At 41.1% G+C, this 108,886-nt stretch overlaps 1 protein-coding gene across 11 annotated transcripts; it reads right to left on the bottom strand.

Annotated features, from left to right (window-relative positions):
- Positions 1-11,491: 11,491 nt before the first annotated feature.
- Positions 11,492-95,474, bottom strand: ZNF532 (zinc finger protein 532). 11 transcript variants are annotated; one of them, XM_065598824.1, is made up of 11 exons: positions 92,681-92,820; positions 92,162-92,270; positions 78,170-78,281; positions 48,167-50,517; positions 40,272-40,453; positions 36,313-36,489; positions 28,143-28,305; positions 24,601-24,879; positions 17,795-17,907; positions 15,791-15,938; positions 11,492-13,776 (listed from the first exon to the last, which is right to left on the bottom strand). In XM_065598824.1, exons 4-11 carry the CDS (start codon positions 50,495-50,497, stop codon positions 13,282-13,284), a joined length of 3,888 nt encoding a protein of 1,295 aa, XP_065454896.1. In that variant the 5' UTR covers positions 50,498-50,517; positions 78,170-78,281; positions 92,162-92,270; positions 92,681-92,820; the 3' UTR covers positions 11,492-13,281. The 11 variants fall into 11 exon arrangements, 10 of the variants coding, with proteins under 10 accessions (XP_065454896.1, XP_008161583.1, XP_042716151.1 ...); XR_010602126.1 differs by lacking the exons at positions 78,170-78,281; positions 92,162-92,270; positions 92,681-92,820 and adding exons at positions 20,316-20,499; positions 93,054-94,378; XM_008163361.4 differs by lacking the exons at positions 78,170-78,281; positions 92,681-92,820 and adding an exon at positions 95,301-95,474.
- Positions 95,475-108,886: the final 13,412 nt, after the last annotated feature.

The raw sequence follows: 108,886 nt of genomic DNA, 5'->3' as shown, positions 1-108,886 counted from the left end.
CCATCCATTAGCCATGCAGCTCAAAACTGACGTTCAGTCTGGATACTGCTTTTAACCATGTTCTGTGTGTGTGTATCTTTTTACACACACACACACGCACACTTTAATGGTGCCAATTTAATGCTTACTAATGTAACCCCCCGTGAGGTAGAGTCATCAGCAAAAGATGCTAAGTTCAATATCTAGTCTTCTAGTGGTTCCTCTTAACAATAAGAAACAGAAGCAGCTCGAGCCCCTATCCAGTAATCCGGGAAAATTTACCATCACCACCTTTGGGTGCCTCTAAAAGGCCATACTTCCCCACCCGCACTCACTGAGACTAGTGTATAATAAAAAGAGGTTTTATAAAAAGGGAACCCAGCATTAATTTGGGCAAACACCAGAACCCCATTCGAAAGCATGTGACCATAAGCAAACCCAACTTCATAGTGCATTGATCAACATCCTTTGCCTCAGTTTCCCATTTGGCGGTGGAAAAGTCCAATGAACGAATGTCCCTTTAACACATCACTCCCCTCTCCCTCCGCTGCACCCCACTCACAGTTGGTGGTCCTTGGTTAGTGAAGACCCAGAGTCCAGAGGTGCATTCACTGGGTTCACCTCCCACCCTGGGGGCGCGGAGGAGGAAGTGGCATTGAGCAATGCCTCTGCTGCTGTTGCCACTTCTGCAACAGGCTCATAGCTGCCGCAGTCTCGCTGCCACTGCCCTCTCTCTGCCACCGCTCATTGGCACCACTCTCTGCTGCTGCCATCACTAGCTGCTGCTGTGAAATCACATTCTGAGGTTCCACCACATAACCCAGCTCTCGGTGATTTCAGCAGACAGTGGGGAACCTCGCTACCAGTGCAGTTTGTGTTGTCCTTCTCTGGTCTCACACAAGGTCAAAGACTTAGCCCCTAGACTTGTTCAGCAGTGAGAACCGTGCTAGGAACCACTAACTGGAAACAAGAACTCTTAATTAAGCCTAATCAACTCTGTCATTAAATGCTAGAAAGGGACAAGTCAAATAGTGACTAAGACTCTTCAGGTAAACTCCACACCACCAGGTAAGAACACCTATTCTCACCCACTCTCCTCTTCCCTGATATTTGGCATCCCTACCCTCTGCTTAGCGAGAGAGGTTCAGTTGAGGGTGACCCTCTCAATCAGGACATGCTAAGCACTGTTCTGCTACCCGTTACTTGTACAATAAGGATAACAACATTTCATTACCCCTGCATTCAAATACTAGAATGATTTGTAACTCAAAACCAGCCAGAATTGATCATTTTGGCAAAGCAGCTCCATCATGCTGCACACCCAGGCAGTGTCTAGGCAAACATGGTCTTCTCCTGAAGTCTTTTCCCCCAGTGTGCCACTAGATGTCAGGGGAGACCCTGCTTACACTGTTGCTGAACTGACAATGCTAAAGAATTTGGCCCAGAACCTCAAAGATAGGAGTTAGAAGCCTACATACCTGTGAGGATCTAGGCCTGTCTCTCTATCTAGGGAACTTATATGTCCCCCATTACCGTCGTATCTGAGCACCTCACAGTCTGTAATGTATTTATCCTCACAACATCCCTGTGAGGTAGGGAAGTATCCCCATATTTACAGATGAAGGACTAAAGCATAGAGAGGCTAAGTGACTTGCCCAGATCACACAGGAAGCCCATGACAGAGCAAGGACCCGAATCCAAATTTCAGGCTAGTGCCCTAAGTAAACCATCCTTCATCTTTGTATTTAGCTTGGTTTTAATGCTTTACATGAGTTATGATCAGATTGCAATGCTCTCATTTCCTAACGCAAAAGATGTGGCTATTTAACTGAAATTAGCATTTCTACATCATTTTAGGAGTCAGGTTTCACATCAGCAATTTGTGAATGGAGCAACAGTGCGAAATGTGTTGGCCAGGTGAGTTTGTAGCAGCACTGACACAGTTTTGACCCTGACTCTGCTGCTAAAAGACAAGTAGAAACCTGCATCTATACACAGGGGGCCATACATAAATTGAAACATCCAAAACTGTTCCTTGCATATGAAGATTGAATGTTGCTAGTTGGCTGAGTTAGCATGTTACCTCATGTGATTAGTTAGTCCTACTGGGCGGGGGTTGGTGGTTATCATTCTGCAACTGTAAGTTTAATTGTTAGGGCAGCTAAAGCTTTATGTACAGGCATTAATGGTAATTTAAACCTAAATAAATACATGAAATAAAAACATTTTGCAACAGGCCATTGTGCAAATCAGATAAAGCATCTGAGGCTCTCCCCAGTTTCTGGAGGGTTGTGTGCATTAGCACTTACATAAATCTTTAGAAACTTTACTCAATAGTTTCAACAACTCTTTTGTGGTAGGTAAGAAATATTAGCCCCATTTTACAGATGGGGGAACCAAATGAGCATAAGATGGGTAAGTGACTTGAGTAAAGCTAGAGAGGGAGCTGGTGTCACGTGGGACTGGAATTCAGGAGTCCCTTGCTCTCTGTGATTTTGGGTGCTTCAATTTGTGGGTGCCCCACTTCTGACCCCTCAGAAAGACCTGGTTTTCAGAGGGTGGGTGAGCACTTTTTGAAAAATCAAGCTCCTTCAAGGTGCTACATATCATCACTAGTCATTTTTGACAACAGACACATTTACAAGCCAAAGAAAATGTTCTTACCTCTGTTACTCACAACATAGCTTAGCTCATTGAAACTGAAAGATTATGTTTCAAATTCAATTTACTTTCCACTGCTTATGTTCTTTGCTTTCATTTTGCATATCACTTATTGAACAATATAAATTAACTAATTAGCTTTATTCTCACAATCTGGAAAAGGGGGTAAACAGGTAAGTGGCAAAGTTTGCAGATGATACAAAATTACTCAAGATAGTTAAGACCAAAGCAGACTATGAAGAGTTACAAAGGGATCTCACAAAGCTGGGTGACAGGGCAAGAAAATGGCAGATGAAATTCAGTGTTGATACATGCAAAGTAATGCACAATGGAAAACATAATCCCAACTATACACATTAAATGATGTGATCTAACGTAGGTATTACTATGCAAGAAAGAGATTTTGGAGTCATCATTGATAGTTCTCTGAAAATGTCTGTTCAGTATGCAGTGGCAATCAAAAAAGCGAAAAGAATGTTAGAAACCATAATGAAAAGGATAGATAATACAGTAAATATCATAATGCCTCTATATAAATCCATGGTAAACCCACTCCTGGAATACTGCATGCAGTTCGGGTCATCCCATCTAAAAAAAAGACACATTAGACTTGGGAAAAGTACAGAGAAGGGCAAATATATATATATATATATATTAGGAGTATGGAACAACTTCCATATGGGGAGAAATTAAAAAGACAGACTGTTCATCTTAGACAAAGAGATGACTAATGAGGGAATAACAGAGGTCTATAAAATAGACTCATAGACTCATAGACTTTAAGGTCAGAAGGGACCATTATGATCATCTGGTCTGACCCCCTGCATGCCGCAGGCCACAAAACCGTCCCCACCCTTCCCTTGACTCTGCTGATGAAGTCCCCAAATCCTGTGTCTTGGTGACTTCAACTGGCAGAGAACCCTCCTGCTAGCGATCCCTGCCCCATGCTGCGGAGAAAGGCGAAAAACCTCCAGGGCCTCAGCCAATCTACCCTGGAGGAAAATTCCTTCCCGACCCCAAATATGGCGATCAGTAAGACCCCGAGCATGTAGGAAAGAGTCTCCAGCCTGACCCTTGTTAGCCATTATACTATTTACCTGCTATTGCTCGGTATTCCTCAGCTAATGTGTTTTACCATTAAACCATTCCCTCCATAAACGTATCTAATTTAATCTTAAAACCAGACAGGTCCCTCGCCCCCACCGTTTCCCTCGGAAGGCCGTTCCAATATTTCACCCCTCTGACGGTCAGAAACCTTTGTCTAATTTCAAGCCTAAACTTCCCCACTGCCAGTTTATATCCATTCGTTCTCGTGTCCACATTAGTACTAAGCTGGAATAATTCCTCTCCCTCCCTGGTATTTATCCCTCTGATATATTTAAAGAGAGCAATCATATCCCCCCTCAGCCTTCGTTTTGTCAGACTAAACAACCCGAGCTCCTCTAGTCTCCTTTCATACGACAGGTTTTCCATTCCTCTGATCATCCTAGTGGCCCTTCTCTGCACCCGTTCCAATTTGAGTTCATCTTTTTTAAACATGGGAGACCAGAACTGCACACAGTACTCCAAATGAGGTCTCACCAGCGCCTTATACAATGGAAGCAGCACCTCCTTATCCCTACTAGATATACCTCGTCTAATGCATCCCAAGACCGCATTGGCTTTTTTCACCGCCACGTCACATTGTCGACTCATAGTCATCCTCCGGTCTACGAGAACACCTAAGTCCTTCTCCTCTTCCATTACTTCTAACCAATGCGTCCCCATCTTGTAACTAAAATTGTTGTTAGTCATCCCTAAATGCATCACCTTACACTTTTCACTATTAAATTTCATCCTATTTCTGATACTCCAATTCACAAGCTCATTCAAGTCTCCCTGCAGAATATCCCTATCCTCCTCCGAATTGGCAACGCCTCCCACCTTCGTATCATCCGCAAACTTTATCAGTCCACTCCTGCAATCGGTTCCAAGGTCAGTTATAAATAGATTAAATAAAATGGGTCCCAAAACCGAACCCTGAGGAACTCCACTGGTAACCTCCCTCCAACCTGACAGTTCACCCTTCAATACGACCCGCTGCATTCTCCCCATTAACCAATTCCTTATCCACCTCTGGATTTTCATATCGATCCCCATCTTTTCCAGCTTAACCAATAATTCCTCATGGGGTACAGTATCAAACGCTTTACTGAAATCCAGGTATATTAGGTCCACCGCATTTCCCTTATCTAATAAGTCCGTTACTTTCTCGAAGAAGGAGATCAGATTCGTTTGGCACGATCTGCCCTTCGTAAAACCATGTTGTAATTTATCGCACTTGCCATTAACCTCAAGGTCCTCAACTAGTTTCTCTTTCAGAATTTTCTCTAGCACCTTGCACACTACAGATGTTAAACTAATGGTGTGGAGAAAGTGAATAAGGAAATGTTATTTACCACTTCACATAACCCAAGAACCATGGGACACCCAATGAAATGAATAGACACAAGATTTAAAACCAACATAAGAAAGTACTTCTTCACACAAAGCACAGTCAACCTGTGGAACTGATGGCCAGGGAATGTTATGAAGGCCAAAACAATATCAGGGTGCAAAAAAGAATGAGATAAGTTCATGGAGGATAGGTCCATCAATGGCTATTAGCCAAGATGGTCAGGGATGCAACCTATTGCTCTGGGTGTCCCTAAGACTCTGACTACCAGAAAACAGGATACTGGGGTAGATGGACCATTGGTCTGACCCAATATGGCCATTCTTATGTTCTATACCTCAGCATATGGTGGTCTTGGTCTATGGGTTTCAGTGGGAACTGGTGTGGGAGAAATCTCCCACTAGGCCAGAGAGCAGCAATGGTGCTACATCTCCATTACTGCTAGTACAGCTCTGAGACTTCATTAAATCCCATAGTTCCTGCTTCCCCAATCCCTGGGGGCAATGTTCCAGGGACCTGTATAGCAGTAGAAAGCTTGAAAAATGTTCTGATATCTATAGAGCATTTTCATACTATATCTATTGTGTATAAATAAGCGTAACAAGTAAAAGGAGCCTTAATTTCAGAACATATTGCTCCCGAAGGTTATAAAGCCCATGTATCATGACCATAATAAAAAAGTCACAGTGACAGGCATGATGAACTCCAAAGTGCTTCCTCATGAAATGTAAAATCCATAACTGCCCACTAAGGAGCTCTTCTATTCTCTTATGGTTAGAGTTATTGTTGTCACTTGAGCATAGAATAAATATTACCAGTAAAACTGTGTTAGGTACATAAAATCTATAGAGTGGAAAGTGTAAGGGATTGGATTGGTTAGGAGCTTGATAATTGGACATACTATCAGGATCCCAACAAGGCCAGTCAGAACCAAGAGTCAGAGCAGGGGCAAACCTGAGGCTGGGAATAGTGGAGGAGTTCACAGTCAGGCCAGGGTCAATACTACAGTTCAGAGTCTGAGTCAGATTTCAGGGTCCCGGTCAGGAGGCAAAGTCCAAGTCAAGACAAGGTCAAAGCCAGGAGTTCAGGAACAGAAATGGTCATGGCAGCTACAGAAGACCCACACTATTGCCTAGACACTTCCTAGAATGCCCCAGGGGTTTATATAGGGTGGGGAGCCAATGAGAAGCCACGAGGCTGCTGCCTGTCAGACCCCATGAGGTGGGACTTCCCATGGTGTGTGTCCAGAGCAGGCCATGGAACACAAGCTGATTACAGCTGTCACTGGGTGGCAGTATGGTGCTGCCAGCAGCCTGGCAGCTCTGCAGGCCTGCGTTCTAGACCTGGGGGGGTCTTACATATAGAGCTTTTCACTGGCTTAAACTGGGCCCAAGTTGTAGTGAGCTAAAGTTGTTGCTGGATGGAGTACAATGTAAGTAACGTGTTTGGTAATCCCAGCCTAGTATCTACATCACAGAACCACCACAACAAACTAACATTGATTGACAACCTTAATGCAGCTTCAGAGCGTATGTCTATACTGCACTGTGGGCCTGCTGACTTGGTGTTTCCAAGCCTGCTTTTGGACATCCAACTGCACTGTAAATCTGGGCATCCAATTGCTGGGCCTGGATCTCCCAGTCATGCTAACACATCCATACTGCACTACTCAGACCGTCTGTCTCAGGTCTGCCACTTGAGCTGCAGCCCCACTGCAGAATGATGGGGATTAGACTCAAATCAGCAGGACTGGGGCACTGACCCATCACCCTAGCAGGGTCCTAGCACCTGGGTTCTGAGTGCTTGCTGACCTGATTCAGACTGATTTGTGTGTGGACAGAAGGGGTGCTTGGATTCAAACCTGAGTCAGAACCTGGGCTTAGTGTGCAGTGTAGACATACCCAGAGATGCCAGGGTCTGAATGGACATGAAGACTGACATTTTCCTTCAATCTTAAGGGTGGTCCCTGCAGGTCAGAGCACATTGTCCAGGCAGTGTTTGGTTACTTACGTGGTCACCACACATACAGTACCTGTTCTGTAGATAACACATTTTATTGGGCCTGTCTATATGTACTACGCAGCAGTAGTGCCAAGTATAAACCCTTCAGTTTTGATCCTGATCCTACTGGAGTCCCTGAGTGTTTTGCTATTGATTTCAATGGGTGCAGGCACTGGCCTTTAAGGAGACTAAAAAGAAAATGAAGATCAAATGAACTTAGTTGCTTGTCTGATCGTCATGTCCTCAAACTAAACAATGAGGATAAGCCAAAGGATTTTAGTGGCTGTGTTTTAATTTCCAGGATGAAGTAGAAGGGTAGTAGGAAAATACAATATACTCTGATCCCACTATGTTACTTACAGCAGTATGAACATACTTCACACATGCAATTGAAAAAATAGAGGGGGAACTGCCCAAGGTAGGAAGAGAAACTTGCATGCTGGATTGTACCCTTTTGTTTGTAGCTGTCATAGGAAAATTACAGATGACACACAGTATTTTGATGTTTGCAGATTTTCTTTGGAAATAGGGTCAAATTATACAATTTGCATAGCAATCATGAGTGGTGGAGAAGAGAAGATCAAAGTGAGGGGACACACAAAATCCTATTTAAAATTGCTATCATTTATATCATATTAAGAGCTTGAAAAATTCTCTTTTTTCTACCAGTTTAATTTTCCATTTGGACAAAATGAGTCCCTCACCCCTCACAATTCTGTTTCTTATGAAGCACAATGCAGTAGTAAGTGAGCATACAGGAACAGACCCTTGGGACTTGTGTACACTGGGAAAATATACCAAAAATTTCCCACATGTTCTAGCATGTGTTGGATTCCTATCAGGGAGACTTCTCTAGACCCTGCAGGGGAGTGATCCATCTTTCACACCAGTCTCTGGTAGCAGATGCCTCTGATGTTTGAAGCCTCCCACCTCATGCCCACAGCTGCTGGAAGGGAGAGGAGTAGGGCTGGTTGGAAAACAATTCCATTTTGCAAAAATATCAAGGTTTCAACATTTGTTTTTGTTCTGCTACAGAATGAAAGTGAGATCTTTCAAAAATTTTCACAAAAGAACACCCCAGAATAGCTTATAGCTTGGTGGTCAGGGCCCTCACCTTGTATGTCAAAGATACAGATTCAAATCCCTGCTTTGTCTGATTCAGAGTAGGGACTTGACCCAAAGTGTCCCACATCCCAGGTGAGTATCATAACAATGGGGTAATTGAGTAAAGCTCTCTCTCTCTCCAGCTGTGGGGGTTCTTACATCGCTTGAGGCAGTCAAGGACTCTGGGAAACAGCCACATGTTTGGATAGACTGTGCTTGTTGGGCATATAGATGATTCTGAACCTGGCTTGGAGACATTGAGAGTGAAGCCTGGCGTGACCTAGAAGTTGCAGACAAGACCTTGGTGGGTCTGAGTTCTCTGCTGCAGAATAGAAAAGAGACTGGACATTGTGACAAACCTGGCTGTAGGTAGGCATGCCCTGCTGATTGTGGAATCCAGGACGGCTCCAATGAAGTTGGTGTGTTGGACAGATGTTAAAGTGGAGTTCTCTATACAGAGTTGAAGGCCCAGGGGGTGGAAGAGAGCTAGGCCTGATTGGTGACAGACTGAACCTCAGAGAATGGAACAACCCTTGAGGGACCAATCATACAGGTAGGGGAAGACAACTATTCCCATCCGTCAAAGATGACTATGACTACTGAGAGGACCTTTGTGAAGTCTCCCGGGGCAATTGAAATAGCAAGAGAAGAACTGTGACTAATGGGGACGAGCCCAACTATGCAGAGGAAGGAACAGGAAGAGAGAGGGTGAAAGAGTTTGGGACTGCTAAGAAGCAGTAACTTTCTCCCAGCCAGCAGAATTAGCAGCAGACTGCCTCTGAAAGCCTATTAGCCCCCTTGGAGGGACAAGCGAAGTAAACAGACAAAAGCTCTGAGGCTCAAGGGCCTTTGGACTCTTTTTAAATGTATGTTTACAGTAAGGTGACCATATTTTGGGAACCAAATCCGGGGCACACAGGGATGGGACCACGGCAAAGTAGCCAAGACTGAAAATGTAAGTTGCGGAGCATAGCAAGGCAATGTTTTTAGCAGCTTACATTTCAACAGTTGCACATATAAACAACAAATATGCATATAATCAGCACGGATGTGACAGTGCACTGAAGAAATGCATTCAGACACTGGTGACAAACAAGACAAAAACACTGTTCAGGAACGTCAGTTTTCCATACCCACTGTCTGTCTGGTCTATTTAAAGAATTTCTTTCTTGGCTCCGCTGCCAAACGCCATGTTGTGTCCCCAGGCAGCGGCTTGTGCAGCCGCACTCCAATGGCAGCAGCGCAGGGATGGGGGGCGGTGAGCGGCGACGTTTGAGGGGGGACGTCTCCACCCCACGGGGAGCCTAATGTGTCTCCACCACAACCTGCCCCTCCAATCAGGAAGCGATGGGGTGTCATGTGCTCACTCTGCAGACCAATAAGAGGGCAGTGCTGTAGGGGCCCTAATTCAAATTATTTTCAGCTTGCCGTGGAGACAGCTAGGCCATGGAGTTGTGACTTGTGGGCCCCAGGCCCAACCGAGCAACCTGGCTGGTAAGTGCCTGACGGAGTCCTGCAGCATCCTTTTGTGCCAGGGCAGTGATTGCAGCACAGCCCGCCCCCCGGCCACCACACCCCAGCCTCATGCCCCCCACCCAAGTGGTCCCGAGCCCCCCCCTCACCCCGGCCTCGTGCCTCCTGTCCCTGAGGGTCTGCAACCCCCCCCTCACCCTGGCCTCATGCCCCCTGCCCCATAGCGGTCCCTGGAGCCCCCCACCCTAGCCTGGTGTCCTCCCCACCGCTTGTCAGCTCCTGAAGCCTTGTCCTCCAGCTCATCACTAGATGTCAAGAGAGAGCTCATTCAGACCCTGCTTACATCTGGTATAGCTAATAATAATAACAATAATGGAAGCGTTCTGGATATTTCTCTCCAACGTGTTTATGCATTAGACATATAAACCAACATGAGAAATTAAAAGCAAGGGTATTCAGGGACGAGTTTTGTGAACCGGGGACTCTTCCGGGGACCATAGTTTGCCCAGGCACACAGTCCCTCATCCAGGGACGTCTGGTCACCTTAGTTTACAGACTCTGCCTTTTTCTTGCCAATTTGGTTTGAACCACTGTTATCTGAGCTGAGTGCCCCAGATTGCTTGAAGTGGGACTTTTGCATAAGGGTATGTTCAGCTGACTGTATAATGCAAAAAAAATTCATCCTAGAATCACTGTCTATAGAGGGACTGTCCTGTTCAATGAGCCCCACAGCCCACCCAGGTGTCTTGATTCCATGGTAGCACAGATGGACCTTCGAAACAGGGAATAAGTTGTGCACTGGGTAGTTTTGCATCATGGACCCATTGTAGGAGTGCATGTTTGACTGGGGAAGGAAATATATCTGACAGAGAAGAGAGATGATGGCATTTTCTCAGGATAAGTGACTAGAAGACTTAAGAATAGCCTGACTTGGCAGATCAAGACCACAGAAGGTGGAAAGTGCCATGACCACCATAGGAAACCCCTCCATGAAACTGCGCTTGAGGAACAGAACATCCTGGAGGGCTACCCACAGGGGCTGTATGTCCTGAGATATGAAATCTTTCTCTGCTTTGGTGTAGATAACCATTCTGAGATGGAGGTATTTTCCTGTCAGTAAGGAGCCCCACCCCACGCTTAGCTTGTGCTACGAATGCTCTTAATAGAATGTCATCTAGCATATTTCCAATTGAAAAAGGCTGCCACTTTTCTAGCCTTCTTCCTTCAACTTGGCAATGGAAGGGGGAAACAAAAGAAAGAAGAGAGCTGGAGAACTGCTTTGAGGAGTTGGATGACACACAGAGATGGGATGGTAGGGCAGCTATTATGGAATTCTCTCTCTCTTCTTATGGGCTTATGGAAATTCGAACTCTTATTTATTTAAATAGCACGTATGTTACTGACAGTGATAGGCTGTATTTCCATATGCTGTCCTACCAATGTCTATAAATCTAGAAGAAATGCTTCTAGGCGTTAGGGGCTTGTTCAATCCCTGTCTCCCATTAAACCTCTGCTGAAATTACTACCAAGGAATGCCAATTCTTGGGGTTTTGACTAGTGCCCATTACCAAATATCTGAGTTCCACCCACTTAATAGATTGGCAAAATGAAATCCCTAATGGACAATTTGTGGCAGATTCTTTGATGCACACATGCGCACTTGGAAACTGGACTGTGACCATCAAACTCATGTCACATAGCCTATCTAAAAACTTGGAGCCACTACTAACTTGGCAGTTTTTTGCCCTGTATGTAATGACATAAAACCATTGGTTTGGCGTTTCTCCTTTGTAGGTGTACAATAATGGAAAGGGAACAGACAACAAAAAGTATTAATAATGCCTGTGCAAATTTAACCTTTATTATCTGTTCACTGTATACAAAACACCATTGCTGCATAGTGATAACTTATTTGCTGTACAGTTGACAGTGCTCATCAACAAACAAGTGTTAAAGAGGTATACACTTAACAAAAGGGCAATGATAGCCAGTGCACATAACTGACAAAAACATACCAGGAACCTGCAACTTCAGCTATAAGCTTTAGCATACAGAAGTACTGCATAACCACCTAATACTTGAGTAGTGTATAAAGGGGATAACAAGCATCTACTAATCAACCAACTTAGGAACATGGATGGAGAGAAAAAGTAGAGCTAAATTTTCTGATATACAACACAGAGTGGCAAGAGGAATTTTTACATAGAAGTTCAGGTTTCTAATGCTGTTAGAATTTAATAATAAATAACAGAATCTCACAAATCTTTAAGGGCAAAATGTGCCACATTTATTTACATATGAAATGTGTTTAATACAGTTATAATGGACATAGTGTATAGTAACATTTGACAGCAGCAAGACTTTTAAAGAACCGAACAATTACTACAGTATATCATGCGGATATCTATATATACACAATTTTTTTTAAAAAAAGGTACAAAATTTGTTTAGGGATACATACAAGGTATAAAATGCAAAAGCAAACAAACAAAAATATAACTCTCACAGAGAACTATATATGAAAGGGACAGTATGGTACCTTTTCTGTACTTCAAGAAAGCATAACCAGTAATATTAGGTATACTTTTTGAAATGACTGAATTAGTTTCAGATGGTCTGTGCGAATGTTGAAAGGCCAACTTTTACTTAAATAGGCTGGTGTATTACCTTCTTGACAGTTGTGGTTGGACATAACATTGAGCACCAGAACATTTGGCATTAGCATACAGAGCTGGGAAATACCAACTCACACAGCCAAAGAATTAAACTATTTTTTTTCCAAGAGCCAGAAGAAAGGAAAATACACAATGCTGTGTACTCACTTCTATATAATGTTAAATAAATAATATGACAAAACCCACCATAATTATAAAACGTATTTATCTAATTACATCTTATTTGTTTAATCCACAGCAGCCCAGCCCTTCTGTAACAATTTTAACTTTGTGTGACCTTAAAGACCTCCTTGCAGGGCCTAAACAAATTATGTAGTGATGCCCAGTTGTGCAGTAACATGTTTTCAAAAGTGCAATGACTTTCGAAGGAGTATGCACCCTGAATAGTAAATACTTGGTATTTCTGGTGTTACTGCCTAAACCCAACACTGTATTCTCTATAGATGCAGTGACTATTCCTTAGGGAAAGATTTTCAAAACCGCCTGAGAGATTTAGAAGCACAAGTCCCACTGATTTTCAAAATCTTCCCTACACATAAAAGCACTGCTTTCTGGTGCAGTTTCATTAATTAAACTTTCTTTCAGAAGAATTTCATATATAAAACAGTTTAACGGAACCGAAGGAACTGCCCCTGTATTAAGAACTCTGTTGTAAAGAAACTTACTACAAAACAAACAAAACAAACAACTGATTTCCCACTAAATATCAATACAAACACGTAACAAAGAGTATAAAAATTGTTAGTTTAAATATATACAAACTCTTTTCAACTCAAATACTGTTTTAATGCTTGTTGAGCGTATAGACAATGAGGTGAAGAGGATACATTTATGTAGAATATATTGCAACAGCCTGAACTGTACTGTTAACACTATTATATGGAGAACTTTCTATAACAAAAATGTCATTTATATTCCAATGTGGAGACAGATTTTTGCTTCTCAAATATCTGATCACTTTTCAGCTGAACTCAATCTTTTAGATTTAATGAAGGCCATGCCATGTGTTCTCATATGAGTATTTAAGGCCGCTTCAGTTTCAAATGTCTTTGCACACACTTTGCATTTTCGGTCTGATACCATGTTGTCAGATGATTCATCTTCATGATTGGGTTTATTTTCTTGTTGATTATCCTCCCCAGACCCGTTCTGTTTCGATACTGGCTGAGGCTCCTTCAGCTTATGTACAATGAAGAGATGCCTGGAGAGAGATACATGAGAGGTATAGCAGAGGCCACATTCCCTGCACTGATACGAAGAGCCATCAGATTTGTGCTGAGGGATATGTTCATGAAACTGAAGAAGATTTTCTGTTGTAAAGCCACACACAGCACATTTGTGGACTTTAAAAACATTTATCTTCAACTTCTTCAATGGCTGCGTGATTGCTCCCCTGGGAGGCCTGAATTCCAGTACAGGTTCTTCCAATTTACGCTTTGGACTAGGAACCTAAAAAACAAGAAAAGTGTATTTTATGCAGTTATAAATACACAGTTCTTCTCATGAATATTTACCACTTGTGGACTTAAAAATCTTCCATGGATATGTTCCAATAACCCCCTGCTAAATCCAATCTCTGAAATAATAGAAACAACCATCTATGTTAATAAGAATCAGTTCAGATTGATTTTGCTAGCTAGGTAACAGCATTTGGTGCATTGTACGAACATTAATAAATGTCTTCCAGTATTACTGTATTAAAATATAATATTCAATGATACAGTAATGATGGATATATTTAGGATATCATTCTATCAGCACTTTAGTGCTTACTTTCAGAATCTCAATCTTAATTGGATTTGATTTTATTCCATGCATGATGATGACTGTAAATCACCTCCTGATTATTTGTGGCCAAAAGGAGATGCTGGAGAAAGATGACTACTGAGTACAATTTTTGATTACTAATCTACTACCAATCTGTTTCTTCATTTTATTGTTCAAGAGGCATATTTTTCAAGAATCCTTCACTTACCTATTTGGCTCTGAGAATCCACGTTATATTTCAAGACTATATACCTAACATGACCCTATTTTCAAAAAATGTTTGTAGAAAGGGGGGACAATTTCATGGCAACATTTTTTAGGGTAGGGAAACAGTCACACAAAAATTCCCTTTTTAAAAAATGTGTGCTGGTGTCACCACCATCAGCCTCTGACTCAAAGACGTGCATATTTCTTAGTGTACAGAATGAGTTTATCATTAAACACTGAACAAGTGTCATTAACATTCACCCTATGCAACTCAATAGCTCTGATAGCACCCTATAGCCATTTTAGTTTTCTCTTCACTCCTAACATTCTTCATCACACTGAACACTAATTCCACTCTACCTTTTATTTCTGGTAAACACAAAGCACATTTTACTCAGTATGGAAATAAATGTCGATAAAAAAAATTCAAACATTTGATTAATGTAATGAAAAAAAATGGGACTATTCCAGGTGTCCTGAAAGAAATTCCCAGGCATCAAATGGAGCACGAGGCCTGTCTCAATAAAACCAAGATACTTAATATATATCATGAACATTCAGAGCTCTGTTTTTGGATCAGTGTTCCTCTGGCCAAGGAGGATTGTTCAGTGCTAGTCAACACCGCTCATTCATTCGGCACTGCAGGAGGACTGCCTTATTCTATGGATTACTGCAAATTTTTAATTTTTAAATTACTACTTTAAACTGAGCCTAAATTGGTATTATTACTATGTGATGGTTATTCAGCGTCCTATGTGAAATGAGTTTGGTGGTGCCAGTTTGCCAGTAAACATATGTCCACATAACAAAGTTACCACGAGTTATCAATAAATTGGCATCACTGTTAGAAGTCCTAGCAGGCTGAACAAGGACTGAATAATCAAGGAGACTGCGCTAGCCTCTCACATGCAGGGGTGCTCCCTCCAGCATGGGACTGCAGCACACGGACACGGTATTCTGAGGAAGGTTGTACTTCTAGCTTCTGCTTCTATCTAAGCTGTAGTTGTTTGGTTGATAAAAGATTTGGGTTTGCAGAACTTCCAACAGAGCACCTTTAAAAAGGTGCTATTGAAACAACTCACCAAGAGAGGGGCTGAATTCTCTCTCACTTGAAGTCTTTAAGTCAAGACTAGATGTCTTTCTAATAAACATGCCCTAGTTCAACCACAAGCTATGGACCTAGGGTGACCAGATGTCCCCATTTTATAGGGACAGTCCCAATATTTGGTGCTTTTTCTTATATAGACACCTATTACCCCCCACCCCATCCCAATTTTTCACACTTGCTATCTGGTCTCCCTATATGGACCTGATGCAGGAATTACTGAGTGAAATGCTTTGGCCTATGTTAAACAGGAAATCAGATTAGACAATCATCATGGTCCCTTCTGGCCCTAAAATCTATGTATCTATAAAAAGGTCTAACTTCACACAAAGAAGAACGGACCAAAAAATTCATTGTTGAAAGAGGTACTCCTAAAGTGTTTACCTTTGTGTCTTCTTTTACTTCACTTTCTTCTATATTGGTTGATTCTGTCATTTCTTTCACATCAGGGTCTTTAATGCCATGCATCAACTGAATATGTTTTTCTAACATCAGCCGCTTAGTAAAAGTGCGTCTTGAATCCGGGCAGTGCCTGTATAAATGCAAAGCAGAGATACATATGGTCAAATGTTTACCTTTTTTATAAACAATCTTTTTTTTTTAAAAACAAGACAGATATGAAGTAGTGCACTACATCCAGGCACCAGTGCAATTTGTTAAAGAAAACGCCAATATTTTTCTAACCAAGTTTGTATACAAAAGTATTAAAAAGTAAACAAAATTACCAAATACACAATTAGTTACAAATATCTGAGCAAATTAACCTCTCTCTCGCTGTGGATATCTCTGATGTAAAATCCTAGAAGCAGACACGGGAGACAAAGTGAAAACTGAAGTATCTGAGCTCCTTCCCCTCTACTCTTCTGTCCACATCACCGGTGGCTAAAATTAGACACACCCATTCTTCATCTCCCCTCCCCAATCCAAGCTTCACCTGGGCAGCAAACGTCTCCCCTACAGTCTGAAATTGGATTCCAAATATCATTATTATTATTATTATTTGTTTTACTAGTGCCTAGGAGTCTTATTTATAGACCAGGATTCCATTGAGCTAGGCACTGTAGAAACTTTTCAGTCTGACCTCAGCCCTGGATTCTTCTAAGTCTCTGGACTTGATTCACCTCCCTCTGTGAACCAGGCATCCCTTCGTAGCTCCATTTCCACTTCACTTGTGCCTGCTGTTCTTGGCATGCATCCAGGTTGGTCAAGAGAGCAATCTTATCTCCCCATCTGGCTTGCTCCTTCAGCTGGAGGTGGTTGTGGGGCTTGGATATTATTTAACATACCCCAAGTGATGTTTGGGTTGGGGATGGGGGTGTTCTAGAATGGTTCCTGGAAGGGGTGTGCCCAGAAGAGAACAGGGGAAAGAGATATACGCCAATATTCTCTTTCAAAATATCTCTATTTTTGGGAATTAACATTTTCTATGATAACTACATTGCTAATTCAAAAAGTACAATATACTTTATGATACAAACAGATGATTCTGACATTAAAATGAACATACACACTATGCTTTCTTTTAAAGGCGATGCAGGTCAAAATAGGAGCTCTTGATGCTCATCACGTGACAAATGGAACAGATGGAACAGTGGCCAACCAGATCATATAATGAGTGACTAATGCAACTCGATACTACTTAGTAGATCAGCTGAAATCAGCCTGAAATGGATTTAGAGTATGGCAGATCCTGCCCAATAACCAAACAGGTGATACCCATTACTATGCTAATTATTTTAAGTCCATAAAGCAATATGCTAGATCAATGGTTCTCAACCTTTCCAGACTACTGTACCCCTTTCAGGAGTCTGATTTATCTTGCATATTCCAATTTCACCTCACTTAAAAACTACTTGCTTACAAAATCAGACACATAAATACAAAAGTGTCACAGCACACTATTAATGAAAAATTGCTTGTTTTCTTATTTTTACCATATAATTATAAAATAAATCAATTGGAATATTGTACTTACATTTCTGTATATAGTATATAGAGTAGTATAAACAAGTCATTGTCTGTATGATATTTTAGTTTGTACCTGACTTTGCTAGTGCTTTTTATGTAGCCTGTGGTAAAACTAGACAAATATCTAGACGAGTTGAGGTACCCCCTGGAAGACCTCTGAGTACCCCCAGGGGTGCACATATCCCTGGTTGAGAACCACTGTGCTATATTATACATAAGTGGGACAGTACAGATACTCCGGTTGTCATTCAAATTCAGAGTTGATCCATGCATTCATATAATAAGTTTACTGATCTAACTGAATTAATTAGATGTTTGGTTTTGCATAAACAAGAAGTGCAGATAAACTGACAACAGCCTCTACTTTTTTCTTTACCTTTGGCTCCATTGATCTTAAAGAACATTAAAAGTAGAACTTACGAGCAGGTATAAACTTTCCTAATGCCTTTGTGTTTGATACGATTGTGGCGACATAGACTATGGGATGAACTGAAAGATTTGTCACATTGTCGACAAGGATGTTTCTTCATTTGCTTTAAAGAAGGGAAAAAGAATAAAATATTAACTAGCAAGGTAATCAAAGGCAGCAGACATTTTCAATCTTTTAAAAATAACAAAGTAAGGTTACTTACCAAGATCTTTTATTCTTTGAGGACACTTTAGGAGTCACTGGTCCCAGAACAATTTCTAAACTGTGTGACCATTAAGAGGCATGCACACACCTACCTATTACTGTAAATTGTAATTAAAAAAGAGATGCCCTTGCCCCCTTTTCAATTCTTCTCTGCCACCAAAGACAGAGGGGAAAAAGGGAGGATCGGTTTGAATTTACATAGGCAATGTTCAGATAACTCCAGTTACTTTTAAATAACCCCTTCTCCACTGCCAAATTGCATCTGCAGATCTTCACTCTGGAAGCAGCAAAGATAACTGCAGGAGGAAGGATGAGGGATACCTAATTGAAAATAGACTGAAGCACTGCTCTGCCAAATTTGATGCACGGTGATTTCATGTCACAACATCAACTCACAGGAAAGATCCCTGAAAAGGCATGCGGAAAGATGGGGTATAGCATGGCATTCCATTGTAGGACATAAGCCTTCTTCATAATTTCGAGGATCTAATGGTTTTATATTATAGACTACCATGTGGAAGGAGGTGGGAAAAACAATCCCAAAAAGAAAGGAAAGAAGCAGAACAATTTATGTCAGTTCATTCTGAGCTCTCAGGAGATTTTTTTCAAAATTGTACTTGCTTGAAATAGACGCAGCTGCAGGTGCCAGCATAAAAGCCCTCTATTGTGTTGTGTTTCTCTAAAAGAGAAAAGATTAATGGAATCATCTGTAGTGATGGTACTCCTAGTGAGAATGGCCAGAGGGTCTCTAGTATCCGAAGAACACTTCTTCCTACTTATGGGCTGCAAAAGCTCAAAGAACAAGCCATTGTTAATGTCCCCTATAACTGATTTAGCATATCACCAATCCAAGAACTCAGCAAGTCAGTCCCTTAAACAGCAGGTCTATCATCTTGAGCTTGCAGGAAAGACACTGCTCACTCAGAAAACTAGAAGGTTTACAATTAGAAGTTTATCTTCGCAGCCATAATTTAATTTTATTGACAGCTTAAACACTTCAGAAATTGATAAGTCAGTCCCCCACTGGAACAGAGGATTGAAAGAAAAAGCCAAAAGGATGCTGACAGATCTAATGTAGATCACTTTGACTTAGATGAGCCTTCAACTGAGCTAATTAAAACCAGGCTCCTGGTTCACTCAAACTATCCCCTCCCAACTAGGAGACTCTTAGATCCAAGGACTCTCTGGGTCTGAATATGCAACAGATCTGAAAGAACTGGGTTGGACCCTAGATAGGAGCACTGAGCCCATAGAAGGAAATCCAGATCACTCAGACACTGAGCTGAAGTGCTCTGATTTGAGGATTGCTTATACTTGCCATTCAGGTTCAAGTGAGAGGATGGCACTGAGACATAGTCTGATCCAGAGTCTGCCTTGTGCCTAGAAGAAGAAATATCTGATATCTAGGATCATTTCTTCCTTTTAGGACAGAGACCACGCCTTTCCTCCAGAGTGACTCAAACTTCCTCTCCTTCCTCTTTTTCTCATGGGCACTGGCCAGGTAAATCAGAATCTCCCAGTATTCCATTTGGGACTTCTGATCCGAGTTCTTGGATCAATGCTTGGGAACTGGGCTCCAGAGGTGAATCCATCTATTCCTATCCATCAGCTTCAAAGCAATGAGCAGCAAGGACTTTTCCAGGAGGATGACATTAAGTTCTGGCTCCATTCATTCCTATCCCCTGCAGCCAAATAGCCCCTACATAAATACCAATTCTTAAACAACTCTCAAACCCTTGATCTCATATGGGCATTTCAATGTCACAGAGGTACATGTCTTGAATGTAGAACACCTCTCCAGATCTGCCCAACCTAACTTAAAATCCCCAAACAACCCTAAATCCTAACTTTACAACAGGCTGAGGACAAAAGGGAATGTTTCCGATTGCTTGTGCTGCCAGAAATAAGAGGAACTGAAGATGATTTTAGGGACAGTTATTTCATCTCTACAGTTTCGAATGCCAGATCGTCAGCTGGTGTGCACATCCTCCCTAATGGTTACACTGCTTAGGAATGACTGCAGGACCTCTGACAGATAATGGGGAAAATATATCAAATGGGGTTAATCCTAAATTAGAAGTTTTTACAGACACAGTCCTGTCTGACCCCAACTTCCATTTTATATTTAATCTTTAAAATCGTGACTCCTTAGGCCAGTTGAAAAAATTTTTAAACCATTTTCTCCTGTGATATTGCAAAATTATTAGTCCCATTTGAGGGATTAAGACTCTGTTCAGCAAGATATTTAAATATGTGCCTAACTTTAAGCATGTAAGGAGCCCCACTGAAGCTTATGGGACTACTCACATTCTTACAGGTAAGCACTCCATAATTGCCCTGTTCTGGTCATTCCGCCTGAAGCAGCTGGCATTGGCCACTGTTGGAAGACAGGATACTGGGCTAGATGGACCATTGGTCAGACCCAGTATGGCTGTTCTTATGTTTCTTAAGTAGCATGCTTCTTCAGGGTATAAATCCCTTGTACACGTTTCTAAAAGAAAAGACATTTGGAGGGACATGAGCTGAAGACAATCTGAAACCACATTTTTAGAATATATAAATGCCTCGTGGTATGCTTTAAAGTTCGGCAAGAGCTATGGATGACTACTTCTCATGGTGAAGCCACGAATGTGTTATATGGGCCATCCAAAAATGTTATACCACATCACACCCCCATGTATTCTCTTTACTCAGCCTATTTCAGAGGAAAAAAAGCTTTTTTTGAGAATTTAATTGTTTTTATTGGTACTATTTTTCATATCCTCCACCTGTAAAGCCAGGCTTCGTTAGCACCATGAATCCAACTATAGAGGCCTCCCTGGAGAGAAAAACCACAAATACATTTTTGAAAAATGGGAAATTCATTTACATCGTTTCACAAAAATTTAGTCTTTTTTCTGTGCTGACATTTTGGGAAAAAAAGTAATTAAAATTTGGAATTTTTCAACAAGTCCTACAGATTTTAGAAATCTGTAAAAACTACCTAAAATAGTTTTCTATACATAATAATGTCATGGTTTTATATCTCAGGAGTGCTAGATCTAGAAGGAAGGGACATGTCTCGTTGTGAAGCTAGAATTCTCTCCTTTTCCAAATATACAGATAGAAAATTCCGTATATATATTTCCACATAAAGCTCCTATATCTACCCCTCTTTGGTCATGAGATATGAACCTGACACTAGTGCAACACAGAGTAATGTCTACCTGCACTGCAGGCCATTATAATTTTCAGGAATTTCCACAATTGGGGAAAAAAGGAAACATTTCTCTAGCACAGTGGTTCCAAAATTTGTTCTGCTGCTTGTGCAGGGAAAGCCCCTGGTAGGCCGGGCCGGTTTGTTTACCTGCCGCATCCGCAGGTTCGGCCGATCGCGGCTCCCAGTGGCCACGGTTCGCTGCTCCAGGCCAATGGGGGCTGCTGGAAGCGGCGCAGGCTGAGGGACATACTGGGGCTTTCCCTGCACAAGCAGTGGAACAAGTTTGGGAACCACTGCTCTAGCATATTTTGTTTCTTTTGTAAATGTCTGTTACAAGCTGTTCCGATGTTTGAAATGTCAATAGAACAAGTCAGAAAATGTTGGTAACTTTGAAGAAGAGATTGTGCACTTGTGCAGTAATTGTGGATCTTCGAAAAGTATGTCCCTATGGATGATCCACTTCATGTGTGTCTGCATCTCTTGAGCCCTTGATCAGAGATTTTCCATTAACTGTGTCTGTTCAGCCCATGCATGCTCCCTATATCTTATTGTGTTGGACACCGGGGCTATATAGGGATGTGCAGGTGAACTGCCCTCAGGTCCTTCTCCACGCAAATGTTCCATAGAGAACAGTCCAAAGCAGAAGGGAAGGCGGGCAGGTAGTGGAGCACCCAAGGAGGACACAGCTTGAGAAACTGCAGTTACTGCACAAGATGAGTAATCTTTTTTTCTTTAAGTAGTGTCCTTATGGGTGCTTCACTTCAGATGACTTCCGAGCAGTATTCCCAGAGAGAAGAGGAAGTTTTGGAACTAAGTCCAGAACTGAAGATCGTACTTCATTACCAACTGCCATATCGGATCTAGTGGCATGGATCAAAGTGTAATGTTTAGAAAATGTATATAATGAAGCCCATGTTGCAGCCCTAATATCTCAGATACTGACACATTCCTAAGTAATGTTGTGGATGTTGCTTGTGATCTGGTAGACTGCGTTATCACCATTTGCAGGGGGTGAATGTCCGCAGTACCAAAACTAGTGATAATACACCCAGATATCTATCTTGATAGACCCATGATCTGTACACAGAGACTATCTGTGAAACAGATGAACAGTCTAGGTGACATTTCAAAATTGTTTGGTCCTATCTAAATATAAAGCCAACCCCCTTCTAATATCCAAGACATGAGAACAGGTCACATGCAAAGAGCTATGCTGTTTTGGAAAAAACACAGGTAGATGAATGAATTGGTTAAGGTGGAACTCCAACAGTACTCTTAGGTAAAAATTTAGGGTGTGGCCATAAATACACTTTATGCTTGAAGACCTTAAAGGGGTGATCTGCCATCAAGGCTCCAATCTCTCTGATCCTATAGGCTGACATGATGGCTATTAAAAAGGCTTCCTTCACAGATAAATGGAGCAGCGAACAGGTTGCCATTGGTTCAAATGGAGGTCTCATAAAGTAACTGAGTATGAGGTTGAGGTCTCAGGTTGGGGTGGCAGAAATGGCATGATATTTATCAGAGGTAGTTTCTACCAGGTAAATCATGTTTTTTATTGCCCCTGGAAAACTAGTTAGTCCCGGTTTGCGAGATTTTCTATTTTAAATACTGCTTCATTTACATTTAGTATTAGTTACATATTCATAATGGGATCACATAAAGCAGTAGATTCAGAGATTAATTTTGGGTTGTAGAAAGCGAGGACTTTGGTTCGTCTGTTACAGACAGGTCCTTAGTGTATCTGGACTCCTGTGGTACCAAGTAGGAGAATGGTACTGACATGGTACTGAGGATGCAGAGGCCAAAGCTTATGGTGGAGGAGGGCCCTAACAACGCAGGCATCAATGGTGTTTGGAGCCACTGCTTGCTTGGTTCCGAGGGTGCTGAATGGGTAGGTACTGACGGAGGGCTGAGCCCACTGGTGTCAGTTTGGAATGTTTACACATGCTCTCCTTGTGCTGTGGCCCTGTTGGAGCCAAGCTCCAGGACTTTCCAGCTCCACCAGAACTGGAGGAGGAGTTCTTCGACTCAACAATACTAAGCTGAGAGGTTGAGGCTTTGGAGACCGTAAATCTCGAAGGGGACCTGGGTTTTTTTGGAGCTGGCTTCTTAAGATGAGAGTCTGCACTCCTCTTTTTAGAAACCTTAGCCGAAGCCTCCAAAATCTTCCTATTTCTAAGGGGACGTGTTTGCCAAGATTGAAGGAGTTCTCGATCTGTCCAGAGACAGATGTACGGAAGGTTTTTCTAACCTGATTCAAAAGCTGTCAAAGGGAGTGTTGCATCCTCAACAGTCTGAGTTTAATCTCCCATTTCTTCCTTAACCTGGATTTGAGAGCCAGGCAGAAGCTTCACTTCTGGGAGATATGGCACTCACCCAAGCAATGGACACACTTACAGTGGCTATCGCTAAGAGGTAGAGCCTCTCGGCAGGAGAGGCAGAGTATAAAACTTGACGAGCCAGGCATGCCCTACCTGGAGAATAAGGCTCCCCAAGGGGAGGGAGAGAAACAAAACAATCCTCTCATTACATATCTCTAACTAAAACTATTACTAATAACTAACCTATACTAACTAAACAAACAATGATAAGAAAAAAGTGTATACAAGATAGCAGAGGCACGTTCAAGGCAGACCTGCTCAAGCTCTATCTCAGGCCAAGATGGCTGAGAAATAACTGACAGAGGTTCAACCACGCATCCCTGTATATTCTCAGTGTCTGGCATGAGGAAGCATTTGGAGAATGTGAAGGCCAAATGGACACTGCTAACGGAAAATCTCTGATCAAAGGCTCAAGAGGCGCATGGGCACCTGAAGAGGAGCACCCATAGGAACACTACTCGAAGAAGAAAAATGGGGTTTTTTGGTGGATTTTTTTTCTATTTTTTGACTAGCTCTAAATGTTATTAGACCTAGAAGAGGCAGTCAAAGATGCATGAGGAATGCAACATAGGTCTGTAATTTACAACAACCACACTCATCTGGCCAAACAAAAACAAAAAAAATTATGTCCCCTGGAACCAAACTGTTAAAGCAGTGTGAGGGGAGGGGAATGGAAAGAGAATCAGAAATCAGTTTAGCTGACTCAGAAAATTTTCATAGGAACTTTTTTCAGTCATTCCATCTGTTCTTGAACAACCTTTTTTATTGACTAAATAACCCTACAATTAACTGAGGGCGATGAGAGTCTTTCAGTAGAAACGTAAAAAGCTAAGCAATATAAAAGGAAAAAGGAAATGGATATGAGAACAGGGAAGAAAAAAATAGAGCACAAAATGAAATAATCAGAAACATTATCACTCTATTTATAAAGGTCTACTGAATTTGAAAAAAAAATAACTGTTTCTATTTTAGTATTAATTCATCTAATTTGGAAGCTACAGTAATTTACCTTTCCATGCTCTTTCCTCATGTGGGATATGTACACATCTCTCTGAGTGAAGAGTCGATCGCATTCCCAGCACGTCCAGCCAGGGTTGGTTACTTTTTTGGGCTCTGCTTTCTTTACAGGAGAGGGAGATTTCTTCTCCAGCTTTTCTGTTCCGTTGACGGATTTTGTATCCTCTTTGTTGTGACTGGCTGAGTTTTGAGTTGTGGGTTTAGTGCTCAGGAGCAAATTTATACCCAAGTTTGGTGGCCCCTCAACACTTTTCAACGTTCCATGCATAGACTAAAATATAAACAATAAAAACGTTACAAAAGAGTTTGCTATTGGTGTGGCTAAAATGTAAAAAATTATCTGACTAAAGGCTTTACTTCTTTCTACCCCTCATGATATAAATCTATTTATCAGACCACTTGTAATATAAGGACACCCAAAACATGTTTAGATAAAAACAAGGTTGCAGTACAAACAAGCAACATAAAAATGTGTGAGTGAGAGGTTTAACTTGCTTTTTTTTGGCGGGGGGGGGGGAGAGCTTTCTTAAAAGGCCTTCTTTAACATGATTAACTCTAATTTTTCATTTTACTTGCACAATAAAGTGGAACAATCTTCCCTAATGTGGACCACCTGATGTACAGTTTAGCTTATGCTTTCCTGTAAATATGTTTGCATTGACAGAGTTTGGGCAGCAATATTGGGAAAGAGATACAAGTAAAGATGGCTTTTGAAAGATTAAATAACTCAGTTAATAATCCCTTTCAACCACGAATTTGCCAGTCAGGAGATTACCTTCACATATGAAAGTCTTGCCTTCCAATTGCCAGTGTTCTCATGGCCTCTTACACTGTCCATTACCTTTGCCTTGCTGGTTTGCATGTCCAGCCACTCCGAATATAATCATCCTATCTTATAGCTGGGCTGAGCATGTAGACCCAGCAGCCAAAACCATTCAATATGTTGTTGAACCAGAGGAAACTGATACTGGGATATAAAGCTGATACTTTAGCAAAGCCAAACTATCTCAGTATTAGGCTCTTCTTTGTAGGATAACCAGATGATTCCCATTGGCTGTTTGCCAGGTACCTCGCAAATGTCATACTCAGCTGTGCTGTGGGACAGAACTGTCTTTCTGTTTAAGTGGTCTCTACAGAAATTAATGCCATTTACTTTCAAAACCAAAATGTTTCATTAAAAAACGGTGACTAAAAAGATAAGGTGCTTTCACTTCACCCATTTGACATTTAAAAAGATGAAAGGTTAACTCTTTTTAGCATGTCTAAATAAGCTACTAGCTAATGTAATTAAATCTATTCCCATTACAAGTTGACAAAAACTCTATGAAAGGTAATGAAAAAAAGACATAATTTCTGGGGTGTGGAGGAAAGGTGTAAAAATGGTTGCTCATTTTAAAGTATTCTGCACATTTTTAACTTAAGATAATGTTAGCTATCAGAGTCAAATGTTTTATTCTTTACATACCAAAAAAAATACATTAAAAGAACATTAAAATTGCAAAGTTAAGCACTTAAAAGGCTGCCCAGGCAAGCTTAATTCACCCCTCTTGTTTGTATCCATTATGAAACAGTCTTTAATTACATGATCACACATTTTTTTCCAGAGAACCCCACCCTCAATGAAATGGCTGTAAGAATTTTTAATGTGAACAAAACAACATATCATTCCCCAATGTTGTTCTCAAGAATAGCTAAATCATTTTCAATTAAATTAAAAATCAGCCTGAGACATACAAGATTTCAGCCCAAACAGTAAAAAGTGATAAGCAACTAAAAACAGGGCCTTATAATGGAAAGAGTTAAGCAATCTTAACTATAGGTGTAGCTATCAACTCCACCTCTGCCTTAAAACCAATTGGTTTCAAATACTGTACAAACAATACACATATAACTATATATGCATGTGTGTGTATATGCCACTATTTATTCCTGTTTAGAACTGAAGAAGCTGTACACAGCACAAAGGGGATGCTTTCAGTAAGTTGCTAAGAGAAGTATATCCCCTTGCTTGATCGTTGAGCAAGAAAATGATGCAAGAGTTAGATACGAAGGCAAGTAAAGGGCTAGCTTAATAAACATTACTGCAGGTCAATAATAATTAAAGTATCTGGCAAAATGCAACAAGATTATGACATAAATTCTCACCGAAAATGTGTCACAGGTCTTAAAATGGGAGCTAACAGAGGTTTAGAGCACTGAAAATACCTTGTCCTCACTTCTCAAAACATCTTTTGTCATCCCATACATTTGACAAATATGCTATTTTCCCTCATATTTTCAACTATAGGATAAAGTCACCTAAGAGCAGATACATAACCTGAAGACAAACGTATGAGAGTGCATGCAATGGTCAGGAGGTAACCATGTCTGGTACAATACTTGAAACCAGTTTTTCTGGAATACAAATTGCCATAGTGGGATTCAGTTGTTTATGGCATCATATTCGCAGCAGAAAACCCCGGAATTTAAAGAAAAAATAATTTCTAGTCTCCTCCCCTATCTGGGGTGTAGATGAGAAAGAACTTTAGGGTATATTGTGTGTTTTTAAAAGAGCTGGTTTCTCAGAATTGCTGTTTTTGCCTTCAGCGCAAATCTCAGCTACTTCCCAGGTAGTAAGTGCCATAGCTCAGGCTGAAATTCAACGTGCTGATTTCAGCAAAGACTAGGAGTCTGATTCTCCACTGCCCTGCACCTTGTTAAGTCATTTATGTCAGTGTAAAGGAAATGCAAAGTGGATGTCAAATGCCACTATTCTGGTTCACACCACTTTACAATGGCGCATGATGACACAAGGTACAGGGCAATGATGAATCACACCCTTGTGGTTTAAGGAATCTAAGAGTTGCTAAGCCCTCCAGTGCTTTAAAAACAAGGTAAAGCAATATATTTAAAATAAATGGCTAACCAATTGCAGCTGGGAATGGGTGGGGTGGGGTTATTATCTCTTAATAGCACAGATTGGAAGGATAACAGCCAGAGTTCTCCAGTAAATCATCTTCTTGTGTAAATATAGTTATGAGATACTCTGTTTAATTTTACCTTCTAAGGGTATATATATTTCTGCATCCATACAAGTAACACAATGTTTCTCTTATCAGTGAGTTCTGAGTACAGAAAGCTTGATTCTGTAATGAGCTAAGCACCATCAACTCCCAACTGACTTCAGCGAGAGCTGATGATACTTAGCACACACTGTAGGAGATGCCAACACTTAGCAGGATTGGGTGCATAAATCTCACTGTAACCAGTATTATTTTTATAATATATCATCTTGCATGCAATACACACAGTCACTGGCAATATATAAAATACTAATGTTCACACAGAGAAATCGAGTTAGTGACTAGAACATACAGATTCTATATTTTAACTGCTTAGAGATATTAACTGCAAATTACTCTTTAGGAATAACTACCACCTATTACTTTTAGTAGTTTTCTCATAATTTTGTGCTTTTCTGTGATGATTTTGTGTAAGGCTTTAAATGTGACAAATGCTGTATAAGAATTCAAATGAAAGGAGATGCTCACACACCTTGATATGATCCATCATAAGTTGCTTCTGTGCATATAAAAGAGAACAGTCCGGACACTTGAAAACAGACACCTTCTGGTTTTCAATGTGTTGATCAAAGTGGCGATACAGCAAGGGTTGCAGGGTAAACACGGTGTCACACATGGAACATTTATATATTATTCTAAAAACAGAAGAAGTTCAGTAAATAAAAGTCAAGTCATCCTGATCACTTATCAGCAGGAATTACTGTTAAATTTCTTTTTATCACAGGTGAGACCAAATGTATGTATACATGAACATATTGGTCTGTTGTGGAAAATTGAAAATGAAAAAGATACAACTAATTTAAGAATAATCCTCCAAATGGAAAGTAAAGCAGCACTCAAGAAAAACAGTATTAAAATCCAAAACCAATGGCACATTTATACCTATTTATAACCGTTATACATAAAACCAGTAAATGCTTCTGACAAGATTTTTCCCAACATATATATCTTTAAATCTTTAATTCACATTTATAACAAAAGGGCTGTTGGTCTACCTGACTTTGGAATTCAAAGGCACTAACTTGAAGGGGTTACTGATTTGATCAAGAGTGCTAACATGTTAAGTCAGGTTCACTTTTGGCTTAGATGTGTCTTCTCAACTTCTTGAACTATTAGTCCAATCCATTCAGTCTCTTTGAAGCTGAAATTTCACTGGAAGGCAGCCTTTCTATTTGGCAATTTAAATTTTTTCATCAGCTACTTATTTCAAAGCATTGTACAGAAATGACCAAAGCACAGCTTCTAGTACTGCTGATGCAGGACTGCTGGAAACAGCAAAAGCCAATTGTGTAATTTTAATAGCAAGTGACTCAACTTCCTTCCTGTATTACAATATTCTCATAAAGATGTTAACTAGCAACAAAAGTACGTTATAATGAGTCAGCTGATGATTAAGTAATGCATAAATTCATCCAGACTTTATAAAAAGGCTGGTGAAGAATCTAAGATAGTAATTAACAAGGACCAAAACAGGCTGAATTAGTAAGGGACATTGTAACAGCAGTCTCTGAAAGCGAGTTAAAATGACAACATAAAAATGCTTCCTAAAATTAAGGAAAAATTATGAATTAATCTTGAAATGAGTATCATTTCAGAGAATTCTGACTCTGTCAAGCTCCCCACCAATAAGTAATAAACCAGAATGAAACTAGGATGTGCTAATGAAATGGAGAGATCAAGTCAGTTCACAGAGAGGGTAACCCTCTGGTCTAAGTGAAAGAACTAATACTACATAATAATGGTTTGAGGCTGGTTGCATTTTGCCAATGATTCTGCAAAGAACCTGGAATGTTATGCACTGGTTTTCTTTTCATGATTTTTTATTTGTTTGTTTTGCCTATTTACATGTTTGGCTCTCTATAAGAAATTTACTTTAATTTTTAAATAAAAATGCGCTGTCAAGATTGGTAGGTCCAAAATTTATCCTCTTTTTCATATATCTGTTTATAAAGCCCATGTAATTCCCTTTATTTCTTCAGAACTGTTGTAATTTTTCTTTAGAAAAAGGAAAGAAAGAAAATGGCATCTGAAAGGGAAAAACAACATAGAAACATGGGAACTGCCATATTTGATCAGACCAGTGGTCCAACTAACCTAGTATCCACTGATTGTGGTGGTAGCAGCCACTTTATAGAAAAGTGTAAGTATCTACAGTCCCCTGACATTTTTTCATCATCAACATTTCTAAAATTTACTTTTTAAATGTTAATCATAATTTCCCAATGTTAATAAATATTCAGTTGAATCATACTGTTACTGGTTGTATTTTGTCCCTAAACTACTGGAAGAGCTAACTCTGTTAAAGGGAAATCCTCAACTACCGGTGCCCAGTCAGAGCACCTGAGCAGAATGCTGGCGAGAGATGCAGAGCAAAGGAATCTTCCCCCGACCACAGAGCTATTTCGGACATGTACCATGCACATCACTTAAGCCCTAAGCATGCAGTAGCACCTGTGCCCATAATGCATCCATAGGGGATGGGGAGAACCCAAGGATTCACATGGCAATGTGTTCACCCTCCACCATTTGGCACACTGGGAGCTGCTATGTAGCTCTATACTTTATAGGGGATGCACACTCCCGGTGATGGTCTGGCTCAGCAGTAATGCAACAGTTTAAAATGGTAATATTTTATTTACAGCATTCTTCATTTTTATGTGAGAATATAAAGAGCTACTCACTAGCAAGAGTATTTGTAATTTTCATTTATTCATACATTTTGTAAAGAAGATGTGTATTTCCATCAATAATAACAGATGGCATGTATCAGATATTTTGTGATGTGACTCATCTCTGATAAAGTGTTTTACAAAGCTAATTAATAATTATAACCAGGTTTGGAAACTGAGGCACGGGAAGGTTAAGAGACTTGAACAAGGTTATACACCATGGCACTGACCCTCCAAACAATTGTCACCCATGGCAGCACACTAGACAGAACACTAGAATCCTGACTCCTGATACCCATCACTACCCACTTGATTACACTGCTAGAAACTAAGAAGGGAATAAAATGACATCATTCTGATTCCACACAGTTTGAGTGAGAAAATGGCAGAAGTGGCAAGAACTCAAAGTTAATATCCTTGCTCTGACTATAAACATATATTTCAAATAAAATCTTGTACATTATAAATCAGAAAAACTTAGTAGGTCATCTAAGGTACAGTTCCACAGCCAATGACTTGAGTGGAAACTGTTTCAGGCCCCTAATCTACAAATTTGCGACTACAGGATTGTTTATATTGTCAAATGGTGGAATATTATGTTAGTACTTTCTAATTTGCTTTGCTTTCTGATCTTTTCATTGTATTTAAAGTAAATTAATCCTTGAGTAATCACTGCATGTGTAATGGAGCAACACAGTGCTCGTTAGCAAAACCAGCTAATATCGATAGGAGAAAATAAATCTGCTACTGAGACTATTACACCTCTTTAAAAATATCAGCTTCTTAATATTCACATTTTAAATAAACGTTTAAGTTAAGTCAAAGTTGCTCTGCTTTTGCAGAAGTTCAGAATCTTCCTGATAGAAGTCCAAATTCCCAAGTCATCTATTTTCAGAATAAACTCAACTAATTCAAATTGATACAGATATTCTGTATGGTATGCTGTATCATGGTAGACACATGGATCCAATTCATTACAAAATATTTCTTTCAGCCACATTTTCAAAGTTAGGTATATACAACTGAGCACATATATTTGTGAATCAAATAAATAATGTGAGTCAATACCAAATGTGTCTAGCTAAGGCCCTGATCTAACAAAGTACTAAAGCATGTGTTTAAGGGCTATGCTCGATCAGGACCTAAATTACTGTAGCCCCAATTCAACAAAATACTAAAACACATGCCTTACTTAAAGCTCATGAGTAGTCTAGTTGAGGTCAGTGGATTGGGGCCTATATGCATGCACATGCTAAATATTTCCTCACAAATACTATGCACCAACAATTGTATGTGGGAAATGCACTTATTTCAATCTGTGAAAATCTGGCCAATAGAAATTCTAAAAATGTCTTTAGAACAAATAAACATGGAATCTATAGGTAGATACCTGAACATCACATTAAAAGACAATTAGTAATTTTAAAGGTGTCTCTATTAGGACATGGCATTTCTCCTTCCAATAATTTATTTTTCTATATAAATGATAATTGTACAATAATATACTATATTGTATACCAACAGTCTAATGTTATTAATAAATTGGTTCCATAAATATTAATTTCCCCAAGGTTTAAAAGGAGATTATCAATAAAAAAAAAATCTTACTGCTATTCCTAAGAGCATACTAGCTATAAAGAAAAAGTCACACAGGAGCTTCTTTAGCCCATAAAATAAATTAAGCTATCCCTGACGAGATTGGTGTGTGTGTGGAGAATTAAAATTGAAAAAGCCTTCCTTTTCCCCATATTAAAATAATCTCATTTGTACCTATTGAGAGCCATTCTACCTAATGTGGTTTTTCATAAAACAGGTTAAAATGAAATTTAAGAAGTGAAATCATATCTTATTTGCTGCATCTGTTCTGATAAACAGACATTAGTAATACAATTATAAATCATGCAATTCCACTAAATGCCAAGGGCATACAGTGGCTTACTTAATGCTCTATCTCCATTAGTTCCTGCAAACAAAACAGACTGTATGAGCAGTTGACTGCCCCAACTGCAAACGTGGTGCACATCCCTGTGTAGGGTCAAAACTCACCTCCATCCTAGGGTTTCACTTTTGTAACAAACAGAAGAACAATAAGGCAACTGTAAGTCCACTTCAAGCCTTCTGTCCAGGCTGGGCTGCTCCCAGTGTTCCTAGTTCAGGTTGGACAGGCCCTTGCTATCAAACTTTCCCGCTGACACACAAAAACCCTGTGTCAGGAGAGCCCAGGCCTGAAGCCTATTTTCCCCTTCAGCCAGAGGGTCCTTCATTCATTCCTGGAGAGGTGTTTCAGGGGGTGGCTCCAGCCCTTGTCTTCAGGACAGACATATAAATCCTTCCTGACCCTGTCCACCCATCACACCTTATTTTCTGAGGTGCTGAGCACACACAATTCCCAGAGGCATTGCAGGCAGCGGTTCCTGACCAATGGGAGTGGCAGAGCTGGTTGGCCGCGCTTCCACCTAGGTACTGAGGGAAGGGGATTTCGCCACTTCCGGGGAGGTGCGGAGCCAGGTAGGGAGCCTGCCAGCCCTGCCAATTCCCCCCCTACCCCAGCACCAGCGGGGCTCTCAAGCTGCGCGCCCCCAGGCTGCCTCCCCCTCCAGCGCCTGCGGTGCCCTTGGGCCATCCCCTGCAGCACCCACGGCGCCCCCAGGCCACCCCCCTCTAGCACCCGTGGCAGCCCTGGGCCGACCCCTCTCCCCAAGATTTAGTCAGGAGTGTATAGTACAAGGCATGGACAGGTCATGGGCCGTGAATTTTTGTTTACTGCCCATGACCAGTCAATGTCTTTTACTAAAAATACCCATGATTAAAACATAGCCTTAGTGATAACGTATCCTCTGCAGGTGTTTGTGAAGGGTCCGTTTAGCAAAATAAATAAATACATAAAATTGCACTTAAAGAATTAACAGTTGGATTCTCTTAAAATAATTTGCTATAATACAAATGTATAGAGCCCTGCAAATCTGCGGATACATGCTTTATATCCGCAGACCGTGTTTACAGATCACGGATAGATGTGGATCCAAATTTTATATCTAGAGCTCTGCAGATACCTGCTTTATATCCGCGGACCATGTTTGCAGATCGGATATCAAATGCAGATACAAAATTTGTATCTGCACAAAGCTCTACAAATGTATTCCACAAAAATGCATGTTCCTCCTTCTGCATATGGCTCTAACGATACACCAGTTCATATCTACAATTAGGGGAGCCAGCTCAAAAGAATTAACCTGTGCACATGACCTGATATAGTTCAATACGATCAGGATTTATTCAAGATATCTTTTGAACTTTTTCAATGTGAAATAGTCACTTGTAATTTCTGAGCTTAGTTTTTTTTTGCTGGCTGTGAGAGGGCCCTCTGGCTCCTGCCTCTGCTCTGGCTTACAAACTGCTCAGAGACCCTTGTGCCGGTCAAACATCTTGTGTAGTTTATTTACAATGTGGGTTCCCAATACCTTCATACTATATACCGCTCTGCTTCAACAGTCCTATGGAGCCCCCAACTCCTATACCAAGCAGGGAAGGGCAATCTCTCTCTACTTCCTTCCTGTGCCTAATAGCTTAATTAGCCTTCCAGCTCTCCTCCACCACAAATTAGGCACAGCTCTGTTTAACCAGCTCCATTCTACATTGTTTGATTGGAGTGGCTGTGACCAGAGTGCTGAATCAGCTATTCTTGCTCAGCACTGTGTCACACTGGCTTTTACTACTACTACTAATAAAAAAAATCACATAACTAAAAAACTGTTTCCTCACTGTTCAACACAGCAATCTAAAAGTTTCTGAATTAAGTGTTGGCATTTCTGAGCCTACTGTCAGAGATGCCCTCTTGCTAAAAAGGAACATAATTTGCAACAATGGAAACATGGGAATTCAGGGTCAGAGCCCATAGATTAGTTTCAATTCTGCTTCAATATGGGTTTGAACAATCTGAAGAATAAAAATATACTTTGGAATATTAAACACGACAGTGCCAAGTTTAAAAGGCTTAAAATTCGACAGAATGATGCATGCTGCCTTGTTCTTTTACTCTGCCACCTTGAAGTTTTTTTTGAGCATGCAAGGTATTGAAATATACAGTCATGCTCTCTGTGTTTCAGAGCGGCGAGATAGAGCAGAATTCTTGAATATTTTAATACCCGACCTGTACCTAACAATGGAGAAAGCAGGTAGAGGAAGGACAGCTTTGTGGCAAAGGCACTGGGTTGGGATTTAGGCGGTATGTAGGTTCCATTGAGTTCAGCTGGAGCTTACGCTCAGTATTTCTGAAAAACAGGATCCTAAGGCTCAAATCCTAACTCTCCCACAGACCTTGGGTAAATCACTTAATCTCTCTCTAAACCCCTTTGTAGTAAACTGGAAATAATGCTTCCTCATTTAACAGAGGAGTTGTTATGCATCAAAAAAGGCACGTGCAGAGACAGACCAAGGTACATCTGCCTTGACCTTGACAAGCAAGGTTGGAGAATGTTTAGTGGTGGGCCTCTCTCACTTAATGCAGTTGGAATTCTCTTTTTCTTGATGACATGTGCGTCTTGTGAAGGTGCAAGCCTAGCTCAGCACTCCCAAAGGTTGTGGCTAGTAGTGAAGACAAGCCAGGTAGAAAAGACTGATGGGGGACAACATCTCCTGGAGAAAAAACACATCTTGTCATGAAATGGCCTACCTGGGAGAACTTTAGGCCACAGACAATTCTTCCCTGACAGAACAGCATGAGACCAATGAACTGAGAATACCTGGCATTTCTGAGACTGCCAAAAGTGACTATCTACAGTCCTGTGAGCAAAAGTGACTGAAAGAACCAAGTTCTTTGGAGTCATCTGCTCTGCAATATGTTAAGCATTTATCTTTCCTGGTTTGCCAGGCAAACATTATGAAGGAGAAAAGTGCAATAACAGAGCTGACGAATATTAATGATTATTAAGTTACACTAAATGGAAAAGCTATATTAACTAGAGCGCATTCTAGAAGGTATGGAAAGCAAGGGCTCTTTCTGTTGTTTGAAAGGCAGAGCTATACCGAGGAGCTTGGGAGAGAAGAACTGAGGGACGAGATGTATGTAAAAAATTACTCCAATTTCTTTGGTACCTCTGAATGCTGGTTGACATGGAGAAAGTGTGGACCTAATTTAACATATTCAGAGAGACATTATCCTAGTTTCTAATTTCTTTAAGGCTTGTGGTGTTTGCATCCTAAATTAGAGACCATTTCCACAAAACCATAATATTACACTTTTGTCCTGCAGAGCAATTATAATATGGATGACTTATCACTGTAAGCAAAATACTTGCTGATTCACCTGTACATTGTATTCGAAGTTTTAAATCAGAATCAAGTCATCCACGATTATGTCAATCTATCAATATTATTATTGCACTGTAAAAATTTATGAATATACCTTTATTATATCACAGCATAAGCATGCAATTATTTTACTAATTAATGAATAGTATGTTGTGAAATAAATGTCAGCGACCATCATGGTTTCGTCCCCAGGTTGTAGGTTTATGCCTGCAAATAGAACATTAGATGGAAACAGTACTCTGTTAGAATTATAAATGTCTCAACACATTTCAAAAACAGCAAAACGTTAATGGTTTCAACTGTCACTACTGATACTCTAGTTCATGATAAAAAAATGCAGCTGATTTAAAATCATTTAGTTTAACAATGGGGGAAAAAAACACTGAGCAAGACTGAATACAGGTAGCTTCTTGGGTGCAACTGTATCAAGTTTTCTATGCTGCTATGGTTAAAGAAATCTTATTGTTATGTTCACGGAAATCTTATCTTTGCCAAATAAATGACTAGAAAATGTGACATGTACTCCACACATTATCAACAGTATGATAAATTGCTGGTTATCCAGTATGTGACTTTTAACATTATAAATACAACAGAGAATGTAATTTCACTGGTTATTAAAATATAGCATTAGAGTAAGAGCAAAAAATTTGTATTTCTTACTTTGGTTCTCCTATCTTGATACCAGGGTGTTGTGTATAGGCATGAGAATGTGTGCTGGGTGCAGATTTAAATGCCATGGGACAGATAGGACATTTGTAGAAGACTTCACAGTGAGAACCTTGAATGTGAGACTTGAGTGCAGCCACATCAGAGTACACAACATTGCAATGTACACAGCTGTAAGAGGAGGGGAAAAGAGTCAGTCTAACATAACACAGAAGTGTACTAAAATATGTGGAATCAAAACTTGGTTTTAGGCAGATGGAGGAGGGAGGGTTATGCATTCAATCTGATAAAATCATATGATTTGATTGGTTAAAGTACAAATCACAGAGACAAGGTGGGTGAGGTAATAGCTTTTACCGGACCAACTTCTGTTGGTGAGAGAGACAATTGTTCCAATAAAAGATATTACCTCAGCCACCTTGTCTCTCTAATTTCCTGGGACCGACACGGCCACAATAATACTGGAAAGTACAAATCACACATTAAGATCCAACAGAAAGAAAATGGTTATAGACCTAAAAAAGAAAAAAAAGATAACAATAATTAATTTGCAAGATCTAAAGCCAGAGGACAAGATTTGATAATAGTTTTATGCCAACAATAGATAGAATGGCCAATGGAATCTATTCCATCTGTTGATTATAAATAAGAACATTTTAGACCCTATAGGTCCTAGAAAATACATTTTTATCAGGAGTAGGGGATTGTATGAAGAACCATATTGCAATCTAGAAGCTACCAAAAATGAAATACAACAAGAATAACAACTTTACTATATTTATTCAGGTTTAATTTTAATGAAAATGTTTTCTTAACGGAGTGATTTTTCTCTGTACTTAGTCAAATCAATATTTGGACAGAGAAGAGTAAACTTAAATTCAGAGTGATTACACAGGAGCTTTATAATCTTTTCTAAACATCAGGTTGGGATTCTGAAAACATTTTCTAAAATATGCCTTTGAAATCTTAGTGTCTCTGACACCTTCCCACAATTCAATCTACAGTAAAGCAAGTAACATAAATGAATTAATATAAGAACACAGGAATTTCTATACTAGATCAAGTCAGTGGCCCATTTAGTCCAGTATCCTCTCTCCAGTACTAGCGGCTTCAAAGAAATTCCAAAAATACCCTGTAGTGGACAATTATGGAATAACTTGCTTATAGGGAAAGTTTCTTACTAACCCCAATCTTTTGGAAGTTCGCTTGAAGCATGAAGGTTTGTATCCCTTCCAAACTTTATTTCTATCTACTATAATTATGGAAGTTCTCATTAGCCATATAAATGTCCAATCCTTTTGACACCCACTAATCTGCTGGCCTCAATGTTGGCAATGAGTTCCACAGGCCAATTATGCATTGCATTTTAAAAAAATCCTTTTACTGGTTTTAAATTCACTTCCAATTTCATTAACTGTCTCCTTCTTTTTATATTAAGAGAGAAAGGGTAAATTCACTCAATTTACCTTCACTATATCATTTATTATTTTGTATCTATCATATCTCTACCTGTTCATATCTTCTCTAAACTAAACAGTTCCTACCTTTTAAATCTCTCTTCTTATGGAAGATTTTCCATGCCTCTAATTATTTTCGTTACCCATCTCTGAACTCCTTCTATGTCTGTTATATCCTTTTAGAGATACGGTGATCTTATGGAAGAGAGATAGCATGATGATATAGGAAACAATATGCCATTTTTCAGATATGGCAAGCCAAAAGAATTAGGAAACTTTTTGAAAAGTGAAAGCACAATTTTTGAGCACTCATATCTCACAAACATATTGTCTCTGAGATACCTCAAAATTTCTTAAAAAAACCCTCTACTTCAGCATAACAGCATATATGTGAAATTTCAGGTGATTTGGCTTAAATCTGTTAAAGATGGGAGGGGCTCAAATGAAACTTATAAATGAAAACGAACTTCCATCTTAACTACAGACAAACACCTCTCCACAACACTAAATTTTAAGTATCATCATCTTTTTACATTTAACTCCATATTAGTTCTACTTCTAATGTGCTAGTGATATCACAGTCGAGAATTTTTTTTCTTGAAATGAGTTTTTTCCTTATAAATAAAATAATCCACAAATATAAGCATCCACTGTTGACTATAGTCTGCATGTCTGCCTGAATACAGAAGTAGCTCTGCTGAAGATCTGGGTCCCCCTCAGGTCCGGGTCCCCACTCCTGGACTCACTGTTGCAGCAGCTTTTTCTCCCTCAGTTTGAGAGAATCCAGCTTGAGTCAAGTGAGCTGAATTGCCTCAATTTAATTAGCTCAATCAACTAGTCTAGATCACTGGCATCAAACAGCTTCCTTAAATTATTGGACACTGTTCGGAAAGGCAGGAGGAAATACATCCTTCCTCAAGAGAAAGTTTGGTGTTGATGAGGAGATTCTGAGGATTCTAATGAGGAAGAAGATGGATTTTTGTTTTACGCTCATCGGATGGAGTGGAGAAAAGGAACTTTGACGCAGACTGTGGTGAGGGGATCAGACAGTTTCTCATAGGGTTTTGAAGAAAAATCCTGGATAATTTAGCACCATTGTCCTGATTCATTGTGGAAAGTAGATTTTGACTATGAGGGGGTCTTCTGGTTGCTACGACCATATGGGTAGAGGCCAGGTGTCTCTGAGGAAGATGTTGCATCTGAGTTCATCAGATGTTGCATCACAGGTGAATGAGGTATAGGAAGGGAATGGGCTGGGAATGGAAGACTCATCAGAAATCTCCCCCTTCTTCAGCGCACCCGATTACTCAGGAGAAGGGGAAGAAGGAGAGAGAGAATAATCAAGAGACTTTGGGCAGATAAGAGTTGAATCTTTGGCCTGACCTACCCAGGTCACCAAAACCAGAAAGATCCTGCCACAACATCTGCCTAGATGCAGTAAAAAGACTTCATCCTCCCCTCAAAGTACCCTTAATAGAAAACTTCTCAGCCATCATGATAACTGAACTGTGTTTCCTTGAGGGGAAGACATACTATCGGCTGGTGGGATTCTAAATCACACCGCTCTATCTTTAGGTAGCCAGTTAAGACTGACTGCAAGACTATACTGAAGTGCTATGTGCTATGAAGTGCCTGCCGTAGGAGCTGGGAAAAGTTAGGCTCTTCTGAGCTGTTGTCTTGGTGCTGCTCTGTGTTTTGGTGGAATTCTAGGGACTGACAGAGTTTCAAGGCTGCTCAGTGCAAGGCTAGAGGTTTCCTTGATACTCCTCCAATCCTTGTCACCCCACTGATAGTTGCTTCCCAGCAGAAAATGTGGGGAAACACAGGAATTAAAGACTCTCAACAAAGAGCCAAAGTAGCAGACTGTTGCACTCTTTGATGGACAATGTGAACTGGTTTAAAGTATAGTGTAGTGGTAAATCCAGCAGAGGGAACCTGGACTTCCCCAACTGGGGAGAAAGAGTGAGAAAAAGACAGGGAGAAAGACTTCAACAAAGTTACCTTCTGTATCCGATAGACAAGTGGAATACACCCATCAGTGCTTTAAACATACTGTCTAGCAGCAAATACAAACAAGATTATGATTATACTACCAAGACTACCTAAAAGTCAGCTTATGTCTTTTTTTAAAGAAACTGAATTAGTAAAACATGTCTGAATTTATTAGCTTAGAAACTGTATGCCTTAAATATGACATCTCATGGCTGGATGAAATTAGTAATATTCTGACTGAGTACCATACATAAGCAGCAGCCCAAATGCATGGCTGACATCCAGCAAGAATTTTTATCCCAAAATGTGTAGTACAAATAGTACCATAGCCATGACAACTTTAAAACAATAAAGCAGCATCTTGCAAGCAATTTTCACAATAAAGAGAAACTATTTTAGTTTAAGTTTGAAAAACATAGGAAAAAACCATTTATATATGTGTACATATATACATTTATATATATACACAACATATTTTAGTTACACATGTGTAATCATACTGACCGAAAACCAACTCTTCGTGTGTAATGTAGGCAGTTCTTAGTGACGTGGGTCTGGAAGTGGACCGATCTGCAGATTGCTCCACATTCAGGACACGTATATGGAGATTTATGCTGATGAATTCTCTGGTGTGATGCAAAACTGCACTGGTTAGGAAGCAGCATCTGGCAGATATTGCAAGTCTTCTAAACGATAAACCAAAATAGATAAAACAAATGGTTTGGTTCAACTATATGCTTTCTTCTGTCAAACATTATAGTACATTTTAAAAAAAAATCTGTGTTATGGTTGTGATATAAACCAACAAGAGCAGGCAAATTCAGATGTAGGCCCTAGTCCTGGATCCCTTTGTACGATAGAGGCCTCTAAATTGGACATTCTGGGCCTGATATAAAGTCCCCTTTACACACCACTCTGGTACTGTGAAGGAGCCTAAAGGTCCATGTGAACTATATTTATGCCCTTAACTCAGAGTACCACAGAAAAATCTCCCCCACTAAAATAAACTTAAATATGGAGTGTTGTCTTTACTTTTAGATCTCCTTGCTTACGTTGCTTTTTAATTGTAACATCCAAAGTGCCACTTAATTGTGTGTGGGGGAGGGGAAGGTTAATTCATTTTTTTTCTTTAAAAAGGTGGTTTTAAATATATTTACCCACAAGACCAGAGAATTGTGTATGCATTGTAAATATTGCACATGTAAATAAGAACTACATTTATGTAAAATATTTCTAAAGCTTTTCTTTGAAAAGGAGTCTCTGTAAGTGCAGTAGCCACTTTCCCAATCTCAAGCAATTAGTTTTGCTTTTTAGACTAAAAAAATAAATAAAATCCTTTAGTACATGCTGATCACCTGTCAAGTCAGAATCACTAGTACTTTCTGGCTGCTTTGTGCCATTCCAGTGATGGAATTCAAATGATGTAAATCAGATGTAAACACAGATTTAAATTGGGTTTACAGCTCCTTTCCATCACTGGAGAGGCCCAAAGAGGCTGAAGGGTACCTGTGAATCTGGCCCACATAGGTTTTAGTTACATACATGCAAAAAAGCATCTCTAAATAGGTAGGCTACAATACTGGACAGATTTATGCTCAGTGCTTGACTTTAAGCACATGAGCAGTTCCAATGACTTCAACTGAACTATTCACATGCTTAAAATTAAATATTAGATGTTAAGTCTTTGCAAAACAGGATCCCTAATTCCTCTTTTTAATACTTTGTTTTAATAACAAGCTGGTTATAATAAAATAATAAAAAAATTAATAATAATAAGTGATTGATCCAAGGCAGAAAGCTACAAGCCCCAAGCTGAAGCCTGAAATTAAACTAAAAACCAAAACCAGCACATCTCTTAGGTCCTACACTGTAAACCAAGCAATGATATACAGAAATAATGGATAGCTAATGTACAGGACATCTGGTACTTTTTGGTATTTCTATTTTTTCTTCACTAAAAAAAATTAGAGTAAGGAGGTCATTGTCCATGATGAAGTACAACTTTTAAAATGTTCAATTTCTGCTCTAATGGATTTTAGGGTCAATTTTTCAAAAGTGCCCCATGACTTTCAGTGGGACTTATGCTCTTGAGTGACTTAGGCACTTTTGAAAATAAAATCAAGCCTCCTAAGAGATGTAGGCGCTTTTGAAAATAAGACTTTTGAAAACTTTACCCGTAGATGTGCATGTTTTGCTAAAACACAAAACAAAAAATCCTCTATCAATTTGTCTTACAAATAGACTTACTGAATTACTGATTAAACAAAATTGTAATTATGAAATAATTCAATAGAGTGTGTTTATTCTTGCTGTCCCCCTCAAATGGTAGGCATGATATGAAAATGACCATCTCCTCCAATTCTGGACCATTTTCCTTTGAATAATTTTGTGTTTAATAGTAAAGTCCAAAGCTGCTCCTTCACATTATGTTGCAATTATAGTCATAACAGTAGAATCAAAATAGCAATTGTAAACACAACAGTAGAATGTTATAAGTAGGGCCCTACCACATTCGCAGCCATGAAAAACACCTCAGGGTCTTTTGTGTACAGATTTCACGGGGGGGAGACCTGCGTTTCTAAACTGGGGTTCCTGACCCAAAAAGGGGCTGTGGGGGGTTGCAAGGTTATTTTAGGGGGGTTGCAGTATTACCATCCTTACTTCTGTGCTGCCTTCAGAGCTGGGCAGCCAAAGAGTGGCAGTTGTTGGCCGGGTGCCCAACTCTGAAGGCAGTGCCCCACCAGCAGCAGCACAGAAGTAAGGGTGGCAATACCATACCATGCTGAGCTGTTGCCTTCAGAGGTGGGCGGCTGGAGAGTGGCGGCTGCTGACCGAGGGCCCAGCTCTGAAGGCAGCAGCACAGAAGTAAGGGTGGCAATACCATACCATGCCATCTTTACTGCTGCTGGCAGCAGCTCTGCCTTCAGAGCTGGGCTCTAGGCCAGCAGCTGCCGCTCTCCGGCCACCCAGCTCTGAAGGCAGCACCACCGCCAGCAGCAGCGCAGAAGTAAGTGTAGCAGTACCACAACTCCCCCTACAATAACCTTGCAACCCTCCAATAACTTCTTTTTGGGTCAGGACCCCTACAATTACACCACCATGAAATTTCAGATTTAAATATCTGAAATCATGAAATTTACCATTTTTAAAATCCTATGACCGTGAAATTGACCGAAATGGACCCTGAATTTGGTAGGGCCCTAGTTATAAGTAGCTTACATATGGTGCTGACTCATCGTTATTGGCAATTGCATCTATGCACCCATGTAAAGTTAGGGCCTAAACCTGCTCCCAAAGTCAGAGTTTTGATACTGACTACAAAAGAAGCAAGAACAGGTCCTTAATAGTTACTGCGAAAGCTAACATTAAGGGGGTTATTTGTTTTTTAAAAGAATATTAGTAAATACCATGAACCAAAGTAATCCCTCAAACAATTTAACAGTTTGAGAATGTCACGCTTATTCTAACATGCAATATACTTTTTATTAATATTATGGTGATTCTCCACCAGGGTCACAGGCATGTTCCAGTAAGGATTGCTTATCTGAGTAGGATTGCCGGATCAGACCCTAAATATTTAAGGTGAAATCCTGGTTTCATTAAAGCTAATGGGAATTTTGCCTTTGACTTCAATGAGGCCAGTATTTCAGCTGTAAAGGAATTATTTTTTAAAGACACTATTTTAGAAACCTGACAAGAGACAAAAGTAAGTTCATTTTTATTCCTTTCATAATGCAGGATCTCCGTCTAAATGCTTTTGAGGACTCATGCAAACCTTTAAAAAAATTATATAAAGTTTTATTTTAAAGAAGAATGTTAACATGAAATATCTTTAATTCTACACTGAATTAGGGAGTTTATTTTTATGCAGCTCAGTCTTAAACTTTACTTTATAACCTTGATGGCCCTATACGTTGGAACATGGGCTTGTTCTAAGCATGTGCCACAAAATTTCCTCATTTTACACACAAACACACACACACAAACTTTAAAAAGCCAAATATTTGTTCTTAATTGTCCCAACAAATAATTCCTGAAACACTGAATTATGACTTCCATTACTAATAGAACTAATGTGGGGTTTTAATTTTGTGTTCATCACAGGCTTAAGGACAAAAGCCTGACTAACCATAACTCTATTTAAAATGTTCTTACCACATTTATTGAGCTTCAGTACCACTGCCACAATTTATCTTTTGCCATCTACGTATTAACAAGCAGTAATACAATAGTGGAGAATCTGGAGTATTCTTTGATTACATAAGAAAATGGCAAAACAAAACTTCTTATTCCAATAATAGAAATATATGGATTTTTCATATTCCTTCCAAAGTATCTTTGTTTGCAGCACTACAAAAGAAAACCTGGATGTTACGCCACAGAAAAGCCATACACCATTACCAATCCCACTAAGTAATCCTCAATACCAGAAGTGACAGCAAGCACTTTGCATAATTAGTCTACAACACTAACACTCCAGAATGTCACAAAACTCCAGCAATACTAGTTGTCAAAGTAGGCAGTTTGCTACTTTAACAAGTGTAGAAAATATTTGTAATTGTAGCTTCTTACAAGAAGACACTACCAGGGAATTCTACAAGCCAACACTTCTGCTTAGTCTTAAAGGTGCCACAGGACCCTCTGTTGCTTTTTACACTTCTGCTTAACACTTTATGTTGGTTTTAAGGTGGGCCTGAATTTCCATGTCTATCATTCCAACCCACATAAGAACAAAACAGGTTTTTCTCAGTGTGACAAGCATTACATGTCTTCATTTAGGATCTAGGAGTAAGGAGGAAGAGGCTTGGGGGAAAATGGTGGTGAGGAGAAATAAAAACCCACAAGACCAGTTAAGTCATATTAAGGGGTATTGGCTCCACAGCTTCCATGAGAGCTATGCAGTTATACCTCTAAGCCTATCTTACCTGAACATTTTATTACTTCAAGTTCACTATCTTCTCTATATAGCACACTGGCACAATCCTGCACTTACACATGAGTGGGCCCATTGAGTTCAATGGGACTACTTACATGAGTAAAGTTAGGGCTTGTCTACACACTGTGGCAAATAACTCTAACCGGGTGTAATTTGTGAAGCATACTAATTGCGCCATCTGGGCCCTGCTGGCATGCTCTAAAAAGTACCTGCTTTGCACTGACATAGTTCTATACTGCCATGTAAATAAGCCCTTAGTCACAGTATTAGACACATAGTCCATTTCTGCGGTGGTTTGTGTGGATCTTTCACAAAATAACACAGAAGAGTTCCTATAATATATGGAGAAGGACCTCCATGTTCAAACAGTTGGGCCAGCGGGGTTTTTTGGATAGTTTTCTCTTTCCAAGAAATATTTTTTAAAAGAAAAAATTGTTATCTAGACTAAACCAAAACACAACATTTGTGCTACCTGCATTGCAAGAGTAGTTAAAAGGACACTGTGAAGATTGGTAACCCCCAAATAAGAGTTACTGTGCTTTCTATTTGTTTGCAAAATCCAAATAATTCCCTCATCCCCCCCAAATCAATCCACCTTTTCCGACCTCCTCTCCACCCCCCACTGTCCCAAAAAACAAATCAGTGCTAGCAACCCACATTCTTGAGCAACTTTACAATAATAAGCCAGTGCTAGGTACAAGGAAGAACAAAAGTCAAAGAAATAATATTTCTCTTTCAAGTTTCTAAAGGGATATTATAATCAGAGAAAAATTCAAAAATGATTAATAAATACCCACACAATGTCCTTCTGCAACAAACACTATTCCCACAACAATGCTTACAATGACTGATGATAGAGCACAAAAACATATCTTGTCAGAAAAATGAGATATACTGTTGTTACCTAAAGTGGTCGTGTTCATTAAAGCTGCTTTCATGTTGGGCATTCCATCTCAGTTGTAATACTACTGAATGTAATAATGCACACATATAAAAAAGGGGTCAGAGAGGCTGAAACCATGTCTGACAAAGGAAAAAGACCACAATAAAACAGGAAAAATAATTCAGTTCTTTAAAGAGGATTTTGCAAACAACAGAGATTTATAACATTTAAAATCTATTTATCAGTGTCCTTTTAAAAAAAGAGAATTAAAATTAAAATTTTCTGCCCTTGCAGTGGCTTACTGAAATAATGGAGGCTGATGTAACTAAAATGCTTGGATTTTTTTCTTTGAAAACAGAATATCACATGGCCAGACACTAAGGCCTTGTCAACACTTAAACTTTTAAAGAGGTTTTGTTACCAGTTAGAGACAGCCATGTTGTTCATAAGTTATATGCAATATAGTCTAGTTTGCGTCCCCATAGCAGCTTTTCTGCCTTCACGACTGTATTTGAATGTCTGCACCTCTCATTCTGCCTACTCATGTTTATTCTGAGGAAATCTGGGCAGCTGTTCCATAAGCCTTAGCAGAGGAAAATGCGTCCAAAGGACATGCACACAGCACAGAATAGCAGCACATTAGGCAAGAACATCCTAGTTTAGGGACAACTGGGAGGAAACAGCACAAGCCACACCGATTATACAAACATGATTAGGTTGTTTCGCCCACCCTGGCAAAAACCACCAACAAAAACCCAGCATGATAGAGCAGCATTTTTTTTTCATGCTTTTCTGCTCAACTCTGTTCATTTTATCCTTACCGCATCCTCCCAGCCCACCCACACTCCACATGTCCTGTCTGATATGTAGCTTCTGAGCTCTCTGGGGCAGGGAATGTCTTCTTTGTTACTTGCTTTTACAGTGCCAAGCCCAATGGGGCCTTGATTGGGTAGGATTCCTAGGCACTACCATAATATAAATAATAGTAATGGATTAGTTACAAAAAAGCCAGCGGTATGCCAGCCTAGGCCTCTGACAGGGTTAGCTGACCAGTTACAGAGTTTGAACTATGTTGCACGTGGGCACAAAATATATTAGAGTCAACCATGCCAATAACTGGTTAAATGCTTGGTTAAAAATTATAGTGGGACCTAAGGGTGAACATTCATAATTCCATCTTCTTCACCCAAAGCCTGAGTAATCAGACTTTATGCAGGAATCTCTACAGCATTCAAAGGGTGGGAATTCGCTCATAGCAACCCACAGTAAAGCCATGAGATTTCACTGCAGGCCCTCTGTAACTATTATCCCAGCTAATAGCTGGAATAGCATCTGCTACTGTGTCACATAATCCACACAACCCTGGATTCAGTGTTCCCACACTCATCTACCTTTATATGCAGGGCTACTTGAGGTGATGTGTACAAAGTGTTGCTTCACAGACATCCCAAGAGCACAGTCCCACAATGAGACTTAAGTAATATGGAGGCCCTTGTAGAAGCCATCTGCATCTGTACTATCAGAGGATTTCTTACTAAGTGCAAATGCTCAGCAAGTCTATCCCCGCCATTGCCCATAAGATGAAGACTGTTATACCACACTCCTGTCTCTGTCGATCTGAGTGTATTTACTGGCTTTCCATTCACACATAACAGGAAGTTGCAACATGAAAGCCAGCCAAATGCTTTGAAATACAGTAGAATCCTTTTTAATTGGCACACCCCAGGGAAAATCCAAATATGCCAATTAAGCAATGGTCTCAATTATCAGAGGCTTATAGAATACATTGTGCATTGGTTTATTTCACTTTTATTTAATAAGTTTTTATTTAAAGTATGCAATGTACACAACATTTTTAAAATACTATATTAAGATAAATTTGACTCATTTTAGCAACCATAAGAGAGAAAGAAAGCAGTAACAAGTAAACAAATGGGCACACAGCTAGAAATATATGCTAGCAAACACCACTTTTCACTCCTATTTTCAGAAGGCCCGCAAAACACAGCAGGCATATCATTTAAATAGTGTGCCATTTATTCATTGCCTAGAATCCCTGTAGCACCCAAATAAGCGCCTAGCACACTTACGCACTACAAGTAATAGAAATTGAAATCAAATCAAAGACACAATCAACCATAAGACAATCGTTCCCATTAAGTGAGAGTACTGTTAAGGAGGGTGCCAATTAAGTGGATTCCATTGTATATTTAAATTCCAAAGCATAAAAAAGGATCACTACAAATTCTCAGTGAATATCATTACCAATTTCAGTATCTCAGGGCACAGTTCTAAGAAACTTTGCTAAATCTTAATTTAAAAAACCTCACCACCCTTACAGATGTAAACTTTTAAAACCTGGATTGAGTAAAATTTTTCTAACAAAGTATACTCCAATTCTGAAAACAATGACATTCACTATTTTGTGCTTGCAGTTTTTTTTCTATTTTTAAAATATTTTTTCAAGCATTTATTACTTCACTCAAATGAGGTATGAATGTTTACGTGAAAGCAAAAAACATATTCAAATCTCCTATTCTTATTGCTGAAACACTGGAATTTAAACATAAGATACTCTACTTGTCCACTTGTGTCTGCAGCCTGCTGGAAATGTGTAGCAAGAGATGTCTCATCTTGGAAAACTTCATTGCACTCCAAACACTTTAGACTATGTCTACAGAGTTTTGATGGGTCTTCATCTAGAGGCATAGCTGGAATGATAGGTGTACTTGCTGGGGCTGATATTACTGTTCCAGTTATGCCAGACTGTATCTTGGTTACAGTATGTGTGCCAACTCCCATTGGGCTTTGAAGAGTAGAAGATGCAGCAGTATTGCTTGAAGGAGACGCTATCATTTGATCTGCTGGGACTGGTTTTAAAATCAAATGGGAGCACTGCATTACAACTCCTTTTTCCTTATGTCCACGAGCATGGGAAAGAAGACTGCATTTATTGTAGAAAACTAAATTTTTTGTACAATGGTTACATGTCACTTCAATTCGCACACTCCTCCTATCATAATGCTGTGTCAGACTCTTTTCGAGAGCAAAGGAATCACCACATTCCAAACACTTGTAACCACGTGTTGGTAATGTTATACCTGCATTGGCAGGAGGACTGAGGTTTGGGACGTAAACTGGGACGGGATTAACACTACTCAGCACCTTATTGAATGCTTCCACTACAGAACTCTGCAGAGATGATACCACCTGGACTCGCGACACTTTTTTAGAAGGCTGTGAGGCTGCTGCAGAAATTATTGCCTGCTTTATTTGTTGCTGAGGTTTTGTTAGCACTTGGCGGAGTTCAGAGGTGGTTTGAGCACCTTGAGGCAGAAGATTAAGGTTGGCAAGATGGACTGTCTTTGGCACAAGTTTAGCACTGGCAAGGCTTGATGCTGGCACCACAACAGTCTGCTGCTGTATAGCATTAGCGGCTTTAATAATGGCACTACTGGCACTTTGCACAGAAGCAGCAGATATTACAGTGGCTTTCACCGTAGTATTGTTAGCAAGCTTCAGATTAATAACTTGTGATCCTGCTGTTTTAACTGCTGAAACTGGGAGAAAGGCAGTAGCCACAGGTTTAATAGTGACCTGTTTTGGTGCAAGTTCTGCAGATGCAACTGCATTGGTGACAACTGCTGACTGGAGAGGTGTCCTAGGAGGAGAAGAAAGAACAGCAGCAGAAGTTGGAGAAGATAGCAGAGATGTCATGGAAGCTACCATGGAAGCAGTTTGCTCTGGCTTTTTACCAGAGTCCAAATCAACTTCTGGCAACACCCTTGTAACTGTTCTCTTGATTTCCCCAGAGGACGTCTTGATGGTTTTTATGCGAACTTTTGGAATGGCTGGCGTTGACCCTGCAGGAGAAGATGGAGACCCTTTGCTGCTGTTTTCACTTGATACACTTCGGGGACTATCGGGTTGTTTTATAGATGGTTTTTTAGCACCATCAATAAGACTCTGAGATTCAGGTGATTTCTCAACAGCCCGGGGACTTTCATTCATGTCTTTTGGTAATGGAGAAGATTCTCTTGAAGTAGACTGTAATTCGTTACCGGTATCTGTAGCTGCCTTTTTAGCACTCAGTGCTGCAATTGCAGCAATGCATGAAGAAAGCTTTGCTGATGACTTTGCTTTGGACTGTGAAATGCTGGCAAGGTTTGTTTCACCTTTTTCAGTACCTAGTTTTCCATCAAGTACCCTGTTTTCAGAATTGTCTTTTAGCAATTTGTCCTCTATTTTTCGGGCTTTGAATGGTTCGTAGACACTTAAATTCACAGAGTTTGTTTCTGTTTCTCTTTTAACACCTTTGTTTTTATCTACATTACTTGAAGCTGGAATTCCAGGTTTAATCAAGTTTTCCCCTCCAAGCATCTTTAGTTTGTCATATTCCTGCTGAGAAACTGATCCTGTTAACACATTTGCTCTGAAATTTGCACGCATCTCTTCTTTATCTGGAGGATCATCCACCTCTATTTTTTCATCATCATCAAATTCTTCAGCACTTGAGATTGGGCTAAACTGGTTGAAAGCTGAGTCTTTCAGAGTAGTCTCAGAGGTTGACCCCTCCTCTTTCAGACACTTCCCTTCATCTTTACCAAAACTTTCAAGAGCAGATGCTGTTAGAAAACCATTATGTAAGCCATTGCCTGTGGAATGGTGGCCATCCTTATCCACTCCTTCAGAAGAATCAATATTACGTACGTTTTTCACAATGACGCTCACACCAACATCTGAGGATGATGGCACATGAGAATCTTCATCTGTATGAGCATTCTGTTTTATGTGGTTTTCATGCTCATCATGTCCAGACTCAATAGCTGCTTTAGGATCAACCATGTCTGGGATGTCAAAGGCTGCAAGAAGGTCGTCAAAGTCGGGGGTCTTCATATCCCCCATGGTCATGTATTTGTTTGGCAGCAAATCTGTAAAAAGAGCAGAAAATCTTTATATCAGTACCTTAAACATTAAAACCATATTTTAATACAATATATATATTAATAAAAATAATGGCCCATACATAGTTTGCAAATGGTTTTGCGAAGTGTTACCACACTTATTTCATCCATGAATGTATAAAAATGTTATAAATCACAATTTCTTTTCAGAGATCAGAAATTATGCAATAGCTGTCCAGGTCCAAGCGAGCATGCCAAATGATTACACTGTGAGACCAGCACAAAAGAAGCCTTTGGGGATTATAATTTTCCCTTTTATTTTAGATTTACACTTTTCTTTCAAAAGCATCCTACTCCTGTGCTTAAAAACCAGACACCTCTACATTATGGAACTTAAAAACCTAGATCTCTTGCACATTTGTACTTTTCACGGGTTAGTCAAACCACTGAACATATACAATGACTGTAGATCAAATGCACTTTTAAAAAATGGCATTGTTCCATCACACTATTCTCTATATGACCTCGATGTCCAGAATACTCACTTTTCAGTACAGCTATGAAACAGGTTCCATCAGGATTAATTCCAATTTAGTATATATATTTAGGTTGATAAGTTCAGCTCCAATTAAATAGATAAAGAGTAGAAAGGGAGGTGTGTTGCCCACTATTTGACATCTACTGACTGAGACAAGATGGGTGATGTCATATCTTTTACTGGACCAACTTCAGTTGATGAGAGACAAGTTTTTGAGCTACACAGAGCTCTTCTTCAAGTCTGGGAATGGCACTCGAGTGTCATAGCTAAATACAAGATCAAACTATTGGGTGACAATCTTGAGTACCTTTCCCAGACCTGAGGAAGAGCTCTGTGTAGCTCGAAAGCTTGTCTCTGTCACCAACAGAAGCTGGGCCAATAAAAGATATTACCTCACCCACCTGGTTTCTCTAATACATTGGGACCAACATGGCTAGAGCAATACAGCATATCTAGTGACTGAATCAATTAAGGTCATGAGGTCTTTGCAGTACTGGGCATTTGAACTGTCTTCACAGTAAACAGTTAACCTCAGTAAGCTATTTCCAGGCTATTTTCAGTCACCCACTATGGCCCCGAATCCTGCAAAGATTTACACACATGCTTAACTTTATGTACTGTGAGTAGTCCCATTGATTGTTAAGTACTTTTGTTATGGTGGTTGCCCTTTGTTAACTGTGACACTGCCCTGCAATCTTTTCTTTTTCTCTGCAAGAACTAGGCAGATTGAAATTCCTTTGAGTTTACAAAAGGGTGGGTTATTAATTAACTGCTCCCAGAATATTTTCACAAGGTTAGAGTATGAGGAGTACCTGTAAAGGTCCTTTTGCCTCCCTCTACTCTAGGGTTAAAATCCTGTTAATTGAACTTCTTTTAAACACATATCATACCAACATTGTTTGCCTGATCAGTGGATGTAATGCAGAAACATTTTTCAGATGGTCTTTAAACAAACACATCCTAGACTAGACTAGACTTCATCTGATGAAGTGGGTATTCACCCACGAAAGCTTATGCTCCAATACGTCTGTTAGTCTATAAGGTGCCACAGGACTCTTTGTCGCTTTTTACAGATCCAGACTAACAAGGCCACCCCTCTGATACTTGACATCCTAGACTAAAATACCGTATTGACCTCATTTGTAAAGTAATGATATCTGGTCTACACTGATCCTGTTAACACATTTGCTCTGAAACTGGGCAGACAAGCCAGTTTTCTCTAATGAAAATGGAACATTTTTGGCTATAAGGAAGCAGACCCTGAGATTGTAACAAAGCAGCAAAAGCTTTCTAATCTCAGGGTTTGTCCTGGGAGCTTCAGATGGACAAAAGTTCAACTACAGCCTTTAGAATACCTAGTGCTGGGGATAGATCTGCCTTGTGCAAATTCATAAGCACCTGAGAAGAATCTTAGCTAAGGCCTTGTCTACCCAGAGGAAACTTACCAGTACAGCTATTCTGAAATACTATAATTATTCTGCTATTGCTAATCCAGTATAATTTAACTATTCTAGAATAACTCACCCATGCAGACACTCTATTCCAGAATAAAAGTGATTTAGCCTGGAATAACTACTCTGCTTCCAAAGTACTTTTGGAAGCAGAGTAGTTACTTCAGAATAAAGTCATATTTATTTCAGAACAGTGAGTCTATGCAGAGATTTTCCGTTATAGCTGCCTGTCAATTTCCCCATGCACACAAGTCCAAACTCTCTGAAAACCTGATAGAGTCAGAAGCTTGAACTTAGTGCATGCTTACTTCCTGTGCAGGATAGGCAGAGGGTTCTGCTTGCTATCATTAAAGCAGCTTTTGACAGGATAAAATTAAAAGGGAGTACTGGGTCCTGTCACATATAGTTAATAAGAGCAATGATGGTTCAGACAATGCTGCCACATCTGCAGGAGGGGTCAGGGCATGGGCTCCCCCCGAGACAGAATGAAATACTAGTGACATGTTTATTGCTTGTGCTCCAATGCTTTGATGGGCACATGGTGTGGAGAACAAGCTGCTACTTACTGAACGAGGGCTCTCTGGCTATAACTTCAGCACCTTGCACTATCAGCGAGTATCATCCATGTATCACTAGGGGAAATCACACATTCCTCTTTATTTCTATTTACCAGAAATCTTCACTCACTGCTCACTTAACTCCTTCCATGAATACATATACCTGGCCTAAACATAATACCTAGACTTCCCTTCCCATCTCAGGCCATGGTCACAGCATAGGTATTTGGGGTGGAAAGAGGAAAGAAGCTTGCTTATTGAATTCTGGCCCTTGTATGTAAGGGGAACAATAAAATGGCTTTGCAGGGGCTCCAGCTTTGTTAGCGTTAACCCTGAACAAAATACAACATCACAGATAGTTAAAATACAACTGGAAGATGTCTCTGTTGGAAGGACACAGTAGTTCTCAACTATTTCACTGACAACCCAACTAGAGAAAAACAGGATGTTGGGCAAAATTCATAGGATCTCCTAAAGACCATATACACAAGTTTTGGTTTCCAGTAGAATTTAAAATATCTTACTCTCCCCATGGAGAGATATCACTAGCCAGCTGCTCAGATTAGGTTTATTGAGGCACACTCAGGATGTGATACAAGTAAAATAAAATAAGTTATTAAACAAAAATAAAATAAACAAATTTACCAGGTTATTGTGGTGGTGGCAGTGGTGGTTGGATTTTTCTTTTTGTTTGGGGGACTGTTTGTTTGGATTTGAAGGGGGGAAATGGGATAGGACTGCTTGAATGGGGTTTTTTTTTTCTTTCTTTTTTTAAAACAATAATTCTGCATACAGGAACTACAGCATGCAGCTCTGTGACTATTCAGTAGCTTTCCTGCCTCTCTGGTGCTTACATCTGTACTGAAATATCCAAAACATGTTGTTTCACGCCTTTATCCTCAGTACTTTATCGCCACATAATCAGCCAGTTGGGCTAGCCCATGCCTATATCTTCCATTTCTGGTATACAAGGAAAATTCAAAGGTCTGAGCCTAAGGGGATGTAAACCAGTGCAGCTCCACTGAATTGACCTGTCCACTATCTTTCTCAACTTACCACAAAAGAGAGCCTATGTATGTGTAGAGCAATAAAAATGTAAAACAGGACAAGACTTTTAAAAGTTTAACAGAGACCTTAGGCCCCATCCCTGTTTCAGCTGTACTGATGCTACTCACTGCTACAGTTCTCTTGAGGTATTTAACTGCAAAAGCTGAGAATTCTGCTCTTCACCTTAAATTTTACACTTAGTTCAAACTCTGCTTTTTGACACCAGTTCAGTGAAAAATGATTCAGGATCTAAAAATGAATCTATACTAAGGTTTCAGCCACCATTAAAATCTGTTTGGCTTAACTAGTTTTAGAAACAGAGAGTAGAATTTTAGAAAAATGTCCCCCATGTAGAACAGCCCTACAAGTCTTGTCTTGGGCCACATCTGGAAGAAATCATCATTACTTTGAAGAATGACAGAGGCTTCACTAACATGACAGATTATGTTCCAGGGATCACCCGGAAGGGTTCCCCAGACCATAGTTAGAAAAGATGACGGGGGTAGGGGACAGGACTACATTTCAGATAATCAAGGCTGAGTTGCAACAGAATTGTTTGCTTGTGACATTTAAACATGTGTGTTCACTTTCTGTAACTCATTTTATGTTACCAGATGACTGGGCTCCCTTAAAAGTTTTTCAGATGTGTTGAGATGTGATTTTTACAGATGAACTGACCATCCATCCTGAGATGGGCTACAGTCTTGTTATAGTAAGTACAAGTGTTTGGGAACAAAATAATGCATGTCTAATAGCTGTGTTTGGTGCCCCGATACACTGGTGATGGACATCTTCAAAAGGCAGGCAGATAATATAAAAGTCTAAAGACTGGGGAAATTGCCATTTTGTCTGTACAGTGACTTGAGGGTCCAACCCTGCCACTTTTAGAAACCCACATGTCTACCATTCAGCTGATAGCTACACCTATCAGGAAGGAAGTTTCCACCCACCACCCCATCCACACTGCATCCAGGACTGCACCTATGTCCAGATATCTTACTGATGCTTGGGTATTTACATGCCTCTGAAACATCAAGCATAGGCCATTTCTGGAGACAGGATACTACTGGGTCTGAGGTATCTTTGGTTTGATCTAATATGGAAAACCCTATGTGCTATGAAAATCAGGAGACAACCTTGTGCAGCCCTGGAATTTAGCTCTCATGTGGCAGGCAGTCATCTGAGAAACCCATTTGCAAGTCTACTTGTAATAGGATTTGAGTAGCCTGGGAGCATCAGCACTTCTACTGTACACCACTCTTGGCGAACCAACAACTAGCCATTCCATGGCAAGATATGGCTGATAGTTTGTGACAGTGGAATTGATTGCTCAGCAGACAAACAAATGAGAGAGGCTGGAGACTTTCCCAGGGGTTTAAAGGAAGTTTTAATATAAATTAGAATTTTCATATTAAATGTTGCAAGTATTTAAAAAAAGTAACCCTGAAATTCCTCACTACTAAATAAGCTCAGCCATCACCACATTACGTTTACTAGCCTGCCACCTCATATCAGTTCAGTTGCCATGGACTTTGCAAATGCTACTGTGGAGGTAAATAATCTTTTCTTCACAGTCGCAGCATAGGATTTCAGAAATTCTTTGTGCTCTGATAGAAGAGACTCTGGACATCCATGTTGGAAACAGTACACAAATAAGTGAACACAGCTAGAACTTTCAAGGACAGCCTTTAGTGGACCTATAATCCATGTTCTAATAGCTATTAGAAAGACAAAAGAATATCAGATACCACCATCATGTTTAATACATAGGATTGATGTAGCCAATAACGTCAAATACTGCGCTGAGGTCAAAGAGGAAAATAATGTAGTGTAAGGGAGCCAAGATCAGACCAGTGGAGACTGACCACAATAAGGCGTGTAGTTTCAGTGCTAAGGAAGAGGCAGGAGGATGAGGATGTGGTAGGAAATGACATCATTAAAAGATAAGATCACTACTTCCTGTACTGTACTGAGAAAGAGTAAGTAACACATCGTTAACTTGGGGATGGGTGGTGGTTTTTTTTTGGAGGCCAAGAATGGTATGATGGCTGTAATTTTGAGAATTAACAGTGTCCTCAAAAAAAGGAATGGGGAATGACAGAGGTGACGATAAAGAAAACTGGGTAGAGAAGAAATGGTTCTCTTTGTAGGACAGATGTCATGTGATGAAGGCAGTGGCACCAGAAAAAGAACAAGTTGCCGATAGCTACAGGAGATAAGAATTAAAAGGGTTTTCACAAATATAGCAGAGAAAGGAGAATACTTCCAGTGAGAAAAAAGAACCCTATGAAATGAGGACGACTAAAAATGGCAAGACGTGAAATCAGTTTAAACATCTGTCTTTAACAAGAAAAAGAAAGTTTGGACAATTAGGAAATAATAAAGAGGTTGTAAAAATACCTATGAATTAGAACGGTCGATTAATCGCAGTTAATTCACGCGTTAACTAAAAAAAAATTAATCATAGTTTTAATCACACTGTTAAACAATAGAATATCAATTGATATTTATTAAAATATTTTGGATGTTTTTCTACCTTTTCAAATATATTGATTTCAATTACAACACAGAATACAAAGTGTACAGTGCTCAGTTTATATTATAAATAAAATATTTTTCAATTCACTTCTTACAAGTACTGTAGTGCAATCTCTTTATTGTGAAAGTGCAACTTACAAATGTAGATTTTGTGTGTTGTATAACTGCACTCAAAAACAAAACAATGCAAAACTTTAGCGCCTACAAGTCAACTCAGTCCTACTTTTACTTCAGCCATTCGCTAAGACAAACAAGTTTGTTTACATTTACAGGAGATAATGCTGCCCACATCTTATTTACAATGTCACTGGAAAGTGAGGACAGACATTCGCATGGGACATTTGTAGCCGGCCTTGCAAGGTATTTACTTGCCAGATTTGCTTACAATCCTTGTAATCAAAACTAAATATATATAAATAAATATAACGTGAGCACTGTGCACTTTGTATTCTGTTGTAATTGAAATCAGTATACACCTCTACCTTGATATAACGCTGTCTTCAGGAGCCAAAAAATCTTACCGTGTTATAGGTGAAACCGCATTATATCGAACTTGCTTTGATCCACCGGAGTGTGCAGCCCCGCCCACCCCGGAGCACTGCTTTACCACGTTATATCCAAATTCATGTTATATCGGGTCGCGTTATATCAGGGTAGAGGTGTATATGAAAATTTACAAAACATCCAAAAATATTTAAATAAAAGGTATTCTATTACTGTTTAACAGTGCGATTAATCACGCGATTAATTTCATGATTATTTTTTTAATTGCACAATTAATCACAATTAATTTTTTAATTGCTTGACAGCCCTACTATGAATAAAAAACAGGAATTAGAGTGAAAACAGGGTGGATAAAAACCAAGCTTTTAAAAAAAATCAAATCTGGATTTTTATTTAAATTAAATGTTTTTTAAATAAACCTATTTAAAATTAATTTGCAACCGACAACCTATATTATGGCCTAAACTTCTTATATTAAAATTGTGTAAATTAAATACAAAAAATTAGCATTCAACACTGAACTGGAGGAAGTCACTGGCTAAGCACCTGGAATCAGATTGTTGAAATGCTAAATCAGCTTTTGACAGCAGTAGCCTCTTTTGCAGAGCACAGAAAACAACGTATTTGTTTATTCAACTAGTTCAATTCAATGATTAGTTCATTCAAAGTTAAGATACGAATTGGGATTTATTTTCCTCTTCCAGTCTATGGGGGGGAAAAACTAGGTGTGAGAGGATGAGATCTACTCATTTTAAAATCTTGAAGGACATCATGACCAGAAACAATCAGTTCAATTCATTAACTATAGACAATACTTCCTTTGTTTAATTAATCAGTTAGTTTACAATGCAAAGACATCTTTCATAAATTTTTTTTGTTATGTATGCAGCATATTTACGTTAGTTTTATTTAACAAAAAGATTTAAAATACCGGTGTTGTGCATTTTTAATTGATCTGAATTTCTATCCAACTAGAGCTTGACAGGATCACATGTTAAAAAATTAACCATCTAGTAAATAAGAAATGCATTCTTCACCATTTTCTAACATACACAAAATGTAAAAATTAAAATTTGAATAAATATAACCTACGCTTTATGTAATAGCTTAATTAATGTGTATAGATAGTGTATCCTCCTGCTTACCAAAAAGAAGGATCAAATTTAATATGAAGGCTACATTTAGTTCCCAATCAAAATGTTTTAACAGTTAACAACTAATGTGAATTAACCTTTCTTAAGGAAAATAACTAAAAAGCACAACTTTAAAAGAGGATTAGAATTAATTATTTAAATCATGATTAAAGTAAGTGATTTGAAATTGCTTTGATTTAAATAAATTCACTTCTTGAAAATAATACACAGTTGTACCTCACTAATTCATACTTTTCTAATCTGCATTTCTTGATTCAGAATAATTCACCTTCTCAGTAAAGACTGTTAGCAGAGTATTGTACTCAAGATTTTATTACTTTTACAAAACATACTGGTGTACTGTAGCATACAAACAAACACCACTTGTCAAGCATAAAAAGTACATTTTGAAATAACAGTATCCTTGTTTTATTGTTTGTGCACTTAATGACAAATTTACAAAATTAATTTATTCAAAATTATAGTTGCAGCCATTAGTGTGAATTACTGAATTCCAATGTATTCAAATCTGTTGGTCCAAATGACATACATTAGTGTTAAGGAAAGTATAACTTACCGAATCACTGACAATTATTTTTGAAAAGCCAGAGAATTAGGGAGACATTGAAGATTAGAAACACTTGTTTGTCTAGTTGTCAAAAAAGATAAGAAATGTGACCCTAATAATTGAATCTGGAAAGTGTGATTTCTATCCCTAATGAAAAAAAATGGACCAAATACAGTTAAACCTATAGTAATCGACCACTCAAGCACCAACACAAAAGGTCGTCTCTTAAAAGAGGTAGACTTTTAATGAAGAGGGCTGAGAATTCTATTTACAAAAATTAATTTAACCCTACAAAAAAATTAAATTATATAGATGATACCAAAATACCAATAATCTGCAAGGGCTGTCGATTAATCGCAGTTAACTCATGTGATTAACTCAAAAAAAATTAATCGCAATTAATTGCTGTTCTAATTGCACTGTTAAACAACAGAATACCAATTGAAATGTATTAAATATTTTGGATGTTTTTCTACATTTTTATATATATTGTATTCTGTGTTGTAATTGAAATCAAAGTGTATATTATTTTTTATTACAAATATTTGCACTGTACAAATGATAAACAAAAGAAACAGTATTTTTCAATTCACCTCTTACAAGTATTGTAGTGCAATCTCTTTGTCGTGAAAGTACAACTTACACATTTACATTTTTTTGTTACATAACTGCACTCAAAAATAAAACAATGTAAAACTTCAGAGCCTACAAGTCCGCTCAGTCCTACTTCTCATTCAGCTAATCGCTAAGACGAACAGGTTTGTTTACATTTATGGGAGATAATTCTGCCCTCTTCTTATTTACAATGTCTCCAGAAAGTGAAAACAGGTATTTGCATGGCACTTTTGTAGCCAGCATTGCAAAGTATTTATGTGCCAGATATGCTAAACATTCTTATGCCCCTTTATGATTCGGCCACCATTCCAGAGGACATGCTTCCAAGCTGAAGATGCTCATTCAAAAAATAATGCATTAATTAAATTTGTGACTGAACTCCTTGGGGGAGAATTGTATGTCCCCTGTTCTGTTTTACTTGTAACTATCTTCCGACGCCGGCTACAATAGTGCCATGTGAACGCCTGTACTCACTTTCGGGAGACATTGTAAACAAGAAGTGGGCAGCATTATCTTCCGCAACTGTAAATAAAGTTGTTTGTTTAAGCAATAGGCTGAACAAGAAGTAGGACCGACTGGACTTGTAGGCTCTAAAATTTTACATTGTTTTATTTTTGAATGCAGGTTTTTTTGTTTACATAATTCTACATTTGTAAGTTCAACTTTCATGATAAAAAGATTGCACTACAGTACTTGTATTAGGTGAAGTGAAAAATACCATTTCTTTTGGGGATTTTTACAGTGCAAATACTTGTAATAAAATATAAATATAAAGTGAGCACTATAAACTTTGTATTCTGTGTTGTAATTTAAATCAGTATATTTGAAAATGTAGAAAACATCCAAAAATATTTAAATGGTCTTCTATTATTGTTTAACATTGCGATTAATCGCGATTTTTTTTAATTGCTTCACAGCCCTACTTTTAAAACATTTAATACAAATGCTCATATTATTGTAAAAAACTATTTTAATGTTAAAAAAGTCACCTGTAGCTGAAAAACTGACTTAACTGCATGTTATCCTACACATATAATAGATGAAATAAAAACATAGTTTGTTATTTTTAAACAGTTGTTTTGGATGTCAGTATAAAAATATAAAGGAATGTACAGCACCTAGTCCTGGATGACGACTAGGGTTCCTACTCACTACTGCAATAAAAATAAAATAAAATAAAATAAAAAACACAAAATTAGGCAAAGTGCAGAGCCCTGTGCACAAACTATGGTGCCCATCCAGTTATTTCACCCACTCAGATTTCTGAGCCCATGTAGAGCCCTGTTGACTTCAATAGGTCTCCATACCAGTGCAGAGTATGTCTGTGTGGAACAGCTTGAAGGACCCAGAGTCATGTGTATAAAGCGAGTTTAAGGACACTGTAGTTCAAAGACAGCAGCTGCCCTTAGGGAAGGCGCTGTTGTATTGGGACCAATCCTGGGCAGTTTCAAATCATAATGAAGGGTGGTTTCTTAAAAGAGATAACTGAAAATTGTAAAATGCTTGATGTAGTTATAAATGTGGCTTTTAACACAGGCTTCACAGTAATAAGAGACAAAATTAACAGATAACTGAACCATCAGCAATAAGCAGCATCAAAGAAACATGATTTTTTTTCTTTTTCTTTTGTTAAACAGAATTACAAAGTTACTAAAGAGAATGCAGCATCAGAAATGCAAAAGGCAGAAGTAGCCCCTGAGCCTAAGTTTCTGGCTCAGGGATGGGAGGAATTTCCTATTTATAACCCAGTACAAAATTTATTGCAAGCAGTGGGCTGCAGCATATCTGCTAATGCCTAGCGCTGTGGCATAAGCCCCTCAGACACACCACGTGGGATTCAAGGCACAGGCACCGGCACCGACTCCGTGCTCAGCACCCACCGGCAGCTCCCCGCCCAGCTCATCTCCGCCTCCGCTCTGCCTCCTCCCCTGAGCGCACCGCGTGCCCGCTTTTTCTTCCTAGCTCCCAGCACTTGCACCGCGAAATAGCTGTTTCGCACAACTTGGCGGGAGGGAGGAGGAGGGGAATGCGGCGCGCTCAGGGAAGAGGCAGGGCCAGGGCGGAGATTTGGGAAAGGGGTCCAATAGGGGCAGGGAGGGGGCGGAGTTGGGGCAATGACTTTGGGGAAGGGGTTGGAATGGGGGCGGGGCAGGGGCGGGGAAAGAGTGGAGTCAGGGCAGGGCCAGGGGGGCTTGAGCTCCCACCGGTGCCGGGGAAAGTTGCCGCCTATGATTCAAGGAAATACAAAGAACAGTGAAACAAGCATTTAAAACTAATTTTTTACTAGAAACTCACACAGCTTACAGAGATGTGCAGGGGTATGTAAAATAGGGTGACCAGATCACTGACGGGAAATATCGGGATGCGGGGGGGGGAGGGGCGGGAGGAGGATATCGGGGGGCGGAGCAAAAAAAAAAAAAAAGAACCTATACTGCTTTCCTTTTTAATACACCACACTGTACAAATCAGGCATGCCACATCATAACAAGACGCCTGTAAACAGAAAATTGTCCACTGTGGGGGAGGTTAAGTGTAGTCCATGGGTGACAAAATCAATGTCTGGAGTACAACCAGGAGGTTGTATGCAGTACAGAAATGTGCCAAGAAGATGGGGGAGGAGGGAATGCAGTTTTTGAGAATCTATATTATCGTGTGTGTTTACATGTAGTTCCTGGGTAGATGCATTCAGAACAGCCTACGAGTGCTGTACAGTGCTGTAGGGAGACAATTGCGCAGCATCCTGTTGATTCCCTCATGAATTCTGATCCAATCCTGGGCACTGAAGCAGCACTTTTTCCCTGTAGTAGGGACTCCAGATAGGCAGACAATTTTCAGGGAAGGGCTTATTTCCCAGGCCCTCCTCTATAGGTCAACAGCCCACTCCACTTGTACATATGCGGCTCTGTCAAGGAACACCTCTGTCTCAGACACAGCTGTCTTGCCACCAGCAGCTTGGAATAAAATCCCCCTTCGCCATTCTGGGACTTCTAGGATTGGTGATGTCCTCAAGAATGTGGAATGCCTGAAAGTATAGAGAAGGTTTATGTAGAAAACTGCACCAGCCCTTCAACAATCCCCAAAAGGCCAAAGAGCTCTGTAATTTTTAAACAAAATCACAGTAAATTGTAACTTACCATTGTCTGTGCAGTCTTTTCACTCTGATTAACTGAATTTTGTCTAAGGAGCTTCTGGGAGCTGAGGCATTCCTCTCAGAATCTACACGATCTCAGTTTACAAAGGATCATTTTTAGCTTGTTGTTTCACGAGGCACTGAACCTCTCTGGGAAGCACAAACAATAATGCACAGTCTGAGATCTGCTTTTAGACTCTTCCAGCTCTGACGGTCCTTCAGTGTCTGATGGTCCTGCCACCTCAGCAGCATGGGCCCACTCCAGCAGGCCCTTAGGATGCAGAACTGTCACAGACCAGTCCAAGCAGAAGTGTTTCTGGACATTCTGGACCAACAAGCAGGTGCAGTCTCAGAGGGAGAAAGATTTGCGGCAAGTGGAAAGACACAGACAGGCTGCAGAGCGAGAGGACAGAGTTTCAGCACATAAGGGAGGTTTGCAGCACAGTTTCTGGAGCAGGAATATCAGCTGAGGAAGAAAGATAGAGCTCAGTCGAAAGATCTGTTCGAGACCTTATCCTTATAGCCATCAGAATACAGCCTCTTACTGCACCTGCACCACGGCTGGAGTCTCCCTCCGTGGTTCCATGTGCTGCAGACCAGGAACACTTTGAACAATTCCATGGTTGGCTGGCCCATGCAATCAGGACTTAACAGCAGTTGGACAGGGCAAATCTACTGCATACAGATCTCCAGCCCACGCTGCCCCCCTCCTCCTTGCATACATACAACCACTTGCTAACCTCTGCCCCTGTGAACAGCTCCACCCACCTGCTGTGGCACCAAGTGCGCAGTAAAGGAGGAAGAAAGGCAAAGGAGATTGGGGGGCCAGGGACACTCAACAGTAGGAGTTGATAGTGCAACCAGTTCCAAACAATTTGGTTTAATATTGTGTGTTTCTAATAAATCTTCAAAAAATAAGGGTTATTTTATTAAGAAATTTTATTGGCATCACTGCATTATATCATGTAATGTGTACTTCAAATAATAAAAGATTATCACATAAAAAGGGACAACTGGGAAGTTGTATGCAATCATTATTTCTCAATAAATTTCTCTACATCAAGCCATACTCTAAAATCCAGTGCTTGCCACTTCATAAGCTGTCATGATATTCATAACTACAATGTATGGCAATCAACCTCACACATACATTTCATTGCAAGATGTAAAGACTGTACAAGCATATTCATAAACCTAGTATTCTCCCTCTTCCATTAGAACCATGAGTCCATGATGTGGGAGCACCAAGCATTTCTGATTTGTGTGCCTAGATGCATCCTGTCCTAGCTGTGATAGGTGGACTTTCTGGTTGAGTGTACCAGTTCAGCAATCCATTACTGTAATAGCTCCATTGACAGGCACATGGCTCACCTTTGGCTTCACAAGTATTATGAAGAGCACAGCAAGCCACAATAATATGGACAGCATTCATGACAAAGGCTTCCAAATGTGTCTGTAAACAGTGCCAGCGGGATTTCAGTCTGCCAAATACACATTTAACTGCCATTCTGCATCTGCTAAGAATGTAACAATGTTCTTTTGCTGGTCCCTCTGAGATCAGGATATGGTTTCATACCCAAGGCAAAAGGGGATATGTGGGGTCCCCCAGGATAACAGTGGGGACAGTAACTCCATTTATGACAATGTCATTTGGTGGGAATAGTATCCCAGTCTACTGTAGACTCCTGACCACTGGAAAACCATGGCATCATGAACTTTTCCAGGGTAGCCCACACTGGCATCCATAAATTGGCCTCTGTGGTCCACAAAGGCATGCATAATAACGTAGACCCCTCTGCAGTTTATGTACTCACATGTTCCTTGAAGAGGACAAACAATGGGCACATGAGTCCAGTCAATGGCCCTGGACTTGCTCCACTCAGTCTGCCAGACCCCAACATTGATGATTATCCAGGCATGCTAAAAAGTCCATAAATGCTCACAGATATTTGGGAAGGGAGCTAGTTGAGGGAGAGAATGAAGTCACAATATATGTGGGAGTTATTATAGGTTCATTGGCACTGGCTGCATTGAATGTGAAAATGTGAATTTTATATATTGTACTGTGTATTTTATAAATGTTAAAAGTGCCTAGAGCCAAAGATAGGCTCATCAGTTATAAATGAAAATAGACCATTTTAAAAGTTCATCCAAATCACTGAGGACATTTTAGTTTTTCATCTGGTCTTCTGTTTTCTTGGCCTTAGACTATTTCTTTAAGAATCAGAGATGGGATTGGGGATTTGCATCTGCAGCAATTCCATCTTTGAGGCAGTAGTTGATACCTGTATCAGGCTTGGTCAGGGAAGCTATTGCAGAATGGACAGCAGAGATTAGAAAGGAGGAATTAGGGGAAGGAGAGGAATGAAACCTTCATGAGAACAAATCCTATCTATTTAAATCAAGACTGGATTTTTTTTAAAGATATGCTAGAGCTCAAACAGAAGTTATTGGATTGAAATAGTAATTATTGGGTGAGGTTCTTTGGCCAGCATCCTGCAGGAGTTCAGCCTAGATTAAAATAATAGTTAAACAGTCCCACCGGGCCTTAAAATCTACTTCTTCCTAGGCAAACACAGCCCGTTTAACAATTCTGGAACACAAAGCCATATGTAAAATGTCCATGGATGAAAATAATAAATTAGAATTGTCATTTATCATACAGAGCAGGAAGCAAAAGGAAAGCAACTGAAGCCTTGAGTAACTTATTGGTAATATAATCATAGTGCCTTGGAACCCCTGTCAAGGACCAGGATCCCATTGTGCAAGGTGCGTTACATACAGAATAAAAAGACAATCCCTGCCCGAAACAGCTAAACTGCTTCCTTTCCTTAGTGCTAAGTACAGATCTTCTCTTCATCATCCGTAAAGAAGGCAGGGGACATAAAAGCTACTAAAACATCCACTATAGCAGATCCTTGAGACTTTGAGGACTAAAGATATTTGCAAGCTATTACTTCCGCTTATGTACAGTGGATCTGCTAGTGCGCTTCAACTTAGTGAACTCCCTTCATAGACCAGCACTCAGTTACATTTCTATTCTGCAAGGTCTTCGCTGAACTGCAAATTAGTATGGAGCCTACCCTGGTTGGCACCACCAAAGGGAGGGACAACATGTTAATGGGGAACTCACTTTCAGTACACGGCTAGAAGGAAATTGTCGTGCTGCTTAGACCCCTTAGCTTTGTGCTATGTATTATTGTCAGTCATGATTCAAGCTTGCCTTACCAGAAGGACAATGCTGATGTTCCTCAAAGAGAATATATAAGGAGAGACACCAATTACTAGCTAATCCCTCAAAGATTTTAGAAATTTAAGAAAATATCCATTTCACTGATTTGGGGAGCTTTGGGAGGGTGGGGGGTAGGTAAAAATGTTCAGCAGTATGAAAGGTCAGGAACCAATAAGATTCTGGCTTTGGGGATATATCCTTGACTCCCTTGCCAGATTGTAGGACTCACCCCAAACTAAAAAGAGTGACTGCTCTGGTTTTGACCCCCAGACACAGAATCCACTTTAGGAACGGAAGATGTGGTTTAAATGAAGAAAGCACTATTGACTACATCACGGGGAACAAAATTTCACTGATAAGTATCCAGCAGTTCTTTTTGCATCTCCAGTGTTTTTGATTTTATGATGCAGATTATCAAAACCACTGGTAATAAGACTATAGGCACAAAATATTTTATGCACAATTTCACAAACACAAACCTTTTTGCTTCTACAAAGAGAACCATTTAAAATGTTTTGGATAACAATTCAGTGTTAGAATACATAGTGTTTTATTTTAGGAAAGGAAAAATTAATGTTGTATTAGAAGTACAGCCCAGCTGGATTAAAACTAAATACTGTACTTCTGAGATACCAGGCAGACATTTTATTTTTATGCATTTCAAAGAAACTACAAACTTAAAATCTGCTTAGTTTAAGGTTCTCTTTTAATTATACATTTTGAACTTTTTACATATGACAATAGCAGCATAATAAGTAAAGGCCATTTAAAAGTCCTCAGATAAAATACTGTGTAAGACTGAAACTGTCCAGGTCAAAACAGGAATTTTGTTCCTCCCTCACTAAGAATTCAGTTAAGTTTGCTTCCCAAGCTGAAAAATAGCTCAAAAGAACTTGCATGCTGTAACATTAGGCGTGGTTAAGGTTAAATGTTTAAACTTCACCAAAAGAGTACATAAGGCATAGTTCTAAATGTCTATCAAAAGAAGGTAGATCAATTCCCAGTACAGGTGGGAAGGAATGGTGAGCCTTGATGCTTAGTGAAAAACATCAGGTAAAACAAAGTTTACTTTGTATCTCACATCCAGGCTCACCCTTCCTACTATGGGTCTTTCCCGTTCACTGGGCTTTCAAACAGTCTGTGAACTCACCTCAGACGGGAAAAACCCACATACATGCAAGTGGCCAGTATTCCCACTTGCTGAGTGGATGAAAAGTTTGTAGTCAGAGCTTCCCTTCACCTCAGGAAAAAGCACTGCTACTGCTCCTCCCTCTTTTAGGCAGGCTGTTGTTCTCAGGCATCTGGGACCAATACCTTCCTAGCTTAAATTACATTTTGGCTCAGTCACAGCAGCCAGGCATTTAAACCCTGATTCCTCCCTTTTATTTCAAGGTCCCTTCCTGATTATTCCTTCATCCTGGAGAGCTCTACCTCCAAGCATGATTTCTGGTATGTGTTCTAGGATAAAATCAACAGCAATCTGCCTGCAGGCCAGACCACTGACTTCTACTCCTGCCCTGGCCTAATGTGCAGTTTGTAAAGTCCATTACGACAGGGATGAGGTGACATCCTGATTTGTCAGGAAACCATGATCTCCCAAGAATGGATTATTCACAGAATATCTGCCTTCACTTTCTCCATGAATGGAGCCCAAATTAGAAGACAGGTAAAAGTGAAAACCCTTCTGCCTGAGGGCTGCCACTAAGGCTACAAGTGCTTTGGTAAAGATTTGTAGTGCACTTGAGAGAGCAAGTGGAAGCACCTAGAATGTAAGATGGTTAAAACCATATTTAAGTCTGAAAAATATTCTGTGAGCTGTGCAAACACGGATATGTATCTCAGATTAACAGAAGAGAAACAGTTTGAAGTTCAAGACCACGCATTTCTGCACAGTCTTAATTAGAATGGAGGATATTACCCTGAAATGCAACTTCCTTCATGTCTGCTCTCCACCGATTTTGGGGTGCAATACATAAAAACAACATGTATTTGGGGATACTGATTTAATTTCATAGCCTATCCATTCTTGATTATTTATTGAACCGATCTGACCAAAGTGATGAGGGGCCATTTACTATTCAGATCAGGGACTCTCTCACTTCAGAGGAGGTGATACACAATGAGATCTCTCCTAGTCCTACCTCCTCTAGACCTGTTTGATTTCCCTTTTTTGTACTGGTTGTCTATTCTGACTACCCAGCAAAGGACTTCCTGCTTTTGTAAAAGGACTTGAAATCCCTTTCATACTACTTGAATTATGAGAAGCGTTTTCTCAGCTTCTCTCAAAATTCATCCACTACTTTGTCTACTGATCACTCAAGGGTTTTCTCTTAGAAGTTTTCCAAAGAATGTAGGAGTTCTTTAATCCTGGATACTGATCTTCTAACAGAGTGCCTGCATGCTTTCAAGAGACCACTGCATAACAGAGAGTAACACCAGTGAAGTGGATCATATGAATTAAGCTTGCTTTTCTGACAGTGTGTAGTGGGGCCTCTCACAGGGAATCTCAGGAAAAAAAGCAGAAGATGCCATTGGCCCCAGGGATATAAGAACAGCCATACTGGGTCAGATCAAAGGTCCATCTAGTCCAGTATCCTGTCTTCCGACAGTGGCCAATGCGAGGTGCCCCAGAGGGAATGAACAGAACAGGTAATCATCAAGAGATCCATCCTGTCACCCATTCCCAGCCTCTAGCAAACAGAGGGTACGAACAATATCCCTGCCCATCCTGGCTGATAGCCACTGATGGGCCTATTCTCCATTAATGTATCTAGTTCTTTTTTGAACCCTGTTATATTCTTGGCCTTCACAATAACCTCTGGCAAGGAGTTCCACAGGTTGACTGTGCGTTGTGTGAAAAAAGAGACTTCCTTTTGTTTGTTTTAAACCTGCTGCCTATTAATTTCATTTGGTGGCCCCTAGTTCTTGTGTTATTTACTCCTTCTCATAACACTTCCTTATTTACTTTCTCCACACTAGTCATGATTTTATAGACCTCTATCATATCCACCCTTAGTCGTCTCTTTTCCAAGCTAAAAAGTCCCAGTCTTATTAATCTTTCCTCATATGGCAGCCGTTCCATACCCATAATCATTTTTGCTGCCCTTTTCTGAACCTTTTCCAAGTCCAATATATCTTTTTTGAGATGGGGCGACCACACCTGCACACAGCAGTCAAGATGTGGGTGTACCATAGATTTATAGAGAGATGCAATATGATATTTTCTGACTTAATATCTATCCTTCGCTTAATGTTTCCTAACCTTCTGTTTGCTTTGTTGACTGCCATTGCACATCGAGTGGATGTTTTCAGAGAACTATCCACAATGACTCCAAGAGCTCTTTCTTGAGTGGTAGCAGCTAATTTAGACCCCATCGTTTTACGTGTATAGGTGGGATTATATTTTGTAATGTGCATTACTCTGCATTTATCAACACTGAATTTCATCTGCCACTTTGTTGCCCAGTCACCCAGTTTTGAGAGATCCTTTTGTAACTCTTTGCAGTCTGCCTGGGACTTAAACTATCTTTAGTAGTTTTGTATCATCTGCCAATTTTGCCACCTCACTGTTTATCTCTTTTTCCTAATCATTTATGAATACACCTCTACCTTGATATAACGCTGTTCTTGGGAGCCAAAAAATCTTACCGTGTTATAGGTGAAACCGTGTTACATCAAACTTGCTTTGATCTACCGGAGTGTGCAGCCCCCCCCCGGAGCACTGCTTTACCGCGTTATATCCGAATTTGTGTTATATCGGGTCGCGTTGTATCGGGGTAGAAGTGTATGTTGAATAGGATTGGGCCCAGTACATACCCCTGGGGGACACCACTATTTACCTCTCTCCGTTCTGAAAACGGACCATTTATTCCTACCCTTTGTTTCCTATCTTTTAACCAGTTACCAATCCATGAGAGAACCTTCCCTCTTATCCCATGACTGCTTACTTTTCTTAAGAGTCTTTGGTGAGGGACCTTGTCAAAGGCTTTCTGAAAATCTAAATACACTATATCCACTAGATCCCCCTTGTCCACTTGCTTGTTGACCCCCCTCAAAGAATTCTAGTAGATTTGTGAGGCATGATTTCCCTTTACAAATACCATGTTGACTATTCCCCAACAAATTATGTTCATCTATGTGTTTGACAATTTTGTTTTTTACTACAGTTTCAACCAGTTTGTACTGAAGTCAGGTTTACCGGCCTGTAATTGCCGTAGTCCCCTCTGGAGGCCTAATGAAAAATTGGCATCACATTAGCTATCCTCCAGTCATTTGGTACAGAAGCTGATTTAAATGATAGGTTACAGATGACAGTTAGTAGTCCTGCAATTTTACATTTGAGTTCCTTCAGAACTCTTGGGTGAATACCATCTTTCCTGGTGACTTATTACAGTTAATTTATCAATTTGTTCCAAAACCTCCTCTAATGACACCTCAATCTGGGACAGTGCCTCCGATTTGTCACCTAAAAGAATGGCTCAGGTTTGGGAATCTCCCTCACATCCTCAACCATGAAGACCAATGCAAAGAATTCATTTAGTTTCTCCGCAATGGCCTTATCATCCTTGAATGCTCCTTTATCATCTCAGGTTTCAGAGTAGCAGCCGTGTTAGTCTGTATCCGCAAAAAGAAGAACAGGAGGACTTGTGGCACCTTAGAGACTAACAAATTTATTAGAGCATAAGCTTTCGTGGACTATAGCCCACTTCTTCGGATGCATATAGAATGGAACATATATTGAGGAGATATATATACACACATACAGAGAGCATAAACAGGTGGGAGTTGTCTTACCACCTCTGAGAGGCCAATTAATTAAGAGAAAAAAACTTTTGAAGTGATAATCAAGCTAGCCCAGCACAGACAGACAGTTAGATAACAAGTGTGAGAATACTTACAAGGGGAGATAGATTTCAATGGTTGGGCCATTACAAACATTGAAATCTATCTCCCCTTGTAAGTATTCTCACACTTGTTATCTAACTGTCTGTCTGTGCTGGGCTAGCTTGATTATCACTTCAAAAGTTTTTTTCTCTTAATTAATTGGCCTCTCAGAGGTGGTAAGACAACTCCCACCTGTTTATGCTCTCTGTATGTGTGTATATATATCTCCTCAATATATGTTCCATTCTATATGCATCCGAAGAAGTGGGCTATAGTCCACGAAAGCTTATGCTCTAATAAATTTGTTAGTCTCTAAGGTGCCACAAGTCCTCCTGTTCTTCTTTTATCATCTCAATCGTCCAGTGGCCCCACTGGTTGTTTAGCAGGCTTCCTGCTTCTGATGTACTTAAAAAAAATTTTGCTATTACTTTTTGAGTCGCTGGCTAGCTGTTCTTCAAATTCTTTTTTGGCCTTCCTAATTATATTTTTACACTTCATTTGCCAGAGTTTATGCTCCTTTCTATTTTCCTCAGGATTTAACTTCCACTTTTTGAAGGATGCCTTTTTGCCTCTCACTGCTTCTTTATTTTCAGGGAAGAGTCCACTCACCTATCGATAGGCTCTTTTGGTAGAAAGTCCCTTTTGTGGGCCTCCGTATCTTTTACCAATGTTTAATCTTCAGCATCAAGTTCCAGTAAAAAGGAAATCTCCTTTGCTTCTATGTATGTAGTAAATGTTCATGACTGTTCACGATGTTTCTTTGAAAGTGCCTAATCAGAAGTAATTACATCTAGAGAACAGCATGAAGAGGGTCCATTTTTGAGCTGAAGGGAAAATACTGCCTTGCTGTTTCATTGCCTCTTTATTTTCTTCCTATTTATCATTTTAACTCAGTTCATCACACGCAAGTTCCAGTGAAGCAAATCACTGGTATGAGTGTAGCATCAAAACAAGATAGCAAGCCCCAGCGAGCTATCTATAGACACAGAAAGTGGGAACCAGGGCAGGAATTCAGTGGTTTGCCACTGGAAACACTCCATTTCTTTGGATCCTCTGGGGCCCCCACTACATGGCTGAGACGGAAAGGCAGAAGACCATGCTGACTCTTGGTAGTACTGCATGGGAAGAAAGTTGCTGCAGCAGGAAATCTGTGACTGGGGGTCCTTACCACTACTGCCCTGATTTCCTAGAACCTGTGTTGAAATATTGATTTATCACAGATGTTGTGGATCTGGAAGTGGGGGAAGTTCACATATGCCATGTTGAAACACCCTCAGGCGGTTTAATAGCGGTAGCTGTTTCCCTGGTGGGGGCTCCATGCAGAGGAGTTAATGAAGGCACTTTGGATTTAAAACGATTCTCCGTCACTCCTCCCTAAGCTCTGTGGCTGAACTGGTTTGAGTTGGAGGGACTCTAGTCCTAAGAGCAAAACAAACAAAACTATCCTTTCAAATACTCTAGCAGGGGAAAGGAACAAGAAAATCATTGTTGTGTCCTAGCTTTTGTATTTGTCTGCGATTTCACTTAGAGCTGGAGCGAGAGGACTGGTGCAGTGCCTCACACAGGAGATTGTTTTCCCCCAATCTTTCAGGAATGAGGCCAAGCTACTATAAATTAATGCTGAAACTGAAAAGGTTTTTTTGGTTTTGTTTTGATCTGTAAAGAGGAAAACTGAAACAATCAGTATAAAACAGCCTGATGCTTTGTAGGAGATCTGTCAGCCCAATGTAGATATGGAAACAAAATAACCTGGCAGGCTCCTCAGTGGATGAGCTTAGCTCTATACCAGATGCTCCTCGACTTACGCAAGGCGTTCCGGAACTTTGCGTAAGTCGGGGACGTATACCGGACAATTACACACAAAAAAACAAACAAACAAACAAAAACAACGCTTACGGAACTTTTTCCGCAAGTGCAGGTTTGGTTACCCGGGGAGCGTCTGTACTCATAGCTCAGAGGTCTGGTTCTGCCCTCTCAGTTACAAGCAGACACGACTGACTGCAACTTCTGTACAACTGGTTATGCTAAACAACCTTTTTTCTTCTCAAATTACTATTCAATAAATCTAGAGGTTTCTAACAATCACTTCTTGATTACATCTTTGGCCCCATATGCTCAGTCCTTAGTCTCCTTCATTCCTCCACTATTGTTGATACAGCTGATCATCTTCCCTCCTTGATATCCTGTCCTTTCCTCTAGTCCAGAGGTGGGCAAAGTACGGCACGCCACATCCGGCCCGCAGGACCGTCCTGCCCGGCACCTGAGCTCCCGGCCAGGGAGGCTAGCCCCCAGGCCCCTTCCCTACTGTTCCCCCTCCCCTGCGGCCTGAGCTCGCCCCGCCGCTGGGTAGCTCAGCACCAGCACACCCCCCATGGGGGGAGCAGGGGAAAGCAGGGAGGAAGGCTCACCTGCAGCCTCAGGGGAGCAGGCAGGAGATGTGGGTGGCGGGAGCGTGGCAAGCGCAGGCCGGAAGACTCAGGAGGAGCACCGGGCAGCCGGCCACAGAGAAGTGGCGCTTTAAAGAGGAAACCGCCACTTCTCTCTGGCTGCGCCGCTGCCCCTGCTCCTCCTGAGTCCTCCGCCCATGTTCGCAGGGCCACATTCCGAAAGGGGCTGGGGGGGTTCCAGGAGGGCAATTAGGGGCAGGGGTTCCCGGGAGGGGGCGGTCCGGGGACAGGGAGGGGGGTGTTGGATAGGGGGTGGGGTCCCAGGAGGCGGTTAGGGGCGGGGGATCCCAGGAGGGAGCGGTCAGGGGACAGGGAGGGGGGGCTGGATAGCGGGTGGGAGTCCCGGGGGGCCTGTTGGAGGCAGGGATGTGGATAGGGGTCAGTCAGGGAACTGGGAGCAGGGTGGTTGGATAGGGGGTGGGGTCCCAGGGGGGCAGTTAGGGGTGTGGGGTCCCAGAAGGAGGTGGTCAGGGGACAAGGAGCGGGGGGGTTGGATGGGTCAGAGGTTCTGAGGGGGGCAGTCAGGGGGCAGGAAGTGGTAGGGGGCGAGGCTGTTTGGGGAGGCACAGCCTTCCCTACTCGGCCCTCCATACCATTTCGCAACCCCGATTGGCCCTTGGGCCAAAAAGTTTGCCCACCCCTGCTCTAGCCTTTGTAAAAAACTGTCCTTTCTTCATGCATCCGAAGAAGTGAGGTTTTAACTCACGAAAGCTTATGCCCAAATAAATCTGTTAGTCTTTAAGGTGCCACCAGACTCCTTGTTGTTTTTGTAGATACAGACTAACACGGCAACCCCCTGATACTTGTCCTTTCTTTAGTTTTCTTCTTACCACTAACTGCTCTTCAGTGCCCCCTCCCCCTCCACTTTGTGGGACCTACATGGGTTCAGGGCCCCTTCTTCTCCCTCTAAACCTCATAGATGAGCAACATTATTTGCTCACCCAATTTCAGTTACCATTTCTATGAAGATGACTTGCAAATTTACCTTTTCCACTCCTGACTTGTGTTGTGCTTCCAATTGAATTTTAGGCTGCCTCAGCAACCTCCCTTCAAGATATTTTGCTAACAACTTATGTGTAATGGTCAAAAATAAAGCTAATTTTCTCCTAAACCTTCTTCACTTACCCCATTCTCCTTCCCTATTATCACCCCATTCTCCTTCCCTATTACCACCCCCCATCCTCTCTGTCACTCAGACTTTAAATCTCTGTGTGATCTTCATCTCCTACCCTTCATTCTGTCCTCTCATGCAAGCTGTGTACAAATTTTGCATTTTCCCCTCCACATTTTGAAGATGTTTCTCTCTATCCCAACAACTAAAATTACCTTTATTCCCCGATCTGCTCCCATCTAAACTACTGCAACTTCCTCCTTTCCAGCCTCCGTCATACCCACATCATCTTCTCTCTCTCTCTCCTGTCCATCTAAAACAGTTGCTAAAACTAGCCCGTGACATAAAAACCATTGTCTCTCACCTCAGACGCAACAAATCCACAAGACCAAACACATGTCAAAAAGTGGAATCTAGGTCAAATTATGAAGGATGAATATAAAAAAACAACACAAGGATGTAGGGGGAAAATTAGAAAAGCCAAGGCACAAAATGAAACAAAACTAGCTAGAGACATCAAGGGTAACAAGAAAACATTCTACAAATACATTAGAAGCAAGAGGAAGACCAAGAACAGGGTAGCCCATTACTCAATGGGGGGGACAATAATAGAAAATGTGGAAATGGCAGACGTGCTAAATGACTCTTGTTTTAGTTTTCACCAAAAAGGTTAGTAGCAATTGGATGACTAACATAGCAAATGAGGATCAGAGGCTAAAATACGGAAAGAACCCTTCAAGTCCCCAGAGCCTGCATAATTAAATACATCCTAGAATACTCAAGGAGCTGACTGAGGAGATATCTGAGCCATTAGCAATTATCTTCGAAAAGTCACAGAAGACGGGAGAGATTCCAGAGGACTGGAAAAGCACAAATATAGTGCCAATCTATAAAAAGGGGAATAAGGACAACTCGGGAATTACAGGCCAGTCAGCTTAACTTCAGTACCTGGAAAGATAATGCAACAACTAATTAAGCAATCAATTTGTGACTATCTAGAAGATAATAAGGTGGTAAGTAACAGTCAGCATGGATTTGTCAAGAACAAATTGTGCAAGCCAACCTAATAGCTTTCTTTGACAGGGTAACAAGCCTTGTGGCTGGGGGAAAGCGGTAGATGTGGTATATCTTGACTTTAGTAAGGCTTTTGATACTGTCTCACATGACCTTCTCATAAACAAATTAGGGAAATAAAACCTAGATGGAGCTACTATAAGGTGGGTGCATAACTGGTTACAAAACCATTCCCAGAGAGTAGTTATCAGCTGTTCACAGTCAAGCTAGAAGGGCATATCGAGTGGAGCCCAGCAGGGATCAGTTCTTGGTCCAGTTCTGTCCAATATCTTCATCAATGATTTAGATAATGGCATAGAGAGTACACTTATAAAGTTTGCAGATGATACGTAGCTGGGAGGGGTTGCAAATGTTTTGGAAGATGAGATTAAAATTCAAAATTATCTGGACAAACCGGAGAAAAGGTCTGAAGTAAACATGATGAAATTCAATAAGGACAAATGCAAATACTCCATTTAGGAAGGTACGATCCATTGCACACATATAAAATAGGAAATGATTGCATAGGAAACAGTACTGCAGAAAGGGATCTGGGGTCACTGTGGATCACAAGCTACAGTAGAACCTCAGAGTTACGAACACCAGAGTTATGAACTGACCAGTCAATCATACATCTCATTTGGAACCAGAATTATGCAATCAGGCAGCAGCAGAGACCAAAAAAAACAGTACAGTACTGTGTTAAACATAAACTACTAAAAAAAAGGGAAAGCAGCATTTTTCTTCTGCATAATAAAGTTTCAGAGCTGTATTAAATCAATGTTCAGTTGTAAACTTTTGAAATAACAACTATAATGTTTTGTTCAGAGTTACGAACATTTCAAACTTACGAACAGCCTCCATTCCTGAGGTGTCCATAATTCTGAGGTTCTACTGTAAACGAATCAACAGTGTAACACTGTTGCAAAAAAAGTAAACATCATTCTGGGATGTGTTAGCAGGAGTGTTGTAAGTAGGACACGAGAAGTAATTCTTCTGCTCTACTCCGCGCTGATATGGCCTCTTTGTGTCAAGTTCTGTGTGCCACATTTCAGGAAAGATGTGGACAAATGGGAGAAAGTCCAGAGAAGAGCAGCAAAAATGCTTAAAGGTCTAGAAAACATGACCTATGAGGGAAGATTGAAAAATTTTAGCCTGGAGAAAAGAAGACAGAGAGGATATGATAACAGTTTTCAAGTACATAAAGGTTATTACACGGAAATGGAAGAGAAACTGTTCTCCTTAACCTCTGAGGATAGAACAAGAAGCAATGGGTTAAATTGCAGCAAGGGTGGTTTAGGTAGGACATTAGGAAAAACTTCCCGTCAGGGTGGTTATGCACTGGGGGAGGTTGTGGAATCTCGGGAGATTTTTAAGAGCAGGTTAGACAAACACCTGTCAGGGATGGTCTAGATAATGCTTAGTCCTGCCATGCATGCAGCACACTGGATTAGATGAACTCTTGAGGTCCCTTCCAGTCTTACGATTCTGCATTACAGGCTATTTATTCATAAAGAGTAACATGTTTGGTATCTACAGAAAGCTTGTAACTTGTCAACATTCATAGTCATTGTGAGATGATTGCATGGGTAATAATTAAGGAATAATATCTTTATACTGAAAGTTTTTTTTACGGAATAGAATAGAAATTAGTCTTGGGAATAGAAATTAGTCACCAGTAGATAATGTGTCTTGGGGGTGGCCCATACTGGCAAGGGAGAGTTGCCACCCCCTTCTGTTTGGCCAGTGATCCAGTGCAAGACTCAATTGTTTATCCTTGCAAAATACTAAAACTTTGAATGGGAAACCATCAGAGGAAACGACAAACAATCAAAATCACTTAAAGGTATAAGAGAAAACGTACAAGACAGAGGTTTTCCCTGTCTGTGAATAGAAACAAAAGGCTGTTTTCAGTTTAACAGGAGAAACACCTTGTATCCATTCACTGAAGAAACCCTTTGTGAAGTGGGGGTTCTTTCATAAATATTTGGATCCTGGTTCTTGAGAAACCAGACAGCTCTGCAACAGATTGAACTTTGAGGGGGAAAATATCCTTTATGAGATATCAATAATTACCTTTCCTAAGTGTAGCACCTAGTTCCCATATCATGATTTTGTTTTGTATTGTAACAATTTCTTTCCACCACTCTTCTCTTGTTTCTCATTAAATCTTTATTTTTTCTTAGATAAATCTACTTTTGTTTTATCATAAGTGTTCACAAGTGCTGTATGGTTTACAGGAGCAGTGGTTTAAGGTAAACTTGGTAAACACTGCCCCTTTGGGTGCACAGAATCTGGAATGTCTATGCGTAGCCAGTGTCAGGGGCTGAACATCACAGGGGAACGAATGAAAGGGACTCAGGGATTTGGGTGTACCTATTGTTAATCTGCAAGGCGAAGTTAGGGCTGGCATAGCCTAGAGGAGATGGATTAAAGAGGTTGAAAAGCAGGTGGTGTCAGGGAGCTGACATCAAGCTATTCCAAGAAAAACTCCCTCCAGCTAGAGAAAGGGCATAACAAGGCGACTCACACTCCTGGGTGCCCCAAGAACCATCACACCTCTTTCTCCATGAATCTAACCACATTACACAGTCTCTCAATCCTTCTTCTGGCTCCCTCTTTTCTGCTCCATGAAATCTAAGTACCTTGTCCTCACCTTCCAGGCCCTACGTAGTTCTGCCAATACCTACATAGTCACCCTGTCTCCTTATTCAAATACCTCTTCAATACGCACATCTTTTGCAATTCCCACAAGAAGTGAGTTTACAATTATTATGGGGGAGAAGGTGGCTTGAGGCATTCAAAATGTGCATATGCCTACACACACACACACACACACACACACACAAAATGCAAATTTGTGACTCTTACCTTTATCCTTCCTCACCCGTTTCTCTCCTTAACAGTTGTTGTCCAAATTCATATTATGTCTAGAACTAGGCTGTTAATCATTTAGGGCAGAGACCACTTGTTTCTATTTGATCTGTAAAGCAACCCAGCACCAGTATGAGTACTGCAAAAATAATAAATAGTAGTAATGTGCAGGAAGCTTATCAATGGCTAGCTTGAAGTGTTGTCAAATTGGGAAATTTCCCAGCATAGCTATGCCTAATTAGTTATTTCAGTGTAAATATACAAGTATACGTACCCGTGTGGACATTCTACTCTGGAATAAATTCACTTTTATCAACTGTCCCCACAAAGAGCTATAACAATGTACCTTCAACAGAAAAACTATTCCCATGTAGCTGTTTCAGGAAATTTCTCCGCATAGACATGCCCTATCTCCCAGTTAGAACATCAATAATGGATATCAGTTCTTAACACCAGCCTAAACAAAAGCAAATATGTTAGCAGTGACAGCTGATCAATAGTTTTGATGATTCGCTGTTAAAGCCAAATATGTTAAGGCAAACAAAAGCAGTACACTAGTTTTCATGAGCTATCAACTAGCATAACTTCTCCAGGAAATAGGAGTAGCCACAACTCAAACTGTGATTCAGCGTGGTTTGAAATACTCAGAAGGCAACTAGGATATGGTAGAAGCCACTTTAACCTCAATCAGTAATGCCTCTCATCCCCGCATAGCACACAAGGCCTTTCTGGCTTATCAAAAATCCCACAATTTGTTACTATGGGACAGCCAGAAGAAACACTGCTTCAGAAATGCAACTATTACAATACACAGGCTTTTTGCTCTCTGACCTAATCAAAGTTATTTACCCTATCCATAATACCAATAAAGTGATGAAGTCAGTTTCCTTAATATCTTTGTTGAAGTGCTAGTGTGTCTCAGCTTCAGACAAATTTGCACCAAGCAACAGAACCTAATATAATTCAACATAACAATTATTAAACTTAAAAAACAAAAAATCAAGTTTGACTCTATGCATAGATTGCAATGAGTAGAAGAAACGTTAATACCAGCCTCTCAATTTTTACACGTTTTTCAAAAAAGTTCTGTTTTTCTTTAGAAAACAGAAATCTCAGCAAGGATACAACTGGCAAAATCTTCCCAATATTAAAACTTTTAAATTACTGCTCACTGCAAAGAAAATCACGAATTACATTTATGAACTGTAACTATCTAATAGTTGATTATTGCCTAAAACAGTTTAAACATTTATTATTCCAACTCAAAAACATTGTTAAGGATGTTCAGCTACATTTCCTGAATCACTAAAAATCAAAGACGTCACCAGTTAAGGCAAAATTAATATTCAGACCTAATCGGTCAGAGGGTTCGCTTCCGAACATCATAATATTCAAATACACTCAGCCTCTCTAGTGCCACAGCAAACTTCCTAGCCTTTCTAAAATACTGCCACCCACAATGAATATATTCAATTCTTTAGCACACACATATACACAACCTTAACTCTGACCTCAAGGTTAAGATGTTACAACAACAGAAATAACACAATACATAGTTTTACTGTAAAACTATTGCTATCTTAAAAAATTAGGAGGCTAGAGTTAGGAACATGAAGACACGACTACACCATGCTCAAAAACTTGTATCTGGGAGTAGACAGCACAACTGGGTGTATTCCAGCAGCTTTTCCCCTCTTGAGACAAGAACCCAATATGAGCTCAGGTCCCTAACAAACATATCTTTGGGGATATTCCATAGCCTTGTTTGTTTCTATCACAAAAGCAGTGTACACCTGGAGAGCTATGCTGAAGCAAGGCCAAAACTGGCTATAAGAGTTATGTTGAAGTGCAGTAATAGGGAAGCTTGTGCACCTCCTACCATGCTAAGCTAGACCAAGCTAATTATATTTTTTTTCTCAAAGTGAGTACAAATTTCAGCCACCTTTTTTTAAAATCTACTTAAGGACAAACTACACGGCTGTATGTTCAGAAATTTAATTCAGAGAAATCCTGGAGAGGGAGGTAAGAGAAGAGTATAAATTAATTTCTATGATGCTATTTAAAACCCACGTTGCTGTGATAATGGCGGTGCACTTTTGCTTTAGTTAAATGATTTTTATGGTAGTTTCATGATTCAAGATATTGAAAGCAAATTAGGACGATAATAGAAGCAAAAAATTGAAATTTCAAACGTCACCACCCATTAACAATACAATGTATTATAATCTGGGAGCATGTGTAATTCTGTGGGCAAGTTAATGATAGAAAGGTAAAGAAGACATCATTTGATTCATAAAAACCTACAATTTCAGTCGTGTCACCCTCTGCAGCGTGGCAGGAGGGACTTTGTGCCCTCCACCTCATAGCTTCAAGTCCTCTGGTTGGTGGAAATTTTGATAATACAATGTCATTGGAAATGGGTGGAAAGTTGGGTATCATTTGAAAGTCCTTTCTCCTACAAACACAATGGTACCAAACATGACAAACCTAGAATAATTATGTGTGTATATATCAGGGGCTCTCAAACGTCATTGCACCGCCACCCCCCGTTTTGACAACAAAAATTACTTCATGACTCCAGGAGGGGGGACCGAAGCCTGAGCCCGCCAAGCCCCACTGCCCAGGTGGGGGGCGAAAACCCAACTCCAATACTCTGGGCAGGGGAGCCAAAGTTGAAGCTCCAGGGCTTCAGCCCCAGGCAGAGGGCCTGCAACGTGAGCCCAGCCGCCCAGGACTGAAGCCCTCGGGCTTTGGCTTTGGCCCTGGGGCTCTGGCTTCAGCCCCAGGCCTCAGCAAGTCCAAGACAGCCCTGGTACCCCATTCAAAGGGGGTCCCAACCCACTTTGGGGTCCCGACCCACAGTTTGAGAACTGCTGGTTTATATTCAAGAAAATATGTTTTTTTTTTAAATCAACTTTTAAAAATTATACTATAACAAAGGCACATCAAACATGCAGCCCTCACAAAAAGTTACACTATGGCTCTCAACTGACAGTAGTGTGTTATTATTCAATGCTCAGAACATGATACTCTTGTGTTTTTTTTAAATGTTACAGATTACTGTAATTGAAGGAGAGCTTCAAATTGATTTGCCATTGTGATGTTGTATGGAATCTGGGTGACATTTTATGTTATTGTTAATATCAATATTATAAAATTGCAAGGAATCTGACCAGATATGCCATGTAAGGTATCTGTGAAAATGTTATGATTTGCCAAGTATGATAATCGTGTTTATATGTTTGTATCACCTTTGTATCATGATTTATAGATATGCAGGGTATATCTGTATTTCAAACTTGTGCTGTACATCTGGGTGACACCCCCAGACAGATTGCCATCAGCACTACCTAGCCTGTTCGATGGCCCATTAAAGGTTATCAACTGTACAGTGAACCCATTGAAAGAAACCAGGGAATACACCTGATGAGTCAGCAAGGCCCATGTGGTATGCCTGTGAACAGAGAAGTCTGAGGCTTTTCCATGCCATGTGCTGGGCAGCTTGTATTTGGGACAAAGGACGTACAAGCTGCATGGCAAAAGACTATAAAAGGCAGCTGGATCATCTCCATTTTGTCTTCATTCCTGCTTCTTACCTCTGGAGTAACTTTTCTACAAACTGAAGCTCTGAACAAAGGACTGAATGACCCATCCACACTGTGGATGTATTCCAGAGGGACTTTTAAACTAGAAAACTCACCAATACTGCTAAGAACCTAATATATGGACTTTGAAGTCTTATGTATGTATCCTGATTGATTTACTACTTAACAACTCTCTTTTTGTCATTTCTTTTTTTACTTTATAATAAACCCTTTAGTTCTAAACACTAAAGGATTGGCTGGCAGTGTAGTATTTTGGGTAAGATCCGAACTAATATTGACCTGGTAACGCAGCTGACCTTTTGGGGTCAGAAGAACATTTTGTATAGTGAGCAAAGTTTTTAAATAACTTCTCACTGTACTGGACCTATGTCCTGATTGGGAGCCAGACAACTGGAATGCAATAAAGGGGGCTGTGTGATTTCTTTTGGCTTCTTGATAACCAGTGTGGGGGGGGATCAGGAGCACAGTTTGTGACTGGTTGGTGAGTTTAACTTCAGTGTTACTCCCAAAACTGGAGTTTATCTGCTCTCCCTTCTGCAGCCTGCCCTGACATTGGCATTTTAAGTGAGGGCTGCCCCAGGCACTCCAGGTCACAGCCATCATCGGCAAAAAAATAAATGGTTCAGTAGTACTGATTATCAGCTTTGTTTATTATGCCAAAAGAGTTGTAATGAGGTACTGGTTAAAACATCATCAGCAAGCCATAAATTATGGGAATCCATCCACAAATAGCCTGCACATAGTTACATAACATAGCTGACATAATTAATTACAATCCCAAAGTAATTGATTACAAAATTCTTGTTTTTATTTTGGCCTTGATTATTTTTAGGCGTCAATGGGGAGCTGGAAAATACCGACTAGTAGCTGAATCTTTGGAGAATACCACTGTGGCAGACCTGGTTAACACAAGAAGCATGCACAAACTGAATGTGGTACAGTTGGAGAGGAAGTATATCAAGCTTCAGGAAAAAGTTGAAGATGCCAGAGAAAGTGCCTACTATGGGCGAGATTTGTCTTATACTATGTCTCTGGGCATGCATTTTGAGAAGAACATCTGTTCTTTTGCAGTAAGCCGAAAGCCCAAAGGCATCCATTAAACACTGTTTCAACATGTGACACTGGTGAGACGCTGTATGAATCAATCACTCTTAGAGAGAATGTTGCATGGAAAGTAAAGTGAGTGTGCACTGACCCAAAAGGTGTCCACGCCTAGGACAGTGCGTATCACATCGAGTACTAGACCAAGAACATTTGTAATGTGATGCGTCAAAAGGTAAAATTCAACAGAAACAATGGCTGATTTTTACTATTGCAAACTATGCGACTCAGCTAGAGTTCATAAATTGCCTCACAGAGTCTTTAATGGATGGGAAAGTGGTGGCAATAGCTGATGCAGAGGCTAAGTACAGAGAAATATGTGCTTTGAACTGGACTGAAGAGGAACAGATGCTTAGCAGAAAGGCTCTTAAAGCACTTATTGAAGATGAACTATGGGATAGGGATGTAGCTTTTAGCAACCCTATCCACAGAAATGAATCACAGCGCTTATCCTTAAAAGCTGCAAAAGACATGGTACTATGAAAAGCGGAAGAAAGTGCTGACGTCAACAGTTATATGCAGCTGCTAAATTTTTATGGAAAAGTGTTTTGTCCTGCAGTATGTGTGTGTTTCAGGGATCCATAGCTGATGCCAAACCTCAAAAAAAAAAAAAAAAAAAAAAATATTGCATGACTTGTAGTTCTTCTTTAGGTAGTGCATCAGTGGTTGCAGTGACTTCAGCACCAGAAGTATGACAGTAAGCAAATGGAGCCCAAGGCTGACATTTTATCACAGAACCTCATGTACGAGTGCTTCAGAGAAAGACAGGTTTCTACGACAACTGTGCGCCATCGGTGCGTAATCTACCACTACAAGTGCTGTTGGAAAGACTGAATTATCTTACTGGAAAGCATTTGATTCAGCTTTCAGAGATTCTCTCTTCACTCTGAACATGCTTGGAATGGCTACGACAGTCATTGATGAGGTCATAAATGCAATGGAGATGTTCATCTGCTGAGTTTACCATTTGAAGACCAACATTATGACACTTGCAGAGCTACACTGGTGGATGTTTTCCAAGAAGCAGACAAAAAGAAAAAAATTGCCATCAACAAGGGGAGCATTTATACATGGCATCAAGAAGGCAAATCATCAAGCAATGGAATAGCTCCAAGATGATCAAGGGCATCCAAAACTACCCTCCCCTATTGGACACAGATGTGTCTTGGAGGATGGAATGATCACATCAGTTATGTGCAACATACCACATGCTTCCGAATCAATCCTTAAGCTAATCAAATGTTTGTGTGCAAACACCAGATGCTTACCACCCCTGCTAATGTTTGGTCAGCAGCCTACCTTGTACAGAGATGTGCAAGTGTGGCTCAGACAAGTATCAATGTGACAACATGTCTAGCAGTGGTGCCCTATATGGAGACAACACCGAAGTTGACTTTGATGAATAAATGTTTTCAGTTCTATATGTCAAGGCTAACTTCCCTAGGATCATCAAAGATCGGTGTCTTTTTTATGTAAGCAATGCATCCCAGATGACTGGAAAAAGGCTAATGTAGTGCAGATCTTTTAAAAAAAAGGGAAGGAGGAGGATCCAGGGAACTACAGACCAGTCAGCCTCACCTCAGTCCCTGGAAAAATCATGGAGCAGGTCCTCAAGGAATCAATTCTGAAGCACTTAGAGGAGAGGAAAGTGATCAGGAACAGTCAGCATGGATTCACCAAGGGAAAGTCATGCCTGACTAACCTAATTGCCTTCTATGATGAGATAACTGGCTCTGTGGATGAGGGGAAAGCAGTGGACATGTTATTCCTTGACCTTAGCAAAGCTTTTGATATGGTCTCCCACAGTATTCTTGCCAGAAAGTTAAAGAAGTATGGGCTGGATGAATGGATAAGAAGATGGATAGAAAGCTGGCTAGATCGTCGGGCTCAACGGGTAGTGATCAATGGCTCCACGTCTAGTTGGCAGCCGGTATCAAGCAGAGTGCCCCCAGGATCGGTCCTCGGGCCGGTTTTGTTCAATGTCTTCATTAATGATCTGGAGGATAGTGTGGACTGCACCCTCAGCAAGTTTGCCGATGACACTAAACTGGAAGGAGTGGTAGATATGCTGGAAGATAGGGATAGCATACAGAAGGACCTAGACAAATTAGAGGATTGGGCCAAAAGAAATCTGATGAGGTTCAACAAGGACAAGTGCAGAGTCCTGCACTTAGGACGGAAGAATCCCATGCACTGCTACAGACTAGGGACCGAATGGCTAGGCAGCAATTCTGCAGAAAAGGACCTAGGGGTTACAGTGGACGAGAAACTGGATATAAGTCGACAGTGTGCCCTTGTTGCCAAGAAGGCTAACTGTATTTTGGGCTGTATGAGTAGGGGTATTGCCAGCCGATCGAGGGACGTGATCGTTCCCCTCTATTTGACATTGGTGAGGCCTCATCTGGAGTACTGTGTCCAGTTTTGGGCCCCACATTACAAGAAGGATGTGGAAAAATTGGAAAGAGTCCAGCGGAGGGCAACAAAAATGATTAGGGGGCAGGAGCACATGACTTATGAGGAGAGGCTGAGGGAACTGGGATTGTTTAGTCTGCAGAAGAGAAGAATGAGGGGGGATTTGATAGCTGCTTTCAACTACCTCAAAGGGGGTTCCAAAGAGGATGGATCTAGACTGTTCTCAATGGTCGCAGATGACAGAACAAGGAGTAATGGTCTCAAGTTACAGTGGGGGAGGTTTAGGTTGGATATTAGGAAAAACCTTTTCACTAGGAGGGTGGTGAAGCACTGGAATGGGTTACCTAGGGAGGTGGTGGAATCTCCTTCCTTAGAGGTTTTTAAGGTCAGGCTTGACAAAGCCCTGGCTGAGATGATTTAGTTGGGGATTGGTCCTGCTTTGAGAGGGGGTTGGACTAGATGACCTCTTGAGGTCCCTTCCAAACCTGGTATTCTATGATAACATAACATTTTATCAAATATATAGCTTCATAATTGTTCTTTGTTTGTCATGTTTGGTACCATGTGTTCCCTGGAGTGGGGTTCTCAACCTTTTTCTTTCTGAGGCCCTCCCCATCAGGTTATAAAAACTCCACGGCCCACCTGTGTCACACCGACTTTTTTTCTGCATATAAAAGACAAGGCCGGCTTTAGAGGGTAGCAAGCAGGGGAATTGCCCAGGATCCCACACCACATGGGGCACTGTGATGCTTCATTGCTCAGGCTTTGGCTTCAGCACCTGTTGGTGGGTCTCGCTTCCCCGGGCTGCAGTTCCATGCAGTCAGGCTTCGGCTGTCTGCCCTGGGCCCTAGCAAGTCTAACGCTAGCCATGCCTGGTGGACCCCTGAACATAAGTGGCACGTATAAAAGACCAGGGGAGGCTAAGCCTCCCCAAACAGCCTGCCCGCTGCCTTTGGAGCTCACCGCCGCTGAAAGGGTGGGCGTTCCGCCTGCGGTTCCGCATGTGCTCCCCTCCGAGGCCCCAGTCCAACTTATCCTCTTCCCATATCAGTTCCACCGACAAGGGAGCCTCACGGGAGGGGGTGAAGAGGCTGGCTGGCTCGGCTGGCCGGCGGGGGCAAAGAGGTGCATGAGTGGCCAGCTGGCTGGCCGGCGGGTGGGGAGACGGGGCAAAGAGGCACACACATGCATGTGAGTGGCCAGGCGAGGGGAGAGCTCTGAGTGAGGGGGCAAAGAGGCACGTGAGTGGCTGGCCAGCTGTCTCGGCTGGCGAGCAGCCCCTAGGGGAGGGGGCAAAGAGGCGAGTGAGCGGCCAGCCGGCGGGCAGGCAGAGGGGATTGGGCGCGAGAGGCATGCCTGTGTTAGTTGCTGGCCAGCCGGTGGGAAACTGGGGGGATTCGGCGCAAGAGGCATGCCTGCGTGAGTTGCTGGCCAGCCAGCTCAGGTCTGGGGGAAGGGGCAAAGAGATGCGAGCAGCAGGTGAAGGGGAGAACAGGCACAAGCGGCAGGTGAGAGGGCCGAGCAGGGCTGTGGATGGAACATGGGCAGGGCTTCCAGGAGGAGGCTGAGCAGAAGTGGGCCTCAGGATGGGGCCACAGCCTTCCCAAACAGAAGAGTCATGCGTTGTCCATGTCCATGAAATCTGCTCATGGCCCCCCAGGGAGCCCCGGAAGCTGGTTGAGAACCACTGCACTGGAGAAATGGCTTTCGAATAATACCAAACTCAACCCATTTCTGACAACACAGTATTATCAAAATTTCCACCAACCAGAGACATGGAGCTGAGAGCCAGGGGAGATAGCAAGTCCCACCTGCCATGCTGCGGAGGGTGACACCACTGAAATTATGATTCTGTAGGGTTTACAAATCAAATGACACCTCCCTTACCTTTCTATCACTAACCTGCCCATGGAATGAGACTTGACTACATTATACTCCCAGATTATTATTGTTTGGCATTGTAAACTAAAGGCAACACTAAAAGCAAACTATCAAATATATATGATGGGATAAAATTGCTGTAACAAAAATTTAGTATTCTCTCTTTTTAACTCATTTCTACATTATCCTATTTCTGAAGTACAGCAGAACCTTGTTAATCCACACTAATACCTGGGAGACTGATTGTCAATTACTGACAGTTTGTGAATTAGCAAGTACTGTAAGCCAACAATTAAGGAAGATAATGCATCACAAAATGTACTTTGTTGATTTTGACAATTGTTGTTTGGTTTTAATTATTTATAATACTTCATAGTGTACTGTGATATATTTTGTAAAAATAATGAAGTCTTGAGCACAAGCAATGTGCCATTTTAAGAAAACATCTTAGGAATGAAAGCATCTGAAGTCTATAGTTGGGATGGTGAAGCCATGGAGACCCCAGACACATACAGGTATCCATGCCAGACTGAATATATCCATAGTGTATTTCTATAATCTGGCAGAGAGAACAGCCAAGGATGTAGGTCTATGCATAATAGCTTCCACTAGGACATACAACTAATTTGGGAGCCTCAGGAGACATTGGTCTGCATCCATTTCTTCACATAGGGTGCAATAGCAGCTCCAGACAGGCTGAGCAGACAATTGGAAATCAGCATTATGTTCCCCTAGCTTTCTGTAGTTCCTAGAGACAAAGCTCTTTCAAACAGTCTTTGCTCATGGGTTCAGGTTTGGGACCTTAAAAAATACAAAATTTTTGTACAGAATTCGGCTGTGAAATCTTTACTATAAGGTATGGCAAGACCACTATTTGTGTATACACCTTAGCTGAGTTTTACAGTTATGGACTACCAAGCAATGGCAAGCCAACAATGGTCCACTATCACAAAACAATGTTTTGTTTTGATCTCTAAAGAGAACTTCAGTAGTTTGCCATTTGCCAACAATTTCCTATGCTTATAACAGCTAACTGTTGGCAATTGTTGTTTTGTTTTTAAATTATGGGTACTATATCTTGGAATTTTTTAATGTCTGATTTGTTGAAAGGTTAGTTTAATTATAACAATAGTGGGGGAAAAAAACTAACGAAGCATCCATATTTTAAAAAAAAATCAAATCACACACAGATATTTTCTACTATTTAAAAAAAAAAATCACTGGTGATTTATGACTCTTCGGAAGCTTGAAAATCGACTTCCTCCTCCAATCATCAATTGTCTACAAAGTGGGCTGTTAACGTAGAATTAACTTCTTAGTGGAGACAGAGGGGGGGGGGGGGGAGTGAAAGGAGAAGAAGGGGAATTCTCTGGAGTTTCATCTGGAGTTCTCACTCCTAACGGCCTACTTCTTGGTTGTGTTTTTGTTGTTGTTGTTGGGGTTGTCTTTTGTACTCTTTATTAAGGCAAAGTTACAAAAGTTACATTGTACATTACTTGCTCAGGATCAGGTTAATATTCAAAGAACCTGGCCAACTCCTCCTCTGAGTACACTAGGAAGGGTGCCAAATTTCTAAATACCCATTCCTCTTTTTGGTTCTTCTCTTCTGTACATGGTTTGTGTGCCCATGTCCCATTCTTCTAGTCAAAAAGAACCAAATGTGGTTTTTCAAACTTTGTTATTGCCAATCTTTGGTTGGCAGCAAGAGGGCAGATTTTTCACTAACGTGATAATAATAAATAGCATTTACCAGTAGATCTCAAAGCACTTTACAAAGGAGGTCAGTATCATTATCCCCATTTTAGAGATGGGGGGAACTGAGACAGGAAGTGACTTGCCCAAAGTGACTCAGCAGGTCTGCAGCAAAGCCAGGAACAGAACTCAGGTCTCCTAACTCCTCGTCCAGTGCTCTATTCTCTAGGCCAGTGGTCCCCACATTTTTCAGGGGTACCCTTGTCTACACAACCACCCGCAGGAGCTGGGGCTGGGAGCGGGGCCATGGCTCCCGTGGGGGGAGGAGGGAGACGTGAACAGGAGTAAGGGGGCTGGGAATAGGGCTGCAGCTGGGGGCAGGGCTGGGGTCAGGAACAGAGCCGCGACTGGGGGCAGGGCCGGGAACGGAGCCCCGGCTGGGGGCGGGGATAGGGCTGGAGCTACAGCAGGGGGCTGAGGCTCGGGGCAGGGCCTGGGCTGGAAGCAGAGGTGGGGGTGGGGAGGGGCTAGGTTAAACTCCCTCCCTGCCCCCCATGAGGGCTAGCCTGGACCCACCATGCCCTCCCACAAATGGTTCTCTGCACCCCCACCCACAGTTTGGGGAGCGCTGCTCTAGTCTAGGCCATGACAAAGCACTGCTTTCCCATCGACCCTCTGAAGCTGAGCAGACCACCTCCACAGTAGAACAGTGGAGGAAGATGACAGATGTAAAATTGCCTACATTTTGCTAACAAATTTGCTTAAATAAGGTACGTCAAGTTTTGGGTCGATCAGCCGCAACAGTTTCTCTTTAAACTGAAGACAAGCCCCAAAACCATCTAAATCCCCAAAACTTCTCTTTTTGCATGCTGTTTTGAAAGATTATTACAAAAATAGCTCTCTCTTACTCCGATATCTTTCATATGTAAAATGGGCTGAAACTTTAAGTTACAGACACGTGAACATAAGAATTTATAATGGTAACTTAACAGCTCTTGAAATTCTGAATCTAATGAAAAAGAGAATAATATTCTAATTACACTTTCTTCCATTTATTTCCTCCACTCAAACTAATACAGTCTTCTGCAAACTGGATGGCAATTCTTGCTCAAAAGCAGCATGAAGCAGCTACAGGGAATCTCAGTGAGAGCACTCCAAATCAGGCAAGGCCTGTCTGTGCAACACCAGCAAAGAGAACAGGCCCTGAAAACATTAGGGTCAATATTTTCACATTCAGTTCCAGGAATCAGTATGCACATGTATGTTCTACCTTACAGTCATACTTCCAAGAAACAGAAACCTAGCTGTTTCATTCAAAGGAGACCTGGAACCTGATAAATCATTATCCCTCTGTTCAAGATCAAATACCCGAGATAATCCTCAATCCAAGATGAGCTCATGATTACTGATACAGACGACCAACCCTCTAACATTAAGCAGTATTTTCAACTGAAAAAGCTGGCCTACGTGGAAAAAACAAAGCCACCAGAAGTACCATATAAACCAGCATCTATTCAGGTTTCTCATGTTACTGTATAAACTTCCTTGCAAATGTAAAATGTAAATAAGACATCCTTTGCAAAAAAAAAAAAAATGCATAATTAGTGCCAAAACCAGATAAAACAGATACACTGAGTTTTGTTAAATTCAAGTACCTACAGTTTTAAAATAGTTTATATTCTGGTGGGGAAAAATGAAATGAAAGGTGTTCCCATGTACCATATGAATTTTAGCTGACACTTGGAAAAGAGCATGCATCATCATCAGCAATAAATACTATTCCTATTATGCAACATGGATTTGTGTTTGCAAGCAGAATTCTGCTACAGATGTTTATCGTCAAATATAGAACCTCTGCACTCAGAAATTATGTAAACTATTAAAAGAAATCATAGCACAGTGATTTGTTAGGCATTTTATTCCACCATGCAAGCTATTCATTACCCTATCAAATTTGAGAAACACAATATATTATACCTACATATAAAACTATATAAAATATATTCTGGCTAAACATTTAACATGCCACTTTCATTATATCACAATTCACTTCCAAATACTTTATGTAATCTACTGCAGTCAGAAATAAAAAGGTTCCTTTATATTTGTCACTCTTTGATATAGACACCCTGCCTATCAAAGCCACCATACAACTTACCCAATCCAAAAATTCTCAAGGCTTTTAAGACTGTCTACTTTATTCTGCTGAACACAAAGAAAAAAACTCATTTCACACTAGAATAAAATACATTTTCAATATTTTTCCTCCATATTTTTCTTGACTGTAGATTTATAAAACCAGCTTACAGCCAGGACTGGTTAGCTTTGTGAAAATCATACTGGATAAGATTCGAGAGTTGCTGATTTCCTGTTTTAGGAAGTAACAGTTCTAGCAAAAGAATCCCCAAGGCAAAATATTTAGTGTTCCAGTGTGTAAGCTCTAACAGCCTTTGTTCTTCCCTTTGCTATAATCATTACTGCTTTCTTCTTTCCCTCTCCCTCTCTCTGAAGCCTCCAGCTTTCAGTATAAGATGCAAATGCCAGCTCAAATCTAAGTACACATTTATTTTTTAGATGACAAAAAAAACCTGTCCATTATCCACTGCTGTGAAGCTTTGGTTAAAAGTAGTCATCCCTCAGCAGCTGATGCACTGCCCATTCCTATTCTTATTTCATAACTGCTCAATATTATAATTATGTCACTAATAATCCACTGGAACGCCATCAAAGCTCTAAAATATATCCTTCCACTTGGCTGCAAAATCCTCTTGGTGTAATACAGTTTAAGAAACACAATCAACTTGGTATGTTTTATATATATTATACACCTATACATAAAACATATATAAAATACCGGTATTACATTAAAGTCGTTAGTTCAGAAATAATAAGTAGGCTACCTAGATTTGGCCATGCAATCAATATTTATCAATAATTAGATGGAAAATTCTAAATGTGTAATGCTGTACTGCAATGCAGAATAGTTCACTGCCATGTGGTCCACAATTTATGATTGTCACTCAGAGGCCTATTCTGTATGACTGAATAGTGAAAAAATCCTCCTCTATGAGATATATAAATGAAGATATTGTATTTAGCCTGGGTATCAGTAAGTCTTTACAAACAACAGCTTTAATCCCATTAAATTTGGATGAGGTTAATAGTATTTCTTCTCCTACATTTAAACCATTGTTTCTTCACCAATGTGTCAAGTGTGCAATCAGGAGTCAGATTTAGTTTTTGTATACATGTAGCTTCATATTGTTGTTATAGTCATACTCAAAATGCCATATCTCACCTTGTGAACCTTGACCTTTGAAAGATTTTTTAGCCAATGCTCAGTTATTGTCAGAGATGCATTACCTCTGCAAATATGAAAGGGTTAAAGGCAGCCCCAATCAATAGGCCTACAAGAAAGAAAAAAAAAAAAGAGTATGCCTTACAGCATCTTTGCAATGCTTTTATGCACAATTCTACAACAATACTGTTTCCTTTGGCCTTTAAGAAAGACACAGCACCCCCCTTCACATCTTATAACGAAGAAAACCGTAAGACAACACCCTGTAAATAAAACAGCATGCAAAGCAGCATTCTTCAGTCACAAGCATAACTACAATTACAAATCATTCAATCCATTTTTATTTAGTTTAACCAGTGTCCCACCCTTGCAAAGCAAAAATATTTTAATAAGGGTCATAAATCTCAGCTCTTGCCCATTCTTTAAACATAAAAAGGAATGAAAAGCTAAAGTAATCTCAGTTACTGCAAATATGTAAATTTATATACAGAATCCTTTATGACTACATTAGCCACATACCAGTGCTGTGTGTCTAAAGTGTGCATTCACATACTGTTTTGGGATGGTATCTTTCTGCAAGCTCCTCTGCTTTTGGCTGCCATGAAGGGAGGAAGCTATCCCACTGTAGTAGCTCAGTGACTGCATTGTGTTCAGGAGCTGATCTGCCTCAAACCAGTTTCAGCCGGTTCTGGTCACCCTACATAAAAAGCTATGGCAACCCTCGCTGAGTTGCCAACAAGTCCCTGAAAATCGCTGGGGCTCTTTTCTTCTTTGGGTGTGGGGGTGATTTCAATTATGTCCCCCTATTTCAATTATATCCCCACTGCATACAAACATCCTTACACCCCAACTCCACCCCACAAACATTCCCTTCCTCTCCTCCCCCACTTACCTCCCACAACCTGGCTGAAAGCTGTGAGCTGTGTGTCTGTAGCTAACAAAGAGACTGCAATAAAAATCCTCATAGGATCTCTCTTGCTGCACAAGACAGACTCGGCCGCAGCAGTGGGGTGACTGCTAACCAAGGTCTTCTCTGTCTCCACTCCCTACAGTCAGGGTGGCTGCCGATTAACGTCATAACTGCCCCCTCATGCCAGCAGCTCTGGGGTGGCAGCTAACCAAGGTCTTCTCCTTCCCATCCTCCTACCTCTTCACAGTATTTGGGGCAACACTAACAAGTGTTTTCTCCCTCTACACATCATTTTTCTCCCCACCCCACAATCCACTTCCAGAAGAAATCACTTCTTTGTCCCCTCCCCACACCCAACAGCACTGTGGTGGCTTCTTTTGTCTCTCAACCCTCTTTAGGGCACAGGTGGAAAAGAGTTGTTAACCAAGGTCTGATCTTCCCCCACACCTTCACAAAGCACAGGGGGCAGGGGGAGGGTGCTGCTAACCGAAGTCTTCTCATCTCCCACAACCCCCATCCCCAAATGTGACTCCGTCCTGATCAAGGTCCACTCAACTCCCCAAAGGTCTGGAATGGCTCCTCATCAAGGCCTTTTCTGCACCCACCCCTCTCAGTACTGGGATAGTTCCTAACCAAGTGCCCCTCTTTCTCCTCCAACCTCCAATCCAGGGCCTGGCTTCCTCAACACACACTTGAGGGTGGCTCCAAATCAAGATCTTCTATGCCCCCATTGCTGTCCTGTCCACCATCAATCTTTTCTGTGCCCTTTCCCATGCCCTCAGTGAGGTGGCGCCTCAACATGATTTTCTCTGCACCACCCCAACCAATCCCCCCATTGGTATAACTTATCACCGGTTTCTTCCCTCCAACACTTCCTCTTAAAGAAGCAGCTCCTGACAAAAGTCTTGTCTCTCTCTGATCCTTACACCATCTTCTCCCCACACAGAAGTGGTTCATAGCCACAGTCTTCTCTACATCCCTCACACTCATCTCCTCCCCACTCTGGGGCAGCTCCTAATCACAGTCTTTTCTGGTTCACTCACTCCCCATGCCTTCCCTCTCTGGGGCAGATCAAAACCACAATTTTCTCTGCATCCCTCGCCCCCATCTCCTCAATACACTGGGGCAGCTCCTAACCACGGTCTTCTCCACACCTGTCATCCTCATCCCTTGCCTGCACTGGGGGGCTCCTAACCACAGTCAGTCTCCTCCACACCCTTCACTCCCATCCCCACCCCTCACCGGGGGGCTCCTAACCACAGTCAGTCTCCTCCACACCCTTCATCCCCATCTCCACCCCTCACTGGGGGGCTCCTAACCACGGTCTCCTCCACACCCTTCACCCCCATCCCCACCGCTCACTGGGGGGCTCCTAACCACGGTCTCCTCCACAGCCTTCACCCCCATCCCCACCGCTCACTGGAGGGCTCCTAACCACAGTCTCCTCCACACCCTTCACTCCCATCCCCACCCTCACTGGGGGCTCCTAACCACGGTCTCCTCCACAGCCTTCACCCTCATCCCCACCCCTCACTGGAGGGCTCCTAACCACGGTCTCCTCCACACCCTTCAATCCCCCTCACTGGGGGGGCTCCTACTCATGATCCCTTCTGCATCCCTGACACCCATCTTCTCCCCACAATGGCAGACTCCCAACCAGTCTCCTCCGCACTCCCGGCCCCCATCCCCCTCCTAACTAGAATCCCTACATGCTCTCCAGCACCAAACTAAAGCCCCTTCCTGTTCAGAGGGGAGGGGAGGCCTGGGTGGGCCTTGCCCGGAGGAGAGGGTGCTCCCCTGGGAGGCGGAGGTGCCTACGCCCTAACCCCTCCCGCGGCTGGAGGCAGGGGAGCCGCTAACCACCCCCCGCCGTGCTGGACTTTGCAGCCGTCAAGGCTTGGCAGCTGTACCGCTCCGGTGACCTCGGCCCTGCGCGCTGGCGCCGGCTGCCGCCCCATTCCGGAGAAGTCCCCCCAGTGGAAGACAGGGACACCCTTTCCCCCTCCACCCGGCGGCCCCGCGCGGCCTGGGAGCCCCCTGGGCGGCGGCTGCTGCTGCAGGAGCGGCGGCGGCGGCGAGAGCCGGGCCCGGGGAGAGAGCCGCGGCTGCCGCACTCCAGGCCGCTCTGCCACAGCCCAGCGGGGCCTAGCGCGCGTGGGAGCAGCAGCCAGGCCCTGGGGAGAAAGCGAACCCGCTGCATGCACACGCCGCACCCCCATGCAAACAGACCTGCTGCTGCCCTGCAGGGCCAGCGACCCGCACCCGGGGGGCTGCTCCTGCAAGGGGGGCCTCGGGCAGACAGGGCTCAGGGCTCTCTCACTGCCACTGCAGCCTGCAGAGAGGCCTGGTTAAAAGATGGTTGAACATAATGGCAGAGAGAGAGAGACACACTCTGGCTGGGACTGGAGGAAAAGGTGGGGGTGGGGGGGTGCCTCTGTGGCTTGTCGAGAGAGGGGAGAGATCGCCCGTGTGATCCGATTTTAAGCTTGTCCCTTGCTGGGAAAGAGGTTAGGGGCTTTTAGAGGTGTGTTTGGAGTATTTCCTTTGACAATCAGGGACTCCTTAGGGGACAGAGGAGAGACAGAGAGAGGGCGAAGGAGTTAAAAGCCAACCCTACATGTCTAAACCGCAGACAAGGGGAGCTCAAGTGCACTGCTGGCTTAACGGGGGATCTGCCATTTAGGGTTTAAAAAAAAAAAATCTTGTTCTTTAGGAACCAGATTGAGCAGGCCCAGGGAAAGAGTTTATATATATAGGTTGCCAGCTGGGATTCATGGTTTTAGTCTTTCCAAATTGAAGACTGAAAATGGTGTTGGCTAAAATGTCAATTACACAAATATTAATTTTAAAAATAAATTAGCAGTGAGACAAGCTAATTTTTTTCTTAATGATCACAGAGGTTGTTACAGCTAGAAACTGAGAACTTGACATTTGAAATTCAGAGCAGAAAAATCCCACTGACTTCAATAGGAAATGGGGGGGGGGGAAGCATGTTTCCTCCTTTCACAATCTTTTCTGTTTTATTCCTTCTTTACCTATGTTAAAAAGCCTCCAGTCTCAGAGGGTTCCGGTAGTTGTTACAGCACAGGAATCAGATCTGGGTTTTGTTTTCACCTCTTCCACTGACTTGCTATGACCACAAACAAAGCAAAAACTTCTTTGTACCAGTTTCATCACCACCTGTAAAATGGGGACAATATTTCCTTTCCTCACAGGGCCACTGTACAGCTTTGTGAAGCTATTTGACGTCCTTGGATGGAAGATGCTATGGAAGAATAAAAAATATTATTTATTGTAAAGTGAAAGAAAGGAGTTATTTTTTTCTGACAATTTACAGCCTAAACATGAGATTTGATTAGACTTATTTTGGCACGCATGGGGAGGTTGAAATTCCATATTTTAAAATAAAATGTTATCTTTTTTATCAGTATCGCTGTAGATTAATACACCAGGAGGAATTTAAAATATCTGCACATGCTTTTTAACATTATTGCCGATCATTTGCATTTTACCTACTGTGGACACTGGACAATGAAAACAGTTTCACTTTTGATTCTTGGCAGTTTCACTTTCTGCCTCACAGGAGAATGTTTAAATCCAACCTTAAGGGCTGGCTCATAGAAGCTGGTGCTTACAATCTTCAACAGAGTTTTGAATCTTAGCTGTTATAAACCCCTTGGCTTTTTGACTTTTTTTTTTTTAAACAAAACATAATTTTGTCCTATATTGACTTCAGTGTCCCCTAACTACAAATATTATTGATCATAAAATTATCCAGACTCTTTAAAAAAATTACTCTATACTATGACTGATCTCTTGTGGCATGAGTTCTATGAGCTGACTACAGGCTGCGTGTAGAAATAGCCTTTTGTTCATTGTAAAGCTGCCTGCCATTAATTTCATTGTTTGACCCTTTTTCTCTGATAATGGGACAGCATATTGTACAAGTGTACAGTATTAGTCTTTGAAACTTTATATATGAATGACTAATTATAGCATCATCATAATAGCATTGTTACATTTAAAATAGGTGTTACTATTTTACTCTATATACTTTGGCATGAACTTCTGGTATTTTTTGCAAGTATATAGAAATTTGTCATATGCACACTTGATAATCATGAATGCTACACAAAAAGAACAGGAGTACTTGTGGCACCTTAGAGACTAACTGTTTTTTTTGCCGATACAGACTAACACAGCTGCTACTTTGAAACCTGTCATTATGCAAGGCACTGCAGTTAGCCGTATAGAGTGGAAATCCATCAACGCCATGAATGCTACAGTAACATTCCACATAAGACTGCTGAAAACAGCATAGATGCAATAAGCACTACCAAATTATCATTAACGTACCATCTTAGGGAAGGATGCTTTTATTAGAAGATTTGTTTTAAAAGGCCCTAGTTCTTCAGATTCATTCACTTGGGACAGATTATCCACTCACATGTATGGGTTTGCAGGATCAAGACCTTAACTTGCTTATAATCTTAATCAAAATAATAAATGATTAGCGCAATAAATTAATTACAGGCACAATATTGATCCAGTGTAAGTTTGGCACATTTTAGAGTAAGTATTTGAATGAATTGGGCAAACAGTAATATGAATAAACTAAGGCTGTCGATTAATCGCAGTTAATTCACGCGATTAACTCAAAAAAATTAATCACAATTTAAAAAATTAATCGTGATCAATTGCATTGTTAAATAATAGAATACCAACTGAAATTTATTAAATATTTTTGGATGTTTTTCTACATTTTCAAATGTATTGATTTCTATTACAACACAAAATACAAAGTGTACAGTGCTCACTTTACATTATTATTTTTATTACAAATGTTTGCACTGTAAAAATGATAAAATAGTATTTTTCAATTCACCTCATGCAAGTACTGTCCTGCAATCTCTTTATCGTGAAAATGTAACGTACAAATATAGATTTTTTTTGTTACATAACTGCACGCAAAAACAAAACAATGCAAAACTTTAGAGCAGGGGTAGGCAACCTATGGCACGCGTGCCAAAGGCGGCACGCGAGCTGATTTTCAGTGGCACTCACACTACCCAGGTCCTGGCCACCAGTCTGGGGGGCTCTGCATTTTAATTTAGTTTTAAATGAAGCTTCTTAAACATTTTAAAAACCTTATTTACTTTACATACAACAATAGTTTACTTATATATTATAGACTTATAGAAAGAGACCTTCTAAAAACGTTAAAATGTATTACTGGCACGCAAAACCTTAAATTAAAGTGAATAAATGAAGACTCGGCACACCACTTCTGAAAGGTTGCCGACCCCTGCTTTAGAGCCTACAAGTCCACTTAGTCCTACTTCTTGTTCAGCCAATCACTAAAACAAACAGGTTTGTTTACATTTACGGGAGATACTGCTGCCTGCTTCTTATTTACAATGTCACCTGAAAGTGAGAACAGGCGTTCACGTTGCACTTTTGTAGCCAGCATTGCAAGGTATTTACGTGGCAGATGTGCTAAACATTCGTATGCCCCTTCATGCTTCGGCCATCATTCCAGAGGACATCCTTCCATGCTGATGATGCGCGATAAAAAAATAATGCATTAATTAAATTTGTGACTGAATTGTATATTTCCTGTTCTATTTTACCCGCTTTCTGCCATATATTTCATGTTATAGCAGTCTCGGATGATGACCCAACACATGTTCGTTTTAAAAACACTTTCACTGCAGATTTGACAAAACACAAAGAAGGTACCAATGTGCGATTTCTAAAAATAGCTACAGCACTCGATCCAAGGTTGAAGAATCTGAAGTGCTGTCCAAAATCTGAGATGGACGAGGTGTGGAACATGCTCTCAAAAGTCTTAAAAGAGCAGTACTCAGATCTGGAAACTGCAGAACCCGAACCACCAAAAAACAAAATCAACCTTCTGCTGGTGGCATCTGACTCAGATAATGAAAATGAACATGTGTCTGCTTGAATCGAGCAGAACCCGTCATCAGCATGGATGCATGTCCTCTGGAATAGTGGTTGAAGCATGAAGGGACATATGAATTTTTAGCACATCTGGCACATAAATATCTTGCAACACCAGCTATAACAGTACCATGAGAATCAGGGCCGGCTCCAGGGTTTTGGCCACCCCAAGCAGCCAAAAAAAAAAAAAAAAGCTGCGATCGCGATCTGCGGCGGCAATTTGGCGGGAGATCCTTCGCTCCAAGTGGGAGTGAGGGACCATTCGCCAAATTGCCGCCAAATACCTGGATGTGCCGCCCCTCTCCGGAGCGGCCGCCCCAAGCACCTGCTTGCCAGGCTGGTGCCTGGAGTCGGCCCTGATGAGAATGTCTGTTCTCACTTTCAGGTGACATTGTAAACAAGAAGCAGGTGACATTATCTCCTGCAAAATGTAACCAAACTTGTTTGTCTGTGCGATTGGCTGAAGTAGGACTGAGTGGACTTGTAGGCTCTAAAGTTTTACATTGTTTTGTTTTTGAATGCAGTTATTTTTTTGGACATAATTCTACATTTGTAAGTTCAACTTTCATAATAAAGAGATTGCACTACAGTACTTGTTTTAGGTGAATTGAAAAATACTATTTCTTTTGTTTTTTTTACAGTGCAAATATTTGTAATAATAAATATAAAGTGAGCACTGTACACTTTGTATTCTGTGTTGTAATTGAAATCAATATATTTGAAAATGTAGAAAACATCAACAAATATTTAAATAAATGGTATTCTATTATTGTTTAACAGCACAATTAATTGCACGATTAATCACGATTAATTTTTTTAATCCCACGATTAATTTTGTTAATCACTTGACAGCCCTAGAATAAATTAGTTCATGTTCTAAGGGACTTGTTTTAATATTTAATCTAAGGACCCCACATTTCATTTAGCTCTGCACAGGAGTCTGCCTGTACTGAACCAGTTTCAGAATCAGGCCCTAACGTTTATGACATTCTATTATCTTCCTGATAAGTAAAATGTTTTTTCCCTGATGGTTTTAACATTAAATCAAAATGAAAACTAGTTTCTCTTTTCTTTTACTGGATCCCATATGCTGCTTGTATCCTAAGATAAGCAAGGTGACAGCTGCTAACAGTAGTCCTAGAAATATTAATATTTAAAATGTTCTGTTCAAATATGTTCCACAGTTTATACACAGGTAAAGCATTCCTGAGCATCCTGTCTTTCAGGCTGCTTTACTTTTCTCCTTCCACTCTGATGTCCTTGACATCTTTGGGAAAGGAAAACTCTGGGTACGTCTACACTGCAAAAAAAAAAAACAGCAGCCAGGCTGAGAGCCTGGGTCAACTGACTGGGTTAATGCTACAGGGCTAAAAATAGCAGTGTAGACATTCCCGCTTGGGCTTGAGCCTGGGCTTTGAAACCTGGTAATGGGTGAGTCTCAGAGCCCAGGGTCCATCCCTAGTGGGAATGTCTACACTGCTGTTTTTAGCCCTGTGGTGCAAGCCCAAATCAGTTGACCAAGGCTCAGACTTGTTGCCATGGGGGGTTGTAGTGTAGATGTGCCCAAGGCCCAATATTATTTTAAAGCATACATATTTAACAATAAGAGAATTTACAGTAGCATTTATGAACTGAGCCAGGCTGACAGTACCCAGAACAAGAATGTAACTGGCAACAGCAATGCAAACTTCTCCACAGCCAGTATACTGTTGTTCTAATTTGAAAGGCCCTAGTAGGATTTCTAGTGGTTTTGACCTTGTCTCCACTGAAGAAGTTACACCGATAGTAACCCCTCAAACGATTTAAAGAGCACCTTGTGTCCATACATAGAAGTGCTTCAAATGATTGTTGGGGAGGCAGCAATTGATGTCACTCCCAGATTATTATAGAGGCAAGAACTGGCGTAGATTGTACTGGTGCAGACTCTGTTGAACCATAAAATATCCAGCTGAACAGTAACAAAATCTGGCTCTTAGTGACTGAGGAGCCTAATCCCACTTTCAAAAATGACTTCCGCACTTGGGGTCAGATTTTTCAAAAGTATTTAGGTGCCTAAATATGCAGATAAGCACCTATCAGGAATTTCAAAAGCTCTGGAGCAGGCTAGATCCCTAACTCTCATGGGCACTTTTGAAAATATCACTAGGTAAATAATACAGTTACAGAACTGCATGAATAGCAGCTCATTTCAGCAAGTGGCACAACATTATTCCTCACCTGTAATTTGGCCTTCTTGTATATACCCAATTCATGGAGAGTTGCAGGCTACATGTGAGACCATGTCTACATGACAGACATCATCGTGCTGTAGTTATGCCACTGTAACACCATAGTGTGGAAGTTTCCTACAGCAATGGAAGGGTTTTTTCTGTCACTGGCGGAACTCCACCCTCCCTGAGCGACAGTAACTAGATCAACAGACGCATTCTTCCATTGACCTTGCTGCATTTACACCAGGGATTAGGTATTTTAGCTACGACCTTCAGGGATGTGGATTTTTCACACCCCCGAGCGCCATAGTTATGTCAACCTAACTTTTAGTGTAAACCAGGCCTGAGTCAGAACCATGTCTCTCTTTGTTGGTGACATCAAGTCACCAAGCAGTTAGAGTCGCTCGAGCCATTGTTGGTCTCTTCAGAACCAGTGATTTTGGTTTTAGGCCTGGTCATAACATGGAAACTACACTGACTGTGTTGGTTGACAACCACTTCCTGGTAATTAACTATCTGTCAGCTTCCTTCATTACCGTTGAGGTACAGTTAACTCACCTGTGGACAGTAGCAAAGATAGGCAGAGTTGCTTGAGTTTCTTTATTCCTTTTTTTCTGAGAGATCTCTGAACATAGTACTGGGCAGTTGCTTGTCTGCCCTGATGCTTCCCTCATTCAAGGTTCTATTCTGTCACCTCTCCTGGTTCAGTGTGTATATTGAGCCATTAGAAAGCATAGTCTTTGGCTTCTCTGCTAAAAAAGGTGAGCTTTTTACCTCACATTCATGAGCTATCCCAAAGTAAAAACACAGTGAAGACAAGGTACTTTAGTTTGACTACAAAGTAAACGAGGTGAGGTAAACCCCAGCCTGAGGTATAGGGCTGACTTAAGCGAGTGTACCTCATAATAAACCTAAAGTGTCTTGTCTTGCTATAGTCTTATCTTGGCACAGCTCACATGTGTGAGTTACCCTGAGGTTAAATACACACCATTTTAGCAGTATAAACATGACCTTAGTGGGAAAGTGTGGTCTTATTATAGTGTCTTCAGTTTGCAGATGACACCCAGCCTTACATGGCCATCATTTCTGTTGGGCCAGTTACTGACAAAAGGTATCAGCAACAGTCTCAGCACCATTTAAGGGCTGCATACAGTTTAAATGTAAGTGTAGATGAGGACAAACTACAGTTAAAACCAACACCGAGAATATCTGAACCACAGTTTCCTGAAATGATGATAAATGGGTTTGCAGTTAACCTGTGCATTGCTGAACCTGTTGTTGAAACCTATGGTCAGCAACAGGTACTTCTGCTAGTAGAAGATCTGGCTTTTGACAAGGCCTTCCCTGGTAATAGCCGCTTCCCAATAAATAAATAAATAAAAATTACAACACACACTCCTGAATATAGCCATTAGGGCACACTCATTGCTTCATTAATTTGTTGTCTGGTACTTAAATACCATGGTGATCAAACTATATATCAAACTATATGTAGATTAGATAGATAGTTGAGAAATACTTTCTATCCCTCAGAGGATCCTTCTTCAAGTTACCTTGATATAGCAATGGTGAGTAGCTGGAAGTGCGGCACTGCCTAAGCATCACTGCCTGTAGCTATAGGACTTAAACGCCCAAGACTGTCACAAGCAAACTCCAGAAACATTTGGGGTTTTTTTTGTTCCCTTAAAGGCTGATGGCTAAAAAGAAATCAGTACTCCTTTGTTATACCCATCCGCAGAAGAATCGCTAGCTCCACAATATCAAAAGTAACCTGAAAACTGTCCTATTGAGAAATGAGAAACCCAAACAATTTTCAAGTATTATAGTCTGGAAAGAGCAAAACAAGGAAAAGCCCTGAGCAAGAGGGCTCTGGAGAAGTTTTTTGAATCACTTGTGGAAGATATTCTGAGTTCAAGTACAGTACAAACAGGTAAGATATGACCGTGCTTAATAATGTTTCTGTTCTAGTTGCTAAAAAGAATGAGCAAACTAACCATTACACTGAGCAACTATGCTCTGTTCATGAAGAATGGAGGACTAAAAAAGCTTTACAAGGAATCCTAAGCAATAACAACTCTGCTTTTCATAGTATACTTGTGACAAATATGGCAATTTTCTACAGTATCCTTGAAAAACCTGATTGAATTAAGTTTAAGTATCTTTGGAGTCCATTGTATTAAATGCATAATTTATGTATTATTGTGAGCCAGGCCTCTCCGGGGTGGGAGGGGAGCGGGGAAGGTGTGAAGTGAACCCTGGAAAGTGTTATGAACTTCAGAAGACAATGTTAAACAATGTGACAGACAACTTGACAAATGGACTTTTGAGACAAACAAGGGTTAAGTGATTTTCCTGGGAATCTCTAGGGAATGGGGAAGACAAATTCCCCATCTCCAGTTATGCAAAACCCCAGCCTTTTGAAGCTACATCCTGAGGAGAGGACCACTGCCTGCTGATTACCTGTTCCTGGAATCTGAACATCAAAGGCTCAAGCTGTATAAAAGAAAGACTAAACTATGGGGGTGCCAGTTCTGATCTAAGGCTGTTATGAACTTGTAACCACAAGAAATATCCTTTGTAGGGTTTGAAGGACTGACTATTTCAGATCCCTTGTTGGAGTCAGGGAGTGATCTCTGGGTAGCTTATTAGCATGCATGTAGGTTCTTTTATTGTTTTTATGATGCTCTCTGTAATTCTTTCACCTTAAATATAAATGTTCTTGCTTGCAAAGGACTGTGTGGTAACGTAACTGTTGGCAATTACAGCAAAGCATAGACACTGGCCTGTTAAGGCAATCTGGCTTGACGGGGACATCATGTGTAGGCAGGGAACTGTGCAGCCTGGAAAAAAAACCCAGTCGGGAAAAAGAGAGAGATGTGGATTTCCATCCAAGAGAGGTGACAGCTGAGGAGCCAGGAGCCTCAAGTGGTGATGCCCTCGAGGGACCACATAGGGGGAATACAGGTGCAGTTGCCCTGATCTGTGATAATACTTACCAGAGATATTAGCATACTATTATGCTGGAAGATGTTAATGACTGGCATCAAGCAAGTCTTTTGTTCATAGACAATCACAGTATGGTTAAAGCCAACAAATGTGGTAAGCACCCTTCTTTCAGGCTAAATGGAAGGAAAAAGCTACTTTACGTAATGAGTTATCTGCAAATAAGAGAAGCCACTGCCCAAGACAAAGGACTGCATGACAATGCCTGATCAGAGGCTATAAGGTGGGCTGAGGGGTTCCCTGTTTGAAACACAGGAGTTGGGGGATTGTTTGGCAAGCTGTGTAAGAGAGGCAGAAAGCCAGCAGATGACAAGAGAATCAGTCATGATTGTGGCCCTGACAGGGAGCAGAGAGACTAAGCTATTTGGGCACAGACTGTGCTAGAAAGGCAGGCATGGGAAATTCTGAGCAATTTGCCTGCTGTTTGTTTCTACCGCACTCAGGGAAACAGATCTTTGTGTACATTCTTTGTAAATAAACAGGGTTGCACAAAAGAATTATACCTGACTCATCTCATCAGTTTCTCCTCCTAGCAGAAACAAAGCTGTAAGGCCCCAAATACTGGCTAACCACTAGGGCCAAAGGGACAACAATACTATGATTGGATGAATGACCCTCGAGGGCATCACCACTTGAGGCTCCCGGCTCCTCAGCTGTCACCTCTCTTGGATGGAAATCCACATCTCTCTCTTTTTCCCGACTGGGTTTTTTTCCAGGCTGCACAGTTCCCTACCTACACCGTGATGTCCCCGTCAAGCCAGATTGCCTTAACAGGCCAGTGTCGATGCTTTGCTGTAATTGCCAACAGTTACCTTACTACACAGTCCTTTGCAAGCAAGAACATTTATACATACAATCAATACATAAAGGGATTAATGTCATCATCTCTCCTGGAGGAGTCACTAACAAAGATGAAAGCAGCTTCTATTTCAGGGTACCCTCCCAGACAGACTCAAAAGGCCCTGAGGGTGAATGCAAAACAAAATCCAATGGGTATGTTTTTCTAATTCAGTTTAATATGGCCCCAATTTGCCAACCATGCCACAGTATTTAGAGATACTAGGCTACATTCACCACAGAGCCCACACTGGCAGATAGTCCAACTGGGCTAATTTAGCAGATCACCTCTGCCATCTCTCTGACTGAGATTAAGGCTGCCATATCTTGGCAGAGCCGTCATGGGGAGGCTGCAGTTGAAAGGCCCCCAGCAGAGGGTTTTGTTTGGGAGGCCATGCTCCCTGCCACTCCAGCAGAAGGCTACATGTTGGGAAACACCCTGTCACCCCAGAAGAGGATAATGTGCATGAGACCTCCTGCCACTTCTCAGCAACCCAAACCCAACAGGAGATTTTGTGGAGGGGGCTTCAGCTAGCACTCCATCAGAGAGTACTGCTAGAGAGGTGTCTCCCTCTCTCATACACTTGCATGCCAGGAGGAGGGCTCTGGCAGTAGGCCTGAAGCCTGTTAATTCCTGGACTGGCCTCTAGCCTACATGAAGGCTGGAGCAGTAGGCAGGGAGAAGGGAAGTCACAGCTCTCCTGAAGACCATTGGCAGTGGGTCAGACCTACTACCACCCTATAGTGGACTCCTGTATGAATGGGCCCTGCTACCACCACCCCAAGAAGGGGGCAAGGCCACAGTGTGTAGGGAGGCCATTTTAAACCCTAGTGATGGCCTTGCAAAATCCAGACAAGGAGAAACACCTTTGCTCTGACAAGGGAAGAGCACTGAAGATCTTTAAAGACTCTAAAGTCTCACCAAAGGAGAGAGTAAAAGAAAGGACAGGCATTTCTCACTGGGGAAGATGTATAATTTGAAACAAATGATATTTTTCAATCTCAGGAGTTTGGAAGTGCCAGATTTACACTGAGTCACTCCAGCAGCACTGACTGGATTGCCAGAGTATTACACTTGGTAGAATCATAGAATCATAGAATATCAGGGTTGGAAGGGACCTCAGGAGGTCATCTAGTCCAACCCCCTGCTCAAAGCAGGACCAATCCCCAACTAAATCATCCTTGCCAGGGCTTTATCAAGCCTGACCTTAAACACCTCTATGGAAGGAGATTCCACCACCTCCCTAGATAACCCATTCCAGTGTTTCACCACCCTACTAGTGAAAATGTTTTCCCTAATATCCAACCTAAACCTCCCCAACTCCAACTTCAGACCGTTACTCCTTGTTCTGTCATCTGCGACCACTGAGAACAGTCTAGATCCATCCTCTTTGGAACCCCCTTTCAGGTAGTTGAAAGCAGCTATTAAATCCCCCCTCATTCTTCTCTTCTGCAGACTAAACAATCCCAGTTCCCTCAGCCTCTCCTCATAAGTCATGTGCTCCAGCCCCCAAATCATTTTTGTTGCCCTCCGCTGGACTCTTTCCAATTTTTCCACATCCTTCTTGTAATGTGGGGCCCAAAACAGGACACAGTACTCCAGATGAGGCCTCACCATTGTCGAATAGAGGGGAACGATCACGTCCCTCGATCTGCTGGCAATACCCCTACTCATACAGCCCAAAATGCAGTTAGCCTTCTTGGCAACAAGGGCACACCGTCGACTCATATACAGCTTCTCATCCACTGTAACCCCTAGATCTTTTTCTGCAGAACTGCTTCCTAGCCATTCGGTCAATAGTGTGTAGCAGTGCATGGGATTCTTCCGTCCTAAGTGCAGGACTCTGCACTTGTTTTTGTCAGATTTCTTTTGGCCCAATCCTCTAATTTGTCTAGGTCCCTCTGTGTCCTATCCCTATCCTACAGCGTATCTACCACTCCTTCCACTTTAGTGTCATCTGCAAACTTGCTGAGAGTGCAGTCCACGCCATCCTCCAGATCATTAATGAAGACATTGAACTAAACTGGTCCCAGGACCGACCCTCGGGGCACTCCGCTTGATACTGGCTGCCAAATAGACATGGAGCCATTGATCACTACCCGTTGAGCCCGATGATCTAGCCAGCTTTCTATCCACCTTATAGTCCATTCATCCAGCCCATACTTTAACTTGCTGGCAAGAATACTGTGGGAGACCATATCCAAAGCTTTGCTAAAGTCAAGGAATAACACATCCACTGCTTTCCCCTCATCCACAGAGCCAGTTATCTCATCATAGAAGGCAATTAGGTTAGTCAGGTATGACTTGCCCTTGGTGAATCCATGCTGACTGTTCCTGATCACTTTCCTTTCCTCTAAGTGCCTCAGAATTGATTCCTTGAGGACCTGCTCCATGATTTTTCCAGGGACTGAGGTGAGGCTGACTGGCCTGTAATTCCCCGGATCCTCCTCCTTCCCTTTTTTAAAGATGGGCACTACATTAGCCTTTTTTCCAGTCATCCGGGACCTCCCCTGATTACGGTGAGTTTTCAAAGATAATGGCCAATGGCTCTGAAATCACATCCGCCAACTCCTTTAGCACCCTCGGATGCAGCGCATCCGGCCCCATGGACTTGTGCTTGTCCAGCTTTTCTGAATAGTCCTGAACCACTTCTTTCTCCACAGAGGGCTGGTCACCTCCTCCCCATGCTGTGCTGCCCAGTGCACCACTCTGGGAGCTGACCTTATTTGTGAAGACAGAGGCAAAAAAAGCATCGAGTACGTTAGCTTTTTCCACATCCTCTGTCACTAGGTTGCCTCCCTCATTCAGTAATGGGCCCACACTTTCCTTGACCTTCTTCTTGTTGCTAACATACCTGAAGATACCCTTCTTGTTACTCTTAACATCTCTTGCTAGCTGCAACTCCAAGTGTGATTTGGCTTTCCTGATTTCACTCCTGCATGCCTGAGCAATATTTTTATACTCCTCCCTGGTCATTTGCCCATTCTTCCACTTCTTGTAAGCTTCTTTTTTTGTGTTTAAGATCAGCAAGGATTTCACTGTTAAGCCAAGCTGGTTGCCTGCCATATTTACTATTCTTTCCACGTATCGGGATGGTTTGTTCCTGCAGCCTCAATAAGGATTCTTTAAAATACAGCCAGCTATCCTGGACTCCTTTCCCCCTCATGTTATTCTCCCAGGGCATCCTGCCCATCAGTTCCCTAATGTCTTCAGAGAGATCTTTTAAATAAAACTATTTGATTCAATGTTGTCTCTATGTATTCGCTGGCTGGCTTCAGTGTACGGGCCTATGCTCTGATTGGAGATCGATCTGATGGCAATCAGATCTCCAGCACAGAATAGCCTTTTACATTTTCTGGGCTTCTGCTGGGGGTCAGAGGCAAGGATTTTACTGGGAGCAGGTAGTAGCACTGTTTTCTGCCTATTAGAGGCAGTGAGCCCACTGAGGTAAGTCACTCAAACAACTGCACATATCCTTCTGCTATTTTGTGGCCTCTGGCATATTTCTGAGCTCAGTGGGAGGCCATACCCTGGAGTGTGCATAAATACAAGTCCCCACAAGGCCATTTATGGAGTCCCTCTGACTAGAGCTAAGCAAGAATTTTGCAACAAATTTTTTTTTGTCAAAAAAAAAGCCAAATCATTGAAATTGAAAGTGTTCACAAAACAGAGTCAGGTTCAATGAATTTCCCTAGCTGAAAAAATGTCAGGGGAAAAAAAAGTTTCAAAACATTTCATTTAGACATTTTCAAAATAAAAACTACTGGTTTTCTATTTCAAAACAACTTTTTGTTTAGAAATTT

The sequence above is a fragment of the Chrysemys picta genome, chromosome 6 (assembly GCF_011386835.1).
Source record: "Chrysemys picta bellii isolate R12L10 chromosome 6, ASM1138683v2, whole genome shotgun sequence".
NCBI classification, from domain to species: Eukaryota; Metazoa; Chordata; order Testudines; family Emydidae; genus Chrysemys; species Chrysemys picta.
Note: the sequence above shows the minus strand (reverse complement) of the source record. Positions and strands in the feature narration are given on the sequence as shown.

Coding starts and splice junctions, on each gene's coding strand:
- ZNF532 (XM_065598823.1), bottom strand. CDS start 93,126: ATGAGGATTTTTATTGCAGTCTCTTTGTTAGCTACAGACACACAGCTC. Junction 40,454..48,166: donor CTGCAGACACAAGTGGACAA/GTAGAGTATCTT, acceptor TTTATCGTTTAG/AAGACTTGCAATATCTGCCA. Junction 24,880..28,142: donor TTATGATGGATCATATCAAG/GTGTGTGAGCAT, acceptor TTTATATTTTAG/TCTATGCATGGAACGTTGAA.